Source organism: Elgaria multicarinata, chromosome 17 (assembly GCF_023053635.1).
Source record: "Elgaria multicarinata webbii isolate HBS135686 ecotype San Diego chromosome 17, rElgMul1.1.pri, whole genome shotgun sequence".
NCBI lineage: Eukaryota > Metazoa > Chordata > Lepidosauria > Squamata > Anguidae > Elgaria > Elgaria multicarinata.
In genome coordinates this window covers 15,084,139-15,206,034 of record NC_086187.1, presented here as the reverse complement: position 1 = coordinate 15,206,034, position 121,896 = coordinate 15,084,139, and the positions used below count along the sequence as shown (strand labels likewise).

The 121,896-nt window shown below is 45.3% G+C and overlaps 4 protein-coding genes across 6 annotated transcripts; 1 reads left to right on the top strand and 3 right to left on the bottom strand.

Annotated features, from left to right (window-relative positions):
- The first annotated feature begins 566 nt into the window (after positions 1-566).
- Positions 567-18,560, top strand: LOC134410278 (uncharacterized). The gene is made up of 5 exons (XM_063143465.1): positions 567-908; positions 11,287-12,264; positions 12,615-12,793; positions 15,849-15,983; positions 16,915-18,560. The coding sequence occupies exons 2-5, from the start codon at positions 11,775-11,777 to the stop codon at positions 17,290-17,292; spliced, it is 1,182 nt and encodes a 393-aa protein (XP_062999535.1). The 5' UTR covers positions 567-908; positions 11,287-11,774; the 3' UTR covers positions 17,293-18,560.
- Positions 18,561-22,078: 3,518 nt separating this feature from the next.
- On the bottom strand, positions 22,079-55,771 carry LOC134410117 (uncharacterized). Its single transcript, XM_063143216.1, has 14 exons — positions 55,553-55,771; positions 49,290-50,428; positions 46,912-47,131; positions 45,716-45,873; positions 43,774-43,875; positions 40,991-41,188; positions 39,693-40,252; positions 33,476-33,779; positions 31,693-31,906; positions 30,431-30,561; positions 29,181-29,291; positions 27,512-27,709; positions 25,305-25,398; positions 22,079-24,088 (listed from the first exon to the last, which is right to left on the bottom strand). The coding sequence occupies exons 2-14, from the start codon at positions 50,167-50,169 to the stop codon at positions 24,025-24,027; spliced, it is 3,234 nt and encodes a 1,077-aa protein (XP_062999286.1). The 5' UTR covers positions 50,170-50,428; positions 55,553-55,771; the 3' UTR covers positions 22,079-24,024.
- Positions 55,772-76,062: 20,291 nt separating this feature from the next.
- On the bottom strand, positions 76,063-93,814 carry C17H8orf33 (chromosome 17 C8orf33 homolog). 2 transcript variants are annotated; one of them, XM_063142925.1, is made up of 9 exons: positions 93,789-93,814; positions 91,652-91,718; positions 90,324-90,414; positions 89,608-89,745; positions 88,472-88,993; positions 87,801-87,967; positions 85,060-85,147; positions 82,331-82,477; positions 76,063-76,542 (listed from the first exon to the last, which is right to left on the bottom strand). In XM_063142925.1, the coding sequence occupies exons 2-9, from the start codon at positions 91,658-91,660 to the stop codon at positions 76,328-76,330; spliced, it is 1,377 nt and encodes a 458-aa protein (XP_062998995.1). In that variant the 5' UTR covers positions 91,661-91,718; positions 93,789-93,814; the 3' UTR covers positions 76,063-76,327. The 2 variants fall into 2 exon arrangements, with proteins under 2 accessions (XP_062998995.1, XP_062998996.1); XM_063142926.1 differs by lacking the exon at positions 93,789-93,814 and adding an exon at positions 93,660-93,678.
- Positions 93,815-98,967: 5,153 nt separating this feature from the next.
- Positions 98,968-115,736, bottom strand: AMDHD2 (amidohydrolase domain containing 2). Of its 2 annotated transcripts, none has more exons than XM_063142908.1 (12): positions 115,663-115,736; positions 112,886-112,992; positions 111,513-111,649; positions 110,585-110,724; positions 109,132-109,186; positions 107,428-107,640; positions 105,529-105,617; positions 103,150-103,294; positions 102,364-102,471; positions 100,738-100,806; positions 100,398-100,499; positions 98,968-99,612 (listed from the first exon to the last, which is right to left on the bottom strand). In XM_063142908.1, the coding sequence occupies exons 2-12, from the start codon at positions 112,966-112,968 to the stop codon at positions 99,524-99,526; spliced, it is 1,230 nt and encodes a 409-aa protein (XP_062998978.1). In that variant the 5' UTR covers positions 112,969-112,992; positions 115,663-115,736; the 3' UTR covers positions 98,968-99,523. The 2 variants fall into 2 exon arrangements, with proteins under 2 accessions (XP_062998978.1, XP_062998977.1); XM_063142907.1 differs by lacking the exon at positions 115,663-115,736 and adding an exon at positions 115,566-115,620.
- Positions 115,737-121,896: the final 6,160 nt, after the last annotated feature.

Genomic DNA, 121,896 nt, shown 5'->3' with positions numbered 1-121,896 from the left:
ATACTGGAGCCAGAACTCTTGTTTATGTTAGATAAGAAGGATGCACTCAAGGAGACATTCTTGAATACAGGACATCATGACATTTTGCCTGCAACTTGACAGTTTCCTGTTAAAAATGGAGAAACTTCAGCTAACAATACTTGCTCTTGGCATGCAACTATGTTCCTATCTGTATTATACTGAGTCAGGCCATTGGTCCATCTAGCCCAGTATCGTGAACACTGACTGGCAGCAGCTCTGCAGGGTTTCAGGCGAGATTCTTTCCTTGCCCTACTTGGAGAAGCTGGGGGTCGAACCTGGGCCCTTCTGCATGCAAAGCAAGTGCCCTATCACACTGAACTATGCCCCTTTCCTAATAGCATCAACCTGAATACCAGGTCCTTCCGCCCTATCCTCACCCTTTCCAAACCAAGAGGGCATTCCGAGGCAGATATCTGGCACTGCGAGGGTTAAACAGCTTCTCCCCTTGACTCCCCTCCCTTGAAAGGGTCACACATCTGAGCTCCTCCCTCTTCTGAATACACAAAATCTTGTTCCCAGCAGCCTTTGCAGTGTTTGGCTTTCCCCCAATCAAACAAAGAAGGCACGAGCTTTTGCAAACAGCTGCTGAAGCCTCGTCAGCAGTAGCAGGTCTGTGCAAAGTTGGGGAGGATCAAGCAACGTTGTTGCAGATCAGACTTCGCTGAGAGCTGCAACAGCAGCAGCAGCGTTTCTCTTGCGGGATCAACCCGGATCCCTGCACGAAACAGCTAAGGTCGCAATCCTGAACACGCTTTATTTAGGAAGCCAGCTCCGTTGAAGGTTGTGGGACCTTACCTTCTGCGAGTAAGCATGCCCAGGACTGCTTTGCGCGCCTGGCAGGCGTAGAGATCGTGAGGACTGGGAGAATCGTTTTTGGTTTAGAGCAGGTAAGCAGTTTGTATTTGATTGTACCGGTCTTTGGACGTAGTGAAATTGTACCCCCCCCCCCCAAATTGTGATGGCTGTTTTTGATCCGTTAGAGAGGGGTCGGGAGAGAGAAATCAACCCAAAAGGTACTAGAGCACTAACTTTATGGGATATTACTTTGTAAGCAAGTTTTAAAGAAAGGAAAAAAGTTGAGGAAGCTTTCGAATTCAACAAAAACACGTTTTCGGTTGCAATCTTTTGCCCGCTTACTTGGGAATATGCTTTCTTGAACCCAATTGGACTTAACTTTTGAGTGGACATGAATGGGATTGGGCTGTCAACTGTACTTGGCTATTGGCTTGCATTGCTCATATCCTAAACTGCCTTTGGAAGAGTTGAGCTGGAAAGGCGGAGTATAAACGAATAAAACAATAACGAAAACATTTCATCTGGCTGGAGGCTGAGCATAACACATCATCCTGCAAAGTGGGGTACATATTTTTTAAATATCAAGTAAAGCCCTGATAACCTTTTCTCCTGGCTTTTATTTATTTTGCTGAACCTTTGTCTTGATGAAGAGCTCTGACGAATGTGAAAGCTTGCTTGCTTCATTGTGACATTTCAGTTGGCCCTAATAACTATCAAAATATAGGAAGACACACAGATTGTGCGGTTCCTGCTAAGGACGCTTTCCCAACTGGCTTTTCTTGGCTCACAAGGTAAATAATGCAACAAGATCTTGTTATCCTTGATGATTTATCCATGGGCAAAAAGCCATGAGAAATAAGAGTCATGGATGATTATCCATAATAAGCGTCAGCTTTAGGAATTTTAAGTGTACCTGCACGTATGTTTGCCTCTTAGGCAGCACCTAAATTAAAACCTCCTAGCTTCTTGGTGTGGCATCTTAGCCACTGTGCTTAAACCAACCAACAGTAGTTAGAAATGGAAAAGTATGACCTCTAATGTGCCCTTAATTAGGCAACAGTCTGAATATCATGACCTGTGCTTCAGTGCTGGTTCACCATAACCTAGGATATTAACTGGGAATTCTTAGTGTTTTGCTATGTCAGTCTTCCCCAACCCTTCCCTGCTGGATGACAACTCCCATCAGTGATTGGGGAGTTGGGAGGGCGTAATGGGAGCTGTAGTTCCACACATCTGGAGAGCACCAGGTTGGAGAAGGCTGTTCTATCCTACACACCTATAAATTGACCCATTGATAAGTTTTAAACAGAGCTTACACCTGTCTAATTTTCTCTGGGCCTTAAAGTTTGCCTATCCAATTACGTAATACCAGTTGGTTACCCCCACACACAGTTCACCGAGAAAAATCAAACCTAACAAAGGTTTATCTTAATTAACTGCGTTTATTGAAACATTCGACGTGTTAGATCCTTTGTGTTTACACAAATTTCCTTAAATATAATGGTGTAAACTCCAGGGCAGCCACTGTAACAACCTTGTTATGGTCCATCAATGACTTGAATCTTGAGGTTTGCGAATGCATGCACCCAAATGATGGAAATGTGGCAAAAGACAGGTGTAGGCAGATTGATAAATGTGATAAAAAGTTGATGACCTTAACCTAACACAATATAAATGCAAACAAGGAAGTTTAGGAAAAAGGTTAAAATACAATTATATAAATCAAAATATAATATTAAAAAAAAACCATATACAGAGCATTATATCACACGTACAATAATATAATAAAACAATCAAATTACTAGACAGAAAATGCTCAGTGGAGTTTTTCCCTTCGGCCAAATGCGTTTCAACTCAAGGTCTTCTTCAGTGGCCAGTGTGCCAAGCTGATTGGTACCAAGGGTTATTTTTTCTCGGGACTGATTAAAAGTTCCAAATAATAAAAGGATAAACAAAATCAGATGTCACTTCCCACAGTCTGATTCCAAATATTCAAAAGAAGCCCATAAGAGGTACTCCAAACAACCACTGCTCAAGCGTGATAATGCCGGCTTTATCGTGCTTGAGCAGAGGCTGTTTGGAATACCTCATATGGGCTTCTTTTGAATATTTGGAATTAGACCGTGGGAAGTGACATCTGATTTCATTTACCCTTTTATTATTTGGAACTTTTAAGTCAGTCCCGAGAAAAAATATACCATGTAGGCAAATTGATGCCAACTTGGTCCTCAGTCTATCCCTGATTTGTTTATAGGTTGTATATTACTAGCATATCATTGTACTTTGGCTTGCATCTGTGTTTATAAAGGGGTTGGGAGATTTTCAAATGTTATTTTGTTAAATTTAACAGATGGAGACTTCCTTTCTGCGCAATGATTAAACTTTGGGTTACTTTTAACTGTAGGTGTCTCTTAATCCCGTTATGATTTATGTTAATGGCATATCATTGTACTTTGGCCTGCACCTGTGTTTATAAAGGTGTACGGAGACTTTTTGTGTGTGTTCATATTTCGTTTTGCTCCATTTTGCAGTTAATTATCTTTGTTTAATTCTTGACTTTTTTGATATTAAAATAAAACTTTATAGTACATGGTTATAGAGGATAGCATAATTACTTTTTTAAAAAAGGTTTATGGACATACATAAACTCCTGACTTTGAATTATAGTGAAAACCGTTGTTATTTGTGAAATCTGTGTGTCAACAGCTTTCCAATGAAAATCGATCAACGGGAAGGGAGTCAGAAAAGGGATGATCAAGTGACTCCCAAATTATATATGAAAGATAAAAGATATATAAGGGAATGGGCCATCATGTGGAGATGCCTTGGCTCAGTGGTAGAACTCCTGCTTTGCATGCAGAAGGTCTCAGGTGTGTTTCTTGGCATCTCCAGGTAGCACAAAACCTCCTGCCACCAGTGCCCATCAGTGCCAACAATACCCAGCTCGATGGCCCAAGGCTCTGATTCACTTTAAGGCAGCTTCCTATGAATCCAGTGAGGTTTACTTTTGAGTAGGCATACATAGGAGGACCTTGTATCCTTGAACTGTACGTAGTTCCATCTGGAAGAGAGATCTTCCAAAATGTGTTTGACGTTTACTATTGATATTTTGCTAGGACCTTTGGATTTTTAAAAATTGTTTATCTGTGTCTAGAGTTTGCACCCAACTCAATACTACAGGCTTATCATTAGTGCTTAATATAGAGAATACGAGTTTGGTCTTTCTAGTTCTTATTTCTCTCTCATACATTATTTCTCTATTTCTATTGATACATTATTTTAGGGTGCAATCCTATGCATGTTTGGACAGAAATACATACTGCATGTCCCAACATCCCTCCAGTTAGCTATGCTGGCTGAGGCCTGCTTGGAATTGTAGGGCTTCCCCCCCCCTTCGTAAACATACATAGGATTGCACCCTTAAGTTCTTTGGCCAATGGAGAATTAACCATCTTTGGCCCCATGGAAGGTTCCAGGTAGGAATGAACCGCTGGACTGCTGTCTCTGTCCATTAATTTTCATTGTAAAGGAGAACTTGTATGACTCCTATAAAACAGAAGACAAAGAGCTTGGATGTGTGTGCTTTTTGTCTTAGGATAAGCATCACCATCCTTATAGTTAAAGCTAGGAATTCTTGTAAAGGTTGTCATGAGCTGTAATCAGGTGGACTCTGACCCCGCCGAAGCCCCTACCCTCTGCTTTTCTCCCTACTGGTTCGAAAGATCCTTGCAACATTGCATTGCATTCCAAGAGGAAAACAACCCATGGGGGTCATATGTTTGACGAGTGTCTGTGCAGGCCTGGCTTTTGGCCTGCCCGAGTGCATCGCTGCAGAATTGCCCAGCACAAGGGTGGGCAACCTCCCCTGTCCATGTGTGCCCCCGGCCTAATTTCATGCAGGTGGGGCAAGTCCAGAGGAAGTAAATTAATAAATGGGGGGGGGGACTGGAACTGACAGAGCAGCGGAAGGAGGGGGAACCTGAATTGCAAGCAATTCAGACTTCTGGCACAGTGGACAGAGGAGGAAAATGGGGAGGGGGAAGCTGAAGTGGATGGAGCTATAGAAGTGGGGGAGAGCCCCCTTCAAATGAGTAGTTCGGATGTCAGGCAAGAGATATCTGTCCCTTCCTGGCAGTCTGCTGGATGGGGAGGAGATATAAACAATGAGTGACTCCACCCACTTCTTAGGTCCAGCCCTGTCCACCGCCACCATGTGCCCCCTCCCAATTACTCACAAGTGAATGCAACCCTCAACAACCATGTTAGTATCCAATGTTAGTCCTATTTAGAGTAGACCTATTGAAATGAATGAGTCGAACAAGTCTTGACTAAAGTCTCATTCATTTCAATGGTTTTACTCTACATAGGACTAACATTGAATTTTACCTAGTGTAGGGTGACCATATTTTAGAAACCAAAAAAGGGACCATCCCCCACATGACTGGCCTCCAAGGGGGGGTGCCCACCCCCAACATGGTCTTGGTCACATGTCTAGTACTACAGACATTACACATCTGGCTCATTAGCCATGTAATCAACACCATGGTCAGTAGCATGAGCTTCAGCTATGGGGCGGTATATAAATGTAATTCAAATCAATACAAAGGAAGGAGAGAAAGGATGTCTCGCAATTCTAGAGAAGGATCTTTCCCTCCTTTTATCCAAATATCTCCTGAATTTACTGCGTCAGTGTGCAGAGAATAGAAATCCCAATCAGAGAGTGTAATGCTCTGCCCAAAGAAAACTGGGAAGGTAACTCAGAAGCTATCAGCCCCCTATGTCCTATCATACAGCACAATCCTGTGAGAACTCAGAAATAAAGTCCACTGATTTCAATAAAGCTTACTCCCAGATAAATGAATATAGTATTGGAGCTATAAGCTCTTAAGATCAGCTGGAAACACTTCCTGACTATTTCTATTTGCATACCAAAGGTACCTAGAGAGGTATGCTTGCTGGCTGCCACACAATTCAGAAAGTTGACAGAGTCAGAGCCTGAGCATCTTTCCGGAACTTGAAAGACATTTTAAAAATAGCTGATAGACTTTCATCAAGCAAAATTGCTGTTAGCTGGGATCTTAATTGTTCAAGGTGCATTGGGCAGCTAATGGATTTTTAAAAACAAATAAATATAATCACTGTCTCAGAATTTATTTTTGAGCACCTAAGATTAAAAGATGTAGTCTTCTGTCTTTTGTTCTATTGTTGTTGTAAAATAGATTACCCGGACCTTAGACTTCTGTGTATGTTTCAACTCATTCACTGGCTACTTCAAGAATAATTGTTTCAATCTGAACTCATCACCGGAGAGCAAGTCCCAATGAAGTCAATGGTTCTTACTTTTGATCAGACATATATAGGATTACACTGTTAATAAGTTAGTTCTTTCTTGTGACAGCCAGCCCATCCTGCAATAAATTAGCCTTAAATTAAGGTACTCTAAGTATTTTTTACTGTTCATGATAAATCTTCAAGTTAAAACATTGCAATGCTATACATGGGATCACTGATAGAGGAGGGGGGAACTTTCTGCAAATGTGGAGGAAGTTGCCAGTCACGCACAAGATAAACATAGTTTGCAAAGATAATCCATGCAAATAATATTTTAACAAAGCCCAGAAGGTGTTCACTGTATGTATTGCGTGATACAGGAAATGCAACACAGAACTATCCTTCCAGATATGAAAATATAAGCAAATACGTAAACGTTACAGGCTTTTCTTTCTTTGGTATAGTATGAAGCTCCAAGTCTAAACTTTGGCCTTATATTTCTAGTTCTTCACCCCACTCACACACACACACACAAAGAAGGAGAGCCTCAGCTATTGGACAGTAAAGAGGTTATATCAATCAAGCAATCACAGGAGTCTGTCCTCCCAAGCAAAGTCTGGAGCCCTGCTGGTCCCATCCACGGACTTCAGTGCCTCTAAAGTAACATTTTCATTGGTTCCTTTGTAAACACGTTAACTTCATTTCAAGTTCCACTTATCAGCACTTCGTAACATGTAAATAACACTAATGACAGTCAATGCAAAGTAGAGGAAGTTCACCCCTGACGTAAGAGAAAAAGAGTACAAAAAGTAGATTCCTAGAAAAACCACCTTTTCAGTATATTCCCCGTAGTAACCTGTGGCTGCGAGAGCTGGACCATAAGGAAGGCTGAGCGAAGGAAGATAGATGCTTTTGAACTGTGGTGTTGGAGGAAAATTCTGAGAATGCCGTGGACTGCAAGAAGATCAAACCAGTCCATACTCCAGGAAATAAAGCCAGACTGCTCACTTGAGGGAATGATACTAAAGGCAAAACTGAAGTACTTTGGCCACATAATGAGAAGACAGGACACCCTGGAGAAGAGGCTGATGCTAGGGAAAATGGAAGGCAAAAGGGCAAGATGGATGGATGATATTCTGGAGGTGACAGACTTGACCTTGGGGGAGCTAGGGGTGGCGACGGCCGACAGAAAGCTCTGGCGTGGGCTGGTCCATGAAGTCACGAAGAGTCGGAAGCGACTGAATGAATAAACAACAACAACAAATTTAAAAATGGGTTTCCCTCCCCCCCCCCCCAACTTTCACATATGCATCTTTTATTCCAGCCCATCTGACCTATTCCTGAAAGCAGAACTCCTTGTGGACAGTGTTACCTACGGACACCTCAATTTTTGTTTATGATGCTATTATTTATTTTGTTTATTTATTATTCTGTTTATTATTGCTATCGTTATTATCATTCCCAAGTGTATATTCTCCACTGAACTTCTTTGGAAACACACAGCACCCATCACTCGCACACACTCTCACACACTCAGTGTCCCCACCTCCTGCCAGATCTCCCCTCCACCCGTTCTTATGGAGTTTGCTTCCAGATCGAGGGCTCCTAATGCTATTAATCAGAATACATTGTGAGGCTATTCTGTCTTTCCCTCCGTAATAGATTTTCCGTGGTAAGAAAAAAAGAGAGAGGCAGAAACAGTGGTAAGACAGCATTGTAGGGAAGAAAATTTTCTATGGAAAGTTTCCAAAACAGAATTTTTTCCAGTCATTTATTTTTCTGCAGAGATCACCCATTTCATAACTTCATTAGCAACCAGGAACTGATACCAACTGCAAATACAGTATTTGGCAAGCTTAGCAGTTTCAAATCTGTAATCAGTGTTTTCAGGTGATCGTCCTTAGCAAGAACTGTGAGAGAATACATATCTGTTATTGAAATACATATATGTCTCAGTATATGGTACTAATTAGCGACAGCAGAACTGGAGATGCCTCAACAACCATAGTGAAAGAGAGGTGAACTCTTCGTTGAAATAGAGAGTGGTTGTCAGTATTTCATGAACAGATTTTTGGGTTGCTAAAATTAATTAGTGCAGCCTTCCCTAACCTGGTGAACTCTAAATGTGTTGGACTACAACTCCGAGCGTCCCCAACCAGCCATGCTGATGAGAGGATGCTGGGAGTTGCAGTCCAACATATCTGGAAGGCATCATGTTGGGGAAAGCAAATCCGGATGATTGGTCACCCTACTGCAGTGCAGTTGTGCAGGACATGTTTTAGTTTGAGAGCTGGATCCTATTTCGGAGAAGATTTGGGGGGGCTGCATTCCAGCGTGGGGAAAAGTGCACAAAATCCAGGAAACCAGCAAATCTGCAGCTGGAGGGAAAGGGGGTGGGGCCTTCTGGGGAATACCAGAGGGCCGGATTGGGACCTCAGGCAAGCTGGATTTGCCCCTTACCCTGGGGTAATGGCACCATCTGTGAAACCTCCTCAGGCTCTGTAGGAATGTGTTGTCCTGAACATTTCAAAACTTCCTCTAAGTTAGCAAACAAGTAAAAGATCCTGGCGCTTAATTTGAATTCCGTTTGACAGGCACATGGATGTGGCTTTATTTCTGACATCTCCCTGCTAGGAAATTGGTGGGTATTTCAGCAAGCCATGTTGGCCGGGGATGATGTGGTCTCAGTTAAACATATTCTGGAAGGTGCCTGTTTGGGAAAGGCCTGTGTGGTTAGAAACCACAGTCCTAGGGTCTGGCAAGATATCTGGAGCGGAGCGCATCTCTGTTCCATTAATGGAGTCTCTGGCATGATTTCAGCCTGGCACTGCTACAGTAAATAATTAACAGTAGGATTACACAGGTACGGTAAGTGGTCTAGGGTTATAGCTGAAGCAGCTCATTGAGCCAAAGCTTGTTTACGAAACTGCTAATCCTGGAGCCATGTCACTTTAACTTTTCTTTGTCCTTAAATTGGTTCGCATGATCAAGGGGGCGGGATATCTGAAGTTGGAAGAAAGCCAGTGTAAACAAACATACACACAGAGAGATGCACACACAGAAAGAGAGAGACACTGCTTCCTTTTCCAGATAAAACTGGACCTGTCTTGTCCCGGGACAAGTTGCAAGCAAGCTAAATTTTAGCACTTTGTACAGGGTTGCAGCAGGGACTGCAGTATCCTTAGATTCTGTTGGTGCTCACCACCTGGGTTCGCCATTAGTGGGTGTGATAAGTGCTAAGGCCGTCTACATAGGCATTCTGCTTCCTTTTCATCCTGGGACAAGTGATACGGTCAGCCATCGTAGGGTTGTGTCTGGAATGCAGAGGTGGGTAGATGTGAAGCAAGGGCAAAAGAGGTAGGCGCTTCCTGATTTCTTTGGTCCTAGCGCATCATGGGAAAGCACATTTCGGAACATATGTATGGGTTGAAACCAGTGTTATTACCATGATGTTGGGGTTCTTTACAAATATGTGTCTGACTAGTTGTCACAGACTTGTGACTGTAGTACGCTGGAATCTAACAGGGTGACTTTCCAGTGGTTTTTCCTTCTTCTTTTTTTGAGATGGGGAGGGGGAGAGAGACAGACATCTGAAGAAGAACTTTAAAACTCTTGACTAGGTTGCAGTTTTGTAATGATCTCTACCCATTTCAGAAGAGAAACATCACGGAGCTGCCAAAGTGGCCTACAACTTGAGACATTCACATACTGCAGCCTAAGTTTGTGACGCACCTTCCTCTCAAGGTGCCCGCCATGTTGAATCTCTAAAACAAAGGTTGGAAGAAAATACTCTTGGGTGTCTGCTGCAGGCCTTCATCAGACCGTTCCTATCAAACTGCTTTAATATGAAGCGAGGAAGAGAAAAAGTATCTTCGGGCATGAATCAGAATTAAAGTTGTTCTAGGCCCTGTGAAAGAACCTTACTGGAATTGGAACCTGTTTCCGACTCTGTACGGGTAAATTCTAATTGTTTCTAAAATTCCAGATCTGAGGAATGGGATGCTTTTGAGTTGACCTGCATGACTGTTTCTTAAGTTTATTTCATTCAACGTTAACTGATAGTTTGGTTGAGCAGAAGGAAGTGTTGTGGACCGAGCCATCTGATCATGTGATTACAATAACCAATAACAGACGGGTTTGTGAAGTGATGCCACTGACTCACACCGTCATACAAGTAGTTTCCTGGTCACCCCATGGTTATATCTGCCCTCTTACAGGCCACAGTTTGGTACTAAAAATGAAGCTATCAGTGCAAGCCAAACTTTATTGCTAAAAGGAAAGGTAGCTCCTTTCAGTTATTATGAAGTTTCTCTCTGCCCCCTCCCATTGAAATGTTATTGTATTTCTAAATAAAGGCAACAAAAAGAGAAACATACTAATAATAAATCAAGATTGCATAAAGATACAATTTATACTACATATAAAAGGGGTATATGTATGTGTTAATCAGAAAATATATATATAGGCAACTATACTTGGTTGGTTAGAATTTGATCAAAAATGTGAAGAACTTCAACACAGACAATAAATGGAAGCCATGGTGCCATAATATCATAAAGTTAGGACTCCTTGCTTGCTGCACAAGTTTCTACATTGTCATACTCTCCCAAATTTTATTAACCCACTGCTCTTCATTTGGTTGCTTTGGAGATTTCCAATTAAATGCTTTATGTGACATTGCAGTTGCATACATCTGCTGAAGAAGGTCTTTATGCAGGAATCCAAGATCATTAGGTTCAAAAAGATGAAGCAGCATTACTTTAGGAGTTACCAATGGTCTAACATGAAGAAATTCCTGGCAATCAGCGACCATGTTCCAAGGCTCCTGTGTTGTAAAACATTCCCACCAAAGATGAAAGTATGAGCCAATCTGACCACACCCCTTCCAACAAAACTGACTATAAACTGGATGTATTGCAGGAGTCATCTACCATGTCCTGAGAACTTTGAATGGTTCTTCCTTTATATTATTGTTGACTGATAAAGGCACCAGGGTTTCTATCTTGCTGATAAAAATTCCTTGGAGATTTTAGAGAACAGAGGAAGATGTTTAAAAATATAACCATTGGTCCAACTTAGCCCAGTATTGTCTCCAATGACTGGTTCTCCGGGGTTTCAGGTGTCTTTCTCAACTTGGGCTGGAGATACTGAGGATTGAAACTGTGACCTATGTGTCCTAAAAATTTGTTTCTTTTCCAGGTTCTGTGTGTACTGAGTGAACGCTGGATCAGCTCTGTCAACTCCTGTTCCAATGGATGATAGAAGATCCATCTTCACTACGGCAGAGGGATCTTCAGCTGTCCTTCTGCTTCCCTCTTGCTTCTCTTCTAAGGGAGACATGTATGCCTAAAATGCATGGATGCTTGTTTCACATAAGTACCAATGGCCAGCTCAGTAGGCAGTTTTCTCTGTTGCTTTCAGAATCGATTTCATCTCCGGAGCACCTGTGTGGGGCCAGTTCCTAAAAGATGATGCCGCTGGAACTCTTGAGCTGCAGCTCCTTTTGATGTAGGAAGCTACACCAACTACTTTCCTGGTGCCATCTTGCTCAGTTGGTTTGCTGCTCCCGCAACATTTACATCGGCAGATCTGTGGCTCATGTGGTGCTGGCGTATCCTGGCTTTGGTTGCGTTTTTAAAACAGCCCGCTTACTTGCAATGTAGCTGCCAGCAACACCAAAGACCACCATGGGTCGCTTAAATGACCAGGCCAAGAAACGCATTGTGGAGTTGCGCAAGGCCGGTTTGAGTTTCCGCAAGATCAAAAAGGTGCTGGAGCTAGATAACATCCGCGTCACCCCGCAAGCCATCTACCTCTTCCTAAAGCGCAAGAATGTGGAGCCCAGCCCACCGCCACCCCCAGCTTCCCGTCCACTGCCGCCTCTCGAGAAGGGAAGCCAGAATACTCTTATGGGCCAAGCTGGTTGGGAGGATGACCAGCTCTGGAAGCTACTCCAGGAAAACGAAGTTGAGCACCAAAATCCAAGAGATGGTGGCTGCCCTGCTGGAGTTGGCCCAAGCAATGAGATGCCACCCCATTGTAATGACCAACAAGACAGCAAGGGCGGCATCAAGATTGTCAGTGTGACCTCCCTGAGCATAGATGGGGGGCAGTTTGGGAAGCAGAATGCCGCTCAAGGTGGCCTTGCTGTGGGATCGCAGCTGGGCCCAAGTCTTGGTAAGGCATATCGCAACCATCTCTTCAAACGTCTTGATGGTCACAGTGGTTCAACAGCTGAACCAATTACCTGGGGGTGGGGGGCTAGACAGCCATGTGTTGGGGATGATCTAGTTCTGGATTTCCTACATTAGGGGTGTGGAGGGGGTTAGATTAGATGGTCTACAAGATCCCCTCCAAATCTAGGATTCTATGCCTTCTACTTGAGGTCTCTTTAAGAAAACACCCCTAGATTTTAGTTCACAGTCATGCTTTGTAAGCCCAGGTTGATTGCAATCTGCAATGTACATGCTTTTGGGGAAAGGGGGATGAATCCCAGCCTTTCTAAGGGTACATTGTTCTTCTCCTAGGTGACAACTGCCCCCTGCCAAAAGCTTCCATGTCGGTTAGTTGCTCAGCTCCAGTTCTACCTGCAGCCCCTCAACCTAATACAAACGGCAAAGGGAAAGTATTTCTGCCTCCCGCTAAGAATCCTGCCTTAATCGTGAAGAGGAAGATAGTAGGCCGCGCTATCCATCTCCAGAAAAAGGTAGGAAGTGGAGAGGAAGTATCTAGAGTAGGCGCAGGCAGAAGATAGGCCAGGATCTACTGGTAGACAGCAAGTGCTTCTGACCATGGTTTAACAATAGCAACAATAAAAAGCCTTTTCTCGTCCCCTCCTAAACCAGGCTGCTGAAACGAAGAAATCTTGGTGGGGAGGTGTGTGGGTTTTTTGTTTTTTTGTTGTTGCATGATCTAGATCTGTTTGTGAAAGGATGCAAGTGAGAGCTCCATCTCAACCCCTTATTTTTCTTTGTTTAATATATTTAACAAATATAACCACCTGTCAGGGTTTTTTCTTATGACCTGGACCCCCTGAGCAATTCCTAAAGGATCTCTGCCTCCTTAAGAGTCCCACCTTCCATCTTTTTAACCTCCCCCTTCCCAGTAACATGGAGTTTAGGCTGTAGATGTGGAGTGAGTGATACTCCAGACTAGGGTGACCCTATGAAAAGGAGGACAGGGCTCCTGTATCTTTAACAGTTGTATTGAAAAGGGAATTTCAGCAGGTCTCATTTGTATATATGGGGAACCTGGTGAAATTTCCTCTTCATCACACCAGTTAAAGCTGCAGGTGCCCTGCCCTCTTTTAAATCTGGTCACTCTAGTATAGCTCCTGCACTTTAACTGTGATGATGAAGAGGGAATTTCACCAGGTTCTCCATATATACAAATGGCACCTGCTGAAATTCCCTTTTCAATACAACTGTTAAAGATACAGGAGCCTTGTCCTCCTTTTCATATGGTCACCCTGCTCCAGACTAGGGTGACCATACAGAAAGGAGGACCAGGCTCTTGTATCTTTAACAGTTGTATAAAAAAAGGGAATTTCAGCAGGTGTCATTTGTAGGCAAGCAACATTGGTGCTAACCAGCATACAAACTGCAATAATGAATGATAAACACAAATGGGGGAAATGATTTAAAGAAACATTTTATATAACATCATAATAGTACCACAATATATTTACAATATAACAGGAGATTATTAACAGTATCGGGCACGTGATATTTAGTGCTCCGACCACACAAAAGAAGTTTGTAATTGCGAGACGCTTGATAAACAGTGAAACATAAAGTTGTTCACAGTTAAAATAATTTATAGTTTCAAGATGCTTGAAAGAAATCTTATTTTACTTGATTAAACAAAAGTTATTTATCGTTGCGAGATGCTTAGTAAGAAACTTGTTTAGTTTATAGTTGCGAGACGCTTGATAAGAAACTTGTTTTACTTGATAAAACAAAAGTTGTTTATAGTTGTGAGATGCTTAGTAAGAAACTTGTTTAACAGGCTGCCGGTTTAATAAACCTGTTTCGCTTTAAGCTTCTTCAGACTGAAAAACATAATTGGAGATAATATATTATCTTATAAGACCCCAACAAGGCAGAGGTTACACTTCCAAAACAAGCAACTTGCAACTATGAACAAGTTTCTTACTAAGCATCTCACAACTATAAATAACTTTTGTTCAATCAAGTAAAATAAGTTTTCTATCAAGCGTCTTGCAACTATAAACCATTTTTGTTTAACTGAACAACTTTATGTTTCATTGTTTATCAAGCATCTCGCAATTATAAACTTCTTTTGTGTGGTCAGAGCACTAAGTATCACGTGCCTGATACTGTTAACAATCTTCCGTTATATTGTAAATATATTGTGGTACTATTATGACATTATATAAAACGTTTCTTTAAATCATTTACTCCATTTTAGTTTATCATTCGGTATTGCAGTTTGTATGCTGGTTAGCACCACTTAATGTAGTTTATTTCAACTGCTGCCTTGTATATTGTATAATTTGTATGCAAGCAGCACCTGGTGAAATTCCATCTTCATCACAACAGTTAAGCTGTAGGAGCCCTGCCCTAGTATAGCTAGAGTGAACAGATACAAAAGAGGATATTTTTATTGCTGTTTGTGATAAATCTTCACTGTGATAGAATTTAAGCAAGTTGAACACTGCAATGCTGTACATGTCTACTCAGAAGTAAGTCCCAATGACTGAAATAGGGCTTTCTCCCAGATAAGTGGCATAGATTTGCAGCCTAAGCTGAGCCTGCAATCCTAAAGTGTTAACATAAACATAATTACAAACACGAAACAAGATCATTGATAGAGGAGGGGGGAATTTCCTGCAATTGTGAAGGAGGCTGTCAGTCACACACAAGATGAACATAGCTTGCAGAGATAATCTATGCAAATAGTATTTTAACAAAGCCCAGAAGGTGTTCACTGTATGTATTGTGTGATACAGAAAATGCAACGCAGAACTATCCTTCCAGATATGAAAATATAAGCAAATATGAAAACGTTACAGGCTTCTCTTTCTTTAGTATAGTATGAAGCTCCAAATCTAAACTTTGGCCTTGAATTTCTAGATCTTCACCCACTACCACACATGCTTAAAGACAGAGAGCCTCAGCTATCAGACAGTAAAGAGTTTATATCAATCAATAAGTCAAACAATCAATCACAGGAGTCTGTCCTCCCAAGCAAAGTCAGGAGTCCTTCTGGATCCATCCACGGACTTCAGTGCCTCTAAAGTATCATCTTCACTGGTTCATTTGTAAACACTTTAACTGTATTTCAAGTTCTACTTATCAGCACTTCAGAACATGTAAATACATCTCATGAAAGTCAATGCTAAGTAAATAAATCTAATGAAAGTCAATGCAAAGTAGGGAAAGTTCACCCCCGATGTAAGAGAAGAAGAGTACAAAAAGTAGATTCCCTTTTCAATACACAATTAGAGGTGTACAAAATTCTGCATGGTGTGGAGAAAGTGGATAGGGTGACATTTTTCATAATACTACAACCCAGTGAGGTCATCCCATGATTGGTGGGAGATTGAGGACAGATAAAAGGACATCTTCACACAGTACAGAGTTACATTGTGGAATTCTCTACCATAAGATGTAGTGATGGCTTTAAAAAGTGGGTTAGACAAATTCATGGAGATGAAGGGCTATCAATGGCTACTAGGCCTGATGGCTGTATGCTGTTTCTAGTATCAGAGGCACTAAGCGTTCTCTCTTGTAAATTAGGCAAACGTCCAAAATGGGCAGACTCTGTGTAGTTCTACACCTGCCCTGCCCTTTATGCTGCGGATACCACCAACCAGTCATTCTTCCAGGGAGATGACCCCTGCCGTGACTGCATCTCTTGGTTGCAGTACACAGGTGAGTCGCATGGGATTTGCATGCCTTGATGTCCAAAACATGCCTGGGCAAGATGGGTTTTGTGAGAGCTTTAAAGGAGGGGTTTATGTGTGTGTATTGGGGTGGTGATAGGATTGGAATATAGAAAATGGTTTCACCTGTCTGCTGGAAACTTACATCCTGCTGCAGCAGCCTTCCACAAACCAGGAGTCCACCAGATATGTTGGCCTACAATTCCCATCCTCTACAGCTAGCAGGAGGGTGTCATGTTTGGGGAAGGCTGGGCTGTAACAGATTCAGAAAGTGGGCCTTGCTTGCATGACTGTCTTGCCCAGTTTTGAAGAAATCTTCCATCAGATATTCAATCTTCAGCAAGGAGAGCCAGTGTGGTGTAATGGTTAGAGTGTTGGACTGGGTCCTAGGAGACCCGGGTTCAGGTCCCCACTTGGCCATGAAGCTTGGTGGGCGACTTGAGGCCAGTCACTGACTCTCAGCCTAGCCTACCTCACAGGGTTGTTGTGAAGATAAAAATGGAGAGCACGAGGAGGATCATGTAAGCCGCCTTGGATTCCTTGCAAGAGGAAAACAAGGCAGGATATAAATATAGTCATAAATAAAATCAGATGTGTAGATTCTACTGGCGGCAACGTTCTAAGGATTGAAATAATGATTCAAAAGAAAAAGCATGTGACCTTTTTTTTTGTTTTTAGATAAAAACATGGGAACAGCCTTAAACTAGGCCAGCTCATCTATTTTAGATGCACCCTGGTGCCCTGCAGATGTTTTGGACTACAATTCCTATCAGCCCAGGCCAGCCTGGCCAATGGTGATGGATAATGGGAGTTGTAATCCAAAATAATTAGAAGGCACCAGTTGGGGGGTAGGTCAAGCTAGATTTTATAGCCATGAATAACTGTGTCTCATAATCTGCTAATCCTTTCCCCCCCCCTAGACTAAAGATGCTGTTACTCAGACTTCCACATTTAACCCCATGAACTCTGCAGCCCATCAAAATGCTCAGTGGGGAGGTCAGACGGCTCCTGCCGCCAGCTCTCAGCCCCTAGCGGAGAAACTGGACACGGTGCACGCTGAGCTCCAGAAACTTGCGCAAGCCATGCACGTGGTTTTGGAGCGCCAGTGTCGGCTGGAGCGCCAGCAGGAGCAGCAGCAACGCTTCCAGCAGGAGGTGCTGATGACACTGCAGCAGCTCAGTTCCACCATCAGCCAGGGCGCCGTCCCCGCCAACCCACCCTGCGCGCCTTACGGAAACTTGGCCGACCCCTCTCCACCTTTGCCGAATTTCAGCCAGTTCAAGATGGAACTGATCTGATCACTCGTGGGGAGACGGCAGCAGAGAAAAACAAAGGGGGCATTTTCATGGTCCACGGCTTCTGTGCGCTTCGCCTGGCTTCCATCTTCCTGGCACCCACGCCCTAGCCGCTGCCTGCTCAAGAGGCCCTGCCTGTAGAAGATGCTGAAATGACAGGGGGAAAGGGGTTGGGAATTGTTTTCTTTCCTTTCCCCTCTCATAATACTAGAAAACTCTCCCCCCCCCTCTCCCCCCAGGTCATCCAATGAAGCGGAGTGGTGGCAGATTCAGCACAGATAAAAGGAAGTCCTCCTGTTAAATTTGCAACTGCCGGGTGTTGGGATGGCCACCAATTTGAATGGCTTTAAAAGGGGGTTGGATGAATTCCTGGAGGAAAAAGCTATCAATGGCTACTAGTCCTGCTGGCTCTATGCTACCTCCAGTATCAGAGGCAGTAGGCCTCTGTAGACCAGTTGCTGGGGAACATGGGCGGGAGGGTGCTGTTGCACTCCTCTCCTGCTTGTGGGTTTCCTGTGAGCTGCTCTTTGGTCACTGTGTGAACAGAATGCCCGACTAGAGACGGCTTCGGTCTGATTCAGCACGGCTCTTACGTCCTCAGTCATGCTAGAATGTTAATGGGCAGCTTCCGGCCTTGCCGCCATCTCCACTCAACCAGGACGGTGGGAAATAATGTGCAGGTCTTATTTTTTTGGCATAGCACTAAGACTTAAAGGACTTTATATAAATATTACGAATGTCCCAAGGAAAGCCTTTATCACTGCTGTCGACGGGTGGCAACGTATGAACAGCGGAGGTCGTGCTTGGGGAACTCTAGTCTGGTGATCCCAAAACTACAGGTCAAAGGAATCATTCACGTGCCGTAAGTTGGGCAGAAATGTGCCTTGGATAAAGTAAGCTATGTTGGCGACCTCCCCCACTCCCTGTGCCCATCAGAGTGTAAATTTCTTCCCTCTTTCCCAAATGTGGACAGTGGGACCACCTCCCATTTTAATTGAGAAATTTGATTCAGAGGGAGACAGTGTGGTGTAGTGGTTAGAGGGTTAGACTAGGACCTGGGAGAGCTGGGTTCTAGTCCCTACTCTGCCTTGAAGTTCAGTGGGTGACCTTGGGCCAGTCACTGACTCTCAGCCTGACCTACCTCACAGGGTTGTTGTGAGGATAAAATGGAGAGGACCACCACCGTGTAAACTACCTTGGGTTCCTTGTAAACGGGGAAAAGACAGGTTATAAATGTAATTAAAAAAATAAAAGGCTCTCCTAGTGACATACAGGCTGAGTATACTTGATCGTTTTGCAAGCGCTAGTCTTGCAGGAGCAGCAAGAAAGGATTACGAAGTGATACACTTGGGAGCTCTGTCGCTGTTCTTGTGATACTTGACCCAGGATGGATTAAGATTCTATCATTTGACATGGCCTGGGTGATAACTGCCCCACATAAATGCAAACAAGGAAGTTAAGGAAAGAGGTTAAAAAAATACAGTTTTATAAATTAAATTATAATATTTAAAAAACATACAGAGCATTCTACCACATATACAATAATACAATAAAACAATCAAACTACTAGAGAAAAAATGCTCAGTTGAGTTTTTTTCCCTTTGGCCAGACGCGTTTCGACTCAGGGTCTTTTTCAGTGGCCAGTGTGCCAAGCTGATGGGTACCAAGGGCTATTTTTTCTCGGGACTGACTTAGAAGTTCCAAATAGTAAAAAGAATAAAAGAAATCTGATGTCACTTCCCACGGTCTGATTCCAAATATTCAAAAGAAGCCCATAATTGGTCCTCCAAACAGCCACTGCTCAAGCAGTGCTCAACCACTGCTCTATCCCTGAGAGGTGGCTCTCCAGACTCTTCTTAAAAACCTCCAGAGATGGAGAACCCACAACCTCCATAGGTAGACTGTTCCACCGTCGTACAGGACTTATCGTAAAGAAGGTTTTCCTTATATTTAATTGAAATCTAGGTAGCTGTAACTTATACCCATTAGGGTAAAAGCTAAAAGGAGAGACTGTATTCACGCAAGGACAACGTGGGATAAAAATGTATAAATAATATTAACTATACAGTCCTACCCTATAGCATTGTTGTATGGATGACAAAAAAATAGTGGACATGAAGTTCTCTGAACGTTGATATATAGCTTAAAAATGTTAACTAGCGTTCTTCTTCTAGGCACCTGGTCTGCGCCCCTTGCTTTATTTAATCAAACCTAAGATGGGGGAAGCTTGACATGAAGTATTATTTCCATAAAGTTTGGTCAGCCCTGATCGCTCCCAGTTTTTCTATGCTTCCATGGTGACAACACACAGCATGGCGTACGGACCGCACTTCCTGTTTGCGACTTGCACAGCGTCAAATCCTGCGTATGGGTGAAGTGCCCATTGAATTGCTGGCACAGTCGTTTTTTCAGTCCCGGGTGCCGCAGTGAGAGAGGGCCAGCAGAGGGCAGCAGCCCATCCAAAAGGCAGCATTTTTAAAAAAAGATGTGCGCTTCTCCGCACCCATGTGCCTGAAAACACATCTGTAGCCTTGCAGCAGTCTATCTTAAGAGGAGGGCTCTACAAGCTAAGGCATGCAGAGTTTCGGTGTTATTTCACACAGTGAATACACTTTCTAATTCTCAGCAATCCTCGCAGCAAGCATGTTAGGGTAGCATTATTATCCGTTATGACAGAGGAGCAAGTTCTTTACTCGTGGGGAAAGTTCTTTGGGGTATTGTCTAGATGAGGGGTGCAGAACCCTTTCTGACCCAGCACTAACAAGGAAAGCCCCGGAAGTGCTGCTACAATTTTCCTTGACAGCAGATCTGCTGGGTGCGTCCGCTGAGACACACTTTTTTTGCATCCTTCTTCTAGACATGACTCCTTAATGCCGTGGATAACATGTCAAAGCACAGAACTCAAGGTGGGCAACTTGCGTCCCCCTGAAAGTGGTTGGATTTCAACTCCTGTCAGCCCCAGTGCGGGCTAGTGGTCAGGGATGATAGGAATTGTAGTCCAACAAGAGCGGAAGGGCCATAGGTTCCTCACCAATAACCAAGCCTGCCCATTGTAAGTTTGTCGTCTTCTGCATCATCCGACTAAATGAAGAGTTGGGATTATACCCATGCGGAAACAAGTGGCCATTTATAGCCACCCTGTTTTGCCACCGTTTGGAAGGTACGGGAACAAGACATCTAGCTGCACAGGATATGCAGGTATGGAAGCACATTTAACTCTTAACACAAAGGTTATATCAGGAGGGGGAGCATGTCATGTGTGCAACAACATCACACCTACATCAAGCCTCTAGTCGTCACTGTTCTGGTTTAAAACTTGAGAACAGAAGAGAACTTTTACTGTTATGGGAGTTGAAGCATCATTGACTTGCTGCTAGAGCCAGCCTTCCTCAACCTGGGATGCTCCAGATGTGTTGGACTACAACTCCCAGAATGCCCCAGCCAGCTGGCTGGGGCATTCTGGGAGATGCAGTCCAACACATCTGGAGCGCCCCAGGTTGAGGAAGGCTGTAGACTGTTCTCTCCTTTGTGCTCTTCCTCCCCCATCCCTTAATGTCTTTACTAAAAAGTTGACAGTTCTTTGAAAACCTAAATCTTGGGGGTGTGGCGAATGAACTTTGCAAGAGCTACACATATTTGGTTCGGTAGAAGTTCAACCCTGAATAGGATAAATTCTCGAGCGAGCGGCTATCTTCTCTGCCTGTTAAAATACATGCAGAAATCCTCCTAGACCCAGCCGGTAACAAGGGCGTGGGGAGATAGTTTGGAACCAGAGCATGGATGTGTGTGGAATTACACAAGCTTACCTGTCGCTGACCTCTTGCAGATTAGCAAATACTTTTCTGACCTACTGTGGGCAGGGGATTCCCCTTCTAGAGCCTCTTTCAGTCCAAGGGTGCAAATTCCATTTCAGAGAAGCTCGTAGGCGCTGAATTCCCGGGGTGGGCAGCGCCAAACGCAAAAGGATAGAGCTGAAATACTCCTAGTTTAGCTAGTAGCTCTTACTGATGGTAACGAAGTCTTAGGACAGGCAGGTCTGCCCATTAGAATGGGAGGAAATGGAACAAAATTTGGGAAACCACCAAATGATGAGGAGTCGGGGAAATTGGGCTGGGAAAGGGGGCACAGACATATATGGGACACACACACCCCACAGAGGTTCAACACCTCTGCCTTATGGGCAAAGCCAGGCCTGGCAGTGCAGATTGGCACCCCTATAATTAAGCTAAACCCTCTTATGAAGTCTCCACTTATCTCATGCCCCCGTTCACCACCAACTGGGTTTCAATTGTTGACAGTGACCACGGCAATATCCATAACACCATTCTTCCTTGGTCACAGAGTCTCCATTTACAGCGTCTCTACATTAAGGGGAAATCACGTTACTTACCCAACATGTTTTGTGCTTCCTGCTTTTTGGCGAGATTCTAACAGGCTGCATTTCACCGGCGGAGAGGGGCGACCGCGTGGTTTGAATTGAATCGACTACTTCCCCTCTGTTTATGTCAGTGAGACAGCACCATCTAGTGGCGGAAGATCCCGCTTTTTTCAGGATTTTTCCACTTTAAGAGTGGTTCTTTTCATGGCGGAATTTCCAGGGGTTACTGTGGGAGATGTCCTTGTCGTTGACGATGTCATGTAAAAGACCTGCAAACTTTCGTAAGTGTCCAATCACAAGCATGCAATAAATCACTCATTTAGAGGAGCCCTTCGTTCCCATGAACCCTCAGTTCTTCCAATAAAACCCCTCCTCTCAGTGTCTTGCTTTTACACACAAACAAAACGGCTCTCCGTAAAGCAAAACACTTTATTGAGAATGTGCTTGGTGGTTGCCACCACTCCCTTTCGAGCTGTTTTATCCTTCCTTGTAGAGTCCAGGTTATTGGGAGAGACGAAGGGGGACGTAAAAGAAAAGCGAGTGTACATGGCTTGTATTCCCTTGGAGAGCTGCATGGCAGAACAATGGCAGAAAATCAAATCGAAAAATGTCCTGGGGGATTCCAGATGAAGCCCTTTATCATGCAATCACTCTGCCTCCTTCACAGGATTTTACAGGGAGGCTGGGTGACACAATCTGCTTGTAAGCCTCCCACGTTTCCCCCATGGCTTCTTCCAGCGTTTTTCTTTCCACACACACATACACAAATCTATTAAGGAGGAAATAACAGAATCGCTGCACAATGTCTTGGTCAGTAGCATTAGGAACCCTCCATGGCGAAGCACCCTATATTTCAGGAGTGGAAAACGTCTGGGATTCAAGGGGCAATTTCCTCCCCCCTTCCCTGCTGCTTCACCACAGGGGTGGAAATTGCCAAAATTCAGCAGAGAACAGCTATGGAGCTGCAGAAAGACCAAATTTAGCTTGCATTCAAACCACCAATTTTGGGGTGGGGAACAACGGGCACATTCAATTTTGAAGAAGTTTGGGAGGGGCATTCTATTGGTGGGCATGGCCAAAGTCAAGAGGCCAAACATACCAAAAATAGCAGTATATTTTAACTTAAAAGGTCTTACTGCTAGTTACAGCCTTAGGAGAGGCCTTTCAATCTTTTAGAATGGGTGGGGGGGGGGGGAACAACTGCAAAGCCACTAAGCAGTCATTGATAGGGGATTGGAGGTGAGCCAGGGAAAGCAGGTGGAGTCGTCTAGGGAACCTCAGAGGGGTGGATTAAGACGCCAGACAGGCCAAAGTTTGGGTATGGTCCCGAGGTTCGACATCCCTGATATAGAGACAATTTAAAACAACGACAACCAGAAAACTCTGGTGCAAGGTTGCAGCTGAGATGAGGCAGAAGGAACCGAGGCAGAAATGAGAGAAGGAAAGCCTCTCATTTCAAAGGAAGAGGTAAAGAAGGAGATATAGATAGATATATTTCGTTGGGATTTTTTGCTCAGGCATTGGGCTTTGCTGTTGAGGGGTAGGAGCACTGCTTTGAGACGATTTGGCCATCTTGCCCAGGCAGCAGATTCCTGGGCCTCAAGCAGAAGGCGTGTTTCCATCACCACCTACCTCATCCTTCCAAATCAGGTAGGGAGAACCTCTTTCAGCCTGAAACCTGAATGCTGCTTTGGAGCAGGGGTCAGAGACAAAATGGGGTGGGAGCAAAGGCAAAGTGGCCAAAATACCAGCATATTTAACTCAAGGCTCTTACTGCTCAGTAATTAAGCCTTTGGGGAGGTGTTTCAATGTTTTAGAATGGGGGGAACAGCTGCAAAAAAATAATAATCAGGGAACCACCAATCGGTGGTTGGGGGGAAATGATTGGGGGTTAAGGGAGGGATGAACCTGGGACCTTCTGCATGCAAATCAGGAGTTGTTTGGGATGGAGGACAAGATGCGCCCTCATTCCACCCCCAGAAGCCAACTGGGTGGGCAGCTGAATCCTCCCTGGACGCAGGTGATGGGACGGCATCCTCAGCCACACCAGAAGACAGCAGGCTAGTTTGGGGGGGAAACAGCAGGCCACCTGAAACATAAAATTTGGAATGGCTGAAGGCCTGCTGCTGCTGCCCCTCCAAGCCATCCAGCATCTGCTGCCTGAGGCGACCGCCTCACTCTGCCTCACCGTAGGGCCAGCCCTAAGCATCACAAATCAGCCTTGGGCTTTTAAAACAAGCGACGTGACATTCTGGATTCATCGGTGCAAATGCCGGGCAGCTATTTTGTGATGGTTTTGCTGTTCCTTATCGGTGACAGAAACGTCCCGCTTCCCAGTCAGGAAGTCGCCGGCAGCATCACATGTCAGCCATAATCTCGCAGCGGTCATTCAGCTCAATGTTGCTGTAATTCTGAGGCCGCCTGGAAAACACGGAAGGTAATAAGTTAAAGCCAAGGGCATGACTTTTATTTGTTTAATTGGGAGGGGAAGGGAGAGGAAAACAAGAGATAATTGCACTGCAGCAGTTTCTTTTGGTATGCAATGGTTTTTGCTGTTGCTAACCAGAAGATTTTGCAAAGAGAAAACACAAATAATAATAATATTAGATTGTAAGCCTATGTGGCAGGGCCTTGCTATTTACTGTTTTACTCTGTACAGCACCATGTACATTGATGGTGCTATATAAATAAATAAATAAATAATAATAATAATAATAATAATAATAATAATAATATATTTCTTAACCACCTCTCCGTTTGGATCGAGGCGGGGAACAACGCTAAGTATTAATTACATAAAACTGAATTAAAAACATAGTATACATGATTAAAACATCCTAAAAACATCCTAAAATTCCACTGGATAGGGCTGCCGGAATAGATCAGTCTTTATAGCTTTCTTAAATGCGAAAAGACTGGAGTTGATGAGTCTCCTCCGGCAGGCCATTCCACAGTCTGGGAGCAGCAGAAGAGAAGGTCATCTGAGTAATACTTGTCAGCCCAATTTTGGCAGACTAAAGTAGATTCCTCCCAGAGGACCTGAGTGTGCAGGGCGGATTGTACAGGAGGCATGTACTTTCCAGATTTTGACTTTAAAAGTTTGCAGATGCTGGGGGGCGGGAGGGGGGGGCTGGCTAGTTGTAGAACTTGGAATTTGTTCAGTGTCAGGGAGGGGGCTAAGGCCAGGCCAGCTCTACGTTTGAGAGGAGCCTCAGCATGGTGAACAACAGGCACGTGCCCTTCCTCTTCCTACTGTCTGTTTCTGACTAGAGACGGGTGCAGATGGTTAAGCTGAAAAAGGAGGACAGTGACAATGTAACGATATTTCTCTGATGTGTGGCAGGGCTAGTGTCAAAGGTCAGCCTGGTTTGGAACTGGGCCCACATCCCAGCAAGACAAGAGCCCATGGAGTGTCCTCTGCGTAGGACACAGGGCCAGCCTGAATGTACCCTAAGCACTTTCTGCAAGTTCAGAAGCATACAGATGTTGAGTACAGAGTGTGTTTTTGTGTCTGTGTTCAGTTCAGAAGTTTTGAATTGGGTAGATCCTAATCAAAAACAAACTGGAACAAATTTCTCATACATTCCCTTATTGGCCACAAGGCAAACCTAGAAGCAGAACTGCTGTCGTTTCTTACCGTTTGATCCAGTAAAAAGCTGCACCGGCTAACAGCAGTACAAGCAGGACGGACCCCAAGATAGTGAGAGCAATCTGCCAAGCTTGAAATGAAGCTAACAAAAAAATTAAAAGGTAAGATCTCTACACCTTTAGATAAATCTATTATCATCATCATCAATCATCCTAGAGTCAGAAGACCTAAAGACGGTAATGCATGAGCTGGTAACTTCAAGGCTTGACTTCTGCAATGTGCTTTACATAGGGCTACCTGTGTGCCTAGTCCGGAAACTTCAACTAGTTCAAAATATGGCAGCCAGGCTGGTCACCGGTACACCTAGGGGTGACCATATCATACTGGTTTTAAAATCTCTTCACTGGCTGCCAATTAGTTTCCAGGTGAAGTATAAAGTGTTGGTTATCACCTTTAAAGCCCTACATGATTTGGGTCCAGGCTACCTGCGGGATCGCCTTCTCCCATACAATCCGCCCCGCACACTCAGGTCCTCTGGGAAGAATTTACTCCAGTCAACAAAAACAAGGCTGACAACTATTACCCAGAAGACCTTTTCCTCTGCTGCTCCCAGATTATGGAATGACCTGCCGGGAGAGATTCGTCAACTTAACAGTCTTCCGGAATTTAAGAAAGCCATAAAGGCTGATCTCTTCCGGCAGGCCTACCCAGTTGAATTTTAAGATGCCTTTTTAATAATGTGCTGCTTTTAATAATGTATTAGTTTTAAATGTTTTAATTAGTTATATGTATTTGATGGTGTTTGTATTTGTGTTGTACCCCACCTCGGTCCAGAGGGAGAGGCGGGTAACAAATAAATATATTATTATCATCATCATCAATAATAATAATATAAATAATAATAATTCATTTCTATATTACCCAACAGCTGAAGCTTTCTGGGCAGTTTACAACACAAGAGACAGGATCACTCCTTCCAGTCTGAGTCACTGGAGAGGATGGGGAAAGTATTTTGGTAGCCATGCAGTGATGACTTCATTTAAAAAATGGGCAGAGCAATCCTATGAGGGCAGGTGAGGAAGTGAGACCTGTGGAGGTCCCTCTACATTGGCAGACAGGCAGTTTCCACAACATCCAACAGCGCTTTATATGCCCTTTCCAGAAGCCTAGGATTGCTCCCTTAAATTCAAAAGAGTATAACACAGTGAAAACGGGGGAAACATGCATCTATCTTATTAAAAAAGATGTGTCTGTTCTGTCCATCAGGAAGGTCATGAAACCTAGACACCTGAGAATTGGCGTGCATATGAAGGGGGGACCCAAGGAGTGTGCATTATGGGGTCACTTTGTTTTTAAAATGCATTAATTATTTTTAATTAAATGTGTTCATGCAGTTGAAGCCACTAGGGGAAGATTTCCACAACCAGTACATAGCTTGCAATCTGTACAGTTCAAAGCCAGGGGAGGTTAGTAGACTAAAGGACAGTTATATGCTTGCCCCCATCCCCTCTGCTGTGGGACAGCCACCCCTCGGAGGAATAAAGTGGCAGACTCCTCCCTCAGGAGATGCACCATGGCACAAGTCATGCCTAGGGCTGCCAGCAGGCGTGGCTTCACTCAGATGGGGCAGGTACAACGTGTCCAACTCTGACAGCTGTGTACGTTTGCTTGAAGGCTCTGCTGTATAAAATTAAGGGCTGTTCTAATGCATGCAAAGCCGGGTCCATTCACTGGTGAATGAATATGATCTTCCACGTTTATTTCTGAAGTACATTGGGAACATTATCCATTGCCCAGTAAATATTTAAGTTTGCAACCTGGAATGCTTCCTCCATAAAATGTCTTTTGTTTATTGTGTCATAAGTGGTAGAGGTCAGTTGTTTTTAATACACAGCTGCCTTTTCCCAGCTGTGAGAAAAGGAGGTTAAAACTGCTGGTTAAAGCTTTTGGTTAAGCAGCAGGGTTTAAGATGTTTTGTGTGATGTGTTTTGCTAAACCCTGCTCCCTCACTAACCACAGTCGGGCCGTCTGCAGCAGGGTTAGTGGCTCTAATCGTGGCTTAAAATGTTGTGGACAACAGGGCTTGTGGTTAGTGCTAACCCCAGACAACCACAGTTTCTCTAACCACAGAGCCTGAAGTGTCATCTGAACAGGCCCAATCACTTTATGCGTTCGGTGCTTTCCTGTTGCCACTTTCTGCACACGCACACACATACACACACTCAGCTGTTCTGGTCATTTCCCCATCAGCTCACCTTCAAACTTCAACACTGTTACATCCGGAGGGAAGCACGTTGCATTTGCTTTCAGGGGTCTCCCATCCACAATAAATAGGTGGGGACTGACGGAGAAGCTAGACCGCCACTTGATGAGAAGCTGCTGTTGCTCAGGTGACCTGGCCCACACCTGGCCAGAGAGTTTCAGGGTGGAATTAAGGCAGGTAAAATTAAGCCCTGCAGGAAGACCAAAAAAAAAAAAAGAGGTGGGAGGGTCTGGTTCAGTTCAGACCTTCTCTACTCACTGTCACTTGCAAACTATGAAGCTCTTGATCCTCCTGTTCTATCTGCCCTGCTGTTTCAGGTACTGGATGGGGCTGTGATTCATCAGTGGAGAGGGGAATAAAATATCGGCTCATTCATTGAGTTGGAAGTAGCTTAAAGGTCATCTAGTCTATTTCCCACCTCAATGCTGGTTCACCACTGCAGGAAGCAGTTACAGATAACCATCTACACACCCAGAGGCTGTTCACACCTTGAGAACCCATGGTTTGTTCTTGGGTTGTTAACAAGCCACACTGCGGTAAATGTGCTGCATTCAGACAGCATGCTAACCAACGGTTCAAACCAAACCAAACTCAACCAGAGTGTGGGTAAGTGCGTTGTGGGTGAAGAGCCCCCCCCCCTCTGTATTTGATTTCAGGGAACTCATGGATGAGATTTGTCACTGAAATTGATTTCCTGGGACCAAGTTCCAGTAAGATGGGCGTGTCCCCAAATTCAATTTTGGTGAAGCTCTCGGGGGTTGCATTCCTGTGGTGGGTGGGGCCTAAGGAAATGGGGGACAAAGGAAACAGGGCAGTGTATTTTAGCTTGAAGTTCTTACAGCCAGTAACATAGCCTAGGAGAGGCATTTCAACCTTTATCTGGTGTCAGGATCCTGGCTCTCACAGAGACTTCAATAAACTCAGCTTCCTGAGCAAGGAAGGAGAACCTGAATTAGTTCCCTATGTATTACTCACAGAATCAGTCCCAGGGGGATCAGAGACACTTATTCCCAAGTAAGTGTGCACAGGAATATCTCTTTAAAGCAGAAGTGGAAAACCTATGGTGCACCAGAGGCTGTTGGATCACAATCCCTGGAGGACTACTAGGTACCTAACCCTTTTTTAAAGGTGAAGGCATAGGAATGAATGGGCAGTGGCAACTCTAGCATGCCAACAATTAATGCGTGCTGCAGTCTAAGCGCAGCTCCCTGGAGCTGTCCACAGTACTGGGCAGCTACCAGACTTTCCGATTCTGATCCTCTTTAGCAGTGGTGTAGCTAATCCATGGCTCACAGGGACGTATTGCCAGGACTTTTTTATTAGCAGGGACTCTGATGTCATCTGCCACCTCCCTCAGAATTCCTCTCTTCTCCCTAGCTTAACTGCAATCCACAGAGTAGCTGGGGGGGAAATGAATGTTCCTAGCCAAAATATATTGTTCCCTGTTGTAATACGAAGCATTTTTGGGGGGCTTGGAGCATGGGCAATGGAGATCCGTGAGCTTTACAAACGACCCGGAGATGAACTGGCTTGTTGATATGGCTCAACACCTGTCATGGGCGTTTGGACTCTTCTTGAGGGCATGGCTATGGGGCGTCACGATGAGTGCTTGCCACCATGCCACTGCTCTTTAGGAAAAGTTGAATACGTTTGACACAGACCTTGCAGATAGCACGGAGAGATGCTGCACAAACAGCTCTGTTCCATGGATGCTGCCAATGCTTGTCGGAGGTTGGCCAGTATTGTCGGGTTCCAACGCCACATGGAACAATCTAGAGGGAGGAGAACAACGAATTAGAGGCATCAAGCATGTCCCCCTTAGCAAACATGCAAGTGGCATGCTGCATGCAAAAACATGGCAGAGAGGCCCAACGCTCTCTTAAAAAGGAAGAAGCTGTTTCGAGGAGGAATTTGGAGCAGAGAAGCGTGCACGTGCTTAACCCTTTCCCTGCCCAACACATCTCCTCACCTAACTGCAGCCTACATGGCTTGTCCTTGCCGCAGCAGTGCTGGACTTCCCAGAGCTGCTTGTACAATTATTAAAAACCAGTTCAATATGTAGTAATTCCTTATGAACAGTTTGTCCATAAGAACATAAGAAGAGTTGTGCTGGATCAGACCATGGGTCCGTCTAGTCTAGTCCAGCAGTGGCCAATCAGCTGTCAAGGAGAAACCCACAAACAGGACATGAGTAAAACAGCACCCTCCCACCCATGTTCCCCAGCAACTGGCTTACGCAGGCATACTGCCCCTGGTACTGGAGGTGGCATAGAACCATCAGGAATAGTAACCATTGATGGCCTCCTCCTCCAGGAATTTGTCCTGTCCCCTTTTAAAGCCATCCAAATTTGTGGCCATTTCTACATCTTGTGGTAGTGAATTCCATAGTTTAGCTATGCACTGTGTAAAGGAGGACTTCCTTTTATCTGTCCTGAATCTTCCACCAATCACGTTTAGAAACCTGGGTTCTAATATTATGAGAGAGGTAGAAAAATGTCTCCCTATCCACTCTCTCCACACCCGGCATGTCTCCCCTCACTCGCCTTTTCTCTCAACTAAATAGTCCAAGAGATTCAGGGCAAATAAAATGTAGTAACCTTTCTTCATAGGAGAGTTGCCTTTTTAAAAATTCAAGTTTTATCCCCCCCCCCACACACACACACTTATAAACCATCGACACATATGCATTCTCTCTCACAGATAAACATCTGAAAAGCAGTCTGCCTAATATTGTATTTGCAGTCAGCATCCGTTCATCGATACTAATATGTTTACAAAACGGAAATATTTTCCATGGAAGAAATGAAGCACTGGAATTCCCCCCCCTATAGAACCCTTTCCCACTCCGCATCACTGCCAGGGGATCAACCTCATTTTAAACCTCCTTTAAGAAAAAGATGGCTTCTCTTACTGGGCGTTTGCAGGCACATCCCAAGATCCACAGAAAGAGAGTCTCGAGGGCAGCTGTTCTGCAAGCCAGGTGTGGGATCAGAGACGGCAAAGGTCTCCTTGCAGGAAGGGCAGCGGCTCAAGGAGAACGGCCTGCCGGACAAACAAAAAACCCGAAATCAGCGCTGAGGTTGCAGCTTCGGCTTCCGCTGCCTGTAAAGGCTTCGATCTGCATTCTGATGGTGGCTGGGGAGTGAAGAGATCAACCTATCTTCCCCACAACAACAAAACACTCCCTTCCTATGCCTGCAAGTCATTTAAGAGGGGAGAAAAGCAGGCGCTTAGCTTCAGGCTATGTCTTCAAGGCCGGCCCTACCCTTAGGCAGAGTGAGACAGTCAGCTCAGGCAGCAGAGGTTGGGAGGCAGCAGCAAATTGTCGGAGGAGAGAACTGAGCACCGACCCTCTGTGCCCTTAAACATCCTTGCTGCTCTTCAAGTGCGGTGGAAGACACTGTCCTGTTGCTACTGTTGAAGAAAGGTTCAACAACTCCTCAAGAGGGCTTTTCTACATGAAACAGGAAGGGGCGCCATCCTGTCCTTGACCTCAGGCGGCAAAATATCTTGGGCCGGCCATTTATGTCCTTAAAGTAATTAATAGCTTGGTGGAGCATCACCAGGAGAAGCCCATTTCCTGCGCTTCTCCTTGTTAACCTGTTATGATTGTGCCCTAACCCAACTTGATTTCCTTAAGTAAAGAGCTAATTGAAGCATGGGGGGGTTGTGGACATTACGGGAAGTAACAAACTAGTTGAAAACCCATGCTGGAGCAGGATATAAAATGGCCCTGCTGTCTGAGACTGCTGAGAATTGTGGTTGTCTGACACATCTGGAGGGCACAAGGTTGGGGAAGGCCACCTTGTGGTGTTGGACAGGGACTCCAGGAGATCCGGGTTCAAATCACAACTCAGCAATGAAGTAAACTGCCTTTCTCTCTGACTCTAGCCTAACTTAGTTAAAAAAATACCTGTGTATTTATTTAAACTATTTTTATCCCACTCCTGAGCCAAAAAGATCTCTGGAGAGACTTACATAACATAAAAGGAAAAAGGAACAGGGAGGGAAGAGGAAAAAAGTATTTCAGCAGAGCTAGTGGAATGGCCCAGTTTCCCTCTCTCATATCCCTCTGTGCAGCCTGGTGACATGGGTGCTGCTAGTGGGACCACCTAGGCACCACTGAAGGAAAACATGGGATATAAATGTAATAAATAAATAGCTATCACTCACCTTTTTCCTTTCTGGGATATGAAGTGGACAGTCTCAAGAAAACCAAGATGGCCTTGGATGGCACTGGGCTGCCACGCATAAGCCACAGTATCTTCCACGTTCTTCGCAGTAGTTAAAAGTTGGTTTGGGAATTGTGTCCTAGGGCTGAAAAGCGCAACAACTTGGATCCCCAACTGAGAGGGAAGATGGCTCCATAAAGGAGTTACCATTTGCTCTGGAAACACAGAAGGGAACAATGGTGAAGGAACAGTGGAAAACATGTTTCTGATGGGAATATTGCAACCTCACCTGCAATATCAAAGGGGCAGTGTTACAGTTAGTTGGTTCATGGGAACTTTGACCACAGCTAGCCTTAGGATCTCTATAGCCCTTCCTGTGATTTCTTCCTTTCATAGAAGCATAGAATTATAGAATAGCAGAGTTGGAAGGGGCCTACAAGGCCATCGAGTCCAACCCCTTGCTCAATGCAGGAATCCACCCTAAAGCATCCCTGACTGATGGTTGTCCAGCTGCCTCTTGGATGACTCTAATGTGGGAGAGCCCACAACCTCCCTAGGTAACTGATCCCATTGTAGTACTGCTCTAATAGTCACGAAGCTTTCCTGATGTCCAGCCGGAATCTGGGTTCCTGTAACTTGAGCCCATTATTCCGTGTCCTGCACTCTGGGAGGATCGAGAAGAGATCCTGGCCCTCCTCTGTGTGACAACCTTTTAAGTATTTGAAGAGTGCTATCATGTCTCCCCTCAATCTTCTGACTTCCACCATGGCTGGGAGCACTTCTGTTTGCTCCCTCACTCCTGCCTGTGTAATAGAACACAGAACAGATTGAAGAAGCTCATTTGAAACGCTATGCTGTACCTGCATTTTATATGCAAGAACATTTGTGAGTAAAACCATGTTATCTTTTCTTCACCAAAGAATTGTTGTTATAAGATTTGCATGTGACTGGTAAACACTCACTCTGTTTTGCCTTTTGTTTTTCTCTGTTAATTGTTTCTATCAGGAGGCATCATTACTAAATAATCCCACCACTTTCATTCCTCATCCCCACCAACCCCTTCAGCACTCCTTGATAAGTTAGCTGAACAGTATCTAAAATTAAGCAATGGAGAAAAGTGAGTCCTGATCAATTGACTTGAGCCAATCCACTTTGCTGAATGACATAACATGCTAACCCACCCAGTATGTGTTGCTGTTTAACTGTGAGTTATCGTGTTGTCTGAATGCAGCGAACGAGCTAACTTCAGACAACGTAACAACCCGCCCTGTGGAAAACGCACTGCGTTCAGACAACCTGTTAGCCCACCCTGCAGAAACGTGCTGCATTCAGACAACATGATACCACATGGCGGGTTAGGGTGTTGTGCGAACCCAGCCTAAGAGAGAATAACATGACCAAGTAGGCGGGGTCAACAGTGTGGATCTTTTCCCATGCAATTAGCACCCCAGGGTGCTGATAGGAACCTAGGAACCGGCATTGTATTGAGTCAGACCCAGTATCGTTGACACTGACTGGTAGTGCTTTTCCAGAGGTTCAGGCAGGGCTCTTTCCTGCCCTACCTGGAGATGCGAGGGATCAAACCTGGAACCTGCTCTATGATGAAGCCACAGCCCCTCCAGGTGCGAAAGATCAGCCCTGTTCACTCGGTAGGCTCCGCGCTCTGGCATTGCACCCCATCAACACAGCAGCCAAGCTACAGGTGGTGCGTGAGATGGGCCCCCCACCTAACATCTCAGTGTGCAGAAAGCAAAAAATGGATTCCTGCGTGCAGTGTGACGTACCATGAGCCTCGCCAGGCCTGGATTGTCCTTCTGGTAAAAGAAGGAACAGGCCGTTGCTTCCAAATGTGCCCTCCAGTTGGATATTGGCATACGGTACGACATTGGGCTTAGCAAAAAAAACCAAACGGTATCCTTCCAAGCTGGTCCCGGGTTTCCCTTTCAGCTCGATGAACCGGTGCACAATGCTGGTGTTGGCCATGTCCAGTTCGTTGATGACGACGGAATGTTGGTGGGGTGTCTCCCCTGTGGAATTCGAGCCGAGAGGCGGGCAAGCATTTTCCCGGAAAGGGGTTAGTTCCGTCATCTGGAGTGGGGAGAGAAAGACCCCAAAAGATTTTACTATTCCAGCAATCTCATTTAATAAAATCTCTACCTTCGATATATTTATTTTCAATGTGCCAGAACTTGGCTGGGGAGACAAGCACCTCGGGGGCGTGGTTAACCTCCTGCACAATCGTTTCACTGTAAAAATGAATAAATCACAAAGATGCAAGAACATTCCTGCTTCGATCAAACCAAATATCCACCTGCCCCAGCAAACAGTTTTCAACTGTGGTCACCCAGATGTCCCTGGGAAGCCTGCATTAAACTACTAACCTTCCCCTGTTGTTTATTCTCAGTAGCTGATTGTTGGAGGTATACTACTCCTGAACATGGAGGCTCCATTCCTAACCAACATGATGAAAAAAAGAACAACATGATGAAAAAAAGAACATAAGGCAGGGGTCCCCAACCTTTCTGGACCCATGGGCACATTTGGGAATTTGAGAAACTGCTGTGGGCACCACCACAAAATGGCTCCCACAGTGAATGCGGCTAGTCACATAATGGCTGCAGAGAGCCAGTGAACAAGAGGTGTGAGAGGAGGGATGGAGAAACAGCGAGGCTAGAGGCTAATAGGAAGGGGGAAATGGAAAAAGTTGCTTCCTGGCCTGCCCAGTCTCTTTCCATCCACACAGACCTTTCCCCTTTGTGCTCTCTCTCTCTGCCTCTTGCCTTGCTATTTCTCTCCCTTTCCCATCCCTTGCCTTCTTCTTTCTCTCCAACTCACCACTTTATCTTAAGAACATAAGAAGAGCCATTCTGGACCAGGCCAAGGGTCCATCCAGTCCAGCACTCTGTTCACACAGTGGCCAACCAGCTATCAGCCAGGGATGAACAAGCAGGACACGAGTGCAACAGCACCCTCCCACCCATGTTCCCCAACCACTGGTGTACTTAGGCTTACTCCCTCTGCCACTGGAGGTAGCACATGGCCATCAGTATTAGTAGCCACTGATAGCCTCCTCCTCCAGGAATTTATCTAACCTCCTTTTAAAGCCATCCAAATTGGTGGCCATCACTTCATCTTGCTTTTGCTCTGCACTCCCTGCCTCTCAACCATTTCTCTCCCCCCTCAACCGCTTTACCTTGTTGATTCTACCCCCTCCTAGCCTCTAGCCTCGCTCTTTTTCTCCCCTCTACCCGCCCCCCATGCCTTGATTTCTCTTCCTGCCTGATGAATAGCTGATCAGCAGCAGGCTCAGGAACACGAAGGAGAACCTGGCGCCCTAATGCTTTTCAATTTTTTATTTTTATTTTTTAAAAGGAGCCACGGAGTGAAGACCTGTGCGAGCAACACTGGAGGTGCCCGCGGGCACTATGGTGCTCGTGGGCACCACCTTGGGGACCACTGCATAAGGAGTGCCCTGCTGGGACAAGCCAAAGTCTATCTAATCCTGCATCCTATTTCCTATAGTGGGCCATCAGATTCCTCTGAGACGCCCACAAATGCAACAGCCCTCTTCCTATACTTGTCCCCTATCAACTGGTATTCCAAGATACACTGCCTCTAAACCTGGAGGTTCTATTTCACTCTCACTGGTAACAGTACTGGCTCCAAGTTTCTGAGTGCCCTCTGGCAAGACATCCTCAAAGTAACGAGAAATACAAGACATCTCAGCACGGTGCAGAAGACGATGACTTCAAGACCCCTGAGTTGCCCGACTTTAAATGCATGTCTAGCAGCTATGTCTTTTATTTTTCTTAATTTTGACTCTAGAGAAATCCAGATCGGGACACTAGTGGGCAGGGAGTAGGGGTAGGAAGCTATTCATATGTGGATTGGTCACGCTATTCCTACTCGAGAGTAAAAATGAAGACGTCACTGCTTAGACACACATTTAAAGCCATGTTTTGTCTGGAAGGGTTCTTTATCTTTACTGTAAAACATAAAGCAACATGTTTGATTCTCTTATTTCTGGGAGCAGCTGCAAAAATCTGGAAGGTCACAGATCTGGGACATTTGTTTGTTCCTTCAATGGAGGAACTGTGGGGGTAAAGAGAAATGGCTACGGATGACCTTTTGGAGACAGATTTACACAACAAAGGAGGAGAATCACTTGGCACCAAGGGCAGGACTACATGTTTTTCTTACAGTGTCATCAGGACGTCTCTTTTGTATAGTGGGGGTGGGGGAGAGAAAGCAATTTCCAATGGAGAAGCTTAACCCTTCCCCCTGCCTGCCCCTTTTTGACTCCAAACTCCCAATGTTTTCAACAAAAACGTGGATTAAAGACTAACATTCAAGGTACTTTCAATCCATATTCAGCAGCGTCATCGGTTCTTCTTTTTTACTCTAGAGTAGGTGCAGGGCCCCCTATTCAGATCTTTTGGGGAAAAAAACTCTACACCCCATGGTTAGGGTACCAATCTGGATCAGGCCCCTGGTGCTCACTCTAGACTCAAAATGGAGGGGAAAGGTATAACTTTGAAAGGGATTTAAGATAATAGGCCTGTTCAGACAACACACTAAGCTACAGTTAGGGCACTAACCCTTTTGCAGCAAAGGGTTAGTGAGCATGTTTAAACCATGGTTATGTAGACAGCATGTTTAAGCGTGGTTCGCATGACTTGCCGTTTAGCTCAAAAAATTTGGACAGGTTCCAGGAAAGGAGTACTCAGCCTTGCCTAAGCTGTAGCTTTCCACACGTTGCAGACTACAACTCCCATCATCCCCCACCCACTGGCCGTGCTGACTGGAGCTGATGGGAGTCGAAAAAAATGAGGCACCATGCAAGGGTGGCCAGGAGTTGTCTTTGACAGCGGGCAGGGCTCTATTTGAAGGCCTTAAAACGGCAGCATGTATCACTCTTGTGAAAGTCTGGGCGAGAGAACCAGCCTCACGTGTCACCATCTTGGAAGCTTCTGCGAAAGAGTCACAATATGTCCCAAATCTTCCAACACATTGTGCTCATTAATTCTGGTCTCTTCGCTTAACTCTTTATTCAATAGAGGAATAACGAAACCTCCAAATGTTACCTATCAGTCTGCTTCTCTGTGTGTCTCTCTCTGTGTGTCAACAGGGCCCAACATTTTTTTGTCTCTGAGGGGGACAAGAAAATGGCAACCCCTCAAGGAGCACAGTACCACGGTTATTTGGATAACAGGCACTCTTCCCTGGAAATAAAAAAGGCAACAGTAGCAACTGCAACAAATAACCAAAAAATTGTGTTTTCATAGCACTCAGAAATAGCTGCCTGAGGCAATTTTAGACCATGTTTCAGTATAACGTTTATAATGATGTGAATTGTTGTGAACTGCCCAGAGAGCTTCAGCTATTGGGCAGTATATAAATGGAATGGAAGGGAATAAATAAATAAATTTGTTTTGCCTCACAGAAGGGTGAATTAATTACACATGAAATAATACAAATAATATTGTTTTGCCTCATGGAAGGGTCAGCCTTCCTGGGCCTGGAATCCATCTCTGGGTTGTGCTCGGTAGGGTGTCCATGTCTCTTCTTTCATAGAAGACAGTCCTCCATTTAAAGGGCTACCAGAGGACAGTCCTCCATTTGAAGACTTTGAAGAGCTGCCTTGCCCAATTCTGATATGAAGACCAAAACATCAGAACTGTTGTCCATCCACAGTTCACATGCTGACCAGGCAGGCACAAAGGTCACCCGGACACAGTCTTCCACACTATGATGAGATGCACAGTATTTCTATTTAAATTGTATCAATTATTTCTAAATGTGCATCTGTAAATTAGCATAGGTAAACTTTATGCAAAGAGCAGTAGAGGCTGGGGGCTCTGATTTCAGTGGGGCTGTGGATCCATTCTGGGTTTCAGTCAGAACCAGACAGACCGCTAAAGGAGCTGTCCATGGTGCTGAGCCCTATTCACAACCTAGGTTCAGAATGGATGCATAGCCCCACTGAAATCACAGCCAGCAGCCTCCACTGGCAAATAGGTGTCCCCTTTTTGGGTGATGGGTTTCCTCTTTTTTGGGGGGGGGGATATACATAAGTGGCCACCTAGCCCCCGGTTGGGGAAAGACAAGAACAGGTAATAGCCAAACATCCAGCCCTCATGCAGCACAGAAAGAAGCTGCAAATTTCCAGAAGTGAAGGCACAAATTAAATATAGTTTCACACATCGGAATCAACACATTATTACTGACAAATGTGTGCAGAGAACCACCCTTCATTTACAGAGATTCCTGCATATCCACTGGGACAGTGGGCATGTTTAGCCTGGATAAGAGAAGATTGAGGGGAGACATGATAGCACTCTTCAAATACTTGAAAGGTTGTCACACTGAGAAGGGCCAGGATCTCTTCTCGATAATCCCAGAGTGCAGGAGACAGAATAATGGGCTCAAGCTTCAGGAGGCCAGATTCCGGCTGGACATCAGGAAAAACTTCCTGACTGTTAGAGCAGTATGACAATGGAACCAGTTACCTACGGAGGTTGTGGTCTCTCCCACACTAGAGGCCTTCAAGAGGCAGTTGGACAACCACCTGTCAGGTATGCTTTAGGGTGGAATCCTGCATTGAGCAGGGGATTGGACTCGATGGCCTTAGAGGCCCCTTCCAGCTCTACTATTCTATGATTCAAGCAAGCATGTTGGCATGAGGCAGAGCGGTTTTGAGAACTCTGTGAAGCATCAAGGGTTAGAGGGTGAACATTAGGGAGGTGCCTCCTTCAGATGGCCAAGAGAAAATTTATGGTTTCCGCCCCCTAGGCAAGGCAGAAAACGCTTCTGGGCATGCAAGCCGACTGAGAAGGCTGAGTCAGAGCAGCCACCGCCTTGAGAACAGGGGTGGGGATTTTTTTCTCTCTGCCCAGGGCCACATGCCTTCTGGGCTGCATGCTGTGGAAGCTCTTTTTAGAGTTCTGATTGAAACCTGGAGCAGATTCACTGCCCCACTGACATCAGAGCCACCAGCCTCCAATGCTCAGGGGTGTTGCGAAGATAAAATGGAGAGGACCAAGACGTATGAGGCCTTGGCAGAAAGGCAGGAAAGAAATTCAACAAACACACCAATAAATGGGGCGGGGAGAAGAACCAAGTAGGCTGCCTTGATCTCTGTGGAGGAAAGGAGGGTGTGTAGAATAAATAAATAAGACATATGGGCGGATGTAGAGCACAAAGACAAAAGTTCCATGTTCCCCCCAGCCAAATTCCAGCTGATGTGGTGGAGACTGTGGGCCACATACTACTGCATTGTTCCTTCTATTGTGATTTTCAGCGTATTTTATTAGTCCTATTTTACAAGGAATCCCTGGGAGATCTGATGTGTTTTATATAGATTATCCCTTGGCTGACTAGAATCTCCAGGTAACTGGAGCATGTTTAGCCTGGAGAAGAGAAGATTGAGGGGAGACATGATAGCACTCTTCAAATACTTAAAAGGTTGTCACACAGAGGAGGGCCAGGATCTCTTCTCAATCCTCCCAGAGTGCAGGACACGGAAGTTAAAGGAAGCCAGATTCCAGCTGGACATCAGGAAAAACTTCTTGACTGTTAGAACAGTACGACAATGGAACCAGTTACCTAGGGAGCTTGTGGGCTCTCCTACACTAGAGGCATTCAAGGGGCAGGTGGACAACCATCTGTCAGGTATGCTTTAGGGTGGATTCCTGCACTGAGCAGGGGGTTGCACTCAATGGCCTTATAGGCCCCTTCCAACTCTACTATTCTATGATTCTACCAAGGCAGCAAGATTCTGCACTGCTGCAATTGATCATCCTTGTGGGAGGATGTCAAATGTCTGACAATGTTTTAACTTGCTAAATCTTCTATTATTATGTGCCTTTTTTATAATCTACTTCTTCAATCTCATTTTTAATTAGCTATTATTGCTTTTATATCATTGAGTTCACAGTGCTATCTTACTTTGCTGGTCTTGTGCCTGTAACAAACTACTTCGTTACACCTCACGCCGATTACCTGAAAGCTGCTTTGGTTCCTGGGCCTCAGACTGAAACATCGGCTGAGAGACTCGTCTTCAGTGCTGTGAGAGTCGTTCTCGTACAGGATGCTCTGGCCCGGGGTGAGAACAGCAAGCAGCTTGTCTGGGTTCTCCGAGCCCCGGGCCTTGTACACCACGGCGTCCACCAACCCCTTGGACGTCAGGGGCGTGTTCATTTTGAAGGCGTCCCTTGGGCCATGATAGAGGGCCACGGCTTCCACTCCATTCTGGATGGTGTTGTCACGTAGAACAATTGAGGGCTTGGGGGTTACCCTGGCGCTACCCACCAGGAAGTAGCCCCGCGCATCAGTACTGTGGCCTGACAGGTCTATCACCGAGTAAGCCAAGTTGTTCTTGCCGTTGTAGAGGACGAGCCAGTAGTCCCGGAGCTCAAATGGTACTTGCCCAGGGTAAAAGAGCTCGATGTACTCCATGTCCTCCCGTGAGCCCGGGTTGTCTGGATTCACTTCGTTGATGAGCAGCTCCATCGGCGGAATTGGAGGCGCTGTGGTCATCCTCGGACTCTCCGATGTTAGTGCTTCAAAGAACAATGTCCCATCATTTCAGGTTGAACATGTAGGGCAAGGGTACAGAACCTAGGCCCGGGGGACAAACCCAGACCTCCTGGGGTCTCACTCCAGTCCTCCTGGGGCTCTCCAAATGGCCACACTGCTTCGCCCCCCAACTACCCATTGCTGCTCCTTCTCCTTGCTTCAGTCCCTGTTTATTCGCTTGGAGAGGACAGGTGTAGGGGTAGCCAAAGCAAGGCAAGGTAGAAGCAGAGTCCGCCCCCCCTCTGTTGGTGTGTGGGCCTTGGCGGATGCCCAGTGATGCTGACCTCTGATTCTTTCCTCAATCTCTTGATTCTTTCCCTGATTCTCTAACACTTCACAAACCATAGAGCCAGTACGGTGTGGTAGTTAGAGTGCTGGACTGGGGCTTGGGAGATCAGGGTTCTAGTCCCCAACTCAGCCATGAAGCTCACTGGGTGATTTAGGGCCTACCCTACCTCACAGGGTGGTTGTGAGGATAAACCAGAGAGGAGGAAGATCATGTAAGCCACCTTGGGTTCCTTGCAAGAGTAAAAAAAAAAAGGCAGGATATAAATGTAAGGATAAGAACTTGAAAGCCTCTATCCCTTCATCCATTTGATAGAGCAAGAAGGGTCTGCCAATTACCCTGGTGCTGTGGCAGGTGACCTTATCGTTCCTGCTCTGAAAAAAAGTCCTAGAGCGGCACTCCCCAGCATTCACCTCCTCCACTACACCACTGGTACCTGGAGTTGTCTCCGTCATGTTCGCGTGGCTCGGACAAGCCTTTCGCACCGTGCTGTTCCACTTCCCAAAGTTCATCACCTCCTCGCTCTCCAAGGCGATTGAGAAGGCCTGAAGCAGCTTAGTAAGCTGTTCTGCTGATCTGGCAGTCAGGACAGCCGTGAACACCAGTTCCATGCCGTTGCATGTTACAGCAGGATCTGAAAGGGAAGAACAGAAATAACGTTCAGATGGCAGCCCTGTGTGGCAGTAGTGTTCTCAGCAATTCCCCAAAGAAATATCTTTCTACTTATGTATAACCCCCTGGAAACATGCACACACCATTTTTCAAAGCAGCTTATGTGGTGGGAATGTGTATTTGTTCAAAAACTGTGGAAAATGGTGTTTAAAGAGAAAAATGATATAGCGGGAATGGAGATTGAAGCGACACCTACAGTGGCATTGCTATCATTATATGGAGATTTAAAATGTAATAAAGAAACAAAAGAACTGATAATGAATTTGCTGACAGCAGCAAGGTTGATCATATCTAGGAACTGGAAGGTGCAAGGAGATTATCATGTTGAGGACTGGTATAAAGAGATTTGGGATATTGCTATAAATGATAAATTGACATGTAAAATAAAAGTAAGAAAAGGGATAACAAAAGCAAACGATTTTGAGGGAATTTGGAATCAGTTCTAGAATATGTATTATCTAGGGGAAGTGGAAGATCACCTCCAGAAGAATCAATGAGATTTTGGAAACAGGAATAGATCCCGGGGTGGGGGTGGGTGCACTTTATGTTATGTAACGATGCAAAAATATCAAATTAGAAATGTTATAAGGATAATCAAGTTATGTATTATGTTTTTTGTTGTTGTCTTGTGTTGTGTGATTATTGTGGTATTGTATTAGTGTATTGTTAATTAATAAAATTAAAAAAATTAAAAACAAAACAAGCCAAACCCAAATATAAAGAAAAATAAAGCATAGTTATAAATAGATCAGCTACAATAACTAAAGCAACCACAACAGAGTAGCATTAAAACAGGCAGTATGGTATCAGAGAAAAATAGATATGGATATATTATTAGGAAATCCATGTGTGAAAACTATACTTTGGAGAAAGGATAGATCCCGGATAGCACCTGGAATATCACCTTGTCCATCTTTGGTTTGTAATGAAGAATTTAATGAAGGGAATCTTTTAGGTAAGGTTTCTAAATGGGAGGGAAAAGAGTTGAAAACTACCACCACTCCACTATGATGGAGATTTGGAGAAAGTATAGACCCTGGACAGCATCTGGAAGATATTGTACATCTTTGGTTTATAATGAAGGGAATATTTTACATAAGGTACATAAATGGGAAAGAATGGGGTTGACAAAAAAATGTTTTAAAAGAAACGGGGAAAAATCATAAAATGTGTTCTGGAATAGAAAACTATTAAGACAGAGGATCATTTCTCCTGGGATAGAATTCCACAGGTTTGGGGCTACCACCAAAAGGATCCTGTCCTTGGTGCCCAGCAGTTGGACCTTTACCACTGATGGACCAGAGATTGTTTAGTTTGGAAAACAGGAGAGTAAAGCGAGACATGATAGAAGTCTACAGGAAATGTGGATAAGGAGACATTTTTCTTCTTCTCCCATAATGCTAGAACCCAGGGTCATCCCATGATGCTGATGGGTGGGAGATTCAGGAAACACTTCTTCACACAGTGCAGTGTTAAACTATGGAATTCACCATAAGACGTAGCGATGACCACTAATTTAGATGATGTTAAAAGGGGGTTGGATAAATTCCCGGAGGAGAAGGCTCTCAATGGCTACTAATCCTGATGGCCATGTGCTACTTCCAGTATCAGAGGCAGTAAGCCTGTATACACTAGTTGTTGGGGAACATGGGTGGGAGGGTGCTGTTGCACCATGTCCTGCCTGTGGGTCCCTGGTAAACAGCTGGTTGGCCAATGTGTGAACAGACTAGATGGATCCTTGGTCTGATCCAGCTTGGCTCTTCTTATGTTCTTAACTCTTCCATTGACTCTCGTTCACGCACTGGTTATCTCTCGGTTGGACTACTGCAACCTTCTTCTGTCTGGCCTTCCTTCGTCTCACATCAGTCCGCTGGTCTCTGTCCACCACTCTGCCGCTAAGATCATCTTCTTGGCCCGCCGCTCTGACCATGTCACTCCACTTCTGAAATCTCTTCATTGTCTTCCAATTCACTCCAGAATCCAATATAAACTTCTCCTGCTGACCTTCAAAGCTCTTCACGGTCTAGCTCCTGCCTATCTCTCCTCTCTCATCTCACACTATCGCCCCGCTCGTGCTCTCCGCTCCTCTGATGCCATGCTTCTCGCCTGCCCTAGGACCTCCACTTCCCTTACTCGGCTTCGTCCTTTTTCTTCTGCTGCCCCTTACGCCTGGAACGCTCTTCCAGAACACTTGAGAACTACAAACTCAATCACTGCTTTTAAAACTCAGCTAAAAACTTTTCTTTTCCCTATAGCCTTCAAATATTGAGTTTGTTCTGACTCTATACTGTTAGCTTCTCCCTACCCGGTGCCTGTTTACACTTCCCTGTGCCTGTTTGCATTCTCCTTCCCTCTTTATTGTTTACTACAACTTATTAGATTGTAAGCCTATGCGGCAGGGTCTTGCTATTTACTGTGTTATCTGTACAGCACCATGTACATTGATGGTGCTATATAAATAAATAAATAAATAATAATAATAATAATAATTAAATCACTCACTTTAAATAGGTTCAATCCCAAACTTACATGAGGCACTCATCTTACCTTTGAAATAAATGGGAGAGATTCCGCAGTTGCACCGCTTATCTAGGACCTGGGACAAAGAGATCTGGATCTGGCTTTTCTCCAGAATCTCTTGCTGGCAATCTAAAAAGAAACAATAGACGCTTAGAACGAGTGGCCATGGTGCAGGGTGCATGCCAAGTGCATAAAGCTGGCCTTTCCAATTACAACTATGCATTCATTGCAATTATCATCCTGCCTTGCCTCCAAGGAGCACAGGGTGGCGTACACAGCCCTTCCTCTTTCCCTGCACCCAATTTTATCATGACAACAACCCTACAAGGTGGGTTAGGTTAGGCTAAGTGACAAACACTGGCCCAAAGTCACTCAGAGAGTTTCATCACTGAGGTCCAAACGGGATGTCACTTCTAGTGGCCCCGTTCAGAAGACACCTTAAACCATGGCTTTAACCATGGTGGTTAAGCCAGAAAGCCGGGCTGTGTTCAGAAGACACTTTAAACTGGTAGATGAAGGGAATTGGCACCAGTAGGAAGGTAGAGGAAAGAGAGACGAGTTCTAGTGCCATGTATAGATGAACAATTAACTTTTTATTTTTGTAATGATATGAAAATGCTCGACGTTTCAGATTCAGAGGAATCCTTCCTCAGGAGCTGTAATAATAAAAAAGGAAGGACAAGCTGCAAAACTGCAAACACAGTTTGCTTGATTAAAAAGCCTCAGCATTTGTTGTGTGTCCTGATAGCAGAACAAACAAATTTTCTTATTTGTGCGAGGCTTTTTAATCAAGCAAACTGTGTTTGCAGTTTTGCAGCTTGTCCTTTCTTTTTTCTTATTACAGCTCCTGAGGAAGGATTCCTCTGAATCCGAAACGTCGAGCATTTTCATATCATTACAAAAATAAAAAGTTCATTGTTCATCTATACACGGCACCAGAACTCGTCTCTCTTTCCTCTGTGTTCAGAAGACACCTTAAACCACAGCTTTAACCATGGTGAATAAAGCAAAAAGCCTTATTCACTGTGGTTAAAGCCGTGGTTTAAGGTGTATTCTAAACATGGCCTGGCTTTCTGGCTTAATCACCATAGTTAAAGCCTTGGTTTAAGGTGTCTTCTGAACGGGCCCATTGTGTATCAGCAGCAAGATGTGAACTAGATTTTTAAGCTATCGCAAGGCATCGGGATGGGGTTTGCTTTGTTTTTGCAATTTTCATCCGGACCCTGATGTGTTGCTAGGAGTATTTTAACTCTTCCCTCTCCACTGCCAAAGGAAGTGAGGCAGGTGGCTACTAGGAGGAGGGCTTTCTCCGCTGTGGCACCCCGGTTGGGGAATGAGCTCCCCAGAGAGGTCCGCCTGGCTCCTACACTGTACTCCTTTCGTCGCCAGCTGAAGACCTTTTTATTCACTCAGTATTTTAACACTTAATTTTAACTCAAATTTAAATTATACTGTTTTAACTCTGTATTTTAACCTTATATCAATTGTGCTGCGTGGTTTTATCCTGGTTGTGCTTTTTATATTGTATTTTGTATTTGTATTTTTAACTTGTTGGTTGTTTTTATGATGGTTTTAATTTTTGTGAACCGCCCAGAGAGCTTCGGCTATTGGGCGGTATAAAAATGTAATAAATAAATAAATAAATAAATAACTGCAATCTCAATTAAAATCCCCCCTGCCTGACTACGTGATTAGCATTAGTGGAAAAAGAGTTCCACACTTTTCAGCCATGTTGCACTTTTGCTTTTAAAACTGGGTTTGCCACGCAGCCATACCATAACTATTTTATTTATTTATTTATTTATTTATTACATTTTTATACCGCCCAATAGCCGAAGCTCTCTAACTACTAGCATATTCTAGCTTAACGCTCTTAGGGCAGGCATTTCAACCTTTTAGAATGGGGGAGCTGGAAACATGGAAAAGCCAAGAAAGCACTTGATCTATACTTAGAGGCTGCAGCATCCACCTGGTGCTTGAAGGCACAAGGAAATTTCTTGACCAAAGCGCCTCTTGGGGCAGTCGTTGAATTGTCGAGGTGTGGGGTTGCCAAGAGAATAGGCAGAGGAATCACGGGTGGTGGAGCAGCAGACACACCGGTTCACAGATGTATCGTTCTGATGGGATCTGATGGAGAACAACAGCGGGAGGGGAAAAGAACTACATTAAAAACAGAGTGGGGAGACAGACAGCAAGAAGTTGACAAATTGACTGAGTGGCCACATTCGCATGTAACTCTAAGGCAAAAATCCTATCTTATATAAAGTAGGATGTGCATGAACAGTAATGCTAAGCCAAAGATCCCAGCTTAAATAAACCAGGCTTTGCACAAACAATGTAATGCTAAGCCAAAACTCCCAGCTTAAATAAACCAGGATTTCCATGAACAGTGTAAAAGTAAGCCAAAAATCCTGGCTTAAATAAACCAGGATTTGCATGAGCAGCATGTGGGCACACACACCTCCTCTCTCCTGCTTCACTCCTCCGCTTTTCACAAGTGGGGAAACAAACCAGGAAGCCACAATTAATCACACTTCCCACTATGTGCAAAATGGGAACTATGGTTAATCACTTCCAAACAAGCCAGGATTTGTAAACCATCTTCATACCATAGTTTGAAGACAACTTACAAATCCTGGCTTGTTTGGAAGCAACTAACCATATTTTGAAGAGAAGAGAAAGACAGGTGGCAAAAAAGACACTCAGAGAAGGACAAACATATATGGAAAGAATTAATAATGGGCCCCATGTTGCAAGTTGGAGCAAACAGCGGTCACCAGATCGCTAAAGGTCAAAGACCACTGCTTTAAAACAGCCACAATCTACCAGTCTCAGTTTCTCATCTGACTTACCATTGAGGATAATTGTATTAATGGCCTTCCTTACAGGACAGTTGTAAAAATTACTGGAATCATATATGTGAAGTGCTTTGACATGCTCAAGAAATGCTACATAATAAGTGCCAGGGGTTGGACTTGATGGCCTTGTAGGCCCCTTCCAACTCTGCTAGTCTATGATTCTATGATTAAAACATGCGATGCAAATGTTCCTCGTTTATGTATTTTTCTAGCTGCAGAATCTGGAGTGTGCTCCTGCAGAATGAAACACTCCCCCACTGGAAAGGTCACAGATTCTCCCCACCCCTCTCCCCAGCTTCTTCCTTACCGCTCTCTCACATAGAAGAGGGGTTTCCCGGGGGTCAAGACGTCCCGCAGCTTCAAATCGGTGCCCTCCATCGTTGTGTAAACCAAGGCATCCAGGAGGTTCGTTGCTGTTGCGGCAGCCCGTAGGGCAAAACTGCCGTTGGATCCTCTGTATAGGGCAATGGCATTGGTACCTGTTCTGAAGAGGGGACTGCTGGAATTTGGGGGGAATGTCAGGTCAACTGCAGCCCAAAAAGAAATATATAAGGAGGTGGTTTTATACAATACCTTTAAAAATCTGCACATCAGCATAAAACAAAACCGGGCAGCAAAGATTGTTAACAGGGACTGCCCAACAAGTCCACATTATGCCAGTACTTTTCTAGCTGCACTGGCTACCAGTCTAGGTCCGGACCCAATTCAAAGTGTTGGTTTTAACAATTCAAAGCCCTAAAAGGCTTGGGGCCAGATTATCTGAAGGAACGCCTCCTCCCATATGTACCTACCCGGACCCTAAGATCATCCTCAGGGCTCCTTCTCCATGAGCCCCTGCCAAAGGAAGTAAGTTGGGTGGCTACCAGGAAGAAGGCCTTTTCTGCTGTGGCACCCCAGCTGTGGAATGAGCTCCCTAGAAAGGTTCGCCTGGCGCCTACATTGTACTCTTTCCAGCACCAGGTAAAGTCCTTTTTATTTCCCCAGTATTTTAGCAATTTACTATCCTAGTCTTTTCACTCAAGGAGCAGGAGATGCTGCTGCCTGTCTGCTCGCTGGCTCTCTGCCTATCAAGCAAGAAAGTGGTAGCCATGATGAGAAAGATTATAAGGGAGTGACAACAGCTAGTGATAATGGCAGCGAGAAGATAGGCTCACTGAAGGAGAGGGCCCAGTGAAGATGTCTTGCCAAGGCCCCCTTAAAAACCTGGAGCTAGCTGGAAACAGGCATTTGACAAGGTGCAATCCAGCCCATGAGAGTTGTGCCACGATAAATACGTTACTCTTTAAATGGTGCCCTTGTCCCCTTTGATGTTTTGTGTCCATCAGGAAGCCTGAAATGCCAACCTTTGAACTCCCTTCATCCTTGGATTTCAAGAGATGAATCAGAAGTCAAAGTGCACTTTAAAAAGAGTAAACATATCCTGGCAGGATCCAGGGCTGTCAACAAAACCCTTTTTCATTGTGGGAGACACAACCATATCAGCAGGCTTATCTCGACCAAGTGTTTACAGCGGCTTAGTTCAGTTTAATCTCCAAACAATGGTTTGCAAGGTTTTGAACACAGTGCCGGCTTGTGTATTGTGCCCAACTTCGTGGATTCTCTCCTTCATTTTCCAGTTGTTTCAGCCATAGTTTACAGCAATGTCCAAATTGGGCAACTATGGTTAGCGCGACTCTTCAAACCATGGTTTGCAAGCCCACTTCAAACCATAGTTTTGGAGGTTAGTACTAACCATCATTGACCACATTGGACATTACGGCAAACTTTAGTTGTCACCAACCAGGAAAGGAGAGGGAGAAGAGAAGCTTTGAAACCCAAAAGGAAAGGAGTGCAAGAAGCTATCTTATAACAAGCCGGACAGTATAGAAGCTCCCATCATCCCCAGAAAGCTCAAGATTATTATGGTCATGAAATGCAGCACTTCTGACCATTATCCAGGATAAACACGTTTGTCGGGATTTTCTACCATTTCAAAAACCTGCCAAATATGGTTGACCACAGTCAACAGTGAAACTAAATATACCCACATTGACCTCACAGGAAGTAAACACTTCTCCTAATCCACTTTCAACTTATTTACAAACACTGCAAAATCCATCTTGTTAAACCTGGCTTGCTTTGCAGTGAAAGCGGCAAAAATTAGGAAAGACTTAGTGTCCCCTGATGATAACTAAGATTGCTGGTAAAAATCCCAGCACTATATATGATGTTTTATATGTAAAAGTTCAATATTTGATGTTTAATACAATGCTGTAATGTAATGTAATGTTTTTATATCATGACTCTTGTATCTGGCTAAAACCCATGCTGGGTTGCCTTAATAAAATTTGAAGCCAAGCCCATAAAAAGAATTAATTCCCCCCCCCAAGGAATTTCACTTTTCCCCATTGCTTGTTCTTCTAATTTAGAATGCAGGCTTTGGATGAAGGGAGCAGAAGTCACTGCCTAAGACTACTTTGAACAGCATGCAACTGAGCTCATTGCATCCCTGTTGGCAGTTACATACTCGAGGAGATCATTTTTCTTCTTCCATGCATTTCCCTGGCAATTTGAACGGGCATGTTCCATTCACAACAGAGGTGAGGCATATGTATTTTGTAGTGGGGTCTGTTGCACCCAACTATGCGAGAAGTCGCTCTTGGAGCGCCAAAGTGCCCAGCACTATAGAGAGGTGCCCAGCCTTACCTGGAATTCTGGATTGGTCTGTGCCAAGGAGAAGCAGCCCATCAAGAGACGTTTTGCCGTGCACCTCCATGATGAAGTAAATCTCTTGAGTCGTCCCCTCAATCAACACCAGCACCAGGTCCTTCACCTCAGTGGAAGGAGGCCCTTGCAGCTCTATAAACTCACATTCTCCAGGGGAGGAGGTCACTTTAACCTCGTTGATCAACACAACAGAGGCGTTCAGCTGCGAAAAGGGAATACAGTGATTATCCAAGCCAGGGGTTGGCGCGCCCACTTGGAAGAACAACTGAGAATAATCCGTGCCGTGGCATCTTTCCAGTGACTCATCCATGGTCCTGAAAAAAGGGTCCTCCAAGAAAGGCTCCACACCTGGGGTCAGGACACTGACCAGCTCATCTGCTCGGTCATTCTCTTTAGACTTATGGACCAAAGCATCCACCAGCCCTTCACTGGTAACATTCATTTTCTCATACAAGTCCAGCCTCCCATAATAGAGAGCGATAGCATCTGGCCCGTTCTGGATTGTGTTCCTTGGAATGATCACTGCCGGTCTTGGAACCACTGTGGAGGATCCAATAAGGAGGAAGCCTTGGTTATTGGTGGAAAAGTCCTTAAGATCCATGACTTTGTAGGCCATGTTGCCTCTGCCATTGTAGAAGACCAAGGAGTAGCCATCCAAAGGGACCTGTTGCCCACTGGTGTGATACAATTCCACATACTCAGAGGTGTCTTCCCCCGGATTATCGGCATTGACCTCATTAATCAGAAGCCTGTGCTCCATCTTCTGTTCCTTCGGTTTCTTGATGAAGTTCTGAGAATTCACGGCAAGTAGCAAAATGCAGACAGGTAAAAGTGATGCAATTAATAGGCCAGGCCCCATGACTAAAAGAGACTAACAGGTCTTCAAGAAACTGAAGGGTGCCGTCCACTTTCTGAAGAGATCCAAAGACAATGAGAGATAAAGCTGCAGGTTAAGGCACAAAGCAGGGACTCAGTTTGACCACGGCATCTCTCCATCACAACCAGCTGAGGGAGCAGACATCTTGAAGCCAAGGTGGAGAGAAAGGACAGCCCTCTTTTAGAATCGGATGTCCCAAAGGTGGAACACAAGGCTTCCCTGCACAGTTTTATCATTGGCACTAGCAAAAACAACAACAACAACAGCCACACATCACTGCTAAGTAATGCTCAACATGATAAACAAGGATGATCCAAGTTAACTGAAAAGTATAAGATTGGAAAAGTTAACACATGTATCAAGCTTCCCCAATCTAGTGACCTCCAAAGGGTTGGGACCACAACTCCCAGGATTCCTGACTGGTGGCTGGCTGGGGCTTATGGGAGTTGAAGTCCAAAACATCTGCAGGGCACTAAGTTGGGGAAGGTAGATGTATAATTATTATGCATATGGAACACAAAAGGTGCAAAGGCTCCCTAAGGCATCTCTCATAAGGTTGAATTAAAACAGACGGATGAACGTACCCAGAGGGAAAGGGGGAAATGACATGGCAAGAGAAATCCTGTGTTGCCCAACTTGATATGTACACAAGTGGAACCTGAAACAAAATGTTGCAGCGTGGAATGCTCCCGCTCACTGTTCCAATGAGTCAGCCGTTTCCCCCTTCCCCTTGCAACAGTCTTGGGTGGCATAGAAATGTAATGAAAGCAGCAAGTATTCCATGGCCACGGAGCAAGTTTTGAGCGCTTCCAGACAGAGAGCTCCTAGCCCTGCTCTTCAAAAGGCATCGTGCAGCGATTCCACTTTTCCCACCTTAACATGGCAAGAAAAAGAGAAAAAAAGGTGGTGAAGCAGCAGTGGGGAAACGTGTGTGTGTGTGTGTGTGTGTGTGTGTGTGTGTGTGTGTTTTACAAACAGAAGACAAGAACATCTTGAACCCCCTGTGAAAGTCTGCAAATGAGGCAGGACTGTTGCATGATAAAAAGCTTCTTCTGGAAGCATCCTTGGCACTATACAACCCTGTTCTGACGACATGCTATGCCATGGTGGTTAAGCATTTTGAGCTAAACATTGGCCCCATTCAGAAGACACCTTAAACCATGGCTTTAACCACGGTGGTTAAGCCAGAAAGCCAGGCTGTGTTCAGAAGACACCTTAAACCACAGCTTTAACCATGGTGAATAAAGCAAAAAAAGCCTTTTTATTATGGCTTAGCATGTCATGTGAACCATTCCTAACCATGGTGGCTACATAACCACGGTTTAAACACGCTCACTAACTGTTTGCTGCAAAAGGGTTAATGGCCTAACCATGGCTTAGTATGTTATCTGAACAGGCTTATCATTTTTTTTGGTGGTTATTTATTTTATTTCTGTGAATCTTCCCAAGTCTACCGATACCCCCTTCTTTGGGGTGGGGTGTGTGTGTGTGGCTTCCTAGGGCTAAGAAAAGTGCCTGCCTGAAACCTAGGACAGCTGCTGCCAGTCAGTGTCAACAATACTGGGCTACATGGACAAAAGGTCTGACTCAGTAGAAGGCAGCTTCCTCTGTATTGCTTGGACTGCACCAGCAATCACATTCACCCCTGAACATCGGATATAGAAAGGGTGGTGCGTGATGGAAGAAAGGAACGCACTAGAAAATGTCTCAGAGTGAAGTCATCTGGTATAAGAATCCCCAAGCCAATCTACACACGCAAGAGATGTTGCATGATAAAGCTTTATCTGGATTGTACCACTCTCTGATTGAAGGCGAGACGTGAAGGTTTGAGGCATACAGCGGCAATTAAAAAGGTCAGGCCTTAGAGGCCTGGAGTTATTCATTTCTCCAGTTAAATTTCATTTCTTCAAGGTTCAAACAGTACTTTCTGTTTTTTGGGGGAAAGGGTATAAATCAGAGGAGAGTAACAGAAAAGAGCAGAGGAGGAAAGGAGGAAAGCATGAGGAAGAAACAGCTGGAAAAGCCTAAACGCAGCTAGGGTAAAGGATTTGTGTTTTTGCAACATTTTTTTTTCTTTTAATGCCTTTGTATTGTTCAGCTCTATTAACTAAATACCTTTAATTGTAATTCACTTATACTAGTTAACCGTCAGTTTAAGCCAGAAGTGTCTGGAGTGTCACTCACCCTAAGCCCCACATCTACAGTCTAAGCCCCACATTATTGGGAAGAGGAAGGTAAAAAGAAGGAAGGTGGGACTCTTAAGGAGGCAAAAGATCCTTAAGGAGTTGCTCAGGGGGTCCAGGTCATAGAAAGAACCCTGACATGAGGAATTTCTCATTTAAATGCTCCCTTCCTCCACATAGAAAAATAGCATTTCAGAGAGAACAGCTAAACTTGAGGCCTTCTCCTTGAGAGGCTATCTTTCTACACAAAGGAAAAGTAAGAGCAAGTGTGCGAGAGCGAGAGCGAGAGCGAGAGCGAGAGAGAACAGATTCTATCATACAAGCCCTCATCTGTAGGTTGGAGCAGCAAACTGATCAAGAACTGCAACATACTGCAGACCTACAAATATTGTCATGACTCCTGGTTTGTGATGAGATAAACTTTCTGAGCAATGGGAATTTTTAGAGGAATACACAGGGGGTATATTTCCTCCCCCCAAAAAACTTGACAAAGTAGAAGGAGCAGTAGTTATAGTGCTTTGCTCACGTCTGCCTAAGCCTGGAAAATGCTGTACCCCGATCCCCCAGGTGTGTATCAAATGGTTGCATTTACTCAGCGGTGAAGGAAAAGTACTCCAGTACTGCTTGGATGTCTCATGACTGAACCCAGAGGCCAGGAGAAGTTTTGCCACACTTGCAAAAGACAAGCACTCACTGGGAGTGTCTCATGATCAGCTAGGTTTTCTCTATGGTTACCTACCTTAAGAATTGACATAAACTAGTTGGCACTGGATCAAGAATCTCCCAATATATGTATATTTCTTAAAAGCCAACCTCTGAATACTGAGAGGTCGGTTAAATCGGAATGCATCACCAAACCACGGACTGACACGTCCTGACCCATCCTTCCACCTAGCCTAGAAAACATGGGATTATAATCTCTGAATGGGACGCTGAGGCTGGGCTCAGACAGATGCCTATCCTTCACCATTGGGTTAAATGTAATGGTTTAGATTAAAATTAGGGTGGGTGGGTGTGGTTTTGTATTGCTTTGCGTAAAAAAGAAAGAGAGTAACCTCCTTATGCGGTGTGATTCAAATGCTCCATTCACAGCCTCTTGTGGGTAACACATCCCACTGAACTTTGCAGAAACTTTAACTGCCTAAGTGTGTGTGTTTCCACTCCAGATTTCAGAAGTCCGTGTGGTTTTTCTGCACAACTTGCAAGGCTAGATTGCAGCAGTTCATTTACCGAATGACTAGTATTTGGAAGCACAGGGGCTCAAAGACCAAGCTACTTCCATTGTTCGGGTCTTGCCCCTGCTTTAAGCAAGCCTCTCTTTTCCAGCCTTCTCCTCCTCAGCCACACGGAGATAATATTATTGCAAGGCTGTTGTGCGGGTTATAAAAATAATGTATACAAAGGGCTTTGGGTGCTCAAAAGTGCTATATGAAGTGATACAGCCACTGCTACAGCTATTTTGCATCACTAACGGCCAGGGAACAGAAATAATAGGGGTGTTGCTGGTGTGTGTCTGATGTGTGTGTCTGAGGCAGCATTGTGTAGTGGTTAGAGCAGCCTTTCCCCAACTGGATTCCCTCTAGATTTTTTTTTTAAAAAAATTCAATTCCGAGGATTCCTGACCATTGGCTATGCTGGCTGGGGCTGATGGAAGCTGAAGTCCAAAATATCTGGAAGAGATCAGTTTATGGAAGGCTGGGTTAGAATGACAAACTACAATTGGGAAGGCCCAAGTTCAAGTTGCTACTCAGCCATGAAACCCACCGCTAACCTTGGTCTAGTCACATCTCTCAGCCTAATCTACCTTGCAGGGTTGTGAGGATAAACTGGTGTCTGTGTGTGTGTGTGTGTGCACACAGCAGCCTGCCTTAAGCTCCTTAGAGAAAAAACTGACAATATCTACCTATAATAAATACCACTCTGTAAGGATCTGTGCAGCTTTGAGTATGTATTTCCCATGCCACTGATAGGAAAGCAACTGCTTAAATTATCCCAGTGCCATAGGGTGTAGGAAAGAAGAAGGGGGGGAGAGAGAGAGAAGGCACCGTCCCCAAAAGATGTCAAAGAGGATATGAATGAAGAAAGGAGAGGACCTTGTCTACCCCAAGGGAGGTAGCAAGAAAGGCAGAAGCTACTCAGCAGGCAGGGAGGGTGGCCACTTACGCACCAGCAAAAAAGAGAAAATGCATCAATCTCCCCTCCAAAAACAAAAGCAGTCCCATATTTGCATGAAATTGGCATATGCTAGTTTATGGTAAAGGTGCAAATTGAGGGGGACAAATACTGTAATTTACGACTGTAACCAGGTGACCCATGAAACTGCTCAGTCTCCTGTCCAGGTTGATGGACAACTTCAGGGCATCTCTGGCCTAAGCTACAGGAAGCAGGATGTTGCTCTATGAAAGCGGTATATAAAAGGGTTCAATGAGCATTTAAATGGTTGCAAACTTTTCATACAAAAGAAGAACCAGTTTTGTTTCTACCCAGCCAAGACAGAAGAGTGGGTGTGTATGTGTATGCATGCATGTGTGTAAGTGTATGTATGTTTATGTGTGTGTGTGTGTATGTTTATGCATGTGTGAGTGTATGTGTGTGAGTGTATGTTTCTGCATGCATTTGTGTGAGCGTATGTACGTTTCTGCATGCATGCGAGCGCATGTGTGACTGAATGTATGTTTCTGCATGCATGTGTGCGAGTCTGTTTATGCATGCATGTGTGTGAATGAACGTATGTTTATGCATATGCAAATATGTGTGAGTGTATGCATGTGTGTGTTACAGATATAGATACACAGATATAATTACACACATGTATGTGTTTGTGTGTATGCTTATGGGCAGATAAACGAACAAACTCATTTGTATATGTGTGGGGAGGGTATATAATCATACACGTGCGTGTATTAGGCACACACATTATGTATGTATGTGTGTATATACACCTACACACACGAATGAAAATCACTTTTGTTCTTCTGAATCGGAGCAAGACACCTCAACCCCCGCTTGCACAGCCTAACAGGAGAAGCTGTCCGATCGTTTTGCAGTTCCATTGCCGGGTTTAGCAAGCCACGAGGGCAGAGGGGGCACAGGCCGGGCGCGCACACACACACGCCCTCCTCAAAGAGATCCGGGCCAACGAACCCAGAGGAATTTGAAAACTTTCTCCGCGGCGCACTTACCTTATTTAAATAGGTCCCCCATCCCCGGATCCTTCTGCGCAACAAGACCCGGTCCATTCAGGGCTTGGCAAAAACGAAATCGGAGAACGTTATAATTAAAAAAATGAAATGAAAACCACCCCAGGGCAGATTCTTTCTTTGCGCCACCCACGCCGCGGGGTTCTTTGGGAAGAGGAAGCGAGACGCTGGCAAAATAATAATAAAAAAGGGCACCCTCTCGTTTGGAAAGGGGGGGGGGGAATCCCGAAAGAAAGGGGTCCGGGAGAAGTAGAGGAGGATCCTGAAGCGATGAGCTCGCTTGGTTCGGTGCTCGCTGGATGGATCCTCCCCTGATGTGAAAACCGCGCCTCGCCCGCCTGCCCGCCCCGCCAGCTGCGCGTCCCCTTCGCCTTTGGCTGGGCCATAAATTGGGGACTTTGGGGATTCCTGCGTCTGAATCATCAAAAGAACCAAAAGGGAGCGGGGGAGAAGCGGAGGGGCGGATTTGGAGTGTGTTTGGGGGGAACCGATGCCCATTCGGGGGGTCTCCTCCTCTTCCCCACCGAGCGATCAGAGGGGCGGTCTAATTGACTCCAGCTGGGAAAGTTTGGCTTTAAAGGGGTAGCGACCCTTTAATGGATCTTTCTATCACCACGTTTTCTTCCTCGCAGAAGTCTTGTGCTTTTTTTTATTTTTTTAATGTCATCTGAGACAGAAATTCTACCGGTACAACTTTCCCCAGCACTGTACGTCTAAGGCAGAAAAGACTATCCCGGTTGAACTTCCACCTGGCAGGCAGTTGTTAAGTACAGAGCTTCTGTTGGGGCAGGGGAGGCAGAACCTTTCTAGGATGTAAATTGGTATGAGAAACACCAAAAGGTATCAGGGTCAACCAAAATGGCACAAAAGGATCGTGCGAGCTTTTGTGTCCCCCAGAACTCGTAATCCTCTCTTAATAGCTTTGGCTATTGGGCGGTATAAAAATGCAATAAATAAATAAATCCTAGGTAGTAGTAACAACAACAGAGCAGTACAACAATTAGATTACATGTTGTGGTCTGCACATGCACGTGGTTGAATGGGCACTGATGTACATTTTCACACAAATCTCTCTCTAGATAAATAGATACCTAAAATCTCACAACTTGGCTACATAGGTTGGGTTGCCTATGATAAATAAGAGTTTTGCAGTTTGGAACAGAGAGGGAGAAACGAAGATAGAACCAGAACTGTGAGATGACATTAGGCACTTCAAAGCACACAAAAGTGTTACATGCGATGTAATAATTTCAGCATCAGATTAGGACTCGAGAGACCCAGGTTCAAATCCCTACTCTTCCATTAAGTTTACTTTGTGACCTTTAGCCAGTCACTTTCTCACAGAGTTGTTGCGAGGATAAAATGAGGATCGGAACCATGTATGCCATCTTACGTTCCTTGGAGGTACGCCCCTATCTGTACAGGGACAACCTGGATTCAGTGGTTTATGCTCTGGTAACATCCAAGTTAGATTACTGCAATGCATTCTACCTAGGGCTGCCCTTGACGATGGTTCAGAAGCTGCGGCTTGTGCAAAATGTGGCAGCGAGATTAATAGCAGGAGCCAGAAGGTCTCAGCATATAACACCAATTCTGCCTCACTTGCATTGTTTCCTATATGTTTCTGAGCCCAATTCAAGGTGCTGGTTTTAACCTATAAAGCCTTACATGGCTTGGGACCACAATACCTGATGGAGCACCTCTCCTGAAATGAACCTACCCAGATCCTACGATCAACATCTGAGAACCTTCTCGTAAGGGAGGCTTGGAGGATGACAACAAGGAAGTGGGTCTTTTTGGTAGCAGCCCCCCAGAACTGTTGTTGTTTAAATGGACACTGTTGTTTTATACTGCTGTTTTTATATTTTTGATGGTTTTAAATTTTGTATACTTTTTTAATGTTCACTGTTTTTAACTTTTGTAAACCGTAAAGCTTCGACTATGGGGCGGTATATAAATTTAATAAATAAATAAATAAATAAATTGTGGCATGCTATCCTACTGAGATCTGCTGGTTATGTTTTCAGAAGCAGGATAAGACTTTCCTCTACAGCCAGGCATTTGACAGTGTATTATGGAGGCATTTATTTCCAGTTTTAAAAATCAGGTCCCAGTATCATATTATAACCATTTTTAGCTGTTTTTAATTTTTTGCTTGTAAAATATTTTATATTGTTTTTATTATGTTACATTGTAATTTCTGTGACCTGCCCAAAGAGCTTTGGCTATTCAGAGGTGTAGAAATTAAAGAAATGAAATGTAGTATACAAAGCCCTAACCAATAGTCAAAGCACACTGTGGAGCTCTATAAGAGGAGTCCGTGGACTCATTGGTGCAGATAGGACCGGTCCTTGGGGTGAAAAACCAGGGGTCTAGCTTGCCCAAGAGCCCCTACCTCCGAACATGCAGAAAGTAGCAAGTGCAGAAGCAAACTCGGTTTTATTCCTGCAGTCATGACGGTGCTATAAAACGCAGATGCTCCGAATATATCACTGCTTGCAAAAAGTTTTGGTTGTTGTGTTCTAACATATCAGGAATGTAGAAGCCATTGTAAACCATGGAATGGCAATTGAGAAGAACAGAAATATTTATTGTGTGCGTCGTATCTGAGGTAATATACTTGGACATCTAAAAGTGCCCTCCCCGCTCGTCCAGGGTCTAAGTTACCTAGCTGTACCATTGCCTGGACTATGTAAAAGGTTGGGTTTGGGTGAAATATAGGATCCCCTTCTCCGTCTGCGACAACGTAGTTGAAACTCCCAACAAATAAACCAGCTATAAAGGAAACAACACAGCATCATTCTACACGATTAAATTGAATTATAATCACATGGCTACCTTCTGGAAACCATTTGGATATTTACCCGCACTTTCTGCAATTTCCCCCCCTAAGCTTAGTGGTGAGATTACATAAAATTTGGTAAAAAGCCTTTGAGAGGGAAGTCCTTTTGCTTTAGAAGGACAATGTGTTTCAGTCTGACGAAAGTCTGGGTGAGGAAACTGGCATCATGTGCCATTATCTTGGCAGCTTCTGTGAAAGAGTCACAGTGTGACCCAGATGTTGTAGCAAGTTATGCTCTTTATTTTTCTTCCCTTTACTTCAGTCTTCATTCAATAGAATAACAAAGCCTCCAGTGTTATGTCGGTCTGCCTGCCCATCTCTCTCTCTCTCTCTCTCTCTCTCTCTGTGTGTGTGTGTGTGTTAAATCCAAGAGATTTTGTTCTCTGAGGGGGAGAAGAAAATGGCACCTATCAAGGAGCACAGTACCCAGTGATTTATTAACTTTCAATTTGTCAATGAGGTTGGAAACTTAATCTTTTGTCACCATTATTTGCCTCAGTTCCCCAGACGTCCTTCCTGAAAACATTAACTTAGGCACAGGCACCTGTCCTATATCTTCTGCACTGAAGACAGCTCAAAAGATTCATCCAGCTTCTCAGCAATCACCTTATCCTGCTTTAACTCCATTATCATCCAACTGTCAAAATGCCTCCATACCTGATTTCCTGCTTGTGGTATATATTTAAAGAATTCTTCACTGTTGTCCTTGATGTTGTTAGCGATATGCTCCTCAAAATGCTTTTAAACCCCGCCCCCATCTCTTATGATCTGCTTGCTTCTCCTTTGCGCAAGGCTGTGCTCCTTGTTTTCTTCATTTGGGCAAGACTTATAGCATTTTAAGAGCCTTTGTGGTGTGTATTTTGCTTGGTTTGTTAAAGCACTTGTTTAGGGGGTGCCATTAGGGAAAAGGGCACGTAAAAAGATCAGGGGGCTTGGACCTTGGATGTGGGCGGGGACTAGGGAGGCCAGCATACAAGGAATCCTCCAGCCTCCCCCCCTGCACCCACAATGCTCAGCTCTAGCTGAAACGCAGAGCAGAAGAACCACCCCTGTTGCTCGTCCCATTCTGCATTGGATGGGCGTAAGCCTCTCAGTTGGGAGGCTTATGGCCCTCCCTATAGGATTGTGCCCTTATAGTGATTAGGACACTGTTTTCCCCCACCCACCCTCCTGCTCTTTGGCACGTATGGGAGCAATTCACACACCACCCAAACCATCATAGCAGGAATGGGGAACATGTCGCCCTCCAGATGTTGATGGACTGCAATTCCCAGAATCCCTCACTGTTGGCTATACTGACCAGGGCTGAATTCCAATATGGCGGCCACATATGAATCACCAAAGCAGAAGATCAAAGAGTATGCCGATGAGCATAACGTAGATGTATAGGTGCCAATGTAGAAGTAATAACTAATTTCAGTGGAAATACAATATATATCACATGAGTGGAGAAGACCAACCAGGTGATCTGTATATCTCTTCATTCTGCTCTCCAGGTGGATGGGCAACTTCAAGGCCTCTGCCATTCTCCCTCCTTATGGTTCTTTGATTTCAAACCAGGCTTGGACTTGACATCTCTTCAATCAGCTGATTGTCCTCTGCTAGCTCTCCAAAACAGAGGACTGCCTTTGTAGGACACCTGGCCACTCTGATGTCCAACATCTGGAGGGCCTCCATTAACAGGATTGTCAAGAGGACTGTGTGGGCCTCTGTAGCTCCACCCAGCTAGTGCAAATTACTCAGACCTTAAGTAACTTGCACGGGGGATGGCTCAAGTATATTGCACAAGGGGCATCTCTTGCTACACCACAGTGCCCGGAACGGGCTGCACCAAGAAAAGAATGAATCAAACATCAGTCGTTTGATTAATACAGCTGTTTTAATCAGCGCAGGAAGGAAATGGTGCTGAAAGGATTTCAAAGAGTCGCTCCAGGGTCGGCAAAGAAATCTGTTTTGCAGGACCGAGCTGGTGCAAAACAAAGCAGAACTGTTCAAGGGCAAACAAGGAAGAGGAAACCGAGCCAGACAGCAGTTTCATGATTCAGTAGCATCTTCTAAGGATTGCGATTCCTCCTGCTACCACCACCCTATTTTCCAGTAATTGTGCAATAGCCTCAGGGGGACAGCAGGAACCTCGATGTTTGGAGCGCTTCCAGGAAGCTGTGAGCGGGGTTGAAACGGGGTTCTTAAGCTTGCAGCTGTATAAATACAGAGGAGGAAATTTATGCAAGGAGCAGCGAAGGCAGCTAACTTGACCTCACAGGGAGGAATATTTGCCTTTCACAAAACTACCCAGAAAAGCCTAACTGACATGGGAAAAGTGCAGCTTTGGTGTCCGCAGTGAGAGTGGGGGAACGGGAGCGGATGGCCTGCTGTCTTTCCTGTATTTGAATGTCTCTGTCCTTTAGCAAAGGTACGACAAGCCTCAAGCATCTACTGCCCACAGTGGGGACCGAAACTGTGTGTGTGTGTGTGTGTGAAACGCAGAATGTCCAAGTCAGGAGCAGAGAAATGGGGGACAGTTGTAGACCACACTCATGGGAACAGTTATTGTGGTTACTTAAACTCTAAAAGCAGCCTAGCAGAGTGTCCTTCATGAGGGCCATTAATGGCTCCTGATCATGTCATGTACAGCTCTTTGCTTCTCTCTCTTTCTCTGTGGGTGTCTCTCTCTCAGTAGCTGCTCACTCTCAGCAGGATCTCTCTAGGTTTTCCTCGATGTTCATTTTAGTGGTGGGGCAGTTGCTGTGTTCTGGGCTAAGAGACGAGGCTTCAGGGCTGGGGAGTCTGGAGACACGCTGCTTGTTAGGTTTAAGGTGGATGGTGGGGCAGGGGGAATGAGAATGCAGGAATCATCGGCCAATGAGCTGTGGTTGGGAAGAAGCCCAAGAGGTGAAGAGCAACGTGATTGGCTAGCTGAGGTGGTGGTGCACTGTGCAGGCCACTAAGTAGCCTCGATGGCGGATACTTGGACCCAAGTGACTCCTGCTCGAAAACGTTAAGCCCACTGGCCTACAACTGGCCCTGAATGGTCTGGAACTGGGTATCTCATAACTCACATAATCTCACATGAGCCTGTCTGAGTGGGTACTCCGCTCAGTCTCCGAGGCCCTTCTTTCGGTCCCATCCGCACAAAGATCTTTGGTTGGTGGCAGCAAGAGGGAGGATCCTAGTTAATATTAACCACAGTTCCAGGTCTGGATGATATAGCAAGCTGTGGGGGACTAGCAGACCTTGGACAGTCATATTTTGAGTATTGGTTTATATTATACTTTCATCCACCCAATAACAGATATTCTCTACGCGGCTTACAAAAGCTAAAAGAAGAAAATACAATACCAAACAGCCAGCCAGTATAGGACTAAATATAAAATTGATAAAGACAGCTATAAAATCCAAACTCCCTCCCCCGAAAATCGCCAATGACTGGGAGAAAAGAAAGGTCTTTGCTTGGTGCCAAAAGACAATGTAGGAGCCAGGTAAGTCGCGTTGGAGAACGGTTTCCATAAAAAAGGGTGCACCAACTGAGAAGGCCCTCTTTGTTCCAGCGATCTCCTTAACATCCTTTGGTGGTGGTGGTGGTGGGTAGATGATTTAGGGGTCCAAGCAAGTACATATGGGAGGAGGTGTTACTTTTGGACATAAAATATGGAGCGCCATTTCCCCCCCCCCCCGACTTGTTTCTCAGGGTGAGGACCCCAAATCCTCGATGGCTTTGGTGTGTAGCCACGTTTCTTAGAAGGGAAGTTGGGACGGGGAATAACAGATATATAGCCAAGAGGGTTTCTGCATCTTTTGTGAGCGTAGAAATGAGATAGGACAGCGAATTAATTTGACAGCACTCAGAAGACACCCAATGTAAGCTACGAGGACATACTCACAATGTTTCATCTAGAATTTGCCTGTTGTTTCAGGCCTGCAGAGGAAAAACAAAAACAAAACAGGTAATTAGGCATGAAATTGTCCCTGGGTGGTGTGCTGTATATAGATGTACATCCACAGTTTTTTTTTATTTATTTTAAAAAACAGATTTCAAAAGGATGTTGCTGCTATGCCTTTAAGAGCTGCTCAAAAGAGAAGGTCTGCAAAAGCCGTACACATTGTGTGTGAGCAAGGCTGCCTTGTGAATGGGCCTATCAAAAGTGCAACTGATGGATGGTCAGGGACTTAAAGTAAAGAACAGTTATGTTTCTTGATAGCTGGGTGTCTCTTCCACCCTTTGGAATGGGTAAGCAAGTTTTCACTCAATCCTGTAACTTGATGGGTAACTTCCAAGGCCCTTGGGCTCTCTAACAGATTTTTTTTTTTTTTAGCTTGAAACCATGCTTGGACCGGACAGGCCTTCAGAAAGAAGATGACTTCATAGAGAGGACACCCCTCTACGAAGTAGGACACATGGCCACCCAAATTGCAAGCGTTCAAATCCTCTCAGATCACCTGATTTATGACAGCTACATGGAAAACACCACGTCCAGGAGCAGTATACCACTGAATAACGGGCTCAAGTTAAAGGAAGCCAGATTCCAGCTGGACATCAGGAAAAACTTCCTGACTGTTAGAACAGTGCGACAATGGAATCAGTTACCTAGGGAGGTTGTGGGCTCTCCCACACTAGAGGCCTTCAAGAGGCAGCTGGACAACCATCTGTCGGGGATGCTTTAGGGTGAATTCCTGCATTGAGCAGGGGGTTGGACTCGATGGCCTTGTAGGCCCCTTCCAACTCTGCTATTCTATGATTCTATGAATGCCATTTGCTGGCCAGCAAAGGCAAGAGAGGGCTATTGCCTTCAAGGCCTCGTTGTGGGCGTTCCAGAGGCATCTAGCTGGCTGCTGTTATAAGCTTCAGTCTCACTTATGATTCTCTAGAATCAGCTTTTGTCATTTATTTATTTAATTTATTTCAAACTACTTATATACCACTTCAGATCACAAGATCTCTAAATGGTTTACAGAAGAAATCCAATATAAAACGATATAAAATCATAAATAAATTATAATAAATTAAAAACATTACAGGAACAATTAAAAAAAAGCAGTGCAATTACACATCAGGGAAAGCCTGAGTAAACAGGTGCGTCCTCAAGAGGCATCTAAACTTTGACACAGTTTCTGCCTCTTGGATCACTCATAGGAGTGTACCGGAGGGTGGGTGCCACCACTGAGAAGGCCTGATGATGATGATTATTATTATTATTATTATTATTATTTATTTATTTATTTATTTATATAGCACCATCAATGTACATGGTGCTGTACAGAGTAAAACAGTAAATAGCAAGACCCTGCCGCATAGGCTTACATTCTAATAAAATCAGAATAAAACAATAAGGAGGGGAAGAGAATGCAAACAGGCACAGGGTAGGGTAAACAGGCACTGGGTAGGGTAAAACTAACAGTATAAAGTCAGAACAAAATCAAGTTTTAAAAGCTTTAGGAAAAAGAAAAGTTTTTAGCTGAGCTTTAAAAGCTGCGGTTGAACTTGTAGTTCTCAAATGTTCTGGAAGAGCGTTCCAGGCGTAAGGGGCAGCAGAAGAAAATGGACGAAGCTGAGCAAGGGAAGTAGAGACCCTTGGGCAGGTGAGAAACATGGCATCAGAGGAGCGAAGAGCACGAGCGGGGCAATAGTGTGAGATGAGAGAGGAGAGATAGGAAGGAGCTAGACAGTGAAAAGCTTTGTAGGTCAACAGGAGAAGTTTATATTGGATTCTGAAGTGAATTGGAAGCCAATGAAGAGATTTCAGAAGTGGAGTAACATGGTCAGAGCGGCGAGCCAAGAAGATGATCTTAGCAGCAGAGTGGTGAACAGAAACCAACGGACTGATGTGAGAAGAAGGAAGGCCAGAGAGAAGAAGGTTGCAGTAGTCCAACCGAGAAATAACCAATGCATGAACAAGAGTCTTGGCAGAAGAGACAGACAAAAATGATCGAATCCTGGCAATATAATACAGGAAAAAATGACAGGATTTAGCTACTGCCTCAGTAGTACTGGCAGTTTATTGATAGAAAATGGATGCAGAATAAAAATGCAAAGAAAGCTCACACATTTCTTTAGAGCACAGATCTAGCGACTCCCAAAGAGCTGGCATTTGCTGGGGTACCAAATCAACAGCAAACAGAAATTGTTCTTAGAACCCCAAGTTCTCCAGGTTGGTTGTGCATGTAACTTCTGGAGCGAAGCCAAATTGGTTAGGCCTCAGCTCCATTATATACTGTATACACTTTTCCAATGCTTTGTTTGTGCATGAAACACTGCAGGCAGGTAAATGAATTACCTGTCCTGTGATTAAAAGATCCCAACATTCCAACAACCGGGGATGGGGGAGAAACCCAGTAAAGCAAACAGAGGAAAATAAGCAGCTGCCTTGTTGACATAAGGATTACACCCTTATCAGCGTCAGACAGCTAACAATTGTTATCAGTGCCTGCCTGCTTGATTGATACCCATTTCTCTCTATGAGAAGCCTGCAGAAACTGGACTACTCTAAAAAACAAAACAAAAAACCACCCTTTATACAGGCATAAAACAGCATATAGGGCAACTGTATAAGTTCAACACCAGACCTGACTCCTCACCATTTCATAGAATCATAGAATAGTAGAGTTGGAAGAGGCCTCTAAGGCCATTGAGTCCAACCCCCTGCTCAATGCAGGAATCCACCCTAAAGCATACCTGACAGATAGTTGTCCAGCTGCCTCTTGAAGGCTTCTAGTGTGGGAGAGCCCACAACCTCCCTAGGTAACTGGTTCCATTTTTGTACTGCTCTAACAGTCAGGAAGTTTTTCCTGATGTCCAGCCGGAATCTGGCTTCCTGTAACTTGACCCCGTTATTCTGTGTCCTGCACTCTGGGAGGACCAAGAAGAGATCCTGGCCCTCCTCTGTGTGACAACCTTTGAAGTATTTGAAGAGTGCTATCATGTCTCTCCTCATTCTTCTCTTCTCCAGGCTAAACATGCCCAGTTCTTTCAGGGCGTTACTAGACGAGGCTCTAGCGCGCGTTACCTTCCGCAGTCACGTCGAGGCTTCCAGATGACGTTCACGAGGATCCGCCGTTATCCCGCGGTGAAGCCTCTTTCTCCCGACTTTAAAAAAGTGAGTTTTAGGGCGCCTTTTCCTGCTGTCCCGCGGTAATTCGGAGTACGTGTGGGAGGATGTGAGGTCACTGCGGTCGGCACTGGTCAGGAAAAGGCGTGCTAAGGGGGAGTGGTCAGCGGCTTCGGTCAAGCCGCCTCCGCCATTTGCGCGCAGTCCGCCAGCTGGGGCAGCGCGGCGGAGCGGCTTTTTTTTTTTATTTCCCCAGTGACAGTTTGCGCAGGACCGGAGGACCGGAAAAGTGGCTGGTGACTCCTTGCGGTGGGCAGCTACCGTGGCCGCATAATGGCGGTGCTGTACGCTGCCTGTTAGTGTGGGTACCAGGCTGGCAGAGGGCAGAGCTGTTTGTGGGCTGCTGCCATGGCTACGGCCAGATGTGGGTTGGCTCCTTGGGATGGGGCACAGGGCACAGAGGCGGTCATCGCCGCCGACACCTCAGAGGCATGATGGGAGATGTAGGCACAGAGTGGCCATGCAGACGATTGACCTCGGGTCATATGACACCCGCCACGACCCCCATCAGGAAGTGAGCGCATCAATGTTGACCCTCAACAGCACCAGCAGCACTTCAGCTGGCACTGGCACTGCCGCCGCTGCCGCCGCCAGGGCCGGCGGCGGCATCGCTGACGGCTGCGCAAGTTTGCGGTCTTTCGGACGTGCGCAAACCGTGCAGCGAGCGAAAAAAAAAGCCGCGGCAATCAGGCCGGTGTGGCTGCGCAACCGTTCTCGCGGCGGCAGCAGCACAACCGGCGCAAACTTCCGCCACAAATCGAAGGCAGGTGTGGAGCATGAGGCGTCACGGCTGAACGGGAAAAGCCGCTTTCACCGCTCCTCAACGACGGAACACCCGGTAGGTCTAGCAACGCCCTCAGTCTCTCTTCATAGGGCTTTGTTTCCAGACTCCTGATCATCCTGGTTGCCCTCCTCTGAACACGTTCCAGCTTGTCTGCGTCCTTCTTGAATTGTGGAGCCCAGAACTGGACGCAATACTCTAGATGAGGCCTAACCAGGGCCGAATAGAGAGGAACTAGTACCTCATGCGATTTGGAAGCTATACCTCTATTAATGCAGCCCAAAATAACATTTGCCTTTCTTGCAGCCACATCACACTGTTGGCTCATATTCAGCTTGTGATCTACAACAATTTCAAGATCCTTCTTGTTTGTAGTATTGCTGAGCCAAGTATCCCCCCATCTTGTAACTGTGCATTTGGTTTCTATTTCCTAGATGTAGAACTTGGCATTTATCCCCATTAAATTTCATTCTGTTGTTTTCTTCTGTCAAACTCAGTACACAGGGGAAGATGGTTTGCAAGGTATCCTGGTCCCAAATGTTTAGGGCTTTGAATGCCAGCAACAAAAAACATGGCTTAGTAGCTAATAGGAAGCCAATGACATTTTTGTTTTTTGTTTTCAACACAGCTGTAATATATGCTTAGCTCAATGCTCCACATTGAGCACCCTGTATGCTGCATTCTGCACTAAGTGCAGCTCCCAAACTGGGCGCAAGGGCAGCCCCACACACAGTGCATTACAGTAATCTAATCATGAAGTTCGTTACCATTGGCCCTCCTCATGATGCCTCCTGGGCACAGGCTGGTGTGTCCGCCTCCGCGCATACACATCTGCATCCACAACCTCTTGCACGGCATGTTCTGCAAGGCACACAGAAAAACAAAAAGGGCTGCTTCACACACACACACACATCAACATGGCAACAAACATACATTTGCAGCCGTGTGCACACGCAGTGGGGGAGCTGCAGCCAATCCCAGCTCCCTGCTGCATTTCTCTGCGTAATACCAGTGTTTGGAAAGAGGTGTCCCTATATTACTTCTCATGTCTATATGTCAGAAATGTTTGTAAGTGACATCATGACCATGTTTACAGCATGAGCAGTGACCCATGGCCCCAGAGGAAGATGCACCCAGAGCCCCACCTTCATATCAAAAAAGCCATCCAGGCAGATCAGCAAGGCTTGGATGAGCACTCCAATACAGATGCGCATCCAGATGTGTGTGGTCTGTGACACATCTGGAAGCTGTGGCTATCTGGAGACCATGGGACAGATCCAGAAACCGTCACACAGAGCAGAAACACTGAAATCAATGGGACTAAAGATAGCTATGACTTTCCAACTATGACTAAACCTTGATCTAACCCATTCTTGGATTAGGGGCAAAAAGATTCACTAAGGATATGGCCACACCAGCTGTCTCATTGATTTTTCATTCATTTCATTTCACTGTTATTTCTCGTTGTCATAGGACTCATGCATCTGCACCAGCAAAATTCAGTAAGTACAGCCACGGAGAGAAGTATGTTGTACTGCCTGCTACGAAGTTTTTAAAGACCAGGAGCCTGTCAGGGGGTGGGGGGAGGTGGCTGGCAACAGCGTTAACTTGGCTGAATATACAGGGATTCAAACCCAGACTTTTAAGAGCAAAGCATTCAAAGATTCCTGCAATGAGCAGGGGGTTGGACTCGATGGCCTTATAGGCCCCTTCCAGTTCTAATATTCTATGATTCGAAGCCCTATGCCTGAATGGATGTATCTGTCCGTTTTGATTTCTCCTACATTCAGATTTTAAAATCTCACATTCTTTTTGTCTCAAACATGGCAAATTTTGGAAAAATTCTTACCAACACCCAAATTGCAGTAAAATTCTTACACACCCCTATATTTTTGAAGAGATCTCAAAATCTGCTGGCTGCACATAGACTCCAACTTGGGCAGGCCTCCAGCAGAAAGCAGACACTGAAAATGTTGCTGTCTGTAGTTCAGCCATTTGAACATGGTCCCCAGATGGTAATTTTGTTACACTAGCACTCCCCATTACCCTTATTGGTTGTGATGGGATTTAGGGAACAAAGTGATCTCTTACATATGCAAAGACCAGGGCCAGTTAGGGCTTTCCAGGTTAAATCCATCATTCTGATTTTGTTCCCTGACCGCTATTTGGAGAACACTAGTGCAGAGCCTAAAAACACAAAAATGAAATAGTCTCTTAGGAAAAACAGCAATCAGCAAAACTGACCTTCCCTAACATATCTGCCCTCCAAATATGTTGGACTACAACTCCCACAACTGGCTGGGGTGCAGCTTGGAATTGTAGTCCAAGACATCTGGAAAGCAAAGCACAAGGTTGGGAAGACTGGGCTAAATGAAAGAAATTGACTCTTAAGAGTCGACAGGCTAAATGAATGAAACTCTTAATAGAGTCAAGCGGCTAAATGAGTGAAATTGACTCTCAGTAGAGTCAATAGGCTAAATGATATTGAGTCGACATAGTCAACAGGCCGAATGAATGAAATTGACTCTGGAATATGAAATTGACTCATAACAGGCAAGGAAAAACAGCAACCAATGAGCATTTGAACTCACCAATCTCATCTAAAAGACTCTCATGACCAGCAGGGTGAGATGCTTTCTCCTGTTTTAGAAAGAAAGAAAGAAAGAAAGAAAGAAAGAAAGAAAGAAAGAAAGAAAGAAAGAAGGTGGTGGTGAAGGGAACACAGAAAGAAAATAATCAGCTGGGGAAGTGCTCCCCCTCTCTGGCAACATCAATGGGCTGAGCTTTAGAAATAGCATCCTAAATGGTGCATATTTCAGAAAGAGGTTTCTGAAATCCGTAAGGCTCCCTCTTCCCAGGTAATCTCTGTGCCAGGGGTTATGTTGCAGCATGGCTCTTTCCAGTGCCATTAGAAGCGCATTCTGGCGCGCTTGCACTAAAATGGCATCCGTAGGGAAGGACTTCCAATACGGTGGTCGGCACGCACTTTTGGTGAAGGCATTCTGAAGCTGGCCAAAATAGACTCATCCCTGGCGTAATCACTCAAGGAAATGTGTGTTGAGGGAGGGAGAGGGGAGGACTCTAGCTCAGTGGTAGAGCACCTCTTTGCACACAAAAAGGTCTCTCAGGTTCAGCATCTGCAGGTAAAATGATCGGGTAGCAGGGAATAGGGAAGACATTTGCTGACCGAGATCAGCTGATGATGGGTGAAGACAATTCTGGGCTTACAAACCCACTCATAACCAAAAGAACAGAAGGAGACATGCTGGATCAGACCAAGGGTCCGTCTAGTCCAGATCAATGCCCAAACATCTGTAGACCAAGAACCCACACGCAGGACATGGGTGCAACAGTACCCTACTACTCATGTTCCACAGCGACTGGTGTATATAGGCTGCCTGCCTCTGATACTGGAGATAGCACATAGCCATCAGGACTTGTATCCATTGATAGCCTCTTCCTCCAAGAATTTATCCAGACCTTTTTAAAAGCCACCCAGATTGGTGGTCATCACTACAACTTGTGGTAGCAAATTCCGTAGATTAACTCTGCTCTGTGTGAAACACAGCTTCCAATCTTATTGCAAACTTGCAAATTCAGATATTGCACCAAACCACTGTTGCGTTTCATTAACCATGGGGGTTTGGTGTGGGATGTCTGTCTGAACTGAGCCATTGCCTCATCACAGCATGATCGCCACTGTCAAAAGATCTGGACAACGTTAAAAAAAAAAAAGGAAAAAGGAAAAATACAGGCAGATGGTAAGCTATTTCTTCTAGAGAGCCTCAGGTGCCAGATGCATAGCAATTACATTAGCTTGACCCTATTTTGATCCAAGGTTTCCAAAGGCATTTACGGAGTGCCATGTCAACTACCATATTTGATCGCAACAGGGTCGCCTCACATTCCCACAGAAGGTTAACTGAAATTTAATGCTGCACTGAATAAAGTGCCCCTTCCACACCCAGCCACTCCGCCCTCCCCCCCATCCCCATATAGTGAAATATGAGTTCTCCTAGGGAAATTGAGAATTAAAGAGATCTTCATTGCAGACCAGAGAAAATCATAAATTACAGCCCCAACAACTGGCCGTAGGAGAATGTGGACATGAAAAGTTTGCAGAGATTGAACATGGACAAAAGTAAACTTAATACAGGATTGGGTTATCGAATTCTGGGAGCAGGATTTGGCTTCCCAGATTAGAGTGCCTGGATGCAAAAGAGGACGGGGCTTTTACACATTTAATTGTTATATAGAAGAGGGAATTCCAGCAGGGAATTCCATACATTGCCTGTACGACAAGTGATACCTACTGAAATTCCCTTTTCTACATAACTATTACGTAGGGAATAATTAAATAATTATTACATAACTGTTCTCCTTTGCATCTGGCTATCCAATCTCACGTAAACCTTTGGGCTGGCTAGAACTGGAGACGGATCACTAACCCGATCTGCTCAGAAATAAGCCTCATCAAATTCACTGGGAACTCCTCCTGACTCAGGTTGCAGTCCTATACACAGGGGACTTATATGTTCATTCGATTAAAGCTCAGATGCTAAGTTAGGACATTCATTAATGTGTCTTCAGCCCCAACAGTTATCAGTGCACTTCAAAACCACTATAAAGCAGTAGTGTAGATCCTGCCTTAGTCATCATTGGGCTATTTTTGGGGATTCTCCCCTGCCCCCAGGATTTCCCCCCTAGATTTTTTGTTCTTCTGCAAACACTGGGATTTCCCCAACCCTGGCAATACTTCCCTTGGGTGAGCGGGTGGCAATATTTTGGCTGCATCAGCAACAGCACTCACCGCCTGGACACAGGAAATATAGGAATGATTAACATTCAGTTCCTGCAATTCCTTCTTGGTTGAGGATTCCATCTCTGCAGATTTTTCCTCGCCCCCACAACCCCTCCCTGCATGAATGTATCATCTGACATATGAGATCATAATTAGGAGAAAACATTGATTTGTTCGACTTCATGGAGGACAAAATAGAAGGAATGATTAACTTTCCATTCCAGTAGTTCTCTCTTGAGCAAGGGTGCCTTTTCTTTAAATATCCACACACACCCTCCTGTCCCTGCAAGAATGTATGTATCATCTGACAAATGAGGTAATGATTAGGGGAAAACATCCTAAGACTTTACGGGAAGTAAAATAGGAACAAGCTGCCAACACTACTAATGGAAACCTGGAGAATGTCCACAGGACTCTACCCATCCAAGCAGAAGGGAACACAAATGTATCTGCTGTGTCATTCTGGACAAGGAATACGGCATTTACTTTTTTTAAAAAAATGCCTTTAGTATATTCAGTCAGGCAGCTGCACTGCTTGGCTGTCTTTGATTTGGCAAGAAGCTATAAAATTAGCAAACGCTGATCGTGCGCTTTGGTGTGTCCAGAGGGCTTCTGGTGCATTAGCTTAGAAATTCTTAAAATAGCCCTGTAGAGGTGTGTGGGGAGAGAAATTGTATCATCTCCACTTTGTGTATTGGGAGAAGAGAGGCTGGAGCCAGGAGGCACTGGCTTGCTTATTTCATTTATGTAATACCAGCGGATGGGCCTGGCTTTGCTTGATTTGGAACAGCCCTCTGTTTGATACAGCAAATGTACACAGCTGTCAGAGTCGACATCTTGGACTGGGTTCACACAACACGCTAATCCACCCTCAGTGGCTGAGTACAAGCTGTTGCTGAACTGTGGGTTGTTTGTTGAACTGTGCTAGGTGCAACCTATGAAGAGAGACTGAAAGAACTGGGCATGTTTAGCCTGGAGAAGAGAAGATTGAGGGGAGACATGATAGCACTCTTCAAATACTTAAAAGGTTGTCACACAGAGGAGGGCCAGGATCTCTTCTCGATCCTCCCAGAGTGCAGGACACGGAATAACGGGCTCAAGTTAAAGGAAGCCAGATTCCGGCTGGACATCAGGAAAAACTTCCTGACTGTTAGAGCAGTGCGACGGTGGAATCAGTTACCTAGGGAGGTTGTGGGCTCTCCCACACTAGAGGCCTTCAAGAGGCAGCTGGACAAGCATCCGTCGGGGATGCTTTAGGGTGGATTCCTGCATTGAGCAGGGGGTTGGACTCGATGGCCTTGTAGGCCCCTTCCAACTCTACGATTCTATGATTCTATGATCACAACACTTGATAACTGGCATGTCTGTAGCCTCGTCCTAAATTCCATCTTAAGACTCAACATCAAGTCCTTTTCTTCCTCTCTTCTCCCCAAATCTTTTTTTGTAGCATCTCAAAAACTTGCACAGTACCGTGTCCCCTTTGATCAAGTCAGTCCCAGGTTTTGGATTTGCACCATGGTTTAGGGAATACATGAAGTCGCATCCGTGGCAACCTGGATTTAAATGATCAGTGATATAAATCAATCCACCCTGCCAAGTTCCAATAAGCATTTGGAGCGGACTTAATCACCCCAGCTCTTTCCCTACCACACATTGAAATGGCTGTGTGCACCTACATGCTGTCCAATCCCTTAGCTGTGCTGATTGCATGTAGAGTTGTTAAATCAGTTTTCCGGAGTAATTAATCTGTGCTAAGTGATTTTACGATCGTCCTCTATTTCCCGAGAAGGCCTTATTGGTCAGTCTCCCAGGTCATGCTGAAACTGATACTGGGTGTGTGTGTTTATTCTACACACCCCATCTCTATACCAGGCATATCCATTTCAGCAGGGCACAGGGCCGCAGCCAAAAAAGTCTCGAGTCTCGAATACCCCTGGGGGTATCGTACAGCAGGAATGAGCAGAAAGTAGATCCGAGATCTACTGGTAGATCTCTGGGCAATTTGTCGTAGATTGCGAAGTGTTTCCAATGCCTAATAGTTTAACCACAGCATGTTAAACAGCAAGTAACAAAATGGCCGAACTTTCGCTAATCGCTTCTCTCTCCCTCTTTCAGAGCCTTGGGTGTTTTTTTTTCAGCTGCAAAATAGGAATATCAGTTGTTTGCCTTTGGTCAGGTTTTTATGCAGCTCTGCTGGCCAGTTTCAGAGTTACACGTTAGAATTCCTGATCTGCTGTAAATTCAAACATGTATATATGCAGCTTGATCTCAGATGTATGGCTTATTGTGGGGAGGGAGAATCAAAGGAACATAGGAAGCTGCCTTTATCCAGAGTCAGAACCTTGATCCATCTAGCTCAGTTGACACTGAGCAGAAGTGACTCTCTGTTGTTTCAAGGCAAGAGTTTTTCCAGTTCTACCTGGAGATACTCGGGACCTTCTGTATGCAAAGTAGGTGATCTACCAATAAACTACGGCTCCTCCGATTGGCTCCACCCCCCTGAGCCACCATTTTGCATTAGGCTTTGGTTACGGGATCGTGGAGTTCTAGCAATAAAATATTAAGATCCCACAAGCCTGAAAGCGGCCCAGCCCTGTCATATGTCATACAGTACCTGAATCTTTCTCTGGCTCAGCTGAGGCTGGGTGGCTTTGTGCTCCAGATGAGGGGGGTGCCCCTTCTGTGAATCTCTACTGAACAAGATACTGGTGAGTCGCTGCAAGGATGCCTCCAGCTCTTCCTCCGTGCACTCCAGATGTTTTCCTGAGCTGCTGGAGTATTGGGTGTTTGAAGCCGAGCTGCTCTGAGATGCTTTCTCTATTTCTCTCCTGATTTCATCAGCTGGCTTCCGCCTCATCAAAATGACGACGAAGGCAAAGAGGATCATGCATAAGTAGACCACCCACACTTCCTCCATGACAGCACTTCTGGGTACCAAGAGCAGCGGGTATTTTAGATGTTGTCAAAGTAGACTAAAGCTAGTGGTGGGCCCAGCAGGAGTTTTAGGTTCCCAAAACGTTACAGTTTTCAGAGTCCAGATAAAAGGAAGAACCAGGCTTTCTTTTGGATGAGCCGTGACTTTTGCTGCCGAAATGTTAGTAAGTTTCAAGAACGGTATTCGGAATCGCCCCGTGTCCACTCGGACGTTTGAAATTTTAAAAAGATGATAATTTTAAAAAATACTTTCACGCTTTACAGCAAGGGTTTTCCAAAGGGCTAAATGCCAAGACAATAATTACATTCCCTGAAATCAGACTGCCCACAAATACGTAAATGTGAGCACACCTGGAATATCTTAATGCAGTTAAGCTACTTTTAAATCTGCACAGCCACTAAGTACTTGCTCCATTTAAATATATATATATATATATATATATATATATATATCTGCACAGCCATACATTAAAATCTGCACAGCCATACATTAAAATGTCTTTTAAAAATTCTTTGCCAAGGTAGACCCCACCCCCACCCCCACCTTGTAAACAAACCCAATCTCTTGATTGGTCCAGAGCGGTCAGTCTGGATGGATGCTTGATGATCTCCTGCAGGGCTATTCAAGTCAAGATATCCCTGCTAAATTCTCTCTCGCATCCGTTCACCCACCTTCCTTTCAGATCCACCCACCTGGCTACTCCATTTATAGGTTAACAGAAAAGGGACCAGCTGAGTCACCAGTCCGCCCCCATCTTGAACCAATCCTGGAAGAGGGACGGTGGAGAGAGTTCATCCATTTGTAGGGAGTGGGCCGAAGGGCCAACATGGAACCAGCGAGCCAAAAAGTGAATGGAGAAGGCTTGGCTCTTTTTCTCCCTCTTACCTTCCTAGCAAAGTCTGGGCGAAGTCAGAACACATTTCACAGTCCCTGCCAGGAGTTTTTTGTTACAGTCGGGAACGGCAGTCCTAAAAGCGGGAGAGGCTGCATCCAGGTACTGGCTGCCTCTCCTGTTTTACACCCCTCAACTTGCTGGCAGATCCGTCCCAGGCGTTTTTTAATTATTTCTTCTTGGCACTGAATCTTGCCCAGCTGAACAATGAAGGTTCCTGTGTCTTTTGTGGACTGAAATTGATTTTGTGATGCAGGCAAATTTTGAACCATACACCGTGCTTGGAAGCAGTTTGATGTTTAAAACATCTCTCCATGTACGGTTGAAACAACCACCACCCCAGAACGCTAGTGTTCCTGAGCATCTCAAGATTACTGTAGTGAATGCACTTATTAACTAAGATAACAAGCTGCATGGCAGGATGGGACTCCTGTTCCTTCAAAGGGAGACAGAACTTCAGCAGATGGACATTTTAGGGTTGCCAACTGACCTGACCTGGCTTGCTCTTGTGCCATTAACAGAAACTTGATCAAGAGGTGGATATTTTCATGGCAGGGAGATAAACATCATTTGCTACTGTCTGTTCATGAAGCTGCTTTTGTTAAACAGCACAGCTACAGCGGCTGGCATTTTTCTTACTTCTCCATGGCAAAGGGGCACCTTCCCAACGTCTACACAAATTCATACAGTGTGGTCTTAAGCACTTCTTTGGATGCAGGAATAGCTGAGTTTAATGGGATCTGGACTAAACACGCTTTGGATTTCACCACTAGTCTATGCACCGCTTAATTTGAAGTCCCACTAGGTCCAGGACATAGGAAGGCAGCCCTGTAGAGTTACTAAGAGGTGAGGCCCAACTTAACTTAGTGAAGCTGCCATCCAAGCAAACATGTATAGAGATCTTGGTCTTAAAGATACATCAGCTCTGTTCCTCGTTGTGTCTTATTGTTAGGCTAGCTTAGAACTAGAACAAAGAAGTCAACAAAATACCTTGTTCTAGATACACCGTTATTTCAGTCCACGACCACAACACACAACTTGGGACACTTTCTTCTCTCGCCTTCTTCCTGCATAATTCAAATCACACGTTTAAGACTGACTTAAAGCAGATTTCAAAAGAAGAATGAAAGAGGCAAGTTCTGGAAACCTATTTATTGTGTATTTCACTCAAGGTTGGAAAAAAAATCCTTGATCTGTTCAGTCGGTCACTACATCACGTCCATCTCTACTCCCCCAGGCTTTGGGGCAGGCTTTTTACACTGTACAAGTGTTTCCATTTGTTTTTTCAGGCCGTACCTGACACTCAGCTTTTGGGGTAGGTGCTGTTAGTTTTTAAAAGGGAACTTCCACGAAGTGTTCAGGATCCACTGAAAAATCAACCCCAAAGCATCCAACAAGCTTCTTTAGAAAAAATTAAAGCGGAACTCCTCTTGGGAAGGTGCAAAGACCAAAGAGCAAGCGTCGGCTGTCCCAGAACAAGCTGAGGTGGCAGGAGGGTAAAGAAAGGAATCTGTGGGGCTCTGGTCTCTTTTGGCCGTTTCCGCGGACTTGCGGAAAACCCGGCTGCTCTTCCTGTGGGCCCCGTCAGCCACTTCTGTGATGTGAGCCGCTTTCGAAGCTGACAGGGGAGGAGGAAACAGAAAGAATGGATCAATGCGAAAAGCTCTGAATGTACAGTAAACTGAAGGCTGTGGTTTATTTATTTATTTATTACATTTCTATACCGTCCAATAGCTGGAGCTCTCTGGGCGGTTCACAAAAATTAAAACCGTTCAAAGTATAAAACAACAGCATAAAACCATAATATAAAATACAATATAAAAGCTCAAGCAGGTAAAAACAGCAGCAATGCAAAATTACGAATTTAAAACACCAAGTTAAAATTTATTTATAGACTGTTAAAATGCTGGGAGAATAAAAAGGTCTTCACCTGGCGTCTAAAGGCATATAATGTAGATGCCAAGCGAACCTCCTTAGGGAGCTCATTCCACAGCCGGGGTGCCACTGCAGAGAAGGCCCTCCTCCTGGTAGCCACCTGCCTCACTTCCTTTGGCAGGGGCTTGCGGAGAAGGACCCCTGAGGATGATTAGTAATAACAGGACACAATTGGGGTGCTTAGCACTCATCCACAAAAACTCACATTTGAAGTGAAAGATAAACAAACATTTTTATCTATTTCTACTGTGGGTGAGTCATATTTACATCACTCCGACATATGCTGTCTGAGGATACTATTATATAACGTTCATAATCAGGCATACAGAAAGATATGCTCTTCTTGTTGGTATACAACCCTTAACACATATTAAAAAAAAATCCAACAGGGCAGAAGCCTCCAATGCGTAGGTAAATCAAAAAAAGTTCAAACAAGAATAATATACAATGTATCGGCAATTAAAATAACAACAACAGCATTTTGCAGAACAGCATGTGGAAAAAATGCGGTTGAGAGCATTATTTGGCTGATCTATACATGAGAACTACAAGACAGTGTTGTTGGGAGGGCTTCACCCCAAAGATACAGCCACGGCTCCTTCTAGGAATAAGTGTTCAACTGACAAAGACATCTCGAAACGGGCACTGTACCGGACACCTGTCTACTTAGACGCCTAGAATATTGAATTTGTTGGGTGGGTCTATACTCCAGGAAATAAAGCCAGACTGCTCACTTGAGGGAATGGTATTAAAGGCAAAACTGAAGTACTTTGGCCATATAATGAGAAGACAGGACACCCTGGAGAAGAGGCTGATGCTAGGGAAGGTGGAAGGCAAAAGGAAGAGGGGCTGACCAAGGGCAAGATGGATGGATGAGATTCTGGAGGTGACAGACTTGACCTTGAGGGAGCTAGGGGTGGCAACGGCCGACAGAAAGCTCTGGCGTGGGCTGGTCCATGAAGTCACGAAGAGTCGGAAGCGACTGAATGAATAAACAACAACAATATTGTACTTTTTTTAAAAAAAACATATCACATGCTGTTCTGTAAAATGCTGTTATTGTTATTTAATTGCTGATACATTGTATGTTATTTTGGTTTGAACTTTTTTTGATTTACCTACGCATTAGAGGGTTCTGCTCTGTTGGATTTATTTTTTTGTGTTAAAGGTGTGTATCAACAAAAAGACCATATCATTTTTGTATGCCTGATTATGAACATTATATAATCATAGTGTTATATAATGTTCATAATAATCATAATGTTATAGAATGAGGATAGCATATAATGTTTAGATAGCATATAAACATTATATGCTATCCTCAGACAGCATATGTAGGATTGATGTAAATATGACTCACCCACAGTAGAAATATATAAAAATGTTGGTTTATCTTTCACTTCAAATGTGAGTTTTTGTGGTTGAGTTTTTGTGGTTGAGCATCCCAAAAGCTCTGAACGGACATGCAGAGGCTTGCGCTGTAAAGACTGCCGAAAGCTGGAGACGGCCCTGTGCAGCTGTACACCACTTGGGTTGTCCGGTTTTGGACCCAATCAGAAACGGCGCCGTTTTTCTTTTTACCCCGCTTGTCAGCTGAAATAGGTCCCCAGGGCAGCTTACACAAGATCAGTAACGAACAACACAGTTCCTGATTGCAGAGTTACAATCTCAAAGACATGACACAAAAGGAAGGGAGAGATAGGGAGAGGAAAGCAAACTCAGGGACTAGTTCTTAATTATTATTATTATTATTATTTATTTATATAGCACCATCAATGTACATGGTGCTGTACAGAAAACACAGTAAATAGCAAGACCCTGCCGCATAGGCTTACAATCTAATAAGTTGTAGTAAACAATAAGGAGGGAAGGAGAATGCAAACAGGCACAGGGAAGTGTAAACAGGCACAGGGTAGGGCAAAACCAACAGTGTAAAGTCAGAACAAACTCAATATTTGAAGGCTATAGGGAAAAGAAAAGTTTTGAGCTGAGTCTTAAAAGCAGTGATTGAGTTTGTAGTTCTCAAGTGTTCTGGAAGAGCGTTCCAGGCGTAAGGGGCAGCAGAAGAAAAAGGACGAAGCCGAGTAAGGGAAGTGGAGGTCCTTGGGCAGGCGAGAAGCATGGCATCGGAGGAGCGGAGAGCCCGAGCGGGGCGATAGTGTGAGATGAGAGAGGAGAGATAGGCAGGAGCTAGGCAGTGAAGAGCTTTGAAGGTCAGTAGGAGAAGTTTATATTGGATTCTGAAGTGAATTGGAAGCCAATGAAGAGATTTCAGAAGTGGAGTGACATGGTCAGAGCGGCGGGCCAAGAAGATGATCTTAGCGGCAGAGTGGTGGACAGAGACCAGCGGACTGATGTGAGACGAAGGAAGGCCAGAGAGAAGAAGGTTGCAGTAGTCCAACCGAGAGATAACCAGTGCGTGAACGAGAGTCTTGGCAGAAGAGACAGACAAAAATGGTCGAATCCTGGCAATATTATACAGGAAGAAACGACAGGATTTAGCTACTGCCTCGATGTGAGGAGTAAAGGAGAGCGAGGAGTCAAATATAAAGCCAAGACTACGAGCTTCCTTGACCGGAGTAAGCGTGACATCGTTGACAGTAAGGGAGAATGAGAGGTGAGGAGAAGGTTTAGGAGGAAAAACTAGCAGTTCAGTCTTTGCCATGTTAAGTTTCAAACGACGATGAAGCAGCCAGGCTGAGATATCTAAAAGACATGCCGAGATACGATCGTGAACATCTGGAGAGAGTTCCGGAGATGAAAGATATAATTGTGTATCATCGGCATACAGGTGATATTGGAGGCCGTGAGATTGAATGAGCTTGCCCAAGGGCAGCATGTATAGAGAGAACAACAACGGGCCAAGCACCGAGCCTTGCGGAACCCCAACTGAAAGGGGAAAAGAGGAGGACGAGCTGCCGTTAGCCGACACGCTGAAAGAGCGACCCTCTAGATAGGAGGCGAACCAGTTATAGACAGAGCCACAGAGTCCAAGGTCGTGGAGGGAATCTAAGAGAAGATCGTGATCAACCGTGTCAAAGGCTGCGGTTAGATCAAGGAGAATAAGAACAGAATAATGGCCTTTAGACTTGGCAGTAAGAAGATCATTGGTGATCTTGGTAAGGGCTGTTTCAGTGGAATGCAAAGGACGGAAGCCAGATTGAAAGGGATCCAGAGCAGAGTTATTAGAGAGAAAGTCAAGACAACGAGAGTAGACCAGACGTTCCAGGATCTTTGAGACAAAGGGCAAGAGGGAGACAGGTCGGTAGTTAGACAGGGATAGTCGATCAAGAGTGGGTTTTTTGAGAATGGGAGAGACTGTAGCATGTTTAAAAGCAGAAGGAAATGAACCAGAGGACAGAGAAGAATTAATGATGTGAAGCAAGGACGGGAGGATAGCGGGGATAAGATTAATAAAGACGCGAGAGGGAATCGGATCACGGGAACAAGTGGAAGGCTTCGATGAGCGCAGTATTTTAGACAGTTCATCAGCTGAGACCGAAGGGAATGCCGAGAGAGTTGAAGGAGGAGCTGACAGGTGAGGGACAGGAGCTGGAAGCGGAGCAGAGTTGGCTAGATCGGAGCGTATAGTTTGGATTTTAGCATTGAAGAAAGAGGCAAAGTCGTTGGCAGACAGGGAGGCGGGGAGAGATGGCGGATTAGGCTTCAGAAGAGAATTGAAGGACGCGAAGAGCCGCTGAGGGTGCTTAGCATTTGACTGGATCAACGTTGAGTAGTGCTGCTGTTTGGCCAGTGAAATGGCAGAAGAGAAAGAGGAGAGAACAAATTTGTAGTGGACAAAGTCCGCCCAGTCCTTGGTCTTACGCCACAGGCGTTCGGCTGCCCGGGAACAAGAGCGAAGGTAGCGGAGGAAAGAGGTGAGCCACGGTTGGGGTTGAGAGGGGCGAACTATCCGAGTTGTAGATGGAGCAAGATTATCAAGAGTTGAAGATAAGGAGGAGTTAAAGGAGGAGACGGCTGAGTCCAAGGAGACGGCTGTGTAGACAGAAGGAAGAGAGGAGGCTAAGGACTGAGAAAAAGCCTCGTAGTTGATAGAATGCAGGTCACGACAAGGGCGAGAAGCGGGACGTGAAGGAGGGGGATTGTGAGTAATATTGAAAGAGACTAGATGATGATCTGACAGAGGAAAGTCAGCGATAGAAAAGTCCAGGACAGAGCAGTTCCGAGTGAGGACAAGATCCAGACAGTGTCCAAGGGAATGTGTGGGTGCTTCAGACCAGAGCTTAAGATCGTAAGAGGAAGATAAGGAGCGAAATCGTAGAGCTGCAGCATCGTGAGGGTCATCTACATGGATATTGAAGTCACCTAAAATCAGAGTAGGAGAGTTGTCAGAGAGGAGAAAGGACAGCCACGAGTCGAGGTCAGAGAGAAATTTAGAGGATGAGCCAGGGGGGCGGTAGAGAACTGCAACCCGCAGTCGCAGCGGAGTGAAGAGTCTCACCACATGTGCCTCAAAGGAGGAGAAACAGTGTGAAGGTGGAATGGGAAGAGGCTGGAACTGGCACAAACTCGATAATAAAAGACCCACACCACCACCTCGACCCTCTGGGCGACTCGAGTGAGAGAAAGAGAGTCCTCCAAGAGAGAGGGCAGCAGAGATGGCGGTGTCATGGGCAGGAAGCCAGGTTTCAGTAAGAGCAAGGAGGTGGAGAGATCTAGAGAAGAACAAGTCCTGGATGACAGGGGCCTTGGAAGCAATAGAGCGACAGTTCCATAAGGAGCACGAGAAAGGCAGCTGTGAGGGGGGGAGACACCGAATAGGAATTAGGTTGGGAGAGATGAGCTTGGAGTGAGCCATGGGGAACAGATATGGTGAGAAAGGAATTAGGAGAAGAAATGGGGAGAGAGATAGCAAGTAGGCAGGGAAGTAAGACATGCGCAGGACGGGATCAGCCAGAAATGGCCTGGCCAAGACCAGTATCAGGAAGCAAGAAGGTAGGTACAGTGAAGTGCAGACAGATGGGGTAAGTTAAGGCAGTCACATTGCCAGACTAATAACCCGACCGTGCAGGAGAGCATGTCTTGTAGCAGAGGTGGTGTACTTAAAGGTACAGGGCTCTTATAATAGCCAGCTGGAATGGAAACTGGGAGAGGAGGAAGCCGACGGAGCTGGTCTCTCAGCAGAGTTGATAAAATGGCCCTCAGTGGAGGCTGGTGGCTCCGATGTCAATGGGGAGGTGAATCCGTTCCAGGTTTCAATCAGAACTCTAAAGCAGCTTCCACACCTTGGATAGCTGCTTTAGAGTTCTGACTGGTTCAGGCTGAAACCCGGAACGGATTCACCAGCCACCAGCTTCCACTGGTGGCCCTACAGTTCCCCCTCTCCCTCTGTGGCAGCCTGATGGAATGGCTGCGGCTAAATGACAGTTCCGATACGCTGCTGCAGCGGCTCAAACTCTGTTTGCCCATTCTTATCCTGCTCCCGAAGGGCCACCCTGGCTTTTCCTTACCTGCTTGCATGAGTTTCAGTTGCTTCTGCCTTTCCTCGGCCATCTTCATTCTGTAGTCGCCAAACATGGCCCGCATCAGCTGGCGCTTTTTCGCCAGCACTGCCTTTTCGCTGCGCAACGTCTTGATGGCCCGGAGCGCCTCATCCACTGAAATACGGCAAAGGAGCTTACTCACATTAGTATTACGAGTGGAAACTGCAACAAATTGTTGCAGTGCTGAGGGCGCCTCATTTCCCACGACCGCCCCCTCCCCCTGCAGAATTCCGTGGCCACTCAGCATGCTCAGTTCCCATTTAGCTGTATTGTCTCTCCCCACCCACCCACCCACCCACCCTAATAGGCTTCTTTTGCCCCTATTTTTTTCTTTCTTTTTGTAGTTCTGCAAACTTTAGGGCCTCCTGAGTCTACTTTCTTGTGTGTAGGTGGCATCATTTTGGTTAGGAAGGATGCACACTCAGAGAATGACCCATACTGGGTGGAGATAATGGGAGAAGTTGTAGTCCACCACATCTGGATACCAGATTGGGGAAGGCTGATATATACTAAGGATTACGAAACTGACATGTTCCCCTTCAGCGCTGGCTTTCGAAACAGTTAAGAAACCATACAAGAAACGAACACCACCTCAAAAAAACCCCAACAACCTCAGTTCCCTTATAAATAAAAGAAAAGCAGCAGAGTGATCAACTATTTCCTCCCTATAGATAAAGAATTCCACACAAGAGGGAGTGGGTTGGTTAATTTGTTATTGTTACTCCTTGTAGGTTTCCTGTTTTGTTGCTTGTCATCTGTGTTTCCTGTGGGATCGTGTTCTTAGAATGTGTGCTTTATATGTTATATCTTTCGTTAGTCACCTAGAGAGGCCATTGTCCCATAAGACGTCTTAAAAAACCCTTTCACATACTATTGTCCTCCCTGTGAGTAGCCACGTGTGTCGACAAAAGAAACACTCCAGTGTTGGTTTGAAAGAAACTTTACTTTAGGAATAAGTAGCTTTCCATCCTAGGGTGGGATGGCTCAGTTCAGCCATGTGGTCAGCAACCCATGAGGCAACAACAAGGAGGAGGAAGTAGAGGGGAGGAGACAGGAAAGGGGAAAACAAACATCCTGGCAATTCCCTCCCACCTTGTTCAGGTACACATTAACTCTTTAGCTCCAGGTTCAGTGACCTGTAGCCCGAGTTCTGCTAACACACACATACATTAATAAATAAGGTCCGTTCTGTGACAGCGGTGAAAAAACCAGGTGTGTCCCCCCATCCCCAGAAATCCAGTCTATGTCCACGACCCAGAACTTCCCCAAACTTGGGACCCCACCATTCCTGACCATTGGCTAGGAGTTGGGAGTCCAAAACGTCTGGAGGACACCAGATTGAGAAATGCTGCCGTGATGAAATGGGCGGCGGGGGTGGGGTGGAGAGAAAAGGATGGCAAAAACAGGAAGGTACGTTCACAGAAGTACAATTACTGAGCTTTCTTTCTTCTTTTCCTCAGTGAAAGAATAATGAGAAACAGGGATACTGCATCTCCACTGGGTGAGCTCTAAGTCAGGGATGGGCAACCTCTGGCCCTCCAGGTGTTGTGGGACTACAACTCCCATGAGCCCCAGCCACCATGGCCAATCATAGAATAATTAAGCTAGAAGGGGCTTATAAGGCCATCGAGTCCAACTCCCTGCTCAGTGCAGGGATCCACATTAAAGCAACGGTCCAGGATGATGGAAGTTGTAGGCCAAAAACATCTAGAGGGACACAGATCCCACTATAACAAGGTCCATCTTTACTTCCTTAACTCCAAAGCGACAGGAATGGTGAAGGTGCAGTTTTGAGGACCGAATTCTACAGAATGTAACTGTCATGCATCACCTTATCTGGCCCCATGGTGGTTAAGCCAGAAAGAGACGGGCAGTGTTCAGGAGACACCTTAATCCATGGCTTTAACCATGGTGAATAAGGCAAAAAGCCTTATTCACTGTGGCTAAAGCCATGGTTTAAGGTGTCTTCTGAACACAGCTTGGCTTTCTGACTTAACCACTGTCATGTCTAACTCTACTGCACCTGTTTTGGGAGAAGATGTTTCAGGTAATCAATCAGAATCAGATTCAGAACTAGAAGACGCAGCACCAGGCACCAGCCAGCCTGTACCAGTGGGGGAGGAAGCTCTTACGGGCGATTCCCCAGCTGGGAGTCAGCCCTCTCCAGAGCTTAACTCCTCAAGGCCAAATCCTACACACTCAGTGGGAAGTAAGCCTTCTTCCGGAGCTGAGCGTCCAGACAAGCTAGCTTATGCTAGGGTCCACCGGAAGCTCAAACACACAGGGCGGAAGGAAGGTGTGAGAAAGTCAGTTCGATTACGCGAGAACCTGCCTCCGCACCAGGCTCTCTGAAGTTACAGGCGTTTGGAAAGTGGCTTCCTATTCTTCTTGAGCGGACAATTGTCTTGCTTAGTTTGCATAGTTTTGCCTAGGGGGAGGTTTCCAAGAGGTTAGACTTTCTTCAGGTAGAAGAGACATTTGTTACTTAATAAAAGCTTTGTGGATTACTTAGCAAGCCTCATAATTTGCCTCCCATCAAAAGCAGTTTTCTGAGAAACACGACAACCACCATGGTTAAAGCCATGGTTTAAGGTGTCTTCTGAACGGGGCCGCAGAAGCCTCGCTATGTAATATTCCACACTTCCCCTTTCCCGGTTCCTCCCACCCGGCCCATCTTCCCAAGCCCCTTGACTCACTCTGCTTGGGAGTCGACTTCTGAGATTTCAGGCCAAGCTCCAGCTGTTCCACACACCAGTCCACCTCCCTCTTCATCTGTTCATCGGACTATTACATTAAAAGTTTGGAGGGGAGAGAGAAGTGAGACAGTGTAAACAAGTTGGTTAAGCCAGCCTGGATGGGTACTTCTAGCATCTTGCTTCCTTCCGGCTTTTTGTTGCTTATTTGTTTGCTTTTTTGTTTTTATTTGTTAGTTGCTGCATAACAGAGTTCCGGTGCGATGCAAGATTTAAACTTAAGAACAAAACTAAAACTGAAATACAACGGTGCAATCAAATATGAGCAATAACACATCCAAAACCAGCAGGGAGGATAAAAAACGTAGAACGCCAACCTCAATCTATCACCTATTCAAATAAGGAGCGGTAGAACAACCTCGTAAAGGCTAAAAGTAAGAATATAAGAAGAGCCCTGCTGGATCAGACCAAGAGTCTATCCAGTCTAACACTCTGTTCACACTGCGGCCAACCAGCTGCCGACCAGGGAACCACAAGGAGGACACGGGTGTAAAGCCACCCTCCTACCCATGTTCCCCAGCAACTGGTGTACATAAGAACATAAGAAGTGCTATGCTGGATCAGACCAAGGGTCCATCTAGTCCAGCACTCTGTTCACATAGTGGCCAATCGGCCAGGGACCAACAAGCAGGACATGGTGCAACAGCACCCTCCCACCCATGTTCTACAACAACCGGTGCACACAGGCTTACTGCCTCGAATACTGGAGATAGCACACAGCCATCAGGGCTACTAGCCATTGATAGCCTTTACCTCCAGGAATTTATCCAACCCCCTTTTAAAGCCATCCAAATTGGTGGCCATCACTACATCTTGTGGTAGTGAGTTCCATAACTTAACTATGCACTGTGTGAAGAAGTCCTTCCTTTTATTTGTCCTGGATCTCCCACCAATCACCTTCATGGTATGTCCCCTGGTTCTGGTATTTTGAGAATTACTGCCTCTGATACTTGAGGTAGCACATAGCCATCAGGACTAGCAGCCCTTGATAGCCTCCTCTTCCAGGAATTTATCCAACCCCCTTTTAAAGCCATCCAAATTGGTGGCCATCACCAATGGTCATCAAAAATAACCAAGAGCTATCAGAAGTAGAGACCAATAATAATAACATTAATCTTCAAAATAAAAGTCTTTAAAATTAACATTTAAATTAACATTTAAAGCCCTAAACGGCTTGGAGCCAGGTTATCTGAAGGAACGCCTCCTCCCATATGTACCTGCCCGGACCCTAAGGTCATCCTCAGGGGTCCTTCTCTGTGAGCCCCTGCCAAAGGAAGTGAGGCAGGCGGCTACCAGGAGGAGGGCCTTCTCTGCTGTGGCCCCCCCGGCTGTGGAATGAGCTCCCTAAGGAGGTTCGCTTGGCACCTACATTATATGCTTTTAGACGCCAGGTGAAGACCTTTTTATTCTCCCAACATTTTAACAATCTATAAATACATTTTAACATGGTGTTTTAAATTTGTAATTTTGCATTGCTGCTGTTTTTATCTGGTTGAGCTTTTATATTGTATTTTATATTATGGTTTTAATACTGTTGTTTTATACTTTGAATGTTTTTAATTTTTGTGAACCACCCAGAGAGCTCCGGCTATTGGGCGGTATAGAAATGTAATAAATAAATAAATAAATAAATAAATAATCTCATGTTTAAAGGCCTGGAAGAATAAAAAGGTTTGGAAGATGTTCATGTATGAGCATGGGGAGCCTCTCTCTAGGGCGGGTGTCCCCAGACTTTTTGGACCCAATGGTATATTTGGGAATTTGAGTGGAGGCCTGGCTACTCAAAAGTGAGCTAAAGAGGAAGGGAGAACAGTGAGGCTAGAGGGTGGGAGGGAGGGGGAAATAGTGAAGCAAAAGGATAGATGGAAAAGAAAGATCAGGGCTAGAAAGGGAGAGAAAGAAGACTACTCTAACACTTTCAAAGGGTTTTATTTTTAAAAAAAATGGGAAGGAGGCAAGGAATAGAGGGCTTCATGTGTGCCAGTGGAGGTGCCCACAGGCGCCCCGTTAGGGACTCCTACTTTAGGGAGAGCTTTCTGCAACTGGGGGTGCCACCACCGAAAAGGTCTTCAGTCTTGTAGCCACTCTCCATGGTACTGAATTCCAGTTTCAAATAGTGCAAATGGGAGACAAGGAAAGGTCACTCTGAGAAGCCGCAATGGCAGCAGTCTCGCCCTCGTCCCTTGTTCAATATGGGCCACTAATAAACCTGTTTTCAGAGCAGAGACTTAACGGGTCTGTCCTTTTGTGCAATCCGTCCGCCCTGGGTCCCCAGCGTAGGACTTCACACATCACAATTTCAGAGGTACGCCTAAAGGCTGCATTCCTATACCCTCTTACCTAAGAGTAAACCCACTTGAGCTCAGTGGAACTTACTTGTGGGCAGAGTTGCACTTTTTTACACAGTGTTCATCCAACAGGTATGCTTGGTAGGAAAGTAGGATTGGTTGCAGCATACCCATAACGCAAACCTTGAACATATGAATGGAAAACCCTGCAGCCTTCTACCCTTTCATGTTTTGCATCCAGAACAAAGCATGGAAACTAACTATCATGGGCTCAGGTGCGCAGTCTGCATCACTGATTCCCCAGCTGTCACCAACCACAGCCATCGGTGGTATAAATCTGAAAATGTTTACACAGAAATTTAGTCATATCCCGCAAAGACAGTGTCCTTTACCTACCTGACACTTCTCAGCTTGGTCAGATGTATCTTTGCTATGGATCTTGCTGTCTCCCCTTACACTGTCACTGTGTACTACCTTTAAAACTGGTTGTTTCTTTTTCTTTTTCCTCTTGGATGACCCAACAGCTGTCGCTGCCAACTTCGTTTCTTTAGTTCCCGTCAGGGCTGCAGACCAATTAAATAATTTGTACTTAAATCACTTGCCTTTTAACCAATGAAATCCATTATATGTAAATCAGTTTGCATATAATTTGATTCATCTGAAAGGCGTTACAAGCAAAGAAAAAAACCCCCCTTTAGCATCTTTTATTCCATGTGATTGTTACTCCAATAAGTCCACTGACACCGGTAAGTAATGGAAACAAAAACCAGTCCTGGGACTAAAGATGTATTTTTAAAAGGAAAATTGGAAATTTAGCTAATTTGAATAAATTAAGCACTTATATTCAGGTGCAGCCTTGAAACTAAGTCCACAAAAAAAATATTACCCTGCAAATATTTAGCCTGCCTAAACATCCCCAAGGGAATCCTTTGTATTTTACAGAAACTGGTGGTTTTTTTTCCCTTTGAAAGCACCTTTGCCTGGATCAATTCTCAGCTCACCGTAGGTGAGTTGGCTCATGCCTATTTCCAAGACTGAATTAAAACAAGCAGCCAGAGGCTCCATACCTACTTGGGCAGCCTCCGATTTAGGCACCTCTTGCGTAAGGCATTCTCCGTCTCCTCCACCTGCATTGTCCATCACATTTGGCCTATCAGGTTTCGGAAAGTTTGATCTCTCTGGCGGCACTACGGCTCTTTTGGGTAAGGAGGCAACTTCTGCAGCTGCTTCCACTTCAGCCTCTGAGCCTGGGTCTGCAGCAACCGATAGAGATGGGGAAGCATCTGGGATGACAAAGTTGAAAGCAAATTTGGGGCTCTGTGTTCCAGTGGAAAAATCCAGTGTCCCAGAGGGACCGTTACCAGTGGGCCGCTCTCTGGAGTCATCTACGCCACGTGCTTCTGCTGTGGTCCCACTGATACCTTCTGAGGTTCTCTCAGAAACAACGAAGTCAAACTGAAAGCTGTTATGCGACGGAGCAAACCATGACGTCGATGCTGCAGAGGGGTGGCTGGATTGTTTTCTGTACACCACGCTGCCTGAACTGAGAGTATCTCCTGGTTGTATTTGCGTCTTCTCAGGCCTCATGCCTGTAGGGAAACAACAGAAGGGGGCAGGCATTTCAATTTAGCAATAAGATGAAAATACGCTGGTATTTTCTGGCATTTTGTTCCTGCCCACCACTGGAATGAGCCCCCTGAAATCTTCTCTGGAATGGAATTTGGCCCGTGGGCTGAAAAAGGATCTGCACCCCTGCTCCACATCTATAAAGGTCACCGAGGCTGGGGCTTACAGAGGGATGTGAACCACAGAAAAGATTCTGCCCTTAGGATATTCTCGTAGGGATGGGTCCCATCTCCTTGTGGTTGGCTCATGCTTCTCTAGGGAGTCGGCCAATAAAAACATCATAAAAAGCTATCATAAAACCAAGAAACGCAGGAGTAAAAAACATACCGTCCCATAAAATTTGAGAGCAGTGTTACAACTACAACTGAAGAGTGAGATAAAACATTATACACAGATTATCGACGCCTGTCTTTGCGTGTCCTGAATCTCTTGCCACTCAGTTTTGCTGAGAGATTCCGAATTCTAATGCTATGGGAGATGTTGACTTCGCTTTCTGATGCAAATGGAGGATGAAAGGTGCGGAGGAACTGGCATAATGCTGTTGAGTTATGCTAGAGGGCACGGCTTGCCACCTCACCTGTTTGTGAGGCTGTCTTCCTCTCCTCCGCCATCTTGAGCCGGTAGTCCCCAAAGACGCGGTGCATCACCTGCCGCTTTTTCACAAGAGGAGCCTTGCGTGAACGCAGCACCCCGAGGATGCGGTGGGTCTCCTCCGCTACTCTCGAGAATCGGAAGAAAATACAAAGAACATGCAACAGGTAGTCATTGAGCCATGCTAGACCTATGGCACAATGGATATTTGCAACACCTTTGCCAGGCAAAGTGCTTTGCTGTCCTCCTCTCTGTCCCCTTCACAGCAACCCTGGGAGGTAGGTCAATATTTATCCCGCTTTACAGAAAGGAAACTGAGTCTTTTGAGATAATTTGTCCTGAGACAGAGTCCACAAGCATGCTGGAATTTGAGCTCAAGGTCCATTTATGCATCTTCCACAAACAGCACCGTTGTGTGTGGGGAAAAGCTTATTTTCTCCCCCCACCCTTAGCTCCAAACTTATAGCTGGAGAGTGTTACAGGAGCTTCCCCCCCCCCCCCGATCCCATGCTGTGGTTCAAAACAGTAGCATGAGGTCAGGGACAAGGTCCTGCTGATGATAACAGATTCTGGTTGGCTAGAAAAGCTAGTCCAAACGTGTTGATTTTCCCAGAAGAAATGTCGTGTTAGGAAGGTGACTGGGTGAGAATTTAGGGTTACAGCAGATACCTTGGGGCGGAGGAGGGGGCAAAGGCAACACACCTTGCTTGGGAGTTGGGTTGAGACGCAGAAGGCCGGTCTCCAGCTGAGAGATGCACCATTCCAGTTCATCCTGGAGTGTTGGTTTGGGAGCCTGGGTCGATGGAAAAAGCACAGAGATGGCATGAGGACTTCTCTTTAAAAGTAGTTGGTGTGGGCGCGTGATAATACACAGGAAGTTTATACATGCACACAAAGAGAATCATTCCTTCTAATAGTAAACTCAAATGGCTGAGTGCCAACAGGATTGCAGCCAAAACAGGCTCCCCAAGAAACAAGAAGGAGGTATCAGCATGCTGGAACTTAAGATATGCAGAAGTACAAATAATCTTTTTTAAAAATTGAACCCCAAAATGCAGCCTGACACATACATATATGTATGAGAACATAATATGGAAGAGGTTAGATAAAAACCAATGATTTTTTAAAAAAATATATATCAAAAAATCAGATTTTTATTTAAATCACATTTTTTTAAATAAAATGCTTTTTGAGGAAAAAGCTATCTAAAATAGTTTTCTATTTAAGATACATTATAGTCCAAAGGTTATTCATCATGAAATAAGGATTAGTTTTTAATTATGCAGCATAAGGCTGTATATTCACGCAATGTTTAAATTTTTTGGTAAATGAATTCTATTAATCCATTCAGGTAATGATTATTTTTCTCCTTCCAATAAAGTACAGCAGAAAAGTTATCCAAATATGAATGATTAACCTATTAAACTGGAGATAGTTCAACTCGTAATAATTTCATAATTATCTATGATGTGTTTCTAATAGTATAACCAAATCAGTATTTTTTTGATATTACTGTAAAACTAATCTGAAAAGTTGTTATTCTAAAAATGAAACCTTCATCTGGTTGTAAATATTAAGATTATACCAGCAAGAATGAATCTTTGGTAACTCTGAGGCCTTAGCTAGATCTAAGGTTTATCCCGGGATCGTCCCGGGGTCATCCCTGTTCATGTAAATGACACACAGGGGATCCCGGGAGCAGGCAGGGGCGACCCCGGAATAAACCTTAGGTCTAACTAAGGCCTGAGTTGTGTAAAATAAAAGTTGTGTTAAGCTTATAGCGAGGAAGAGTGCACTTTTTTGGGGGGGGGGGGAAGTCACATGATTAAATCGAGTCTTTCTGAGTAGTGATTTAAATCATGATTTAAATCAAATCCACCCTGATATGGTATGTGAAGACGAGGAGAAACTAGATAAAATAAAGAGCATGGCTTGCTAAAAATCCCCCCTTTACACAGCTATGAAAGCTACAGAAGCCTTAACCTTGAAAGGTTGGCCATTTCTGTTGCAGAAGGCAGAGATGCACATACCTCTTCCATTAGAAAAGTTGACACCACAGCTTATGTACAATCTGTGAGTCGTTACATCATCTTTCACCTAGATGTACAAAATGACAGATCAGCATAAGAAATTTACAGTGAAATACTCAGAAGTAAGTCCCACTGCGTTCAGTGGGGATACTCCCAGGTAAGTACGTATATGATTGCAGCCCCCCCAGCCCCCCTGAACACCCAGAAAATGGCAAGTGCAGAAGCAAATTCCATTTTATTCCTACAGTCAGGATGGTGAATTTAAAATGCAAAACTCCACATGCTCCGAGTATTTTTTATTTTAGATTAGGGTTGGCAAACAGTTTTGTTGTTGTTCGATATATCAGGAATATAAAGGCAGTTTTAAAGAATGGAAAAGAGAAATGTTAGTTGTCCATCATAACTGAATACATATGGCTATTTAAAGAAGTCCCTTGTAACATCATTAAGTCCAGGGTTTAAAATTACCACTGGCTGCTATGGATATATTTGCACGTCCCATGCCATTATCTTCTGGGAAATCTTACTAACGGGTATCTTGAAGTGGAATTATGACTCTCCCGATTTATTCTGGAAGTACATCTGTGACCACTTCTACTCTCTTACCAAAAATGGCATGTGTTGTATAGCTTGTACCTTCCTTTTTATATTGCCTATCTAGTGATTGCATCCTACTCATTCCTCTCGGGGGCAAACTCTACATACTCAGAGTATTTCTCCTATTTTAACAAAATTAGACTTGGCAAACAGGTTTCATTTTGGCTTTAATAATCAGGAATGCAAAATCACTTGTAAAACATGGAATGGTGGCAAAGAGAGAATTGATTATTGTGTGCTCTCCAACTGGAGTAATACACATGGCCATCTAAAGGGGGCCTTCATACTATCAAGAGCGGAATCCTATGCATATTTAGACAGGAAAAAATGCTGACTAGAGAATACTAAGAGTTGTAGGACTTTTTTGTCTAAATTTCTGTCTAAATTGAGATCCCAATGATATAGGGTGTTTTAATAATAAATAAAAAATGTTTTAATAATAAAAAATAAGCATAGGATTGCATCTTAAATCCAGGTTCTAAAAATACTTATCTGCACCACTGATGGAGATAACAACCCTGGCATACCTTAAAGATTAAACAGTTCTTGGATATATATATAGAGAGAGAGAGAGAGAGAGAGAGAGAGAGAGAGAGAGAGAGAGAGAGAGAGAGAGAACTGTGAACACTGTAAATTACCCAAATCATTATTCTCTTTCCAGCATCAGGTGAAGACCTTTTTATTTTCCCTAGGGTGACCATATGGAAAGGAAGTCAGGGCTCTTGCATCTTTAACAGTTGTATAGAAACGGGGATTTCAGCAGGTGTTATTTGCAGGCATGCAGCACCTGGTGAAATTCCCTCTTCATCACAACAGTTAAAGCTGCAGGAGCCCTGCCCTCTTGACCAGATACTAATTTCCCCAGGCATTTTAGTGCTGTTGGTTTAAATCTCTGCATTGCTGCTAGGTTTTATTCTGCTTTCATTTTCATACTGTAGTTTTAAACTTTTACGTATTATATTGCAGTTCATGCGATATTTTGTGGTTTTCCTTGTTGCGAATTGCCCAGAGAGCTTCAGCTATTGGATAGCAAAGAAATGTAATTAAAAGAACAAACTAAGTAGTATCACTACTATGGATTCTGAGGCAAACAAGGTCTCTCTCTATCCCATCCCGAGTCCTAATTATGCCGATTTCCTTCTCGTCAGACTTTACGGCTCAGATTTAAGGCACTCATCTGCAAACTTAAACATGCTTACTCAGAAGTTAAGTCCCACCTAGTTCAATGGGACTTACTCCCACATTATTTAGTTCCTTATTTATTTGCGGCATTCCTGTACTACTGAGTATAATAAAATCTCTCCACAGTTCACAATACTAAAACACATTAAAACAATGCATTAAAAACACGTCAAATTGCAGTAAAAAAACAAATCAAGGAGCAGTAAAATGGAGCAGCATATTAACTTACTTACAGCCCAGGGAAAGCCTGGGTGAACAAGTATGTTTTCAGGAGGCGTTTCAAAGTGGTCACATTTTCTGCCTCCTGAACCACACGAAGGAGAGATGTGTGGAGGAGGCCGCAGCATTACACGCTTACCTGTACGCCGAGACTCTGCCATGAAAACAAGCCTGGCGGACCGTGTCCGGTGCTGAACTTCTTCCCCCTCGCCCCACAGTCTCTTTACCCCTGAGGACTTCAGTTCCGCCTTAAAGTCGTTCGGCATTTGCCACCGCTGTTAAGAACATAAGAAGTGCCCTGATGCTGGATCAGGCCAAGGGTCCATCTAGTCCAGCACTCTGTTCACACAGTGGCCAACCAGCCGTCGGCCAGGGATGAACAAGCAGGACATGGTGCAACAGCACCCTCCCACCCATGTTCCCCAGCCACTGGTGCATGAAAGCGTACTGCAGTGGTTCTCAACCTTCCTAATGCCGCGACCCTTTAATACAGTTCCTCATGTTGTGGTGACCCCCAACCATAAAATTATTTTCGTTGCTACTTCATAACTGTAATTTTGCTACTGTTATGAATCGTAATGTAAATATCTGATATGCAGGATGTATTTTCATTGTTACAAATTGAACATAATTAAAGCATAGTGATTAATCACAAAAACAATATGTAATTATATACTTTATACTGTTAGTTTTATCCTACCCTGTGCCTGCTTACCCTACCCTGTGCCTGTTTGCATTCTCTTCCCCTCCTTATTGTTTTACTATGATTTTATTAGATTGTAAGCCTATGCGGCAGGGTCTTGCTATTTACTGTTTTACTCTGTACAGCACCATGTACATTGATGGTGCTATATAAATAAATAATAATAATAATAATTTATTTCTAATTACAAATAAATGACCATCGGAAATATGTGTTTTCCAATGGTCTTAGGCGACCCCTGTGAAAGGGTCGTTCGACCCCCAAAGGGGTTGCGACCCACAGGTTGAGAACCGCTGGCTTACTGCCTCCAATACTGGAAATAGTACACAACCATCAGGGCTAGTAGCCATTGATAGCCTTCGCCTCCAGGAATTTATCCAACCCCCTTTTAAAGCCATCCAAATTGGTGTCCGTCACTACATCTTGTGGTAGTGAGTTCCATAATTTAACTATGCGCTGTTCAAGCCAAAGTATTGCCTTTCTCCCTACTAAAGATGCATTCCCTGGCTAGGGATCATCCATAAAGTCTGCCACACTTTTAAAGGCGTATTTTAACATGCACGCAGGGTCCATTTTAATTAATATTAACAGCGGGATCCTACACATGCCTACTCAAAAGTAAGCCCCATTGAGTTCCATGGGTCTTACTCTCAGATAAGCGAGTAAAAGATTGCAGCTCTAATCTCTCCTTTTTCCTTCCTTTGCTACCTCATGCCCAGGCATACTTTGTGGATGTCCTCTCTAGTAGTATAGGGAGAGGCATCTTCTCTGCCTTATTAGACTTGTGAAGTTTCAGATGCTGAACTTACCACCTGCTTCGGTGTTGCTTGCAAGAAGCCAAACTATACAGAGGATCATTTCTCGAATTCTTACAAACCAGGCCAGCACAGGGCAAAGGATGTGGTGCGCTACTCTTTCGCTCTCTAGATGGCTGTACAGACTGAGCTAAGAAGAAAAGGGCAAATGAATGGGCAGTGGGAGGGACCCTTTGAGAGCATCTAGAAGTTTCTTACCAAAGGCCCCCCCCCCCAAAGACCTGGAGCAGGTACTGTATTTTGGGAATTGGGATTTTTTTCTCTAAAAATCTAAATCTCACTGTTAGACAACTGGCAGTTTCAGATCTATATTTACTTCAAAAGAAATCGTATAGCACAGACAGAAGGGTAACCCACGGTCAGTTTTTTTTTTTTTTTAAATTAGGTTTTGGAGGAAGTGGATCCCTTAAGGGTGGGCTACTTGTGGATCTCCAGATATTGGGCCTACATCTCCTATCATCCCTTACCATTGGCTACGCAGGCTAGAGCTAGCAGGAGTTGTGCTCCTCCCAATGTTTTGGCTTTCAAGTTGTCATAGAATCATAGAATCATAGAATAGCAGAGTTGGAAGGGGCCTACAAGGCCATCGAGTCCAACCCCCTGCTCAATGCAGGAATCCACCCTAAAGCATCCCTGACAGATGGTTGTCCAGCTGCCTCTTGAATGCCTCTAGTGTGGGAGAGCCCACAACCTCCCTAGGTAGCTGATTCCACTGTCGCACTGCTCTAACAGTCAGGAAGTTTTTCCTGATGTCCAGCCGGAATCTGGCTTCCTTTAACTTGAGCCCGTTATTCCGTGTCCTGCACTCTGGGAGAATCGAGAAGAGATCCTGGCCCTCCTCTGTGTGACAACCTTTTAAGTATTTGAAGAGTGCTATCATGTCTCCCCTCAATCTTCTCTTCTCCAGGCTAAACATGCCCAGTTCTTTCAGTCTCTCTTCATAGGGCTTTGTTTCTAGACCTCTGATCATCCTCGTTGCCCTCTTCTGTCCACCCCTGCACCCCTATCCCAGCGAATTGAAGGGAAAAGTGGAGCATGTATTAATCCGAGGTGCCCTCTGCTGGGGAGAACAGCTCAGAGCAGTGCTTCAATCTCATTTCAAAAAGAACCCATGCTCTCATTTAACATTTTTAAACCGCATAATCCTATCGATTGTGCCCTTGATTACTGAACACTCTTATTTTATTGTAGTACTTTTATCCAGCCCTTTAACCAAAAAAGGCTCTCAAGGCGGCTTACAAAAATATTTCTTAAGACAGTCCCTGCCCACAGGCTTACAATCTAAAAAAAAACATGACACAGAAGGAAAGGGGATTGGGAGGAAGGAGGGGAAAAAAAAGCAAATTTAAGCTCTAGTTTCTTAGTTGCAAGATGCATCCGATCATCCAGCGCAGACCTGGAGAAGAAGTGGAAGCAATCAAGGAGGCTGTCCCCTCCCTGCCCCTTTTCCTCCTTTCCAAGTTCGTTTTTGCGATCTTGGACAGGCAGGCAGAACAGTTCTCTCCACACTGGCTGCAAGCGGGAAGGGACCTTGGACTCCTGGGTCTGAGCTCTGTATCCCAACTCAGATCCAGGAATCTGAAATATCCTATTCCCCCCTGCCCCAGACACTGTTTAGGGGACAGAGGATTGCTCTCTCCCTCTAGCATCTCTTAAAGTTTTAGCATTGATTTAAGTTTTCATTGTAAGTCACCTTGGGGAGTGGGCTCCATTTGAGCTGAAAGTCGACTCAATACATTTATAAATAAACAGATAACATCTTTCAAGTATATAGATCATGAAAAACCAACTGGGCCACAGCCCAGGTGCGGTCAGAAGACTGAAAGGCAAGGACAATGTTGGCTCTTTGGGTAAAATATATAGGAGAAGGAACAACAACGTTAACAGACCTGCAATCTGTGGACTGTTCAAAATGAACCACAGTAGCTCAGTCATGGGTCCTGATGTGTTGTGCACTGGAATCAAGACACAGGACTAAAAATTGTCTATTTCACTTGGTTTGCACGAATCTGACCATCACATCCGAAGCCCGAAATAAAGAATGATGATGTTATTCTTATTCTTGGATTGACTTAACAGCATTTCGTTTTAAAGATAGATTACCAGTTCAGCCCGTATTTATCAAAGGAGCACAGCCTGAGAAGACAGGGCAAGAGGCCGGAGGTGTGACACCTCATTAGCCTGATTTGCATTCACATTATCGTTATCCCCCCCCCCCCATTATTTAATTACAGGAGTGTGGCGGCGAGAGGAAGTTTGATATTCTCTTTCCTACTGTGATCATGATGAAATTTCACCCCCAACCCCATGGCATGCTGCAGTTAGGTTTAGGGGTCAGGTGGGGAGGGGAAGCTACTAATAGAACCCCCTGCAAGTATAACTATAGTAAAGAGGAAGAGGGGGAATTTTCACTGTGATTGTGATAAGGGAGGAAAGGGTTAAACCTACACACACACACACACACACACACACACTGGTCCCAATGAAATTCAAGGGGTGCATTTAATAAAGAACGGAACCCATGATTGCAAACAACACAATATGCCATGTGTAGTTAGGCCTTATGGAAAAGTGCATAGTAACATCTTTTCAAAGAGGTTTTTCTTCCCAGAGGTGGGTGTTGTTTTTTTCTTAGTTGCATTAAAAAAGCTATAAAGACTGATCTCTTCCGGCAGGCCTACCCAGTCAAATTTTAAGATGTCTGGCTGCTATATTAGTTTTATGTGTTTTTAATCTTTATGTATTTTATAGTATTTTTGTATTTGATGTTTTCCCTGCCTCGATCCAGAGGGAGAGGTGGATAAAAATAAATAAATAAATAAATAATTATTATTATTATTGAGTTTTTAAACCAAATGTCTTTTTTTTTTAATGCTTCGATTATCATGGTGTATTTCAGACAGCCTGAACCTGGTGTCCAGATGTCTTGGATTACAACTCCTCATAGGCCCCAGCCAAACCTATTTCAGCAAACTGACAAGTCAGCTTAAAGGCAGCACAATGGAGGCTCCAGAAATTGCGCCCTTCCCCTGTTGCATTAATGGTGGCCTTAAAGGCCCCACTGACATGGGGAGGGGGGCGCAATTTCGGCAGCGGGGGCAGACAGCTTCCGAATGTTTGTTAGGCCGAGCCAAGCCTCAGAACTCAGAGCCACCAAGCAGGATGTAACACTATGAAAGTGGTATATAAAAGGCTGGAGCCATACTACTGCTTTATAGTGGTATTGAAGTCACTGCAGGATCTACGCTGCTTTATAGTGGTTCTGAAGTGCACTGACAACTGGTGGGGCCCAGGACACAACTACACCAAGCAGGATATAACACTATGAAAGTGGTATGAAAGCAGTATGTTATGTGTCAATGGGCCCCAACTGTTGTCAGTGCATTTCAATACCGCTATAAAGCAGTAGCGTGGCTCCTGAATTTTATATACTGCTTTCATACCACTTTCATAGTGGAATATCTGCTTGGTTTAGATGAGCCCTCAGAAGAAGCTCACGCAACCAATGAGCAGGGGTGGACAGCAGCGGCGATGGGGCGAGCCACCAATGGGGATGGATGCAGGCGAGTTCACTAGTGAAGAATACCAGGGAAGTCTGGAACCTAATCCTTGAATGAAAAGGTGTGACTATGCACATTTCCCTCTGCAGGGCATGCTGGGAATTGTAATCCAACACATCCAGAGGGCACCGGCTTGGGGATGGCTGTTGTATTTCATCTCAGAATGTTATGGTGAGCTGCCTTCAAGCACCATTTTTGTCGGGAAGTACGTGGAATAAATAAACAGAATTAGAACTGTAATACATCAAATAACCTAGCTGGCTTTAATTGTGATAGATAAGGCAGATGATAGTCAAACAAAAGGCGCCATGCCAGCAACAAGAGGTGTGTCGGTGAAAGGCCAAGAAAGAGAGGCACTATAGGAAGAAAATGGCAGGAGCTGCCCTCTCTGGTGGCAGGTTTGTTCATTCAGTGGTGCTATATGTCCCAGGCCCTTGCGTTCACACAGTGAACAGGAGAAGCTTCCTTTATCTCTGCAGGAAAGGCCTGAAGGGACAGCCAGGCAGGATTCTGGCATGGGGTGAGGAGTAAGTCTTCCACCTCAGCCTCTTGGAAACACAAGACTCCGCGGAGGATGCAGCTTGCGAACAGAAGCCTGGGCTGCCTCCCCCGGCCCTATTTGTTGAATGCCACTCTTTCCAGGGGGTCACAGGAGCGAGGGGAAAAGGAAGCAAAAAAGGAAGAGAGAGCGGGAGAGGCGGAAGGCCTTTGGAAGAAAGGGGCTGCAGGGTTGGCTCCAATCCGCTCTCGGCTTCCGAATCTTCAAGGGCTGCCAGTCTCAGTCTCGGCTCCGGTTTCAGATAACAAAACTGCCGCGTCTCCAAACCTGGCGTCCGGCAATGTACGTAGCCTGGACGTGGAGGCTGTCGTCCAGCAGCAGGAAATCTGTGGGAAACAGGAAATGAGGTCACCACTTAATGGCACCCGTGCCGTTTTTTCTTTCAGCGTTTGAGACGAGCGGAAGGCCCGTTGAGAAGCGCACGTAAACAAACATCCAGTCCCAGAGACTGATGGAGGAAATGTGTTCTGTAAAGCGCTCGGGAGCTGCCTCAGGTTAGGTAAAATTAATAACCACTCCAAGGGTCTGGAACCTCATGCCGGTGGGCCAAATCTGGACTCCCTGGAATCCATTCTGGATCTCTGGTGTTCACAGATGGCCGTACTTCCCTGAGCCTTTTCCCCCAACTGTTGACCATTTGGTAACTTCTCAGCTTTTGTGTAGCTTTTATCCTTCCATTCTAAAAATTGAAAGGCTTTTCAATCTTTAAGTAATCTCTCTTTATAACTGGCCATTAAGCGTTTTAGGGCACTGTCCTAGGCATGTTTAGACAGAAAAAAGTCCTACAATTCCCAGCATGTAGGGATGTAGGACTTTTTTTTCTGCCTAAACAGGTGTAGGACTGCACCTTTAAGCTAGAATATTTAGCTGGTATTTTGGCCCCCACCTCTTCAGAAGGCGGTGCCCGAGAGCCACTCCGAAACGGAATTTGACCCTCGTCTTCTGCTGTGAGCCCTGATTCCATGACAACACTGCCCAGAGGTCTTGCCCCTCACCCGCCCCAGATGGGGAGAGGATTCACTCCTCAGTTTAAGACCTTCCCACAGAAGACGTAGGAGGGCTCTGGGTGGGAGGTGTGGGTCTCTCTCTCCCCGCCCTTCATGGCAAATACCTGCGTCACTGTCATAATCCAGGGTGCCCTTCCTGTCCTCGATTTTCAAGAGCTGGGCTGGATGGAGAGAAGCAGCTTCCAGCGCTGTTTCTACGGAGCACCCTGCAAAATAAAAAGGGAAGGTGACTTATTACGGTTGGTGGGGTGGAAGGGATCATGGCCATCCATCTAAGGGCCAGATTGAATGTAAGAAGAGCCCTGCTGGATCGGACCAAGGGTCCACCCAGTCCAGCACTTTGTTGGCCAACCAGTGAGTGTGGGTTGTGTGAACAGCCATTTGGCTCCCAGGGAAAATAGCAAACGTCCCTTAATTCCAGTCTACCAAGCGGAGAAGCCTTACCTGTGGCGTCCCTGAAGTGTCGAACGCACGTGTCCATGGTCGCAATACTACCGCTCAGAGTTTTAGTCCCTGTAAAGCAGTATGTGCGAAAAAAGACGATCACATCATTGTTTAAAAAGGGAAAATACATCATCCAAGTGGGACTTCTGAGTTTCAACATACCTAGGAATGTGCTGTCAAAATCTAAACAAGTGTTAAGGGAAATGCATGCTATTGAGTTGTCCTGTCTTAAAATATTTACAGGCATGCCAATCAAAAAAATCAAGTCCAAGTAATGCTTTGGATTTGTTTGAATAGGGCACTCAAACCACACTGCTTCCCGTAGCCACTTATGTGGAAGTAAGGCCTATTGAAACTAATGGGACTTACTTCTGAGAAGACTCATAGAGGATTGCACTGTAAGTGCACTTGATGGAACTTTCCTTCTGCCTTAATCAAGTATTTCAATTTAACTCGCTTTTGCTATTGGGAAAACTATGCAGATATACAGCACGTAAAATTAACACGGCGTAATTTTTAAAAGTTTTGTTTACTAAATGTAAAGCAAACAAACGTGCTGACTCAGCTCTCCATTGATTTAGGATAGCAGAACATTTCCCAAAATTCAATTACCCCCAGAAAATGCATCTCTCTCTCTCATACACACACAATGATCTGGTTAGCACATAATGTGAACCCATAGTTTGGGGTTTTGAATTCTGGGTTGTTGTGATGTATGAATGCAGCCATGTGATCAAACCATGGTTTGTTAACCACGAACAACCCTGAAAGAAAACAACCCTGGGTTGTGAACTTTGGGTTTTTCAAGCCACTGGCTGCTGCTACATGTGAACCCAGAACTGTAGGTTGTTCCTGGGTTGTTTTGCCAGGCTACAAAGGCAGTAGGTAACAGCAGTAAAAAGAAGAAAGAAAACCAGCGGCTGTACATGCCAGTACTTCAGCACCTCAAAGGCATTTGGGATACAGGGAGGGAGGGAAAGAAGGAGGAAGGAAACAAACAACCCAGAAATTGAGAAAACAAACTACAGTCTGTTCAGTCATTTTCAAGACAAACCCTGGATAGAGCAACAAACCACAAGTTAAATAAATCATGGGTTGTTATGTGCAAACCTCGTATATATCTGCATCACACATACATGTGTATGCAGAGTACACATGGATGCTATTTTGAATCACTCCAGATGGTCTGTGCTATTGGTGTGCACTGTGTACACATACCAGTGTGTACTTTTTCTTAGGCCGTGTATAGTCATTAACTTGCACATCAGCACTGAAAAATGCCACACGTTTGTCAGTGTAACTAAGAATGCCCCTCCAGAGAGGTGCGGAAGAGGGCAGAGTGTGCTATGCAGCCCAAACCTGATCCTTGTATACTAGGGCGGGGGGGGGGGGAACTGGCCCAGTTTAATTGTGTATCATACGTCACCTGCACAACCAAATTCATGGTATCCTCATGGAAGAAGAAATCTCTCTCTCTCTCTCTCTCTCTCTCTCTCTCTCTGCCTGCTAGATCCAGAGTTTCAATAGCTTTGGGAGATCCAAACCAGCCGATGTGCTCCAACTCTGGGAAGGTGAGAGCAGCCCAGGGCCCCTTCCTCCTCTGCACCTGGATTACAGGGCACTCACCTGCAATGTAGGTGTTCAGGCCGTCCACTTCAATCACCTGTTGGCCCAATGTGTGCCTACCTGGGGCAAGACCCATTGCAGTGATGGCATCCGTCACCAGGACCAGCCCTAAGGATACATAAATGACTCAGGTTAATCCTGGTTAATACGGGTAATTTAGGGACACAGGTAGCTACCTTATTCCGAGTCACGACATGGGTCCACTTAGTTCAGTATTGTCTGTACCCTCCATATCGTACCCTCCCCAAGCCCCGAGGAAACAGGGGCTGAAGAATCCCCTTGTTATCTCCAATCTGTGATAGGATATAACGAGGGGATCCCCCTGCCACGCCTCTCACGGAAGCCATTTTGCAGTGGTGCCCAGTTTCTCAAACTCCCTATGTGCCCAAGGGCCCCCAAAAGGTGGCCACCCCTGCTTTAAGTTGCCACAAGGCTCTGTGGTTTTGGGTGACACAGACTAAGATGGCTACCCCTCTGGTAACTGAATCTGAGGGCCTATAGGGGGGAGGGGGGAGGAGGAAGGGGGTGCACCAGATGCTTGCTCATGTTAATGAGCAAGTACTGGTTCGCATGTAACCATTGTTACATGCGAACCAGCCCACAGTAAAGGCAACAAAGTTATTCTCAAACCCAGCCAAAGAATTTTACTTTCAGTCCCACTAATGAACATTTTCTCCACTTGATTCCTTCCCTCCCACAATACCTGCAGCCAGCAACGGGGCAGCATCTCACCAGGGACGGAGTCCTAACCTGCCATTTGTAGTCTCATACCCAATGGCAACAAACCTTTAGGGTGAGCTCGGTGCGCGATTCGCAGAGCGGCGGGATTCGTGTGGATCCCGTCGGATATCATGCCGTAGAACACTTGCTGGCCCGGGGGAATCCGGTCGCTTGTCAGGAGTCCCACGATTCCGGGATCCCGATGGTGGAACTGCATGGGCAAAAACTGGATCAATCCAGCGATGTGGTCAAGTTTAGCCTTTCCCACCCAGTGCCCTCCAGAATGGTTGGACTACAACTCCCATCATCCCCAGCCAGCACAGCCACAGGTCTAGGAATCTGTGGGGCTGTCGTCACATTAGTCATACAAGATGAAAGTACGTTAATATTGTGTTTATTATTTGAGAGCAGGCCGGTTGGACGTCTTTCAGACTGAGGGCTAGATTTTTAAGACACACTCAGTGGATGCGTTTCTGCGGCGGAGAGGGCCAAAGGCAAAAGTGGGGGGGGGGACCAAAGGCAAAAGAGGGCCTTAAAATACCAGCATATTTTAGCTTAAAACTCTTACTATCAGTAAGCAAGTCTTAGGAGAGGCGTTTCAGCCTTTGAACACGGGATAAAACCGCACAAAAGCCAGGAAATCGTGCAATGATCAGTGATGAAGAGAAAGAGGGGGGTGGAGTCAGTGGAAGGGGGTGTGGCCATATGGGGGAACATTAAAGGGCTAAATGTGGCCTGTGAGCCAGAGGTTTATCACCTCTGCTATCCTGGCTAGATGGACACATATTCTGACAATGCAGCTTTCTTGAGCTCCTTTTCTCTTGGGTTTCAAAGCCTCTCTTCTCCTTCTCCTTTCCTGGTTGGTGACAACGAAACTTTGTGATAACCTCCAAAGCGGTCAATGATGGTTAGCACTAACCTCCGATATTGTGGTTTGAAGTGGGCTTGCAAGCCATGGTTTAGAGAGCTTAGCACTAACCCATAACGGCCCAGTTTGGACATTAATGAGCCTTGTGTGGCGCAGAGCGGAAAAGCAACAGTTTCTGCAGCCGAAACTCTCCCCACGGCCTGAGTTCGATCCCAGCGGAAGCTGGTTTCAGGCAGCCGGCTTGGGTCAACTCAGCCTTCCATCCTCCCGAGGTCGGTAAAATGAGTACCCAGTTAGCTGGGGGAAAGGTAATAACGGCCGGGGAAGGTAACGGCAAACCACCCCGCTATAAAGCCTGCCAAGAAAACGTCAGCGAAAGGTTCCTTTCCTTTTTTGGACATTAAAGGGGCATGGCTACCTGGGGAAACTTGGAAGGTTTTCAAGTTCTGGTACCCCAATTATGGAAAGCCCCTTACGTTCTGGGAAATTTACCTACAGTGAACAGTGATGTCAATTCTGGCATGAGGCAAAGATGTTTTCATTCGCCCGGGTCTTCCAGCACGCAAGATGAGCTAACCAATGAAGCATTATCTCTTCTAATTCCCACACCCCACCCACTATTGCCATTGTCTTGTTCTGTGGGTTTTTTTAATTGTGGTTTCATATTGATGTTCTTTAAAAATGGTTTTCTTATATGCCGTCTTTGTAGTTTTTTTTAATAAAGGGAGGCCAAGAAACCTTTTAAACAACCAAACCAAACAAATCTTCGAATCTGCCTTCCCTCTAATCTAAAACAGGGATGGGCAGAAGGTAGATCTCCAGATGTTTGGATTTCAACTCCCAGAATTCCCTGCTAGCATGGCCAATGCTCAGGAATGCTGGGAGCTGAAGTCCAAACCATCTGTAGATCTTGTTTCTATCCACCCCTCATGTAAAATATGACACCCAGGAGGGTTATGTACAGCCTGTGCTAAACATTTAGCTCTGCATCAAGGTTAACATTTTGTACCCTAAATCCGACACATTTTTGTATACCTCCTTAGTTCCATCATTTATTCTGGTTCCGACAGGAAGATGAGAGACACTGTATCTGAAGGATCGCCTACACCTGTAGGTGTAGGCCCAAGTATTACAATCAATGGCAGAGGCCCTAGTCTCTGGCCTGCTAGCAAGAGCCATTCAGCTGGCAGGTACTAGGAATAGGGCTTTCTCAGTGGTGGCCCCAAACCTTTGGAATTATCACACTAGAGAGAAACATGTGGCCATTTCACTGCTGGGTTCTTGTGAGGGCAATGCACCCCGAAAGGCAAGGTAAGAATCTTTTTAAAGAAGGAAGGAAGGAAGAAGAGCTGGAGAGTGCAGAGCCATATCTTATAGCTATCAGCGCTGCCCGGCATCCCTCCTGCCCACCTCTAAGAATTCTTAAAGCATCATCTGCATGCTGGCAGATGTACCATTGCCGCCATGAGGGCCAGAAACTTGCTTTTGAAAAAACAAACAAACAAACACCAAAATGTGTAGAGATCCTTAAGGTGCTGGCAACGGGAGTGAGGCTTTTGCCTAGAGATACTACTCACAGGTAACATGGCGTTGAAGAGATGCGTGATGAAGGTAGCCCCGTGCCGAACGGCTTCCTCGGCCTGAGACAGGTTGGCCACGGAGTGTCCTGGAAACACAGAGGGGACTAGGCATCAAGATGCCCCAAACTAGCCAGCTGCCCCTGGGCTGTGAGATCATGTAATTAAATCATCAGAGAGACACTATGGGTAAGAAGAGATCGGGGACTAGCACCCCACTTATATGTTAAGTTTGATTGTGTTATATAGATACGATATTAATGTTAATCAACATTTATGTAGTATGTTGTTGTTTTTAATTGTAATGGTGTATGTTTAAGTATTGTAGAAAACAAAAATTTAATAATAATAAAAAAAGGGAGTAGCACCCCAAGCAGGCCGCCCCAAGATATTTTGCTGTCTGAGGCAAGAGACAAAATGGTGCCCCTCCCAATTCAAGTACAAAAACTGCCTCGAAGGGAAGCTAAATCACTGGCAATGGGACAGCATCTTCCACCCTCCAGGAAGGCAGGAGGATAACTTAGGGGGGTGTAGAGCAGGTGGCACTGACCACATTTTTCTTCTCCAACATCTTGCTGCCACCTCCGAGCATCTGCCGCCTGAGGCAAATACCTCACCCAGCTTTATGGTAGGGCCAGTCCTGATCCCAAAGACCAAGTTCAGGCCCCAGGCCTACTTGCCACCTCGCCTGCAATACCAAGGGCCTTTCCTCCCTCACTCCCGTCAACGGCTGCCTTTTCCTGACACAAATGGCTTTTCAAACCGGTCCTCCCCTCAGGGGCTCAGTCTTCTTGTGCCTTGGCTCATGAGCAGAATAAGAGTGAGTGAGCTAAGACGAGGATGCCCAAAGTGTAAATACAGTATTTCATTCAAGAGCGGGTGCAGCCAGGAGAGATGTGTCGGGAGGAGAAAGCAACACGCTGTTTGGGGGAAGGAACATGTGACCAGGCCCGCCCCAATGTCACAGGCCTCTAGGAACAGCCATAAGGAAAAGGCCCGCTCAAAGCAGAGTAAAGGGCCTATGTAACCTCAGCAGCAAGTGGACCAACCTTCTCCTTCTTCACTATTTGCATGCTTTAAAACTCCAAGCTCAAAATGGCACGCTGAGCCCCGGAGTAGATTCCTAAATGTTTCCTAATCAGCGCATCCATTTCCTGGACAGACAAGTGAGCGACAGTCAATATTCTGGGTTCCTGTTTGAGAGAGGGGTGCTTGCTCTTTTATCCTGCTGCCATCAAGCCAGTGCCGATAGCGTGAGCTAAAGGGTGATGCCGAAGGGCACCGTCCCTCTGGCACGGACCTCAGGCTCACGAGGAGGGAGTCGGTTCATTTGTTCAGATCTACACGTTGAAACCTGAAGGTGCTGTTGTGAAAACAAACTGGTTTGTAAGCTGCCGTAAAAATGCCTTGTGGCGGAAAGGCAGGATATACATCTTTTAAATCAGCCTCCCTCAATTGGTGGTCTCCAGATATTTCAGACTACAATTCCCAGCATCCCTCACCATTGGTCATGTGGCTGAGGGTGATGGGAGTTGTCGTCCAAACCATCTGGAGGGCCCCGAGTTGGGGAAGGCTGTTTTAAATAAATGTAACAACACAGACCGGTATTTTACATAAATAGCCACACACCTCTAACCTTGAAACTGAATTATTTCAATTCACATCCCCAATATTCAGGAGACATCCTGATCCCTGGAACTGTAATACACTTATCCATTCCCCAAGACATGACAACTCGAGATCTACTTGCAGAATTAAAACTCAATGTATCTTCTGTTCAAGAGGGGTGCATGCATCAGCCTTTATGGTTTCAAAACAACCGCCGCGTATGGGATTGAATACCCACCGCACACCCCGACCCCAGAACTCACCCCTTCCGAGTCCAAGGGCAACATTTACCTAGCGACACACAGATCCCCCTCTTGGTAAGCTCTCGGATCACCTCGCCGCTCCTTTCCATCTCGGGTGCCAGGGTGACGATGCGGACACAGTCCAGCTGCCCATACGTGGCAAGCAGTTCCTGGAAGGCTCCTGTCTCGTAAGTGCGAAGGTAGTGCTCAGGATGAGCCCCCTTCTTTTCCTTGCTGATGAACGGACCTTCCAGATGAACTCCTGTCCCAATGCAGAGGGAAGACACACATGTTCTAGGGCAGGGTTGCAGAAACTCAGGGCTGGGCTCTGAATCTGGCCCGCCTCGGATCCGAATCCAGCCTGCCTTGGGCCCGAATCTGGCCTGCCTCGGGCCCGAATCTAGCCCGCCCTGGGCTCTGAATCCTTATATGAGAAGTGCAAATCATTTTAAGTGTAAGTATTGAGTGATTTCCTTCCTTTGCATCCTAAGAAACTATTGTGCCAAGAGAGGACTATACCACACGAGCCCCTGAATAGGGCTGGCCGTCTTTTGGAGCAAGTGTGCCGCAAACCAAGACCAGGGAACTCAGCCTCCCAAACCCCTCTCTTGTCTTCTGAGTTATTTATTTTAATTATTTATTAAATTTATATACTGCCCCATAGACGAAGCTCTCTGGGAGGTTTACAGAAGTTCTGAGTTAGGCAGCACTGCAGTGGATGCTGGTGACTCCAACGTCAGTGGGACATTGTCAGAACTTTAAAGGAGCTCTCCAAGGTGGGGAAACACTTTGGAGAGCTCCTTTAGAGGTCCATTCGTTCTGACTGAAACCCAGAGCGGATTCACCACCACACGGATGCCGGAGCCACCAGCCTCCACTGGCAATATGGGAGATGCAGACAGGGAAGCAAGCCTAACTGTGATGTAGGCAGAGCTGTGGGTCCCCGTGCTGAAGGATGCTCTACCTTCCGCCCCCCATTTCTCCTACTCCACCGCCACAGGCAAGATACGGCGCATGGGGAACATTGGAGAGCAGACGTCACATAGAAGACAGGTGTTGAACCACAAGGAAATTCTGGCCTGCCTAAGTCCCCGTCTGCCCCTCCGAGGGTCTCCAAACGGTCATGAGAAGCCAGTGTGGTGTAGTGGTTAGAGTGTCGGACTGGCAGTCGGGAGATCCAGGTTCTAGTCCCCATTCGGCCATGGAAGCTCACTGGGTGACTTTGGGCCAATCACAAACTCTCAGCCCAACCTACCTCACAGGGTTGTTGTTGTGAGAATAAAATGGAGAGGAGGAGGATTATGTATGCCACTCTGGGCTCTTTAAGGAGGAAAAAAGGCGGGATATAAATGTAATAAATAAATAACCCTTCCCACTGATCATTTGGTAGTTTCCCAGTGCAGCCGCCATCCCCAATTCTAAAAGGTTCACTGTACATTTTGCTTCTTTTAAAATCTATTTTAAAGTGTTTTATTCTGTTATTTTATTTTATCTTGTACACCGCTCTGAAATTTTGAATGGGGAGTGACATATAAATATTGTAAATAAAATAAATCATAAATAAATGCTCCCTCCTGAGGCCCAGCTACTGGCCTACTGGCTAAGCTATGCTGGTCTTTTGAGTGCTTTGGCTCTGCCCCTTCCTGTTCAGCCCCGCCCACCACCGGAATGTGGCCCTCAAGTGCTCCCCTGAAACAGAATCCGGCCCTCGGGGTTGCACACCCCTGACCTGTAAGCTGGCTTCTTAACTCACCCAGGATGCCAGCTCCGTGAACCCCTCCATTTTTCACACAGATCTGAGGCAGAACCTGGAAGGAGAGGAGTCATTAGAAACAACATCATTAATCATTTCTGTCTTGTGAATCATTTCTGTACCTGCCCAAACCCCTAATATCACCTTCAGGGGTCCTTCTCCGTGAGCATCTGCCAAAGGAAGTGAGGTGGGCGGCTACCAGGAAGAGGGCCTTTTCTGCTGTGGCACCCCAGCTGCGGAATGAGCTCCCTAGAGAGGTTCGCCTGGCGCCTACATTGTGCTCCTTTCGGCACCAGGCAAAGACTTTATTTTCCCAGCATTTCAGCATTCTAGTCTTTTAGCCCTGCTGTTTTAAATCTGTATTTTAAATCTCTGCCTTGCTGCTAGGATCTATTCTGATTGTACTTTTATATTAGTTTTAAGCTAATATATGGGATGGGATGGGATTCGCTGATGGGATTTGCACCCCAAGAACATCTGGAGGGCCGCGATCTGCCTGCTCCTGATTTACAGACAGGGCTCTTGTTTTTCCAGGTGATTGTAAGAGGCGTTGGGCCGCTTTGCTTCTCCTTTGGATGGAGGGGCAGCTTCAGAACAGGCCTCCTCCTGGCCCCAAACTCCTGCTCCCCTCCTCCTTTCATCTATGTAGCCAACTAGACCACAGCCTCTTGAGAGACACACAACACATTCTTAATAAATTGGCCTCAGTCCAGTTTTGTTATGGAAACACTCCTTCTCAGCAACAGTGCCATATCAGTAGTCTAAAGATCAGCACCAGGCAATTCAGTTTATGACCCAGCCATTTACTTTGGGGAAGGCTGAAGAGAGACGACATTCGCGGATTGGGGCTGCCGCTCAATGGAAGAGCCCATATTTTGCGCCTATGAAGCTCAAGGTTCAGTTCTCGGCAACTCCAATTAAGAGATCTCACAAGACTGGGAACGGCCACTGCCGGAGACTTGCTGTCAGCTAGGATTGACAGCAATGGAAGGGGAGGGACCTTAGCTCAGTGGCAGAGTGCATACTTCGCATGTGCAAGGTTCTAAGGTTCAAACTCCAGAGTAATGGACCAGGGAAGCAGGTGATGGGAAGAACCCAAGACTTCACATCAGCCTTCCTCAACCTGTTGGCTTCCAGATGTGTTGGACTGCAGCTTCCCAGCACCCTCCAGCCTCACTTGGGAGAGAGTTCCGCAGCCAAGAGGCAGCCACCGAAAAGGCCCTGTCTCACGTCGGCATCGAATGTGCCTCTGATGGTGGTGATCTTGAAGAAGGGCCTCTCCAGAAAATCATAAGGACCGAGCAAGCTCATATAGGCGAAGGCAGTCTTTCAGGAACATTTTAGTAAGTTCGGTTCGGTTCGCAGGTTGCACGCAAGCCTGTAGTAGACCCACGAACAGTAGTGGTAGAGTTCATGAGAAATCAACCATGCTTTAAAAGCCCTTCCTCCTTACCTGGTGGTATACAGATGGTGGGGAGGTCACCAGGGTTGGGCAGAAAGAGGTCACTCCATGGGACAGTATCTTCTGGCCAACCAGGGAGATTCCTGCTCCCACATCATCAGTGGCCAGGGAAAAATCCACTCCAAAACCTCCTGGGCAAAGAAAGAACACAGAAATGGGAGCTGCTTCCCTACAAGCCAGGTTAACCACAGGGCCATTTCTACAAGTAGAAGACATATTATGCACCTGAGTAACAGATGCTAGGTTCAGATAACACAATAACCCACATTCAAAGGTTGAGTATGGGTTGAGTGTGGATTGTCATTGAGCTGTGGGTTGTTCCTGAAATGTGGGTTATCGTGATGTCTGAACCCAGCCACACTAACAAGCCATGGTTTGTGGTTAATAAACAATCTACAATTCACAAACCAAGAACAAATCATGAGTTCTCTTTGTGGGTTGTTTGTGGTTAACAAACCATGGTTTGTTAGTGTGGCTGGATTCAGACCCATGGTTCAGCAACAACCCATCTTCAACCCCTACTCAATCTTGAGTGTGGGTTATTGTGTTGTGTGAACCCAGCCACTGCCTGGGCAGAGAGATGACTTCCTCTCTGCAGCTTCATCTTTGAAAGTACGGTTCTCTTTCCCCTGTGTGCAAGCAATAACAGCATACAATCATGCGATCGTAGAGCATCCTAAGGAATTTTCACTGTCATTTACAAAAAAGAAACAAGCAAGCTTACAGCCCACAAAACTAGAATGAAATGGGGCTACTTTTGACTCGCCCTCATCTGAATCTTCATCACGTTTCTCGTGGGCCGCAATTTCACGGCTCGGATTCTAGCACTGTCTTAGATGTGCGGAATGCACGGCGCGGCACTTTCTGCATCGTGGCGGTTGGGCCTCTCCCGTGCTAGAGCAACTCCAGGGCTACTTACCGTTGATTTGGACATCAATGAAGCCGGGAGCGACAATGCTGCCCTTGCAGTCCAGTTGGACATCCGCAGCCTTCTTCTCATCGAAGAACAGCTTCTCTGGGTTTAGGATCTTGCCATCTCTCACCCACAGGTCCTCCCTGCAAACAGAAGCAACCTAGACCTCAGCCAGCCCTTAAACAAGGCCTCAGGGGAAAACTCAGGTTTAGCAGAGCCCTCCCCAACGTGTCGGACTACAATTCCCATAATTCCTCAGCCAACATTAATTATTGGAATAAACTTAGGCCAGGAGATTTAGCAACTTTAGATATTTTATGTGTGTGTTCAGCTGAGATATATAATTGGCATTGTAACTGGGGTGAATGATTGTACTTTGAAAGTGTGGTGTAGTGGTTAGAGGCAGTATGGTTTAGTGGTTAGTGTGTTAGACTGGGACTCAGGAGATCCAGATTCTAGTCCCCACTCAGCCATGATGCTCGCTGGGTGACTTTGGGCCAGTCACTGACTCTCAGCCTAACCTACCTCTCAGGGTTGTTGTGAGGATAAAATGCAGAAGAGGAGGAGGACTATGAAAGCCGCCTTGGATTCCTTGCAAGAGAAAAAAAGGTGGAAGTTAAATGTAATTATATATGATCCCTTCCAACTCCATGATCCTACCCACTTTTCCTTTTGTATGTGTCTATTGGAGTGTAATTCTGTAGGCAGGGACTGAATTGTTTTTATATTATTTTGCAACACTGAGAAAACTTAATATGTCATAATAATAATACCACCACCACGGCTGTGTTTTTAAAGCCAGTAAAACATAATTCAGTAACACCAAAGATGCCCCTTGTCAAATTTTATTTCTTTTTGCTTAATTATGGATTCTCCACTACCTCTTTGGGGATTGTCAGCAAACACACCAGAAAATCTCAGTCCTCGAAATAACAGATAAGAAAAAACAATGAAACTAAACTATGCATAGACCTGTGCATGTTTAGACACAAAAAAGTCTGGCTGGGGGATGCTGGGAATTGTAGGACTTTTTCCTTCTTCTAACCATGCGTAGGATTGCGCACTTAACTACAACCACTCCCCCGCAATCCTCACGCTCCTGCCTGCCCCTTGAAGTGCTACATGGAAGAGATCAACACATTTCCGGATGGGTGTCCTACCAATTCCCGATAGGACCACAACCATTTCAAGCAGCAACACAAATCCCGGCTCTCAGAGAAAGCAGGGCGAAAAGCTTTCACCCAGAAAACAAATGGGGGGAAATGGGGGAAAATGAAACAACATATAAAAGCATTCCCTTCGTCTAGAATCTTTCCGCCTTTCAACCCATTTTTTTCTTCCGGGGTTTCATATTCCTAGCTGCAGCCCCACGTCCTCACCTTTGCAGTTCGTGGTTCTTCAAAATCCAGCAGTTGGTAAACTGGAAGACCGAAGGATCCGAGATGGATTTATCCGACGGCATCCTCCGAGCATGAAAGGGATGCGCCTGAATGGGACAGGGTAAAGGTCACGTGAAAGAATGACGCATAGTAGCAGCAGTAGTAGTAGCAGTAGCAGCAGTAGTAGTTTATTAAGGTCACAAGGCCAGCAAAGTAAAATAACACTGTGAATCCAACGATATAAAAGCAACAAGAGTTAATTAAAAAGTAAAATTTTAAAAAAGTAAAATGGAATAAGCAGATTTTTTTTTTTAAAAAATGCACATGTCCCATTCGTAATAATACAAGATTTAGCAAGTTAAAACATTGTCAGATATTTAACATCACAGCACAGAATTTAGCCACCTTGGTGGTTACCTGTGGATTCTGGTTGGCCAAAAGATAATCTATCTAAAACGCATCAGATCTCCCAGGTATTTCTTGTAAAACAGGAGTAGCGAAACATATGGAGAGAACAAGTGGGAAGGAAGAAAATTTGGCAAGGAAGGAGACATTTGGCATTGCAAAATGATGGAAGGAGGACAGGGTCTTGTGAGAAGATGCAGGTGCGAAATGTGACACAGGGCTTTTTCAATGCAGGCATCTTGGTTGTTTTCCATCATCATATTTCTTACCCGCCTCTCCATTTTAATTGAGGCGGGCAACAACAGTAAGTATAAAATACGTAAAATACTGATTAAAAGCATAGTATACATTGTTAAGACATCCTAAAAGCATCCTAAAATTCCACTGGATAGGCCTGCCTGAAGTCTTCATGTCCTTTCCAGAACGCTTACTCTGTACTTTCCTTTTTATCTGTCAGCCACCAGGTGAAACCTCTTTTCTTTTCTCAGTCCCCTTGAAACTGATTTTATATTGCTTTTGTATGCTGCTTTAAAAAAAGTTATTCTAATGTTTTATGGATTGGTATTTAACTACGCTGCAAGCTGCCCAGAAACAACTTTTTTAAAGGCTGGATATAAATTAGCGGGGTGGGGGGGAGAAGACAAATCAGGCTCTACTGGCAGATCTCTGGGAAAGCAAAAGACTCCCCCACTCACCAGTGAGGCTGCTGAAACAAAGAAAGTTTAGAAGGAAGAGCAGGAGTGAAGAACAGAGGCACCCTGTCCTTAATTCTTACCGTATATCCCCCACATCCACCCCTGAAACCACTGATTTGCACTTGGTTCTGGTTGTTAGACCTTAAGATTCTAGTAAAAAAAAGAAAAGAAAAGTAGATCCTGCAATCCTAAAGTCTGCCTGTACTCGACATAAATGGTAAAATAAATAAATATTCTGTGCACAATCAGAAAAAGCACAAAAGCGGGCATATAATTCAGTTTCTTGTGACTCTCTGCCTTCGTTAAAAAATAACTTTACAGGCTTGGCATCAACCAACTTTTATTATCAGCTACCCCACAGGTTTTCCTGCTCTCTCCCTTTCCAGGGAGCAACCAGAAATCTGGACTATGGCACCAGCAGCAGAAGTACACGTACTATAGCACAATGCTAATTATATTGTGCCTTGGTGATAGGATTTTCATGTAAAACTCTTTGGGAACAAGCTTTGGTTGGAAAGATTATAAATAAAAACAACCCTCAATTTAAAGTGCTGGTTTTAACTTTTAAGGCTCTAAATGGTTTGGGACCACATTCTCTGAAGGGCTGCTCATGTTCATATTACTGCCCCAAGAGTAGCTTCAGACATCCTTGCATTCTGGCTAGTAATTGACAAAGATCAAGATGGCAGGTACTACACAGCGCAGGGCCTTTTTGTTGGTGGCCCCAAAACTTTGGCATTTCCTCCCTGGGGAGCTCCATTGAGTTCTTCCCTTCTTGCTTTTAAATGGGCACCAAAAACCCTGGTATTCTACCCTATCTGAACTTTTAAGGGGCTCTCCTATTCATTTTTATCCCACTGTCTTCAGTGGTTTTTATTGTTTTTGATTAATGTCTTCTTGTTTTCATGTGGCCAGCAGCTTTGTGAAAATGTTACTTTGAAATACTGCCAACAAATAAGTAAGAAAATGAAATATGGGGGGGGGATCAATTTCATTGACAAAAAAGAAAAGACAAGATAGTTGTGCTGGTCAACAGGAAAGGAAAAAAACCAACCAAATAAGCCCAAACTTCAGAGATGGGCAATACCTTTATTAGGACCCATCAAAAGTCCACAAAACTGTTTTCATTGGGGCTTGTTTCCTGTATTGCTATTTTTTCAATTGCAAACCGATTTGTGAAAATTTTATATGGAAAACCTGCCGACACATTGCAAGATTCACAAGACATTGGGTAAAATCCAACGTAAGTCCCACTCAGCATTAGGCTCACTGAAATGAATGGGATTTAAGTAAGCCACAAGTAACTAAAGTCCCATTCATTTCAAAGGGTTGACACTTATGTAGGACTTATGGTGGATCTTAACCCGAGAGATCCAATTTAGAATCTATTTTAGATATGGAGCGGGATAAAAATATTATTAATTAATTCCCATCGGTCAGGTCAAAGAAGAGACAGAAGATGCGGGTGTTGAGCCCAACATCTCTATGTGGAATTGAGAAGCCAGATTCCAGCCTGCCAATCAGTGCAGGAGCAGCCCCGCCTACGTTTGCATATATTAATATAGGATTTGCATGGATACCTCCTATTGGTCAGGATTTCCGAAGCTGTTCCAGGCAGCTTGAACCCCGCGGGGCTTCCTCCACCCTCACCCCGAAAAGATGAGCCATCGGCCTTACCGGGCTCCCACCGACACCTTCTCCTCCTCCTCGTTGCACACAACTTCTGCCTTTGGCTTCGCCTCGCCCGGTCACGTGATCACACCGATGTCTCATCAGCTGGTGGGAGAGGAGGGGGGTTCCCTCCCCCGAGTGGGGTCACGTGTCCAGCACTGCGGAGCCGCCATGATGGGAAGGGAATTGACGGTGCAGAAGCTGCTGATGCTCCACCTTGGGGAGGTCGCCGTAACATAGATTCCGAAAGGGGCGAAGCCTGAAGGAATTGCTGACAATGCATTGCCCTGGAGGAAATGCATTACCGAGGAAATGATGCGGTAGTCACACGGCATGGGAGCCAGGGCGAAGGTGGCCTGCCTCTGTGTGTGTGTGTGTGTGTGTGAGTGTGAGTGTGAGTGGAGGCTGGTGCCTCTGATGTCAGCGGGGCTCCGAAGGCGCTATCCAAGGTGCTGAGCACCTGGGGGGTGTATCTCAGTGCTTTGCTTTCTCCTATCTCCACAGCGAGCATAAGTAGAACAGGTGGCACAAAAAAGGAGTGGATAATTAATTTAATGGCATTAGAAAGTGGAGTCATCAGAACCTAAGAAGAGCCCAGATGGATCAGACCAAGGGTCCATCTAGTCCAGCACTCTGTTCACATAGTGGCTGACCAGCTGTCGGTCAGGGACCCACAAGCTGGACACGGGTGCAGCAGCACTCTACAACCCATGTTCCCCAGCAACTGGTGTATATAGTCTGACTGCCTCGGATACTGGGGTGGCACAGAGCCATCAGGATTAGTAGCCCTTGATAGCCTTCTCCTCCAGGAATTTATCCAACTCCCTTTTAAAGCCATCCAAACTGGTGGCCATCACTACATCTTGCGTCAGATCTGGAAGGGAAGCCAGAAAATACAGAGACTCTGTCAGGTTTCCCAGTCTCTCAGGCAAGCACACTTTCTGGCAAACTGCTATGAGACACCCAAATCACTGTGACTTCTTTATTGCAGGAAATCTCATGGCAAAAACATAATGGTGACGTACTTCAGAAACCATAGAGCTGATGGTTTGTAGCTAAAGGCTCTAAGGAATTCCAGAACAGTCAAAAGCTTATCACTACTACCGTGACTGAGATGCCCATCAACAGGGTTTCCCCCTTGCCATCTCCATGGTTCTGAACACAAGGGAAAGGTCAATCCATACATGGGTTCCAAACCTGGACAAGGAATGGGGATGATTCCTGACACTCGTAACTTTAATAACACCTTGCCTCAGTCTTCAGGACTATTTGCCCATTTGAACGCCAAGAAGCTTTGGGGTGATGCTTTCCCATCTCCACCTATTTCAGAGTGTTTTGTTGGGGGGTGGGAAGGAAACATATTCATCACAAACATCTAAAATAATGGTGTAGGCAGGAACCCCCTGTTGCAGTACTGTATAGATTCAACGAGGATCTGAAATGGCTGTGGAAAAAACCAGTCAATCAGCATTGCTCGTACTTGAAAAGGGGGTTTCTTATCCACTGCTGAAGGATTTCCTGACAACAGGCCTGGCATCTTAATAAAGGCTTCTGACATCGTATAGACGAAGGCAGGGAACAGCATGAGCCCATGGCTGAGTCACTCAGTCTGGAGAGTGCTGCAAAATAAGCACAATCTTCGTGCTGCTGCTGTTACTGCTGCTACCATCGTCAATGTCCTTGCTAATGAAGGACTTTGAATACTGAAACAATTCTAGCTTCTAACCCTAGAGAGATGCTGCCAGTCAGTGTTGACTCAATAGAAGGCAGCTTCCTATGTTCCTATTTCAGCCAGGCATTTTTACCATGCGCCAGAGTGCTTGTTTTTCACATGATTTCGCTCCTCTGATGCCATGCTTCTCGCCTGCCCAAGGACCTCCACTTCCCTTACTCGGCTTCGTCCTTTTTCCTCTGCTGCCCCTCATGCCTGGAACGCTCTTCCAGAACACTTGAGAACTACCAACTCAATCACAGCTTTTAAAACTCAGCTAAAAACTTTTCTTTTCCCTATAGCTTTTAAACTTTGAGTTTGTTCTGACTCTATACTGTTAGCTTCACCCTACCCGGTGCCTGTTTACACTTCCCTGTTTCTGTTTGCATTCTCTTTCCCTCCTTATTGTTTACTACAACTTTATTAGATTGTAAGCCTATGCGGCAGGGTCTTGCTATTTACTGTGTGGTCTGTGCAGCACCATGTACATCGATGGTGCTATATAAATAAATAAATAAATAATAATAATAATAATAATAATAATAAACTAGAGACTGATATGTAAGCAGGACAGACAGGACAAATCCAGGTTTTTTTGGGGGGGAGGGGGCTTGGGCAAAGCATCGTCATTGGCCCCACTGCTTGCTCAGGGGACCCATTTCCTCCTCGCCAGCTACTGGTACTCTCCCTCCTCCTTGTCATCACAAGCATCTGCGCACTTGCCAAAGTCATGAAGCAACTCATGCGCTTCTTCACTCCCTACCCTGGTTTGCTTCCGCAGCTGTCAGAAACTTTGCACTTCTGAATATGGGGTTACTAAGAGCTTTCAGTCTGAATCCAGGACGTTTTCTGCAGGGTGGCTTGTTAAGCCCATTGAACAACCCAACAATGCACCAATGGGGGGTCTCAAGGTGGCTTGTTTGAGAAAAATAAGCCACATTGTAGGGGACACTCTAGCCACTGCGCAGCGATTCCAACCACAGAGAAAAATCCGTGCTGGGTAGAGCGTTGGCACAAGTTGCTCCTGCTCTAGGCGACTGTCTCTATGGTCACCGTGTATGTGATGGGTTTTTTTTGGCAGAATGGCCATTTTTAACCACTAGGAGCCTGGCAGATGACATGGTAAGCCATCCTCGGGGCCCTTAACCTCAGTGCAGAGGGGGGTTCCTCAGGTTGGTTAAAGTGGCCATCATGGTCAGGATTGCCCCCATCACATGCTAAACTATTGTGGCTTGGTATTATGTGTGAACAGCCCCTATGTGTATGGGTGATCCTCCTTCTGATTAGCTTTACAGAGTTTTTGGAAAAAATACTGAGATCAGGTATATAGAGGAGGATTGTTATTTTGCCCAGAGCAGTCACTTCTTACCTCCTTGGGCTTCCTGAACGTGTAGTTAATACCCATGCTAACCTGCTGGGATTCCTACGTACATCACAGTAGAGGTTCCAAGCTTCTCAGCAAGGTGATTGGTTGGGATTATTTGCTAGTCTGGTGGGACTGCAGAGTCTGGACTCTTTCCGCCAGCTTCATTTACTAACCCCAAACTTCAATCGCACGAGCACGTTACTCATGGTGCAGTTGAATGACCCTGTTCACACTGTGGTTATCTGTGCAAGTTAGGGGCAAATTAGCCGATGCAACTCAGTGGAACGGCCATGGACAGAGGCAGTATACCTCTGAACACTAGATGCCATAGACAAGCCTTGCTTGTGAGCTTCCCAGAGGCAAAATGCTGGATTTGATGGACTTTGGTCTGATCCACCAAGGCAATTTGCCACGAGCCTTCCGTCATCTGTTTTGACCCAGCTAGGAGAATCAAGGGGAAAGGGCAGACCAGGAGGCCATGTAAACTAATCCCTTGGCCTGAATCCAAGCCATGAAGCAATGGTTGTATCACCTGATCTAGGCAATTGATCCAGATGTGGGGTTGTAAGAGGTCTGTTCTGTGGCCCTGTCCTGTCGCAGGGCACTCTGCAGACTCACTTGCTCTTGGAGAACCACATTCCAGATGAAAAGATGCACGTGTGGGAGTTAGCTTTGGAAAACGGATCCCAAGAAGCAGGGAAAGCAGCCTTTTCAGCAGCCAGATCAGGGCACCAACATTAGTGCAAGTGGTAGTAATTAGGACAGACAGATGGCAGGAGCAAGGGCCTGTACGTGACGTTTGCCCAGCTGCATTTGTCTGCTACTTGATTGGGGGCTTTGATTTGCTACCAAGGCGCAGAGGTCACACGGAGAGGTTCAAAGACTATGCTCTTGTATTATGAAGAGTTTCTTTTGCATTGTTTCCTTGGGAAAAGAAGCTAAAATGGAGACTTTTATAAATAGTTATTAGTATTCACCTGCAAAGTGCTTTTAATTATCATAGGTGGCAGGGAAAGATGGCCCCTATATTGTAAGGACGGAGAGTATGCATGTGTATTGCACATCCAGGTGCAATGTGTCTGTGCGGTGCAGGGATGCATTGCACTCCCTTCCCCTGTGGGGTACCTGTCTATGGGGGCTGGGCCAGCCAGTGCCAGGCATCAACAGGAGGGTGGTCCCTACCACAACAGTGTCCCGAAGTGCAGTGTTTTGCACGTAGGGACGACTGGCAGACTGGCAGTGATCACTCATATGGGAGGAAAGAAAGGTGTGTGCTCAGGGATACAGTTGGGGGGATTGGGACCTGCCCCTTGTGAACCCACTTTCTCGGGTGAGCCCTGACAATTTTCCAACTGCAGCATATTTACTTTCTCTCATAGAATTCAATGGGAGCCATTGAGAAGAAAACCGCATCCCATCATCTGAATGGCACCACCTTGGATTCTTTCTTATTCACGCTGGACTACATCTTGTGGTAGTGAAGTCTATAGTTTACCTCTGCGCTGCTGTGTGAAGAAGTCCTTCCATCTGTCCTGAATTCCCCACCAATCAACTTCATGGGGTGACCCCATGGCGTTCCAGTGTTATGGGAGAGGGAGGAAAATGTCTCCCTCTCCACATTCTCCACACCATGCATAATTGTGCATGCCTCTAGCTGATCTTTTAATTAATGTTTCGCCTTGGCTTTCCTTCCCAGAGCTCTTGAGGGAGACCAGAAAGTGCTAAAAGACCAAGGCTATTCATATCCAGCAGAGAACATGATCTACGCAACCGGCATTTGTTATTACCTGGATGGCCTGTTAATGGAGATTATCTGTTGCCGTTGCTTCCTTCTCTTCCTTTTGTCCGTCTCTTCCTCCCCCTCTTTCCACCCCCCCCCCCTCTGCAGGGCTGACTCACTCTGCAGTACACAGTTTCGATGTAAAATGAAAACAGGCCAATCTGTTCCACAAGAGCTTATCTGCAGGCCTAAACAGCACCTCTGTGCCTTTTCTTCATTATTGCTGAAACTCCTGATGCAGGACGCAAGTATTTCCTTGGAAAGTGGGCAGGGTGGACAATGCCAAGCGCACCGTTCTCCGGTCTAACCTGTGAGGCTTCCAAAGGTTCTGAAGAGGAGGATTGAATGAATCACCACGTTCTCAATGGCCCAAATCAGTAGAGGTATCTGCTGATGAAATGCAGGGATGCTTCAGGACATACTACCTTTTCTAGGATGCATGAATGAGGCCCAGAAGGGGTGTGCTGTGCAGAACAGCAGTGCTAGGCTTAGTCTGGGCTCCTGCATTGGCCGGTTGCTTTCCCTGTGCTTTTAATTGGATGGCTTTAAAAGGGGGTTGGATAAATTCCTGGAGGCAAAGGCTATCAATGGCTTCTAGCCCTGATGGTTGTGTGCTATCTCCAGTATCTGAGGCAATAAGCCTGTGTGCACCAGTTGCTGGGGGACATGGGTGGGAGGGTGCTGTTGCACCAAGTCCTGCTTGTTCATCCCTGGCCGATGGCTGGTTGGCCACTGTGTGAACAGAGTGCTGGACTAGATGGACCCTTGGTCTGATCCAGCATGGCACTTATGTTCTTATTTTCTGTGCTCGGTCCCCAGTGGCTGACATGCGCTGCGCTCCTTGAATAAAGATGGCAGCATCTCCCACAAGCATTTACATTTGGGTAATGGCTCATTCCCTGGTCATTCATCTCTTACTAAATAAATAACTTCTTTAAAAGTATGTAAAAGAAGGACAATTACTCCTCCTCCCCCCATTGTTTCAATGTCATTTAAAGGAACAAACTGCCAAAGAATACAGGCATCATGCACTTTTCATTCTTGTGGTGTGTATGTATTATATACTTGGGTGCCTCTAACCAGCAACAAGACTTTGGTCTCTTTTGCGTCATTTACTTTAGCCTTCCTCGTTGCCCTGCAGATGTTTTGGACTTCAGCTCCCATCATCCACTCTCGTCAGCTATGCTGGCTGGGGCTGATAGGAGTGGAAGTCCACCGCCTCCAGAAGGCACCAAGGGGACACATCTACCCTCAAAGACAGGTTGTTGCTTGGATGAACTGCGGAGCAGTACGAAGTCCTGATTTCCTCAGAGGAAGGGCAAGATGGAAATGTAACTAGTATTACGTTGTGGGAAGGGCTGTGGCTCAGAGGCAGAGCGCATA

Bases quoted from the DNA above. Each gene is read 5' to 3' on its own strand.
- AMDHD2 (XM_063142908.1), bottom strand. From the start codon at position 112,968: ATGCCGTCGGATAAATCCATCTCGGATCCTTCGGTCTTCCAGTTTACC. The intron at 110,725-111,512 runs GTAAGTAGCCCT...TTCTTTGCCCAG, and splicing joins CATTGATGTCCAAATCAACG to GAGGTTTTGGAGTGGATTTT. The intron at 109,187-110,584 runs GTAAGGAGGAAG...CTCTCCTTCCAG, and splicing joins CACCATCTGTATACCACCAG to GTTCTGCCTCAGATCTGTGT.
- LOC134410117 (XM_063143216.1), bottom strand. From the start codon at position 50,169: ATGGGGCCTGGCCTATTAATTGCATCACTTTTACCTGTCTGCATTTTG. The intron at 45,874-46,911 runs GTAAGGAAGAAG...GTTCTCCATCAG, and splicing joins CTCTTCTATGTGAGAGAGCG to ATCCCATCAGAACGATACAT. The intron at 33,780-39,692 runs GTAATCGGCGTG...TCCCCACTCCAG, and splicing joins GGAACCAAAGCAGCTTTCAG to ATGACGGAACTAACCCCTTT.
- C17H8orf33 (XM_063142925.1), bottom strand. The intron at 88,994-89,607 runs GTGAGGTGGCAA...GTTTCCCTACAG, and splicing joins GAAGACAGCCTCACAAACAG to GCATGAGGCCTGAGAAGACG. The intron at 76,543-82,330 runs GTAAGGAAAAGC...CTCCCCTGTCAG, and splicing joins ACTGAAACTCATGCAAGCAG to CTTCGAAAGCGGCTCACATC.
- LOC134410278 (XM_063143465.1), top strand. From the start codon at position 11,775: ATGGGTCGCTTAAATGACCAGGCCAAGAAACGCATTGTGGAGTTGCGC. The intron at 12,265-12,614 runs GTAAGGCATATC...TTCTTCTCCTAG, and splicing joins GCAGCTGGGCCCAAGTCTTG to GTGACAACTGCCCCCTGCCA. The intron at 12,794-15,848 runs GTAGGAAGTGGA...CTTGTAAATTAG, and splicing joins CTATCCATCTCCAGAAAAAG to GCAAACGTCCAAAATGGGCA.